A 139302-nucleotide genomic window follows, 5' to 3' on the forward strand; every position below is an offset into this window, starting at 1 on the left:
GATCCTTCCCAAACTGCGTGGCCAGAATCGGACACAGCACTCAAGGTGTGGCCTCACCTGTGCCAAGCATAGGGGAAGAATGATCTCCCTGCTCCTGCTGGCTGGTATGAACAAAAATAAAATTTAAATTTTTGGGGGATGTAGTTTGCAATGTTTATACAAGGTTAAATGTTGTTGGCACAAGTAACAAATTGTGATTACAAGTATAGTTAACAATGTATGTACAAAGTTGGATGTTGTTGATACAAGTAACAGGTTGTGATTAGAACTGTAGTTAACAATGTATGTACATGGTTAGGTGTTGTGGATGCAAATGGTGATTAGTTATATTAAAACTCAGTACTGTTGTGCACGCATAAAAGGGGAGTGGAACCGGGGAGGAGATGCCAATCTTTGTGGAGGGGGCAGAGAAGCTTCCAGAAGTATTGCATTGTGGAGCACAGCCACAGCTTCAATCAATGGAAGGGAGACCAACTAATAGGAGGCGAGAATCCCAAAATGATTGGTGAAGACTGCACCAACTTAGTAATTAGGGGCACTTAGTAACAGAGAAATAGACCTATCACAGCACTGATCCTGAGCACCCCAATCAGGAGACAAGAGACTTTAAAAGGCCTGGTGTGTCTGACACCCGGGTCTTTCCTGGGAGCTGGTTTCCTTGGAAACACCCCTAGGTTACATTTACTAAATTGTTGAAACAGTCTCTGGACTAGCCCGAGGCGTTTCCTTCCAGTTGTTCACTTTGTAATTAAATACAAGTAAGCCTGTTTATTAACTGGCCTCCTTTTTTTGTTAAAGTTTTCTTTGCAAGCCTGTCTACAACACGGGCCACACTATTCCTGATCCAGGCCAGGGGCCATTTGGCCTTCTTGGCCACCAGGGCACACTGCTGGCTCATGTTCAGCTGGCTGTCAACCAGTACACCCTGATCCCTTTCTTCCTGAGCACTGTCCAGACACTGTGTCCCCAGTCAACATGCAGGCCAATGTGAAGGACTCGGCACTTGGACTTGATAAACTCCATCTTACTGGACTCAGCCCATATATCCATCAAACAAGCTGACAATTCACAATTTATTAACAATTGTTTATTAACAATGAATTGAAAATTATTTAGTAGGTAATTAAAGTTATAAGTAGGTAGTTACAAGATAAGCTGGAGGTGTTCACTGGAGCTTGGAAGGGTAGCTGCAGAGGTTTCCAGGTGGGAGACCATCAGCAGCAGGAGGCACGATGGTGCCGGCTCCAGGCGGATGCACCAGCTGACACAAATGGTGTTCCTTGGGTATTGGTTTCCAGAGCACCTCCTTCTTGAGTCCCTGGTCTTCCTCTGTCTCCTCTAAAGGTTCACCAAGACTATTCTGCTCCTGGGCTCTGCCTTTCACAATCACCTGCCCCATCTTCTGAGCCGGATTCAGGTTAGGAATCCTAGGAAGAGAGGGACTGGTATTAACCAGACAAACATTCCAGGCCAGCTGCTTTTCTGTCTCCTTGCAGAGCACATAGTGTTGCATCCTCTCTCTGTGCAAGCAGTGAGCAGCAGATTTAACAGCTGTACTCGCTGCATGGAGGACAGGAACAGGAAATTCCACCTGAACCTGAGGAAGAACTTCTTTCCTGTGCAGGTGCCATGCTGCCAGAGAGGGTGGGGTGTGTCCCTCACTGGAATTATTCCAGAGCCCTCTGGACACAACCCTGTGCCATGTGCTTTGGGATGAACCTGCTTGAGCAGGGAAGTAGGACCAGATGACCTACTGTGGTCCCTTCCACCCTGTCCCATCCTGTGATCGCCCAGTGGCACCCATCAGAAGCATGAGAGGGCAAGTGTGTCGATGTTTCCCACCTGCACAGTACGGTGGTCTGAAACATCCCCATGAACTTTGGAGAGAACTGCACATGAAAGGTCTGCTTCTGGCCAGGAGCAAGGATGCCATGGCAGGGGTTGATGGAGAACAATGGCAGGCCATGAGTGAAATCTGTGAAGATTTCCAGGGCAGAACCAACACGCTTTGAGTAGAGTAGCCTCTTGGAACAGTCCTGCTGCTCGGGCTGCTGCAGCTCCTGCTTGAAATCCTGCTCCTGCTTGGCAGGCTGCTGCAGCCGCCGGGCCTCAGAAGGGTGAATTTGGAAAGGATGCTCCTGCTGCCACCTAAAACGATCCAGCAGCTTTCTGTAATGCTTTAAAGTAGCAGAGACGAACTGACCTGCATAGAGGAAGAGAACACCTTTCAATGACAAAATCCTGTGTTCCCAGCAACTCTGCCTCCTGTGCAGGTAGCTGGAAGAGAGCTGGGATGCACTTGGAGCATCCCTGACCAAGTACTTTTGGCAGGAAATAAGAGTGTCTGGGAGCAGAGTCTCTGCCTGCAGCACACACTCCTGTGCCAAAGCAGGAGAGTTGGTTTTAGACAGTGACTTTGCATTTGCCCTGGAGTGGGGAACTGCACACAGACAGTGGCTGCAGGGCAGCTCACTTGTTACACCACTGCTTTTCACAGTCTCAGACTTCTCAAAGAGATGACATGACATCCCCCTTCCCAGTCCTGACCCAGCACATGGCTCTCCCCAGAGCCTGGCTCAGCTCCTTTGCAGAGCAGAAGTGGCAGAGCAAGAACAGAAGGGGCTGAAAGGCAGATGGGGACAAGGAGAAAACTCTCCAGCTGCAGCTGGGAAGCTGCTGATGAAAGCGGACATGTGGACAAGGATGAAAAAGCAATTTATGTTGTGAAGTGGCAGTCTTCTCCCAGGCCCTCAGCTACCAAGTGAAATGCCCTTACTCATCTGACCAGTTGAGAATGGCTTCTTCACCGCTTCACTATCTGCAGCTTTCTCCCAGGAGTATTCCAGGGCTACCTTCCCCGTGTTGCATAGCCTGAAACTGAAAAGCAAGAAGGAGGAATAACAAAAAATGTCCAATAAATATAAAGCAAATAGTACGGTAACACTGTCTGATGGACTCCTGGTACTGCTTTCTGCCAAGGAGCATCTTCTTCGCCAGGCAACTCTGCCATGCTTAGACTGCTGTCGTGAGTGGCCCAAAAAAGTATTTCAGAGTCTGGAAGTTTAAGAGGAAAGGGCCAACATGATGCCCAGGACACTGAAGCTAAGGGGCTTACTCTGGCCTTTAGGTCTTGGTTTGACTGCAAACTTATTCTTGAGCAGATGCAGACATGCAGTGAAAGCAAATCCATGGTTGTTCTCAGCAGAAAGGTATGGCAGCACTGAACCTCTCCTGACCACCACCAGCTGCTTGGCTTTGTGTGCACATAAATGGGCCTGTGCTGGTTTTGGCTGGGGCAGAGTTCTGGGAACAGGGCACTGGGCCAGCCCTGGGCAAAGGCAGCTCCTGCTCGCAGGGCCCTGCCTGGCCTCCAGCACTCACGTGGTGGTCCTTGTCTGGAAGGGCAAGGTATCCTTGAACTGAACCACGGTCGTGTTCAGCTTGAACTGGGTGTAGGCAACAACGGCACTGAGGTACACCTCCAACTCCTGGCTGCTCTCCTCCACCACAGTGTGAGCTGGCTCCGGGGCTATCTCGATCACCTGCAAACAGAGAAGGGAGGAATCACTGAGCAGAGCCCAGAAAGTCAGGCTGAGAAAGGAATCTTCTGGCCTCCAAGATCAGCCTCACGGAGGGACTAGAAAGGACCACTCACTTTTACTTCCCTGGAAAGATGACAACATTGAGACTGCTCTGCTACAGTAGTTGTTTCTACCCACGGATCAAAGCAGTCACTAGCACAGCTGTTAATATATTGACGGAGACCATAGCTGTGCTCTAGTCCTGTACTTCAACCTTGTAGAGGCACTGACTCTTTTGCTGGTCTCCTTGAAATCCAGCAGGTCTCAAAATTTGGTTTAAGTTCCCCTGCTGGAGTTCTGTGGATGGAGAACCCCAAGACTGAAGAGTTCTAGAAAGCACCTTTTTCTTCTTGTCTTAGGAGAAAGTGCTTTCCAGATGTCTTGTGTGGAACAACAGCTACGTTGCTGGGAGCTGAGGATAGGCATTTTGGGATGTGAAAGATCTCATTAGGAAAGTCTCCACCCTCACATGTTCTGATAGAAAAGAGGATGGTATAGAGGCCTTAAAATGGTCCAGAAACTCAGAAAGAACCATCACCCAAGATGAGTGTGTTTGGCAATAATGACAATAAAAGCAAGAAGCTCTGGAGATGATCCTTCTCTGGACTCCTCCATACTGTCATTGGTGCCTGAGCTACTCCATGATGAGATATCCCACACAATACAGAGACAACCAAATTCTCTGGTATCCAGGCAGACAAAACTTGGGGTTCATATGCAGGAGAAGTGGATTTCTCTCCGCTTTGAAAGAAGAGGCAGAGTGCAGCAGACTTATTTCCTTGTTGGCAAAAAGGCACGAAATGAGGTGAAGAGATTTCTAACACCATAAAATGGGATAAACTAAGAAAACGTTCCCCATTCAACACGGGCTGCAACACTTGTGCTTGTGGCACAGACTGATGCAGTCTGTGTGTGGCTAAAGGTCTCTTGCCAAAAGGCTTCCCCCTCTCGTGTGAGTGTATCCAGTCACTGTGTTTCCACCTCTCCCCTGGAATGCACTGCTGGTGAACCTCACGGCTGTCCAATGTCCAGAGGAAGCAGGAGCTGCTCAGCCAACAGTGATGGTGTGTTATGGTGGTTCTTTGTGTAAAAGCTGGGTTGGCTTTTTTGGCCATTTTGCTTCTAACCTTTTCTTTTTTAGGCCAGCTGGCTGCCAGGTCTTTCTTGGTCATTTCCTTCCATGTGACAATGCACATTTTGTCATCCCAGTCAGGAACCTTCCTTTGTGGCAGCTCAAAGTTAATCTTGGTCACCTTACAGCTCACAAGGTGCCTCCTGAAGGTGGCTGGGACATCCGATTTCAAGATCACTGTGATGCCCTTGGCACAGCCAGGATGGAGGTGTCCCACCTAGGGAGAATCAGAGAGGGAGTCAAGACCAAATTGGAAGCCTGGTCCCTGCCAAGGTGTCCTGGTTTGACAAGGAAGTGAGTTTTCTCAGGAAGTTGGGGTCAAACCAATCAGTGGTCAGATTTGAATGCTGACACGTGGTGTGACCACTGAAGACACTGGACACACGTCTGAGAACACAGGGGGTTTAAAGCGGAGAACTCCAGGGCAACTCTCTCTTTTGTTCCAGTCAGTGAAGAGCTCAGACCTCCCCTGCCCAGCCACGGGCTGGGTGCGGGAGGGGAAGCCATGCGGCCTGGGAGAGGTCAGCCAGGGGGCGAAGGGACTGGAACTGGGCCAGCCCCTGCGGACGGTAGGCCAGGACTGACAGCAAAAGGGACTGATGTGGTGAACACCTATGCCAGGAATCTGCACCTCAGAGTGGATTTACACAAAGTTGGATATCCAAAAGTATGAACAGAAGGTGCCACCTCCCATAACATGAAGCCTTTTCTGCAAGGCTGGCAGCCATGGCCCAGCCAAGCCAGGGGCTGCATCTCCTCCGTGGCACTGGAACAGGCTATCACTGGTACGTGAGGACTCCCTGCCAGCTCCTGGGAACACCAGGGCAGGGCTTGAGCAATGGGGAAAGGCAGAGCAGTCCACACTCACCTTGGGGAAGAACTGGAATGGGGCGTCTGTCTTCCACTCAAAGCGCATGACCTTCGTACGGGTGTGGTTGGTGATGGTGAAGGTCCTGCGGCAGGGCTTCCTGACAGGACAGTACCCAAACTGGAGGTGATTCACTCTGACAGCTGTAAAGGAGGAGAGCAAGGGATCTCAGCATGCAGGGAGCTCCACCTGCCCCCCTCATGTGCACAGACACCTGCGTGTTCAATGCTTCCTTGCTCCAAGCCTTCCTCCCTCTGGAGGGAGTGCCCCAGGCAGTTCCCCATCCCACCACTTCCAGGGCAACACCCTGGCACGTCCCTAAGCCAGCGACATGCAGCACAGCACACACTGCTCTGCATGCATGGCTGCCATGCCCACAGGCCACCAAGCCCTGTGGGTGACAGCCCAGGCCTGGCTAGAGGGAGGACACACATGATCAGACATTTTCCTCTTCCTTGCTACACCTCGGCAGCCTGTCCTTTCTTACCATCAATGATGTCTTTCTTCAGACTGCTCTCAGCATTCCTCTCCTGGATGTCTTCCTCTAATCCACTGAGGGTGAATTCATCCCTGTGGCCTTCACCCACCAGCTCTATTTGGGTCATGCAGATGTCCCCCACTAACAGACAAATCTTCTCTTCCAGACGTTGAGCCAGAGTGGGTTTGAAAATTACATCAAACTTTGTCGATTGCCCAGAACACAGAAGGAAGAAAAGCTTCTTTGGGGGCTTGCTCTCTGCACAGCAATGGAAATTAGATTAAGTGATACAGCTATACAGAGGAAATATTTCCACAGGATAGATGAGGAATAAGAGGTTGAAACCAGCTGCCTTCTAAGCACAGGTTCTACCCCCAGTGGCCCCAGAACCTCTTCCTCTGTTCACAGGACTGCCACCTCCAGACACAGCACCACTTAAGCAGCTTAACCTCAGGCTGATGCCCAGCCCTCATTCCATTTGCTTCCAGCCAGCTCCAGCCATATGCAAAGCTGAGCCAAAGAGTGCTTTTGACTTCTGCTGGCTGTCTCTGTGCTCAAGGGCTGTGTGTGTTCAGGCTGGTACCTTCCCACGTGCAGCAAATACTTCAGAGGGTCCACTGAGGTAGTGACAGCCCCCCACAACTCAACCCACCATGTCTAGAAGAACAGAAGAACTTCCTACAACTTGCTAGGAGAAGACCCTGCAAAAAGTCCCCAAGAAAAGCCTGGGAGACAGAGCCCAAGAAAAGAAAGTGTGCCTAACATCTGGCTGCTGCTCGGAGAAGCCAAGAGCAGGGCACAGGTTTTCCCTCTTTGCATGATCACACTTCATGGTTAATGGATTTACCGTTTCCAACGGAGTTCTCTTCCACATCTCCAGTGCGGAATATCCTGAGTGTGGAGGCCCTGCTTCTCAAGAAGAACACTTCATGCTTATCCTCCAGGCATAACATAAACTGAGAAAAGGAAACCCAGAGCACAATGATACTGGTGTGAGTACAGGATGGCACAGGGAGACTGACACCACAGTGCTGCTGGTCCTGCATGAGAGCCCAGCACCTCTCCCACTACAAACAGCACTTAGCACAAAAGTTAAGTCAAACCAGCAGGAAAAAAGGGTGTTCAGAAGCATCTGGATAGAACTGACACAGAACCAAACAGGACAGAAAGTAATGGGCAGAATGTAATTAAACCACAACTAAGTTTACTTAAAAGGTAGTAAACTAGGATCAAATACAATCTAATGGAAGTGGGAAATCACACATGTCCATGAGAACAGACAGTGACCTGAGAGACGGGGGAAAACACCACTTTTCTTGTGTTCAACTTAAAAGAAGAAAGCCTGGATGGAAAATCTCCAAGAACTCTCTTCTTGGAGAACAGATGTCGGTCACTTGCTTGAAAAGAATTCTGACACCTCTTCCCAGGTGTGCCATGTTTTTTGGGACCCTTCCCCTGTGCCACAAGCACTTGCTCCCAAGCCAGACCATTCCTCGAGCAGGTCCTCCTCACCTCCACAGGTGCGGTGCCATTGTTACGGACGACCAGGGGCAGCGTCTCTGAATCCCCCACCTGGAGCCTCTTGAAGCGCAGCACGGCATTTCCCCTCTTGCTGCGAGCACTTGGGCACACGACTGTCAGCTGTGGCTCGAGCCCCTTCCCGCTGATATGGAAGGTCACGATCCGAGGTTCAATTCTCACAGAGCTGCAGGAGAGACGCAGAAACAATTTCAGCTGGCACTAACCCATTTCTCACGGGCAAGTTAAGCAGCAAGGGCCACCCACAGTGTTTTCCCCGCTTGGTGCTCATGTACCGCACAACACAGCCCCCACCAGCCTCTTCCCAATCCACTCAGGGCCATTCACAAGAGGAATCTGCTCCAAAGAGCCAGAGCCTTCCACAATAACAGTTAAAACTAATTCCACTTAATTGAATCAAGCAGTGCAGCAGGTAAATAACGAGGCATCAGATGAGATATGGCAAATCCCCTGGCTGCAGTGAGATGAGACATGCAACAAGCAAAAGCACAGCTTAATTGTTGTAGTGTGTTTTTATATTCCTGTAACAGTTGTGCAGCGGCTCGCCCCTCCACCCGCCATTTTCTCCCAGCGGCTCCGCCCCGCATTTTCCCGCCGCCCCCTCAGCGCCGATCTCCCTCACAGCGCTCGGGCACTTCCCCGCTCCCTGCTCCCTGGTCCGGCACTCGGCTCCCAGCGCCTTCCTCCCGATCTGCTCCCTGGGCCTCGAGGGACTGGATGAGGGCCCGGGCTCCCTCCCTTCAGTTTCCCCCATTGGTTTTTGTGTCTGTCTATCCTTTCACCTTCCACTGCCCCAAATCCCGCACGGGTCAATGGGCGTTCCCTTGCCCCTGCTACCGCCCCGCTATTTAAGACGTTGCAAAAGCCTCGAGGGCGCTTTTGGCTGCTGGATTCTCCGTGGCACCGGGTTCCCCGGAGCCTGGGTTAAACCTGAAATTGTTTCCCTAGCCTTGAGTCAGCTCCCTCGTTATCTCCTCGGACGCCGCCTCTCCTCCACCCAAGGCAGACAGTGAAACTTCTGCCTCAGCCGCTCCCCGGCTCTCCTGGAGATCCAGGGGAGCGTTCCCCGCAGCTGGCCGTGCCTCTGCAGAGGCAGAGGGGAATGGATGTGCTTTATCTGGATCAGTGCCTACATAGCGGTGTGTTTAAAGCTGCTTTTCTGGTAGGACTGGCTCAGTATAAAGCACAGTCCAAAGGGGTAGGTGACCGAGGTGGGCTGTTGAGCAGGAAATTGGCAGCAGGAGACATGTAACTCACTGGTTAAGGATTGCCCTGGAGAGGGGCATTGGGAGCACCTCAGGGGCAGGGTGCTGCAGCCACGCCCTTCAGCAGACTGTGTCTCCCGTGAAGTCACGCAGGAGACCTGCTTGAGTCTCTGGAGTGACAGCAGTGTGGCTGGAGAAGGCAGACAAAGCAATGTCTCTGCTCCAGAAGCATTTGCTGTTGTTGTGTCATTCCAGACATGCCTCTACAATGGTATTAAATAAGATAGCAATAATTACAAGAAAGCGCCCATTTAAAGCACATGGAAAAAGAAGATACCAACTCTTCTTCTACCAAAGTTGCCGAGAAAACTGCTGAATCTTATCCTCATTCAGCATTTACCTCATTTGTCTTTTTATTCTTGTCTTTCCCTCTGTTTGAAATGCACCATCTTTTAAGCACAATTAAACGGGACAAAATCATCCAAGCAAAAGAAAACTGTTTATTAGTAACGATTCAGCTGAGCTGGGCGTGTCTCCCATCCGCTGGAGACAAGCAAACACACCCTCGGAGAAAATGGCAATCTTTCTATCCCCTCTGTACCCAGCTGGGGCGGTCCCTGTCCCCTTTCCTATTGGATGGGTACTCAGGAGCTTCCATTCGCTACTGACCACCAACTTTTCTGTCCCCTCCCCTCTCATCCTACTTCCTTTTGGTCAGGTCTTCAACCCTGTTCTCACTGCAACACCCAACCTGAGCAGATCCAAACCATAAACAACACATAGAACCAACAAATTCCATTCTTTTGCTTAATAACCTTTTGGCTTTAGCAAGATATCACCTCATCTCTCACACTTCCTCTGGTACTGTTTACTTCTTACTGATGTCTAAGTTCTAGAGCAAAAAAGATACTTGCAGTTGTGTGGGCCTCGGTTTCCCTGTCTCAGAGTAAAGGACATCTCAGAATTGTTTTCCATGGAGACTCCTGTAAACCCATGGGTTTTTCTACTCCATGAGTGTCCCAGAGCTCTGTGACCACCTGGGCACAGGGCTGTGCTTAAGGTAAGTGCTACCTGGCATTCTGGAGAAGGAAACCTGGAGAAATACATGCCAAAAGAGCAGCTTGCCTTGCTTGCCTTGAACCTGCTCTGTGTTGCCCAGCAGTTCTTGATCAGCTCAGAGCTCAGTAGGTGAGCTACTGTTTGCCCAGTGTGGGCTGGGCAGATGTGTTTACTCAGAGCCTGTACTTCACTGGGGGTCAGTGTAAGATTCTCCATTGTGAACCTTCCTCCCAGCAGCTGAACCTCTCTGTGTTCTCTCTTTCCTCTCCAGCTGCCATCAGCTCCCCTGAAACAGAGCTTGTTTCAGGTTTCCCCACCAGAGATGGTATTTCAGAACTTCGTTACCCATGAGGCCTCTGAAATGGTGGTGTCTCTCATTAATAACAGCAAGGTGAGTGCTGGGGTGTGAAGGTTTAACATTGTGCTGGAAGAGGAGGGTGGTGTAATTCCCCTAGTGTACAGCAAAGCAAGTTATCTACTGCAGGAGATGCAGAAGAAAATACTTCAGCACCTTTGTTCTGCAAGATGGAGCCGAGACATTTCCTGTACAGGGAATTGTCCCCTGATTTTGGCCATGTATTGATGGTATTTATTCCAAAGGAGTTTCCTTCTCTTGAAAGCTCTGGATTGATGGGAATGTTGAGTACTGTGCAGTTCTTACCTGCTCTCATGCTTTGCCTTGAGTCTGTACCACATCCTGTGTCTCCTTGGGTAATCTTGGCTCCTAAAATTTGTAGGAATCCCTGCCTTTCTCAGCCTGTTTGTCTCCCTTTGTGCAGCTCACAGTCAAAGCTCAGGGGCTGTGCCTTCTCCACTTTACGCGAGAATCACTTATCATTAATGGCTTTGGCACTGCAGGAAATGTATTCTGAAACAGCCCTGGAATCAGACTGATGTAGCAGAAGCAGCAGGAGGCCTTTAGGTGCCATTTCAGGCTCCTGCTAAACTTCATCCAGCTCTGCTCAGGTTTTCCAAAAGCAACATGGCGCTCTGCTGTTCCTTTGGAGAACCACAGCACATCCAAAGCCATGTGCTCCTGGAGGTTTTCTGTTCACTTGAAGAAATTGTGATTGTTTTGTAGTTTGCCAAGAGAGTTGAGAGAGAAAAAGTTGAAAAATGTCAGCAGTTATGTTCCACTGTAAAGAAGACAACTGAGACCATTTGAATTCCAGTCAGGGAAACACTTTCTCAAATAAGGCTTGTACCAAGAGTGGCCTGGTAGGGAGAGACAGGAGGGAATCAAAAGCATCTGGTTCAGACTTTTGGAGAGCATTTTGGTGCTCAGGGGTTGATATCTGTGTGCTAGAAAATGCATGTATGTTGTGTCTGTCTATCCCAGAGGGCAGAACCTGGCTTGCTGGCTGCAGGCAGGAATGCCCAACAGCCCAGCTTGCCTGCACAGGCAGCAAGAACCCCTGGAGAGCCAAGATTGGCTTTAAATGCTGGAACCACACTGTCAGTCACTGCTGGTCATCTTTCTCCAGGCATAAAATGCCTTTGAAGCCCATAGTCGATAGGCACAGCCTGTCTGTGTTTCTGTCACTTTTGGCAAGTTGATTGCTGTCATAATTTTTTGATTCTTCCTTGCTGCTTTACTGCCCATTTAAATTCTCTTTGTCATCTCCTTGGTTTAGGAATCGTCTTGCTGTGTTCCTTCCTTTGCTTTTATTCTCAGTAAGGGCACAGTGTTTGGTCTCCTCTCTTGCTGGTCTGTCTGCCTGTCTGTATCCCCAGAACTGCCCTACCCAAACCTGATCTGCTAGATTTTCTTCCTTCCCACAGGATAATGTGCTGTTTTACTTTCAGGCAGCACCTTCCCCCTCTGGAACATGACTGCATGGCTGTGTGGTGGCAGAAGCCAGCAGGTTTTTTGATCTTGTTGAATATGCAGATGACTTGGTTCAGGTGCTGTGTCTCCATCCTAGTGCTGACCTGCTTGGCCCTTCCTTCCCACCAGGCACTGCCCTACTGCCCCTGGCCAAAATGCTGGACCCAGACAGAAAGGATTCAAGTTCACCCCTGTGAATTATGTGCCTGTACCTCCACAGCTGAAAGTGCTTTGGAAAAGGAGTCAAGGAGGGATGTCACAAGGACACGGACAGGTCTTGTCTCGTCCTGTTTCCACAAGTGGCAAAATGATCATTTCATATCTTTCCTGCAGTTTCCTCAGCTGGTGAAGATCTACATGGAGAGCTCACCTTATTTCCAGCTCATGTGCTCCAACAATGTGTACCGTGTTGTGACGCCGGGTGTGCCTGCCCATGTGCACATCCGCTTCACCCCTGACGAGAACAAGGTGAGACTGGAGGAGCCAAAACAGAATTATCTCCAAAGCAAGCCATTGTTCCCTGCCCCCTGGGTACATCCCATTCCATGCTGTGAGCTTGGCTCCAGGCCATGGGCAGGCAGCTTGCTGCCAGTCACACCTTGGCATGTGCTGTCAGGCACTGCATCCAGGCCTGAGAGGCTCTGCTTCCCCTCCCTGCACATTCCTGAGCATTCCCAAGGGAAGGTGCACAGGGAACAGTATGAAAATGACAAAGGGGTGTTGACAGATGTTCAGTCATTTCTAGGTACAGTGAAAGGAGCTTAATTATTATGGAAAATACTAGAGGAATTAAGAGGTCAGAGAGTTTTCCTCCTTCCTGACTGGCAGCAGCTTCTCTGCCTCACCCGGGGCTGGAGCAAAGATGATGCTTTTTCACACCCTCTGTTCTCCAGCCTTGCAGCTGTGCTGTCCCAGAGCACAGCTGACCATGATACAGCTGCAGGGCCAGGGCAGAGGATGTGCTGGGCCTGTGAGCCCGGCCTGGCACAGCCACACTGGGCTCTAGGTGCCCTTAGCCAGCAGGAGGTTGGTGAGCTGCAGGGGACTTGGACACCTGCCTGAAAGAGCTCGTGTAGGGCAGGTACAACCTGCAGGCAGACCCGTGAGCCCAGAGCCTGTGGCAGTGACGCTGCTGTGGCTCTGTCTTCATGCCTGTCACTGTGGTGGCTCTGTCAACTGGCACCCATTCCCTGCCAAACCTGCTTTTATGAGGACGTTTGAACACCAGTGCTGGGGCCCTGGCAAGTCTGATCTCAGTGCTGTGATCCGGAGGCTTGTTCATACAGAAGGGTTTAGGACATGGCATGGAAGGGAGGAAGCCTTGCAGGGAAACAAAGAGAGGCTCTTTCCAACAGCATCCTTCAACCCCTTAGCACTGTTCTTCTCCTGACTTGGTTGGAGAGGCAAAGTTAGAAGGGAGTTCGAGCCAACTAATGTTTCTACACCAGGTCAGAGGTGCAGGAGCTCTTTGGGTGCAGCTGTTTTCTCATCTTCCTTTTGCTGCTTAGAGTCAGTTTAACGCTTTGTCCTGTTCTCAGACAGCGGGAATATAGAAACATAAAGAGGAATGTCCTGTGTTCCCTAGCTCCATGTTCCTTAGAAGGGACTTAGGAATTATTTAACATTATTAAAATTTAGAGTAAAAATTATGGTGGCCTAGGGTAGTCCTCTGTATGATCCAAGTGACACAAGAGCTTAATGCCACAGAGATAGGTTTTGCAAAGTGCACTGGTGCCTTTAAAATGTGACGTATTAGTAGGACTTAGTGTTCGTTTTAGGGTGGGATAGGTAAATGGATGCCATTGATGAGTTACAGGAAATGGTTTTTCTTCTGCCATGGGGATGGCACTAAATATCCTGTGCTGAGCTAGTTTCTTTTCCTGCAGGATTATTTCCACGAGCTTGTCTGCAGCAGTGCAAGGGAAAGGATAGTTGTGCCAATTCGGGCAGTTGGTGCCCGAGCTGTCTTGGACTTCCCCGACCAGCTGGACTTCCCGTTGTGTCCGGTCAAGTACAGCAGCCAGAAGACTCTGCTGGTTTGCAATGTCAGCAACCAGGCAGCTCGTTACCAGCTGAGCACCCAGAGGTGAGGCAGTCCAAAACACCTTTGGGTGATAACAGGGCTGGGAAAGAGCAACAAAAGGAACCAGAGCATCGCAGCTGCTGCCCTGCAGCCTGGCTGGAAATGGGCAGGATGAATGGCATCTGCTCTTGCTTTCAGTGTTCTTAGCAGGATGCAGCCTTTGAGCTTTCTCTGTCCCAGATTTCCTCCAGGGTGCTGGAACATGTTAGTAGCTGGCTTGCACCCACCTGAGCGCAAGCAGCTTCTGAAATGCTTACTCACCACTGTCAGCCAAATAGACCCGTTCTCTGGGAGGCCACAGGCACGTGGCTTTCCAGTGGTCCCTGCATCAGATGCCCAGCTTGAGCTGTGCTGCAGGCATCTGGTGCATTCCTGTTACTTAAAGCTGATCTGATTGCCCTTGTCAGCTGAGGACATCAGTCACCTCTTCTGTTCCATGATAAACCTTTGAAAGCCAGTTTAAAATTTCAAACAGATGATTTAAATCTCTGACTATGGTTGGGCCCCCTTTCACTGAGATTTATTTTTAAATATTCTGAAGTTCCTCTGTTTCTGCTGTTTTTTCTTTTTTGTTTTGTGTTAAATGTTTGCCAGAAGATCATGCATTCTTCATTGGGAACTTCCATGAAGGTCGAGCTCCTCTAATGCCTATCAATATACCGCATGCTCATAGCTACATGCACAGGTGTATAGGAAATAAGACATATTTGGGGAATATGTGAAAAGCAGTTGAGCTGATTTAGAAGTTAAAAGTATAGAATAACTTGCTGGAGGGGACCTCTGGAAATCATCTGAGCAGACACACTGCTCAAAGCAAGAGCAGTGTCTGGGGATTGCAAGGTGCCATTGGGAGATCTGGACCTGTCTTTAGATGCCGTACAAGGAAACAAAGATACAAATGGACCTAGTTAAAAGGCAGAAGAAAGCAACCTGTTAAAACCCCCTCCAAAGCTTATCTTTTTCTGCCTTTTGGGTACAGCAGTGATTCATTGAAAGGGCAGATCTAACAGGATGAGAACTGTCTTAAGGGAAAGCTCACAATTTACAGATAAAAGGCCAAAATTGAGCCTACCAGCCCCATCTCTTGGCAGTGGTTTTCATTTGGTTATTACAGTGTCAGGGATGTCTTTTTCACAGCTCTTCTATCTGTGGGCTCGGGGAACAGCTTAATGATGTTGGCTGAAATTCAGAGAAGTTAAGTTTAGCTGTAGAGCTTGTGTCCTTGGGTCTTGGGGAGCCAGGTCTGTGTGAGAGATGACTGCTACAGCAGTAACAGAGGAGTCTGCTGGGTACAGCCCAGGGTGGGATGTTGGAGATGCAGAGGCTGATTTGCACTCAGTTTTTCAGTCCTGAAACTGAATCCTGAACTTGGCTGGATACTCTTCTCCTGATAATTTGAAAATAAGAAGACACCTCCTTTCTCAGGCAACCCCTGAAGTCACCCCTCAGAGTGTTATTCCCATCCTGCCATCTGAGATCATGAGCATGTAACATGTGGCAGCAGTGGGAAGGGAATGGCATGGAATGGAATGGAATGGAATGGAATGTAGTGCTGAAGTGTGGCCAGGGATTCCCTTAACTGGCAGCTTCTCTGTTCTGGTGAAATTCCTGGCAAAAGAATAGGAAAAAATCCCGTGCCTTGCCCACACCAGGCACTGATCGCCCCAAGCCCCAGCAGAGACCTGCAGCAGTCCTGGCATCACCCCTGGGGCAGATGCAGGAGCACGTACACTGATCTGGCTTTGGGGACGGTGGGGCCTTTCCTCCCTTCCCTCCAAAGTCTCACATGCAGCACATAAACATTGCTGGCCCAAGGCTTCCTCATCAGCCAGTAGTGATGTTCTCACTAGTGGTAATGGGAATAGGTCAGGCCCATCATTGCAGCAATAGATCCTTAATGAGCAGAACCTGAAGCAAAGTTCATCAGCTGTCACTACTGACATGAAGTTCAGTTTGCCAGATGTTCTCTTTGTTTTTGTGTGTGATGCATTCATCACCCAACTCCCCAGATTTTAAGTGACAGATTGGCCACCAGCAAAGCCCCAAGGCCAGGAACTTTTGTTTTATCAGTGGGGCTGTAGAAGAGCACAAAGCCCAGCAGCTGCTGGGCAGAAGCACATTTCCCCTGAGCTGTCCCTGAGCATCAAAGCATGGAGTCCTGTGTTTGTCAGGCAAGAGCTGTTTACCTGGTGACCAATCCTAATTGCTCCTGTTAAATCCAAAGTGCACCAACACATAGCACAGAGTTTCTTTGCTGGGCCAAGCAAGCAGTTACCAGCATGCATGACAACCCAGAGTGCCAGACTGCATTGCTGGTAAATACACCAAAACTTCCTGTTCCACTTCCTTGATGTGCTGCTGCTAATGGTGATTCATTTAGCTGGGATTGGATCCTTCAGTCTGCAAATGGCATCCTCCTTTTGGGTTTCCATGTCACTGTGTTGCTCTAATCTGCATTTGCACTCTTTCAGAGCTTTGATTGCTCCATTTCTTAGCACAGCTTTCATCGAAATGCTGATAAAATGTGCCCTTTGTAGGCTAAATCAGCACATTTTCAAGGTAAAATAAACCAAAGAGCCACACTGCAAATTCAGCAGTAATTATTCCTTGGTCTTCAAGGAAAAGCTCCCTCTCCCTGTCTGATTCCTAGGCTGTAATCTCACAGGACAGGTAGTGCCCTAACATTTGCATCTCTTGAGATGAGGTTTATAGGCAGCAGGTAAAGAGAAATTCCTGAGGCAGTCGGTGTCAAGTTGTGCATGCAGATAGTTCTGAACCCTCTCTGTGCTTTTCACAAACCATGATGGGATTGCTGGCAGTCGGACCCTTGAGTCTCATTGCAGAGGGCTGAGTATGGGGGACGTGAAGTAATTTTATCCCACAGGATCTTGTGAGGGCTGGATCTTCTTAGAGGTGGGTCAGTGGCTGTTTCTGATTCAGTCTTTTCTGTCTGTTTTCTGCTGACTGTGGTTGCTTTTCTCCCTGCTTGCCCAAGTGAGCTGCACTGCAGAAGGAATCTCATCCCCAGGTGTGCCCCCAGTCCTGATCCCTCTCTCTGTGTTGCAGTCCTTTCTCCGTGGTTCCAACCACAGGAATTCTGGGCGCTGGTGACAGCATGCAGGTGACAGTGAGATTTCACCCGCTGAAGACTGGTGACCATTCCGGGTCCCTGGTAGTGTGCTGCAACACGGGTGAGTGAGTGCTGGGCCCTGCACGGGGCATGGGACAGTTCTGCACCATCACTCCCTGTTGTCCTATCCCCCTCCATTGCCTCTAGAGGTCCCTCCCCTGTTCAGCTTTACCCCAGAGAAAACTGAGAACTCCTGGTGTTTAGGGAGTTGACAAAGTGGATCCCCTCTAACAGGGGATGTTGGGAGTTGCTGAGTGGAAGAAGGAGGATCCCTAATTCTCCACTGTCATGTGGTTGTGCCTGGGTGAAGTTTTATTTTATTCCTGGGCAAGGTGAGGTGTGAGGTTTCCATCAGACTCTCTCCCATACAATGTGTGGCGTGCACAGCTCTGTCCCATATGGTGCTTCTCCACTGGCGTGTCACAGACCCTTTTTCTTGTCACCCTCTACACATATATGTAGTTTTTGTCTAATAACATTTTCAGGCCCTCAAGTTCCTGACTGGTGACAAATCAAGACAGATTTTTCCTCATCTCCATTTCCTAGGCCATTCATGCTGTTGCAAACCTCTCACATCTATCTCCCATTTGATTTCTAGACTGAGGAATCCCATTCAGTGATCATACAGAAGCTGCTCTGTACTTACTAATCTTTCCCTTGTCCCTTTTTTATTTAATTTGCAATGCTCCAGCTTGGTTTTTGAGATCAGAACAATAGAAAATATTTCAAGACTGATGTGGCTGTGGGTTTGGACAGGGAGATGATGATGATTTTCATGGTGTTCATTTTGTAGTGGTTTGTCATATTACAGAGCTGGGCTGCTTGTGTTTCCTCACCTGTGTCCCCTCCTGCTGTGGGCTGTCACTTCATTTGTTCCTCTGGGCCTCCTTTTGCTGCCCGCATGTCCCCAGGTGTATTTGCTGGTCAGCAACAAGGGATCCAAGGGATCAGGAGAGACATGAGTCTCATGGGATGCTCAGGGGAGACCCTGGGCAGGCCAGGACTGAACAGGGCTCCTCAGCATCACCTGAAGGACTTTGGTGCAGAAATCCTGGTGATCTGAGTGGGTCACTGGAGGAGCACACGGACCAATCTCACTGTACATACTGTCACCTAGGGGCGAAATCTCTACAAACACACTGAGAAATAAAGAGTTTAAGGAGGTGCCCAGGACATCCTCACTCTGTACACCCAGAGCTGTCAGGATGTGCTAAACGTACTGATCCACAGAACTGCTCATTCAGCTAAAAACTGTGACACCTCCTTCTGCAACCTGTGGTTTGCTCTGTTCCTTGTGTTTCTGTCAGCCAGGGAGCTGAGCAAAGACTCCTTTGCTTTGTTCCAGGTGAAGAAAGTATCCACACAAACCTCCATGGACAAGCTGTAGATCTCAAGATTGGATTGAGCACAAATTCCGTGGACGTTGGCAAGACTTTCATTGGCATGTCAAACCACACAACCGTGTTCATTGAAAACAGGAGTAACATCACAGCCCACTTCCAGTGGAAGACTTTGCCTACTGAGGAATACGAGAATGAAGAGAAGAGGAGGTTGGTTTGAAAGATACCTTTCAGTGAGAGACATGGCCCAAGACTGAAACTGACGTGTGGCCTCAGAGGGGGGGTGTTGGTGCTTTTGAATGGTTTAGGCCAAGTAAACCATCCCTGGCCCTAGGGTGTGTGTCCCTGGGCTTCAGGAGCTCAGCACTGAGCATTCCAGTTCCGTTTATACTCCAGCCAAGGATGGCATTTTGGGAAGGAAAGGTTGATTGCAATGACTGGATTTCCTCAGGTTCTAATTGGGCTTTTGCCTCTCTAATCTTCTTCCTACATGACATAGCAACATCCTTAAACATTTCCTGAGTTGCCAGCCCCTCTTTCCAAAGGTGATGCGCCCTCTTTTGTTCCCTTAGAAGCTCCATGCCCATCCAGGCTGGTTGTCTTCCCCATCAGCTCATCTTTCAGCACACAGGGACAGTTTGTTCCTGTGCCTTCAAGACTTCTTTCTTGAAGTACATCCATCCTTCCTGGACCCCTTTGTTTTTAAGGGCTGTTTGCCAAGGTACTCTCCAAATCCATCTCTTGAACAGGCTGAATCTGCCCTCCAGAAGTCCAGAGTGGAAGTTTTGTTGATGCCTGTCCTTATTTCGCTGAATATTGAGAACTCTATTCTTTCACGGTCACTGTATGGTGAACAGATGGAGTTCATCTAGTCATTAGAGAATCTCCTGGTGATATCCAGTACCTGGACCCCAGGGAGGCAGCACACTGCCCTGTGGAATGGATCCAGTCGATCTGCAGGGCCCTCAGCTCCCCTTAGAAGGGAGTCACCTACTACCACTACCCTTCTTCTTAATACTTGAGGCCGTGATGTGTCTGACAGACAAATGCAACTGGGAGACTCTCCAGACAGAATTTTTTCTTTAGTGTCATCTGCCAGACACTCTAGAGCCAGGGCCTCATACCTATTCTCTCAGGGCACCTGGGTAGGTGATGGGCATCAGGACAGAATTTTTTTACCTCCCCAGTAGAGACCCGTTTCCATTCCCCACTTTCTCTTAGGTCTCCTCTTGCCTGATCACAAGAAGGGCAGGACTTCTGCTGAGCTTCTCTGAGGACTGGACAGGTGTAACTCCACCAGCTTATTTCTGTTTCGCTCTCCCTGATGCTCCTCAGCCTTTCCACTTCTTCCTTAAGTTCTGACACTGGACAGAGCAGATCATTCTCCTGCTGACACCACACACAGGTGTCTTTCACACTGTTCTCTGATATCAGTACCAGGCTCAGACCCTCCCTGCAGCCAGGGGCCTGGACAGCTGCGTCCTTCTTGGGGGGTTCAGTTTGAGTTAGTACATTCCTGCTGGCAGCAGCAGCAATGACTTCTCATGGTTTGTAAGCCGTTTCTGGAGGAAAAAAAAAAAAGGCAGAAAGAAGAATGAAAAAAGGGGAAAAAAAAGGCAAGCACCTCAAAACCAGCTAAAAGACACAACCCACTACACAAGGAGGGTGGGTGGCTGCACTCTTTCTGCTCAGCCACGCCAAAGCTGAAAAAACGCTGTGCCAAAACTGCTGTGCCAAAACTGCCGTGGCAAGCCCCTGGTTGCTGCGGGCCAGGTTGCTCGCACTCCCCGGAGCTATTTTACGTTGCCTGCAATGGACCAGGAGATTGACCCTCGCCTGCTTGAATGGCTGGCGAGAGGGTCCTTTGGTGCCCTGGGCTTCTTGGTTTTCCTCTGTTCTCGATCTCCTTTCCTCCTTCTCTATCTCCTTAGTGCCTGATTTCCATACAAGCTCTGCGTGTTAAAAGAAAATCCTTTCCTGGCTACTTCCCTGGGATGTTGTTTTCATTGTTTTCCCACTTGCCTGCCTCAGCCTGGACCCCAGGTGAGCCACTCTCCCCTCAGAAGCAACTATGTTTACCCAGAGTAAACTTCAACTTGGCTTTGGTTCTGTGGGGTGTGTTCCAATTACATGTGTTTTCATGCCAGTTTGTGTCCTAGAGTGCCACCAGGACATCTTGTTCTTCCTTACTTCTGGTCTTAGGGATGGTTTTAGCTCCAGGGCCACTGTCCTGCTGTCAGAGAAGCTTTTGAGATCTCAGAGCAGAGAGGACTTTTTATGAGAGGAGATAGTGCAGGACCCTTTCCCTCTCAGGACATTCTACTAGCATGCACTGGGATGGGACCCAAACAGCTCTGGATCATGAAAAGGCCTCTCCAGGAGTTTGCTGTTTCCTCCTGCACAACAAAGTCCCTTCCCCTTTCAGAGCCTCTGTTTTCATGCATATTGCATCTAAAACCTTGACTGTCACTGAAGGGATGAGGTGCCTGAATTCATCCATTTCCTTTGGAAGTGCTCTGGGATGCTCTTGTGAAAGCAGAGTAGGGAATAGGGCAGGTCCAAAATGGCAGAAAGGAAGACTAATGCTGGTAACATGTAGCTGCAGCCCAGCTTCACCTCCCCTTCCGAGGGAAGTCCTGCTCCATGATTTTTATCTGCCTCCCCCTGGCAGCTCAGTGGTAGGAAAAGCTAACTGAGGTGGCTGCTGGATTCTCCCTCAGCTGTGGCAGAGGCTTTGAGCCAGGAGGTTCTCTTGAGGGATACTGGCTTTGGAAACCTCTCCTGAGCTCGCAAGTGTGGAATAAAACTACCTGCTGTGCCAGTGAACAGCAAGTTCTCCTCTGATCCATGTGGGACCCCCATGGCTTGGGGTCAGCCCTTGCTGGGGAGCTGCTGCTGCTCCTCCCCAAGTGCTTTCCCTCCTGCACTCACACTTCCCTCTGCAAATACGTGGCTTATTAAATGATCTGCTGGCCTTTTCTCTCCCTGTGGCTGCAGGCAGTACTTGCTCAGGTGCCGAAAAGCGGTGTGCCTGGAAAACTTCACGGAGGAGAGAAAAACGGAGAAGGGCTCTTGTAAAGATCATACTTCCCTCCTGAGGAATGTGGTCCAAGAGGAGATGGCAAAGATACAAGAAGACCCCATGCTGTTCTCCAGTGCCATTTTTTGCATTGAGCCATTGGTAAGTGATAGCTGAGAACCTCATTTTGCTCGTCTTCCTCCTCCCCGTTTTCCTCTTCTTTCTCCCACCCACCCTATCCCTGGCCCCTCAGCAGATCCTCAGCTGGCTGGGTGTGCTGAGAAGGAGGACATCAAGTTTCTGGTGCGGCTGCAGAGCTCCCTGCTGGAAGCATTTCTGCCCTGCAGGCTCAAGGCAGGGCTGGGAGCCTGACAGAGCCGAGCTCTGCTGCCAGGGCTCGAGCTCAAGGGCGCTCTGTGCTGTCCTTGCAGTGTCCACGGGGAGCAGTTCTTGTAGGCAGGGGCTCCCCCGACACGTGGTGTGTGGGGCTCAGCAGAGACTGTTGGAGTTCTGCCAGTTCACATACTGACCTCAAGCTTGCAATGGTTTGCTGGAGGCCAAATTCAGCCCAAGGTTAATTATAGAAATGCCAATCCCCATCCCCATGTTGTGCACTATTTCTGAGTGTCCCTTCCAGTGTCATCTGAGAGCATGGACACGAGGGTGGAACGTTGAAATGGGCCTTTTGAGTTCTCTTGCACACAGGGACAGAAAACCTTTTCCTTTTCTGTTTGTGCAAGCAAACTGCCACGTCCTCCCACCAACCCGAGCCCTGATTCTGAGTACTGGCATTGTGAGAGATGCTGAATGCCTGGTGTCTGCACAGTGCAAAATCCCTTCTCATCTTGGAGTAAACCCCAGAATAAGCCCAACCTCTGCATTCTTTCAAAACGGGTTAAACTAATATTTTTATTTCCAAGGAAGGGGATCATGTTCTCTTCTTGGTTACTCCTATGGCCTCTGTTGGCCTCCTATGGCCCATCTAAGGCCAAGAGCCACCAGTGCACAGTGGCAGTTGCATCCCACTGTAGGTGACAGCAGCATGATGTGACCAAGAGCTTGTGTCAGAGCAGTAGGAATATTGTGGAGAGTGGGAGCTGATCAGCTGAGCACTGAGAGCTTCCAGCGGTGTGCTGAGCTGGGTTTGGAGTGCTTCCTTGTGTTGTTCACTCATCGCTGATGCTCTAAATAAAGGCTTACAAGACTGTGGTTGAAAACAAGAAATGTGAAGTTTGAAGATAAATGTTTTGCTGTCCCTTTTCTGTTCTAGGAGGGAGAAATTCAGCCATATAGTTGGGCTGAAATCAAGGTGACCTTCAAACCCTTAGAGGCACTGGAGTACCAAATTATGGCTTACTGCAACATCTCAGGTACAGCTCCTTTCCCCTGCTGCTCTCAGCCACAGTGAAGCCACGGTGCAAGCCTGAGCCCACTGGGCTCCCCTGTAACTGCTGGGAAGAGTCCCTGATCAGCAGGGCAGTGCTGGCACATCCCCACTGGCCCTGCAGCTTCCAGGGAGTCTCCTGTGCAAGGCCAGGGCTCAGAATCCTGTGTCTGGGTTAGTGATCCCAGAACAACCCAGGCAGTGCAGGGAGAGGTTTTCCTGCCATGGCTTTGCCAGCATTCCCTCAAAGGCCAAAGAGCTGCAGAGCACAACAGCTTTAGTGAACAAGCACTGAGCCCCTCTAGGCCACTGACCTCCAGGATGGGTCCATTTGCCATGGCTCCATCATCAGGTGGTAGGAGCTGAGTTAGAAATGGGCTCCCTGACCCTGGATCGCTCCCACTGCCCAGGCACCACCAGACCAGAGTGGCTGAGCCCAGGGTGTTTGTAGAAGGAGCACCCTTGGCCAGCACTTGCTTCTGTCCCTGTGTGGGAATTGTCACCTTGCAGCTCAGCCTGTGGAAGTAGAACACAATGTGCTGAGTGCCAGAAGTTGAGGATTTTGGCAACAAAGTTGTGTGCCACTGGGCCAGGTAGTTTGGTAATTGCCAAACTCTTGATGAGCTTTGTGCCTGCACTGAATGGATTTCTGAGCTCCTCTAAGTGCATGGGAAGGAAACCACAGAATCACAGTATGGTAAGGATGGAAGGGACCTTAAAGGTCATCTAGTCCCAAGGGCCCTGCCATGGGCAGGGACACCTCCCCCTAAACCAAGTAACTCCAAGCCCCATCCAGCCTGGCTCTGAACACTTTCGGGGCTGGAACCTCCACAACACTCCTGGGCAATATGCTTCAGTGTCTCACCACCCACACAGTAAAAAATTTCTTCCTAATATCTAACCTGAATTTCCTTTCTTTTAATTTATACCCATTACACCTTGGCCTATGACTACAGGACTTCAGAAACGTTTTAAACTCAGCAGACTGGTGGCTAAAACTGGAAATCAGCCCAAGGAATGGGTTAGAAATTGCAAGTCAGCCCCAAGAGATATCTCCTGAGGGAAGAGAAGGGTCCATATTTTCTCCTGCAGCATCAGGAGCTGGTTGCATCCAGCTCAGAGTCGGGGACTAGCACTGAGGCAGCCTGGAAAATGCAGTGTAACAGAGGGAATTATTGTACTGAAATGGACATCTCTCCCCAGGCCGTGAGAGCAGGCTGCCCCTGCACCTCAGAGGGGAAGGCCAAGGACACTTGGTTGAACTCAGTTGTCCTTCAGTGAACCTTGGGAACATTCTTGTCAACAACCCCCACATCTGTGAGGTGAGCAGCAGGGCTTGGGATGGATCCTGATGGCTCCTGAGGCAGCAGCAAGGCTGGTGGAGCTGTGGAATTCCTGCCAACCTGGGCAGTTGTGAGCAGGGAATATTTGATGTACTGGTCAAATCTGGAGGGGTCAGAAAGGTGTGTCTGTTGTTCATGAAGCCCCAGTCCCTGCTTTTGGGCAGCCTTCCTTAGGGATCAGCTGGGAGGCTTCCTGCAAAACAACCCCTTGGCACATGAGAGCAACAGCGGGTCAGACAGCTGCACCTTCAGAGGCTTTTGTGGCAGTGTCAGACACAAGGCACCTTTGTACTGGGCTGTTGAGAAGCAGCTGGAACAAACTGGCTGCGTTTGGACTCCAGTCCACTGCAAACAGCTTCCCAGTCAAGTGTCTGCTGCTTATTCCTGGAAGCCACAGGAAAGCCATCCAGCCTCCTGGTTCAGTGCTGGGCCTTGCAAAGGGCTTGGGAATTCTTCCCCTTGCTGACCAATCCCTCACCACGCTTTGGCCTTAGTGCATTTCTGACTCTAGAAAGAGAAACGTGTTCCTGGGAATAAAGCAAAGGATTTTTCTACCTATTTTCCTCCCCTGACAATGGTGTCAAGTTTTACAAAAAAACTCATGAGAGAGCAACTGAAAGAGGTAGAAAATGAAGCACTGCCTCATGCCAGACACTTTCAAAAGCCTGGCTGGGGAAGGCAAAGACACACAGATTTTTCTTACCAAAAGATGGTGCTGTCTATATATTTAAGACACTGATGCCTCCTAATGAATGTATTGTTTTCATGGTGTGAGAAAAGGTGAATGAGTAGATGGTACTGTTGGAGCTGTGCTCGCCGGGGCAGCAGCAGCTCTGTGGTGATTCACTACGCAGCTGCAGTCACCCCACGTTGCTGTCAGGGCCAGGTCTGAATGAGCTTGGTGGTGCTGACCAGAGGCAACTGCTCTGTGTCCATGGGATAACCCCAGGGTTCCAGCAGTTATGTGGAGTTACCACAGCTTTGCATGAAAACCTAAAGGCAGAGCTTGTCCTGTTGTATCTTTTAACTTCTGCCATTCAGCAGCACATAGCACCTTCTGCCATTTCTGGGTCTTACTTGCATCATTAGAAAATAACTCTCACAAAAAGGCAAGATTCCATGTATATTTCCATTTTGCTTTCTTGCTGCTGCAGGTGAAGCTGATTAACCAAGGGGCTATTAATGCTCCCTTCACCTGTATTCCTTCAACTACAAATGTGGGCTTCTTCAAGTTTGCACCTGAGGAGGGCATCATTACACCAGGCGAGATCCAAACTATTCAGATCTCCTTCAGTGCCACCGTGCTGGGGAGGTTTGAGGAAGAAGTCCGGTTCAGTGTGGCTGGATCTCCTGTGCCTGCAATCCTGACCATCAAGTAAGGACTGTGGGAGCTTGGTGGGCACATCTGGGACATCCCCCACCTTCCTCATTTGGGGGCTGAGCAGAGAAAAAAGGTGTTTCCTGAGGTCTTAATCTCTGCTCTGATCCTGGCATTGCCTTAGTGTGAGGATGCCTCCTGCCCTGTGTGGTACCCAGGAGCTGGAATGACTCTTCCCTGCAGGGATCTCCCTCTGCCTTGGGCCATGGCAGGCAGTGGGATGGATCAGCTTTGGGCAGTAGCTGCTCTGGCATGTCCCCCCTGAACAGCCAGCAAGGCCCCCAGGGCTTTGGAGGTGGGCCAGCCTGGGTGACTCTGCACCAGCAGCAGTGTTTGTAAAAACTTGTGTTAATAATCCATCCCAGATGGGCAGCAGCAGCAGCCTCACCTCACCTCTCACAGCCATGCTGTGGGGCACAAGCCGTGCTCTCAGCTCGTGTGCAGAGAGTGCCCTGGGAGCTCCTTTCCACAGCCAGGAAAGGGCTGATGTGGGAGACAGGGAACTGTGCAGCAGGAACTGTGCCAAGGACAGGGGCGTCATCCCATGGGTTGGTGCCATGGCAAGAGATAATCCTGGCCCAGCAAAAGGGACAAGGGCTGATAGCAGGGGAGGCAGAGCTCAGTCCTCAGCACCACAGCAGCATGAGGGCTTGTCCCTGCTAGCCTGAGCCATGTGCTGCTGGGATCATGTAGGGTAAGCAGGAGAGTTGATGCTGGCTGCTCTGGAGCTTTGAAGCTGGGCTGCTGCTCTTGGGAGGCACTGGGTCAAGGCAGTAAAGAAATTAAAGCAATCTGCAGTCAATTATACCAATAAGGGAGATGGATTAAAAAGAGCAAGAAAGTTACTACTTAGCAAGAGAAAAGTGGTGAGCAGGTCTGCCTATAGTAGAGAAACAATCATGCTAGCTTTGTTTTTGGAGGAAAAGTGATGCTTTTTTATTTTGGAAATCAAGAGGGGACCTTTGACCATCAAATAATTGATGCTCCTCTGTCCCTCCCCCAGATTGCTCATGGGATTTTATTACATAAGCAGCTTTCTCCTTGAGCAAGGGCAGGTGTCTCTTGTTGAGAGGTGTAGAACAGAGCCAGTGGCAGTCCTGTGAACACAATAGGAGGCACAGTTCACTGGTCCTTGATTTTTAACCAGAAGGCAGAGTGGGCATTGATTGGCATCAGCCATGAAATAAACTCGTGAGTGTTGTGCAGCTTCAAGTGCTGATTTTCAGTTGGTGACTTTTGGAGTCTGTCTGCTGAGTTCAAGGACAGGTGAGGCGCTGTGCTAGATGCAGGACACCCTTGTTTGGTTGTTGAAGCTATTGCTCTTGGCTGTGCCAGCTGGTGCACTGCTGACAAGCTGGTCCTTTCCTCTAGGATTCATCTGTCCACTGTGTAGAACTGTTGCTGCTCTTTTCAGAGGATGTTTGGGGCTCAAAACTGTCTGTAATAATTGCATGGGTCAAACTCTCCGGAGAAAGCTCCTCCATGGGAGCAGCAGTTCCAGCTCAGAAGTAGCAAAGCGGGGAACCTGTGGCTGGAAAGGCTGCTTACAGAAGTTTGTGGAGGCACCTTTATGTCCATCACTTTACAGATGGGGAAACTGAGGCACAGGGCAATGTCTGGGTGTGTGTTCAGGGTCCTTCATGGGGCCACCAGCAACCATGGGGCTTTTCCTGCCTGCCCTGAGCCCAAAGCCCCATCAGTGGCTGTTGGCTGCTGGCCACTTGGCTTTAGCTGCCTCCTGTCCACAGGGGCCCTGTGCTGAGTACATGGTGGTGTGTTGATTTGAGCCCCGCAGTGCCCCGACACCAGGTTTTATGCCCCCAGGCCACAACACTGGACCTTTGCAATTCCTTTAACCAAGCCATTTTCTCCTCTGTCCTCGCCATTGCAGGGGCAACGTCACTCGACCAACTTTACACTTCGACCTCGATGAGCTCAGCTTCGGGGACATCTCCTTTGGTGAGTGTTCCCTGGGCTGGGACACAGCGTGAGGGATCTGTGTGTTCCACAATGGAGCACTTGAACATCAAAGCATCCCTCGCTCTTGTTCTGCCACAGCAGCCTCTTCAGGGTGTGAACTCCAGGGCTGGTGCCTCAGGTAGCCTTTTGCCATTGTGAGATGAAATAGAACCAAGGCATAGAAAGTCAGTATTTTCTGGTGTCTCTGTCCTGCTTTAAAAGACAGATGTCTGCCAAAGAAGGTGGGAATCCTCCTGGAATGGAAAGATGACCCCCTCCCCCCAAATTCTTACACCTCTGAAATTACAGGGCTCACAGGCAAAAACATGGGAAAAGCAATAACAGTTCTTTACTAGAATATATCAGCACAAACAACAACACAATAAACAGAAGTTTCCAACCTGCCAAACAGCGTTTTTCTCCTTTGGTGTAATTATGATCACAGCAGGAGGAGGTGAAGGCTCTGGCAGGGCAGTGATCCCCTCCCAGCCGGCACTGGCAGGGAAGGAAGGAAGGAAATGGGAAATGCTCCTTTTGCAAACTCACGGGCAGAGGGGATCTGGGCACTGCCCAGCAGCAGCAGGCAGGAGCGGGGAAGGCAGGCAGGCTGGATCCCAGCGCTGAGCCGCAGCCCAGGGCAGTCCCGGGCCAAGCACACAACCTCCCGCAGCAGCAGCAGCAGCCGACCTTCGATCCCGAGCGGGAGGAAGGGAAGCTCCGCTCCCTGCCGAACCTCGGCTCCGGCCTCACAGCCGCCCACGGCATCACGCCACAACTCCCAAAAACTCCGAACGGAGAAGCCCACCCCCAGAGCCAAAACCCCCCAAGACCCCTATCCCCCCTCTTCACTACGAAGCCTAAACCCATAATAATGATTTTCATTAACTTTTTAAGAAAACTAATTGCCTTTCCTGAGCTGCTGCTTCTCCACCCTGCATCGCCACTGGGGCACTTGTTAAGTTGCCTTTTGAATAAATAAAACAAGAAAGGCAACTGGTAGAAATACAGTTCTGAAACTAGAGATTCATCCTGCTTGTTCCGATGTCATTCCTAAAGTCTCTTCAGCTAAGGCAGCTATTGTATCTTTACTTCTTTCTAACTGCTGGCTGTTGTCTGCATGTGGTGACCTCAGTCTCATTTGAGGTTTTGACATCTGTGTTTGTCCTTTTTGTGCCTCCCTTGCCTCCCTGCTGGAGTCATTGCTGGAGCTGGCAGTGGTCACTGTTGATGGGCACAGAGAAGCTCTGGGCTGTACCTGCAGTTGTTTTTTCTCCCCATCTGTGTTCCAGTGACTCTGGGTGAGCAGGCCCAGGGAGAAGCCTCCTCCCCACAGGGCTGGCCAGCCCAGCCAGATGTCCACTGTAGAGCAGGTCATGGCTGCTGTCCAGGCTCTGCAGGACATCCCCACCATGCCTGGCTGGATCTGACTTTCCGGTACAGAAAGCAAATCTCAGAGCTAAAGTGGGGTAAGCCCTTGCAGGCAGCAATCACAGTGAGCAGCACGGGTGTGATGTCCCCGTTTGTTGGGTGAGGTGGGCCATGGTTCCTAATTGCTAATCTCAAAGCAAGGCTCGGCTTTGCCCCCAGCTGAGTGGGCTCTGAGCTGTCAAGTAAGTACTCAGTCTGTTTGGCCCAAAGCAAGAGCTGCCTTAAGGGTCCTGCAGAGGAAAACTGCGTTAGGGTGCTTTGGATCACGTTCTAGTTCCTGACTACATCCTCACTTTCTTTTGCTGTAGCCTCTTCTCAATGACGACTCACTGTTTATAGATCTTGAAAAGGGTGGGAGTGTTGGTAGCCTTAACAGGGAATTTTACAGCTTGAATTCTCAGAGTAAATCCTCGGTCTGGGTGCAGACCCATCACTGAGAAATAACTGGTGCTGGTTTGAGGCAGGTGAGGGAGCTCTTCCTCATCACAAAGAGAGAAGCTTGCAGTATTCAGCAGGGCTAGGAGTAGGCATTTTTCAAGGCTGCAGTTTGGAATCAGTGTCAAAGGCAATTAAGCGATGATGAATTCTTCCTGCAGCTTCTCAGTGAGCTGTAGTTCAGACAATAAAGAGCTAAACTCCAGTCACACTTTCATCCTACCGGGATATTCACCCCAAGGGTTATGCCATAATTGGTGCCTAAATGGATATTTGTGTCCTTTCCTAGGCTTTCCCTACACCCAGAGCTGTCACCTGACTAACACCACCTCGGTGCCAGTGACGTTCAAGCTCCGCGTGTTGGACGATGGCATGCAGCCTGCTGTGAACGTCTTTGATCAGATACACAGCCACAGTGACCCATCCTGGAGGGAGGGAATTCGCTTTTATGTGGAGCCAAAGGAGTTTACAATGAATCCCAGCCAAGGGACCATCCTGCCCCAGGGACACCAGGATATCGAGGTATGGGAAGAGCCCAGCCACAGACGCTTCAGCACCAGGGCTGAAGCTTCCCTGGAGTGTGGGAGGGCTTTAGCTCTGGTGCCAGCTTTGAGCACTTGGAGCCCTGTGTGAGTGAGAGATCTGCACTGGTGAGAGGCCTCTGCTGGCTGGCTTCCTTGGGATGTTCCTCAAGGAGCACCCTGTTGTTTCCAAAATCACAAGCTGAGATCACATACCATATGGTCAAGTACTGAAGCCATTCTTGTGCTTTTTGAGAGAGATTTCTTTGACTGCAAGTGGGCAGAGGAAGGATGAGGACAGAAGGTGGCTGTTAGAGGAATGTCGTCGTAAAAAGCAGTTTGCTTCTCGGTCTCATTTCCCTTCTCCTGGGGAGCAGAATGATTTGTGCTCACTGCAGGGAGCTCCAGTGGAGACAAAAAAATGCAGCCATGAACTGCCCAGCACCTGCTGGGCCCCACTTTGCCCTCAGCTTCCTGCTGTAAAGCTGAACTCATTCTGTTCAAGTCAGATTTCCTCTGCATTTATGTCATTGCAGTCAGATGAAAAATTGGCCTCTTAATTTGAATACAGTGGTCCATAGAGCTTTAGTCTAATGTTTTAATTTGGCTGACCTATGCCCTGATATCAAGGTGTGTTTAACAAATCTGGTCTTGCCAGACTTGGGGGTACAAGACGTGTACCCCCAAGTCCTGCTGTACGGTGAGTGCCGGCCGAAGGTGCCATACCAGAGGAAGTTCCTCATTGCAAATAGCACCAATCTTCCTGGCTGCTACGGGCTTATTCCCCAGGTTTGGCATCGCATCCACCTCCTCCTCCTCCTCCTCTCAAATATTATTGAGGAGATATTAGGGTAAAAAAGGGTTTGGATAAGGCCTTGCTGGTTTCTGTTCTGTCTTAAAGATCTGCTGAGAACAGGATCCTACCTGAATGTAAACTTAAGGATGTAGTTTAACTTCCTGAGGATAGTTTATGTTCCAGTCTTCAGGGTGTTTTCTTGTGGGCGATATTAGAGGGTTGTGAAAAGCTGCTGCATCCACAGACACCAGTGCCTGTGCTGGCAGCCTCCTTGCAGGAACCCCTGAGAATGCTAAGCCTACAATTCTTGCATCTTGTTTGTGCCTTTTACCTTTGTCATGGGGATGTTTAAAAATGTGTGTAAGTTGCTGTTGCGGTGGATGTTAAGGAGTCTATAATTTCTTCAGAGGTCCCTCTGAAGCTGCATTTGATTCTGTCCCTGCCAGGAACGCAAGGAGGACTCTCCTGTGTTCTACTCCAGCCACAAACCCTGTGGGATTGTCCAGCCTCACAGCACTGCAGATTCCAGTTACAATTGAAGTCCAAACAGTGGGCAAGCATCGCACCAACCTTCTTATCGGCGTGTTTGGGGATGAGAGAAACCCACTGGTGAGTGCAAGGGGAGATGTGTGCCTTTGTGCAACTGCTCCTGGCAGGGTGCAAGGGTACAGGGATTCTCCTGGGGAAAACAGGCACAGGCTGCTGAGGATAAGGACAGGAGGGATCGGTGGCACTAACAGCTCACACCTTAGAGGTGGTAATCTCAGTGTCTGACACAGAAGGTAGTTTAATCTAAGCAGCAATCAAGGATAATTTTAATTAATTGTTCTTTAAAATGCTATTAACTTTGGAAACATCTGTTTTTAAATGTCATCTCTCTGAGCACAAAAGAGGATGTCAGACTTCTGGGAACCTAGAGCCTTCTGTAAAAGAAAAGAAAGCTGGCATTTGAAGAGTGGCTGCAAGGACTTAAACTTACATGTTTTAATATAAGACATGGAAATGATGGTGCCAAACATCTGAACCTGGGCCATTGTGGCACTCATGTAAATCAGCAGAAAGGACAGGCAGTGCAGGCTGTGCCAGGGAGCCTGAAGTTTGACAAAACAGTTGCTTTCAACTATCAGGCTGCTTACCTTAAAGAGGAGGGTTTCTCCCCACCAGAATAACCAGTTGTTTAACTGTCAGCCTGGTCTTAACTTGAGATTTCTTGCAAAGATTTTGCCTGTGGACCAACAATTTGAAGTTTAAAAGGTTCTCTTACTTTAATCCTTTTAAATTTGGAGGTGAATATGTATTTTTTTTTTCCCCCAAAAAGCCCAGCATTTCAGGTGAAGAGTGGTAGCTGTCCCTAAAGAAATAACTTGAGTGGAGTTGAGCTGGTTAAGCTTTTTTAGCTTTCCTTTTCTGGTTTGTTTTTGTTTTTTGGGTTTGTTTTTTGGGTTGTTTTTTAATCTTTCTTGCCTTCTTCCTGGAATAGAGATCAGAATTACGGAGCTCTGGACAGCTGGCAAAAATCTACCCAAGTCCAAGGCTGATAGAGTTTGGCAGAATTCCAGCACTACAGCCTACTTCTCGAAGTTTTACCCTCTTCAACAAAGGTCTCATCCCTAAAGACTTCAGGATAGACACTGTAAGTATCTGTGGGGCTGTTTTCCAGGGAAATAGACTGGTCAGTAGCAGCCATGACTTGGTTTTTAAATGTAAGATTTCCGTATGGCCCTGTGTGAGAGGAGGCAAGATACTCCAATATTCTGAGCGAGGCAAGAGGAACCTGGCTCTGGAGTGGTGTTAGCTGGGGCACCCCTCAATGAAATCAGTTGCAGAGATATTGGAGCAGAATTTAGTCTGGATTGTGTTGACAAGTTCTCCCTTAATTTTATCTTTTGTCTTTAGCTCTGATATCAAGAGAAACCTGTGGTCCTTTGCTCCCCAGAGAACATGGATTTCCCCATGGTTTCCCTGTTCCATCTTCACTTGCTTTGTGCCAAACTGCTGTTCATAGTAGAGAGCAGGGTGCGGGGTCTGTCCTCAGACTGCTCGTGGGGAGGCATTTTTCACACCTCCTGTGGGTCAGGCTAGCTGGGCTGTCCACACAAAGACATGTGGGGCTGTGCACCCCTGCAGCCTGTGATCTCTGTGCCATTGAAGAGCATCTTTGGGCACCAGCTGCAGAGAAAGGCAGTTTAATATTGGAGGCTGCACAGGGCAGAAGGAGCTGGGGCTGCTGCCCTGGCAGGGGGAGCAGGGCTGGTGCAGCCAGGAAGGCCTTGTAGGCTGGGCCTGCGGCTGGGTGGGATGTTTGCTGGATGGGGAGATCCATGAGGGGCTTGAGGTTTGTTTTTCTTCATGCTGGGTGTGTTGGACTTGTGGGGTTGGTTAAAACCCGATACGAGGGACTTGTTTGTGGCTGTGGGTAAAGCATTAGGCCATGTGGGAGAGTCCAGCCACAGCCTCCTGGGCCAAGGAGGGGCATGGATTTTCCTCTTGCTGCTATTCCCGCTGTTTGGGGGATAAATGTAACCTCAAAGTGAGGGATTTTTCCAGGACAGCTTTCTCTAACTCCACAATAGAATTCTGCTTTCAGCCTCTGCAGGGATGTCAGGGTTTGACACTGGCACAATGCCAGTGCCCCCATGAAAATGTGATCCCTTCCTTGAATGCTGTGAAGTGGAATCTAGAATAGAGCAAAGCAGGCCCAAGCTTAATAACAGGAAAAAAACTTCATTAAACTACTACTACTAAAGAAAAGAGAAAACTAAAGAAGGGAAAAAAAAAAAAAAACACACAAAGATCAATTGAAAACCTTGCAAAACATTCCTCCCCCCACCACCCAACTGCAACAAACCACAGTGAGACACAATCTGGACCCCAATCAGGTTTCCACCCTCAAAAGAATCGATACTCAGTCCATCGAGGGAACAGAGTCTCTCCTGTGCCACAGACCCCCCAAGAAACACAACTCCACATCCTGTGTTTCCATGTCACACATGGCACCGCCCGGAGAAAAAGTTTGCCATGGTGAGCCTTCTCCTTTCCATGCACAGTGCTCTCACCACAATGCATGGATGGACAGACTGCTCTTAGGATTTTTCCTTTTAAGGATGCCCTGCCAAGAGGGGAGAAAACAACAGTTGAGTTTTTCATTGTTTGGGACCACAGTCCCCCCCATTTTCCCCTGGGGCCGAGGGCTCAAGAACAGAGATCTTCTTCTCTTTTTCCTTTCCAGGGCAAGGGCGCGCCACCACAAACCCCCTAACCTTTTCTCTGTTCACTCCAATTTTGTCTTTTTCCCAGCTGAAGCAGGTCTCTTGACTCACTGGCATCCTCCCAAAACACAGTCTCTCTCAGAGGAGAAGATTGGTTCAGGTTGTGGCTAACACGGAAAAGTCCAGCCAAAAGCCACTCCTTGTCCCCCTCCCCTCTAGAATTCCTCCTTCCAACATCCCAGGGTCCAAGGTGTCCCTCTTGCTCTCTTTGAAACCGAGGAGGGGAAAGGAAAATTCACAAAGCTTTCATTTCTCAAGAAAGGGTTAAAAGTCCGAACTCCCAGGATGGCTCGATGCCCAGACATCCAGCAACTCCCACGCGACTGGGCACCTTGCAGCTTCTCCCCCCACTCCTACTTCCTTGCGGCTTTCTCTCTCCCTCTCGGGAGAGAAACTCCGGGGAGGGGGTGGGGGGGGGGGAATGGAGACATCCCAGATTTCTTCCACCCTTCCATCTGCAGGGGCCAGCCCGGTTCCAGTCCTTCCACCACCCTTGGGGCCTACCTTTCAGGCCATGGGGGCTTTCCCTCCCCCACCCAGCTCGTGGCTGGGCAGGGGAGGTTTGCACTGCACGCTGACCGGAACCAAAGAGAGCGAGTTCCCTGGGAATTCTGCTTTCAACCCCTGTGTGTTCTCAGAGGCGTGTCTACTTTCAATTGGTCAATATCTAAATTGACCTCTTCTTTCCGGAAAAAATTCTCTTTCCGTGTCAAACCACGACAAGGGAGCAATGCACCTTGGCTGGGTGGTCGTGGTGTGTAAAGGATGGGTTTCACATGCTTGTAGCAGGGAGCTGTGTCTGCACAGCTGTGCTGGTGCAAGGCCTTTCCTCCCTTCTTTGGGCAGCTTCCAGCTCTTTTAGCCAATCTGTGAAATCCATGAAAAACCAGATGACAAGAGTTTTAGGGAAGAGTGAGCCGTGCCCACAGAGCACATGTTGTCCAGTTTACTTTCTGCTTCCTGTTTTCCTGCTCTGCTCTTACCATTTGGAGATGACTTTTCCAAAGCAGAGGGTACTGGGGCACCTCTCTACAGCTGATGATTGGTGGGAAGTGAGGGCTTCAGTCATTTAGGGGATGTTGAGAAGCACTGATGGCCCCTTGGGAAAGAATAGTTTGGTGTTGGGTATTTGCACAACTGGTTTTGCAGAGATACTCTTCAGGCTCTCAGCATTATCCTCCAGCTGTGTGGTTTCTGGAGTGGGATTTGAGCAGTCCCGGCTTCCTCTGGCCTTGAGCCTTTGTGAGAAGCCAGGAGAGAGAAAGCAGCTTTCCTTGGCGTACACTCCAGAGAAAGACTGGGGAAGGAACACTCTCCTGAGGATAAGCATCCCTTGGGTTGGGCAGAACCGGGTTAATTAGGTGAGTCCGTTAAAGGAGGGGAAAAGACAAGCTGTAGGAGCTCTGCTGTTGCCCAATACTCTATTTTAGGGATTTTAAGCCTTTATGATTTTTATCATCCCCTCTTTAGTCTTTTTTTCCACAAGACACGAGGGTGTATGGTTCCCATCCTAAATGCGTATTATGCTTGTCTTGCAGCCTTGCAAACTCCATTGTTACACCATTGAACCCAGAGAAGGAGTGATCCCCGCTAGTGGATGACACTGGACTCTTTGCTAACGCTATCCAGCTGTTCACTGGGGACAGCCTTTGGACTGCCTGTCGGCTGGTGGCTTTGGGCACTGGAGTTGAGGCGGGACCGGGTGGAATCGATGGAGCCGCCGCATGTCCGGAGTCCCGATCGGGCAGGGAGGGAGCGGCCCCACGGCTCCGGGACCAGGAAGGAGCCGGGGCGGTGCTGGGAAGGACGCGGGCGGTGCCGGAGATGGCGGCAGAGCGGGAAGAGGAGCCGGGCCCCGGTCCCTGTCCCTGCCCAGGGCTGACGGGGGGGTGAGCGGGGCACGGCCGGAGGGTGCCGGTGCTCCGCCCTGCCCGCTCCTAGGCAGGGGCTCATGGAGAAGGCCCGGCGCCGCCTGCGGGAGTTCGATGTCGGGGACAAGTTCTCCCGCTTGCCGCTGCCCCGGGCCGCCGTGCTGCTGCCGCTCACGGTGCGAGGGGGGCGGCTGCACCGCTGCTCACCGTCCGCTCCGTGCAGGTACCGGGGGGCTCCGAGGGGCGCGATCCTTCCTGGGGAACCATCGCCGTGCGCCCTCCCGGCACCTGCGCATCCCCAGTCCTGCCCCTTGTTCCCAAAGGCACAGCCAGCTATTTTTACACTCCTGTTACAGAGAAGACCTAATACATTGTTAAGAGAGTTGACAGAAAGTTTCCGTGTTAATTACCTCTTAGATACTCTATCGCTCTGTGAAGTTCCAATGCTTCTCTGCCCCCTCCACAAAGATTGGCATCTCCTCCCCGGTTCCACTCCCCTTTTACGCGTGCACAACAGTACTGAGTTTTAATATAACTAATCGCCATTTGTTACTTGCATCCACAACACCTAACCATGTACATACATTGTTAACTACAGTTCTAATCACAACCTGTTACTTGTATCAACAACATCCAACTTTGTACATACATTGTTAACTATACTTGTAATCACAATTTGTTACTTGTGCCAACAACATTTAACCTTGTATAAACATTGCAAACTACATCCCCCAAAAATTTAAATTTTATTTTTGTTCATACCAGCCAGCAGGAGCAGGGAGATCATTCTTCCCCTATGCTTGGCACAGGTGAGGCCACACCTTGAGTGCTGTGTCCGATTCTGGCCCCGCAGTTTGGGAAGGATCTTGAGACACTCGAGCGTGTCCAGGAGGCAACAAGGCTGGTGAGGGGCTGGGAACACAAGTCCTGTGAGGAACGGCTGAGGGAGCTGGGGGTGTTTAGCGTGGAGGAAAGGAGACTCCGAGGTGACCTTATCACTCTGCAGCTCCCTGAAAGGTGGTTGTAGCCAGTTTGGGGTCGGTCTCTGCTTCCAGGCAACAACTGACAGAACAAGACGACACAGTCTTAAGCTGAGCCAGGGGAAGTTTAGGTTAGATATTAGAAAAAAAATTCTTCACTGAAAGAGTGACTGCATGCTGGAATCGTCTGCCCAGGGAGGTGATGGAGTCACCAACCCTGGACATTTTTAAAAAAAGACTGGACATGGCACTCAGTGCCATGGTTTAATTGATGAGGAGGTGTTAGGTCACAGGTTGCACGAGGTGATCTTAAAGGTCTTTTCCAACCTAATTAATTCTGTGATTCTGTCCATAGTTGGCGGTCAGTAGAGAATGCAAGTTACCGAGTACCCATCCAATGGGAAAGGGGACAGGGACCACCCCAGCCACGAAAGGATATAAATAGAAACCATTTTCTCAGAGGTGGTGTGTGTTCATCTCTTGGGGAAGGGAGGCACACACCTGGCTCAGCAGAATCGTTACTAATAAAGAGTTTTGTTTTGCTTCAACGATTTGTCCCCATTTCATTGTATCTAAAAGAGAGTACATTTTTAACACCGTGGAGGAGGAATAAGGTGAGCTTTAAGATCCCTTCCATGTTCTATGATTCTGTGACTGGGCACGAATGCAGCACTTTCACGGTCCTTCTCCCACTGCAAGCTCCTCTGGTCCTGGAGTTCGGGTGGGACTGGACAGAACTGATGGAGCCGCCGCATGTCTGGGGTAGCGGGGCTCCACGTTGGCCAGGGAGCGAGCGGCCCCACGGCTCCCGGCCCAGGGACGCGCCTGGGTGTGGGAAGGGGAAAAGAAAAGGGAAAGGGAACAATGGCGCGGTGCTGGGTCGGGGGCCGGGCAGGGCGCAGGCGGTGGCAGGGCCAGAGGTGGCGGCAGAGCGGGAAGAGGAGCCGGGCCCCGGTCCCTGTCCCTGCCCAGGGCTGACGGGGGGTGAGCGGGGCACGGCCGGAGGGTGCCGGTGCTCCGCCCTGCCCGCTCCTAGGCAGGGGCTCATGGAGAAGGCCCGGCGCCGCCTGCGGGAGTTCGATGTCGGGGACAAGTTCTCCCACTTGCCGCTGTCCCGGGCCGCCGTGCTGCTGCCGCTCACGGTGCGAGGGGGGCGGCTGCACCGCTGCTCACCGTCCGCTCCATGCAGGTACCAGGGTGCTCCGAGGGTGACAGTATGTACGGTGAGATTGGTCCGTGTGCTCCAGTGACCCACTCAGATCACCAGGATTTCTGCGTCAAAGTCCTTCAGGTGATGCTGAGGAGCCCTGTTCAGTCCTGGCCTGCCCAGGGTCTCCCCTGAGCATCCCATGAGACTCATGTCTCTCCTGATCCCTTGGATCCCTTGTTGCTGACCAGCAAATACACCTGGGGGCATGTGGGCAGCAAAAGGAGGCCCAGAGGAACAAATGAAGTGACAGCCCACAGCAGGAGGGGACACAGGTGAGGAAACACAAGCAGCCCAGCTCTGTAATATGACAAACCACTACAAAATGAACACCATGAAAATCATCATCATCTCCCTGTCCAAACCCACAGCCACATCAGTCTTGAAATATTTTCTATTGTTCTGATCTCAAAAACCAAGCTGGAGCATTGCAAATTAAATAAAAAAGGGACAAGGGAAAGATTAGTAAGTACAGAGCAGCTTCTGTATGATCACTGAATGGGATTCCTCAGTCTAGAAATCAAATGGGAGATAGATGTGAGAGGTTTGCAACAGCATGAATGGCCTAGGAAATGGAGATGAGGAAAAATCTGTCTTGATTTGTCACCAGTCAGGAACTTGAGGGCCTGAAAATGTTATTAGACAAAAACTACATATATGTGTAGAGGGTGACAAGAAAAAGGGTCTGTGACACGCCAGTGGAGAAGCACCATATGGGACAGAGCTGTGCACGCCACACATTGTATGGGAGAGAGTCTGATGGAAACCTCACACCTCACCTTGCCCAGGAATAAAATAAAACTTCACCCAGGCACAACCACATGACAGTGGAGAATTAGGGATCCTCCTTCTTCCACTCAGCAACTCCCAACATCCCCTGTTAGAGGGGATCCACTTTGTCAACTCCCTAAACACCAAGGAGTTCTCAGTTTTCTCTGGGGTAAAGCTGAACAGGGGAGGGACCTCTAGAGGCAATGGAGGGGGATGGGACAACAGGGAGTGATGGTGCAGAACTGTCCCGTGCCTCGTGCAGGGCCCAGCACTCACCTGTGTTGCAGCACACTACCAGGGACCCGGAATGGTCACCAGTCTTCAGCGGGTGAAATCTCACTGTCACCTGCATGCTGTCACCAGCGCCCAGAATTCCTGTGGTTGGAACCACGGAGAAAGGACTGCAACACAGAGAGGGGGATCAGGACTGGGGGCACACCTGGGGATGAGATTCCTTCTGCAGTGCAGCTCACTTCAGCTCACTTGGGCAAGCAGGGAGAAAAGCAACCACAGTCAGCAGAAAACAGACAGAAAAGACTGAATCAGAAACAGCCACTGACCCACCTCTAAGAAGATCCAGCCCTCACAAGATCCTGTGGGATAAAATTACTTCACGTCCCCCATACTCAGCCCTCTGCAATGAGACTCAAGGGTCCGACTGCCAGCAATCCCATCATGGTTTGTGAAAAGCACAGAGAGGGTTCAGAACTATCTGCATGCACAACTTGACACCGACTGCCTCAGGAATTTCTCTTTACCTGCTGCCTATAAACCTCATCTCAAGAGATGCAAATGTTAGGGCACTACCTGTCCTGTGAGATTACAGCCTAGGAATCAGACAGGGAGAGGGAGCTTTTCCTTGAAGACCAAGGAATAATTACTGCTGAATTTGCAGTGTGGCTCTTTGGTTTATTTTACCTTGAAAATGTGCTGATTTAGCCTAAAAAGGGCACATTTTATCAGCATTTCGATGAAAGCTGTGCTAAGAAATGGAGCAATCAAAGCTCTGAAAGAGTGCAAATGCAGATTAGAGCAACACAGTGACATGGAAACCCAAAAGGAGGATGCCATTTGCAGACTGAAGGATCCAATCCCAGCTAAATGAATCACCATTAGCAGCAGCACATCAAGGAAGTGGAACAGGAAGTTTTGGTGTATTTACCAGCAATGCAGTCTGGCACTCTGGGTTGTCATGCATGCTGGTAACTGCTTGCTTGGCCCAGCAAAGAAACTCTGTGCTATGTGTTGGTGCACTTTGGATTTAACAGGAGCAATTAGGATTGGTCACCAGGTAAACAGCTCTTGCCTGACAAACACAGGACTCCATGCTTTGATGCTCAGGGACAGCTCAGGGGAAATGTGCTTCTGCCCAGCAGCTGCTGGGCTTTGTGCTCTTCTACAGCCCCACTGATAAAACAAAAGTTCCTGGCCTTGGGGCTTTGCTGGTGGCCAATCTGTCACTTAAAATCTGGGGAGTTGGGTGATGAATGCATCACACACAAAAACAAAGAGAACATCTGGCAAACTGAACTTCATGTCAGTAGTGACAGCTGATGAACTTTGCTTCAGGTTCTGCTCATTAAGGATCTATTGCTGCAATGATGGGCCTGACCTATTCCCATTACCACTAGTGAGAACATCACTACTGGCTGATGGGGAAGCCTTGGGCCAGCAATGTTTATGTGCTGCATGTGAGACTTTGGAGGGAAGGGAGGAAAGGCCCCACCGTCCCCAAAGCCAGATCAGTGTACGTGCTCCTGCATCTGCCCCAGGGGTGATGCCAGGACTGCTGCAGGTCTCTGCTGGGGCTTGGGGCGATCAGTGCCTGGTGTGGGCAAGGCACGGGATTTTTTCCTATTCTTTTGCCAGGAATTTCACCAGAACAGAGAAGCTGCCAGTTAAGGGAATCCCTGGCCACACTTCAGCACTACATTCCATTCCATTCCATTCCATGCCATTCCATTCCATTCCATTCCATCCCATTCCATTCCATTCCATGCCATGCCATGCCATGCCATGCCATGCCATGCCATGCCATGCCATGCCATGCCATGCCATGCCATGCCATGCCATGCCATTCCCACTGCTGCCACATGTTACATGCTCATGATCTCAGATGGCAGGATGGGAATAACACTCTGAGGGGTGACTTCAGGGGTTGCCTGAGAAAGGAGGTGTCTTCTTATTTTCAAACTATCAGGAGAAGAGTATCCAGCCAAGTTCAGGATTCAGTTTCAGGACTGAAAAACTGAGTGCAAATCAGCCTCTGCATCTCCTACATCCCACCCTGGGCTGTACCCAGCAGACTCCTCTGTTACTGCTGTAGCAGTCATCTCTCACACAGACCTGGCTCCCCAAGACCCAAGGACACAAGCTCTACAGCTAAACTTAACTTCTCTGAATTTCAGCCAACATCATTAAGCTGTTCCCCGAGCCCACAGATAGAAGAGCTGTGAAGAAGACATCCCTGACACTGTAATAACCAAATGAAAACCACTGCCAAGAGGTGGGGCTGGTAGGCTCAATTTTGGCCTTTTATCTGTAAATTGTGAGCTTTCCCTTAAGACAGTTCTCATCCTGTTAGATCTGCCCTTTCAATGAATCACTGCTGTACCCAAAAGGCAGAAAAAGATAAGGTATGGAGGGGGTTTTAACAGGTTGCTTTCTTCTGCCTTTTAACTAGGTCCATTTGTATCTTTGTTTCCTTGTACGGCATCTAAAGACAGGTCCAGATCTCCCAATGGCACCTTGCAATCCCCAGACACTGCTCTTGCTTTGAGCAGTGTGTCTGCTCAGATGATTTCCAGAGGTCCCCTCCAGCAAGTTATTCTATACTTTTAACTTCTAAATCAGCTCAACTGCTTTTCACATATTCCCCAAATATGTCTTATTTCCTATACACCTGTGCATGTAGCTATGAGCATGTGGTATATTGATAGGTATTAGAGGAGCTCGACCTTCATGGAAGTTCCCAATGAAGAATGCATGATCTTCTGGCAAACATTTAACACAAAACAAAAAAGAAAAAACAGCAGAAACAGAGGAACTTCAGAATATTTAAAAATAAATCTCAGTGAAAGAGGGCCCAACCATATTCAGAGATTTAAATCATCTGTTTGAAATTTTAAACTGGCTTTCAAAGGTTTATCATGGAACAGAAGAGGTGACTGATGTCCTCAGCTGACAAGGGCAATCAGATCAGCTTTAAGTAACAGGAATGCACCAGATGCCTGCAGCACAGCTCAAGCTGGGCATCTGATGCAGGGACCACTGGAAAGCCACGTGCCTGTGGCCTCCCAGAGAACGGGTCTATTTGGCTGACAGTGGTGAGTAAGCATTTCAGAAGCTGCTTGCGCTCAGGTGGGTGCAAGCCAGCTACTAACATGTTCCAGCACCCTGGAGGAAATCTGGGACAGAGAAAGCTCAAAGGCTGCATCCTGCTAAGAACACTGAAAGCAAGAGCAGATGCCATTCATCCTGCCCATTTCCAGCCAGGCTGCAGGGCAGCAGCTGCGATGCTCTGGTTCCTTTTGTTGCTCTTTCCCAGCCCTGTTATCACCCAAAGGTGTTTTGGACTGCCTCACCTCTGGGTGCTCAGCTGGTAACGAGCTGCCTGGTTGCTGACATTGCAAACCAGCAGAGTCTTCTGGCTGCTGTACTTGACCGGACACAACGGGAAGTCCAGCTGGTCAGGGAAGTCCAAGATAGCTCGGGCACCAACTGCCCGAACTGGCACAACTATCCTTTCCCTTGCACTGCTGCAGACAAGCTCGTGGAAATAATCCCGCAGGAAAAGAAACTAGCTCAGCACAGGATATTTAGTGCCATCCCCATGGCAGAAGAAAAACCATTTCCTGTAACTCATCAATGGCATCCATTTACCTATCCCACCCTAAAATGAACACTATGTCCTACTAATACGTCACATTTTAAAGGCACCAGTGCACTTTGCAAAGCCTATCTCTGTGGCATTAAGCTCTTGTGTCACTTGGATCATACAGAGAACTACCCTAGGCCACCATAATTTTTACTCTAAATTTTAATAATGTTAAATAATTCCTAAGTCCCTTCTAAGGAACATGGAGCTAGGGAACACAGGACATTCCTCTTTATGTTTCTATATTCCCGCTGTCTGAGAACAGGACAAAGTGTTAAACTGACTCTAAGCAGCAAAAGGAAGATGAGAAAACAGCTGCACCCAAAGAGCTCCTGCACCTCTGACCTGGTGTAGAAACATTAGTTGGCTCGAACTCCCTTCTAACTTTGCCTCTCCAACCAAGTCAGGAGAAGAACAGTGCTAAGGGGTTGAAGGATGCTGTTGGAAAGAGCCTCTCTTTGTTTCCCTGCAAGGCTTCCTCCCTTCCATGCCATGTCCTAAACCCTTCTGTATGAACAAGCCTCCGGATCACAGCACTGAGATCAGACTTGCCAGGGCCCCAGCACTGGTGTTCAAACGTCCTCATAAAAGCAGGTTTGGCAGGGAATGGGTGCCAGTTGACAGAGCCACCACAGTGACAGGCATGAAGACAGAGCCACAGCAGCGTCACTGCCACAGGCTCTGGGCTCACGGGTCTGCCTGCAGGTTGTACCTGCCCTACACGAGCTCTTTCAGGCAGGTGTCCAAGTCCCCTGCAGCTCACCAACCTCCTGCTGGCTAAGGGCACCTAGAGCCCAGTGTGGCTGTGCCAGGCCGGGCTCACAGGCCCAGCACATCCTCTGCCCTGGCCCTGCAGCTGTATCATGGTCAGCTGTGCTCTGGGACAGCACAGCTGCAAGGCTGGAGAACAGAGGGTGTGAAAAAGCATCATCACTCACCTGTGTTGAGGAGCTTGATTTCCTTCCTGTTGAGAGCTCTGTAGCTGATGGAGCAGATTCCCCTTGCTTTGAACTGAGGGGAGAAAGCAAAGATATCTGTCATGCTGAGCTCCCCTGCCTTTCTCTGAGGCCAAAGCTGGCCTTCCTCCTCACAGAGGAAAGCCTTCTTGCTCCTGATGGCTCCCAGAGAGCAGCCTGTAGCACCCATTGCTGGACAGAGCAGCTTTATCACCAGCTTTGTACTACACATGGGGATACTGAGACATTTTTTTGTTCCCTCTTCCCTAGCCAGGGATGCAAATGGATGATAGCTGTGGCTGCCTGCCACATACCAGCTGTGGGGTGGTGCCTCCTCACAGGAAGGGTGGTGCAGGGCTTCTCATACCTTTTGCTTTCCAATGCAGATGCACCCTCATCTGCTTGGCGGATGTGGAATTTGAAGTTGACCATGCCTTTGTTCTTCAGCACAAGAGTCCGGCTCTTCCTGGTGCCCTTGATCATGGTACCGAAGTCGGTGGGTGAGGCAGGCTCAATGCTGTACTTGCTGTACTCGGCTCTTGCTGACACCTTCAATGGGATGTTGGCGACAGCCTGGCCTCCTTCCCTTGAGCTGCCATCTATCACCTGTGTCCACAGGAAGGGAGGTAACCAAAGCAAAGAGGCCAGCCTCTACCCCAGTCCCAGCCTCCACCTCCATCCATTTACCCTCCCTGTTTAAGCACCTCCTCCAGAGTCAGATGCTCAGCTCCACTTAGGAAGCCTCCCAAATGGTTTTGAAAGGCTTTGTTTGTGTATGTAGGAGAGAGGATTCTCCAGTAAAGCCCTCCTTCCATTAGACACCTATCCTGTTTATGCTCCCAGAACAGCGTGTGATAACACAGCCTGGCCCAGGCAGCTCACCTGGCAGTACAGGATGGGCTTGTTCTTGAGGACAATTTCACTTGTGGGGTGGAAGAGCATCTCAATATTCACACCAGACTGGGAGGCAGTCAGCATGCCTGACTGAGGCTCAGCAGTGAAGTGGGATGCCAAGTCTTGCATCCTGGGACCTGCATCCTTCAGCGTGAAACTGGGGAGAAAGGGAAGGAATGGAGATCTCTGCAGTTAAAAATATAGGTACCACCAGCACAGCCAGGACTTTGCATTGGACCAGAAAAAAAGAAAAGGGAGAGTCCAGCTCTGCTCAGGGAATCCTGGATCTTGACAGAGAGTGCAGTCAGTCACGAGGTTACTGCAAGAAACCTTAAGACAAAATTTTTCATTCACTCCTTTACAGAGTCTCAGAAAGAGACAGGAGGTGACCATCAAAGAAAGGCAATGAATCTCAACATTTCAGTGGCTGACATTTCTGGGGCTCTCCTTTGGGCTCCAGCTGAGCTGTGAAGAACTGCTGGTTTGTGGCTGGATTCTCTGGTAGAATAATTGAGATCAGAGAGCCCAGGGTTTTTATTTACCATGAGGCAGCCAGCATGGAAACAGTTCTAGCCATTGACAGAGGGAGAACACAGGCTTGGGAGCCTGAGGAAATGCTCACTGCCAGGCAGCTGGACTCACCTGTACTCAATGTTGTATACCCCTTTGCTCTTCAGACTCAGGACTTTCTTCACATTATCCAGGACATTAATGGTTCCAAATTCCAAGCTTCCATCTGGACCTGCAGAAAACCCACAGAGCAAGGTCAAACGTGGTTGCAGAATATACCAGGTCACAAACTACATGGAGGTCTTGGCACAAAACCCTTTTCAGCAAGTTTCCATTCTTGGAAGTGTTTTCCAGCTACTTGTCTACCCTTTCTCTTCCCACTCAAAATATCTGCAGGCTTAGTACCTAAGGAGCTTGTCTCCCATTTCCTCGCTTCCAAACACAAATCCAATTGCTTTATATGCTGTGCTGAGCCTGTGGGAGTTGCAACTGCCTGTTCACGTCACTGTTGTTTCAAAGCCCCAAAATCCAATCTGCACATGAAGCTGCACACTTCAGAGTTCAGAGGGGAGAGACTTCAGGCTGTCAGTGCGCTGACAATGCTTTATTCCATGCACCTTGCAGGGTATGTGCTTTATGTATCCATGCCATCCTTGCATCCCATCCCATCCCATCCCATCCCATCCCATCCCATCCCATCCCATCCCATCCCATCCCATCCCAATGTGCTTTGGTTGCCCACCTCCCAGGGTAATGTAGTGCACCTGGACTACTTTGTTTGGGAGGCATCCACTGACCTTCAGGGATGTCGATGCTCAGAGGAATGTCATAGGCTTCTGCAGAGATTTTGATGTTTTCAGTCTGAACAATCCCCAGGATGTTTTCTGTATCTGAAACCTGAGGCAGCAAGAAACAGACACTGTTCATTAATTATTCTTTTGGTAGACAGCCTGACAGTCCTTGTCTCTGCTGGCTGCTTCCCCTACGGCCTCCCTGGCTTCACAAGCATTGCAGGACTCCCAAGCTTTGCTGTTTATCTCATGGGCTGCCCCAGTGGGATTCTGCTGCAGTAAAAAACCCTATCAGCCCAACTCTGCACTCCCACAGCAGGGAATGTTGCTGCTAAAGCATCCTTGAGAGGCACAGAGATGTAAGAACAACCACAAGAAGTGTGAGGTGTCTCAGAGCAGGTGGCATTGACAACCTTCTCCAATCACCTAGCACCCTCTCTAAAATGCAGCCCCTAATCCACGGGGAACAAAATCCTAGGGGGAGAGTTTGTTGCACTATGCAAGAGCTTCAGAGAACATCCAGGAGGAATGTAGAGATCACGCTGCAGTCTGTACAACCACACAGCAACCTTCAACCACTCACAGGGACAAGGTGGTTGTGGTACAGGCTCAGGATGCAGTGTCTGGTTATCTGGGGGGATGTGGACGCACTGCACATTCTGGCAAACGCTGTGCAGAGGCAGAAGCTGGGGTCACAGCGCCCTTGTGTCTGTCAGGTGCAGCTCTTCCTGGCTCTGTCCCTAGCAGCACACAGCTGCTCACTGTGCCCCGCTCTGCCAGGCAGGGCACAGCCCCTCTCACCTCTAATCGGAGGCTCTTCTCAATGCTGCCAATCTGCCCGGCCTTGAAATGCACTGTCACTTCAAACTCTGAGCGGGGAGCAATGGTGCCTTTATCTCAGGATAAAGAAGTCCTCAGCAAGGTCATCCAGCCCACTGAGCTGCCAGGCCACGGGCGGCAGGGTGTTGTTTTTCAGGACCAAGGTCTTGTTGTCAGTCCTGCAGAGACAGGAAGGCACTTGGTGTCAGCTGCTGGATGGTCACACCAGCCTGGCCACTGAATGCAACTTGGAGCAGCTCCATCCATGCCCTGGAAACCAGAGTCAAACGTTTTCTCTTTGTCACAAGTTTTGGAGTGCTTGTGGGATGACTGACCTGTGCAGAAGCAGCTTGTCAAAAGACAGCCCCAGGGGGCTGACGTCCAGCTTCACGTGCACCCCATGGCAGCACAGGCTGAAGACCACTGGCTCCGGGTTCTTCCCAATGCTGCAGATGAGTTTGTCTTGCAGGAAGCCAGGGGAAGTGGGGTATGCCCAAATGGTCAGCTCCTGGACACGGCCCCACAGGAAGAAATTGAAAGAGTGTGAGCAGGAGGAGCAGCCCCTGGGCACTTCTACGGTGCTGCTCTGCCTGCCCTTCTCCTACCTGCTTCTCCTTTGGTTTCAGCGCCATCCTGCGAGAGTTCAAGAGGAACGTCGCTGCTTTCCCAGCATTCTCAAAGGAGAACTGGACCTCTATGTTCATGGGGGAGTTGTTGAGGATGGTTATTTTCTCCGAGTTGCTGGGACAGTTCTGGCACTTGTACCTGTCCACAAAAGGGGAAAAGGCTGCAGAGCAGACTGCTGCCTTTGCCACACACAGAGGAGAGCACCGTGTGCACCTGAGGAAGCAGTGCTGGAAGACCCTACTCTAACAAACAAGTGAGGGAAATGGATCCCAGTCAGGGGCATGGGCGTGTGCTCAGCCTGGCCTTACTCTGATGCCTTCCCCCGGACTTGGTGTCTCCAGCCCAGAAGCCTGATGATGCTCAGGCCACTTTGAGAGTTTTTGATACAATGCAAATTCAAAGGTGCCCAGAAAAATAACAGTGCACCAGGCACATGGCTTCTTTCCCCTTCTTTCTTGGTGTGCCTTCCCTGCAGGGTATAAAGAAAGGCTTTTGGAAAAAGAGTTTAGCTAATCTTTTTCATCAAAGTCATGAAACTGGTTTGAATTTCATGGGTTAGCTCAAAGTCTGAGAAAGAAATATAAAGCATCAATTTTCAAGAGAAATGCAAAAATATAACAAATGACCCTTCTCTCAGGTGTGGAAATGACTTTGGAGTGAAAGGGTAAAAGAAACAAACACAAATCCCAGACCATCCATCAATCTGGCTAATGATTGTCTGCTATTTTAAACTATTTTGATTTCATTTCCTTGGGTTGTCAAAATAGACTTAGCCCTCCAGAGTTCCTATGGAGACAAGATCTGAAATATTATTTAAAAAAAAGAGTGACAGTAAAAGTAGAAATACACAATAGCTTCAATGACAGTGTGTTTAGGCAAACTTTATCCAGCAGTGAGGATGCAACGTTTTTACAGGAAAATGTAATTCCTGCTGTACGTTCCTCCTGATACCCATTGGCAGGTCAACCATAAAATCTTATTAATAATTCCAGATTAATAAAAGGTTTACAAAACCATCTACAGAATAATTGCTTGATCAGGCTACTTGCAGAGCTCAAAGCATTTCAAAAATCACCATAAAGTTCATTTTCTAAGGGGTGAAGCTGAGATGTGGAGGGGGACAGAAGTTGCCCCCAAATCACTTTTGGACTGGCAGCAGCATGTGGCTCTGGCCACCAAGGTGGCCACCAAGGCACCCACTGGGCAGGCAGAGCAGCTCCTCCAAGGCTCATTTGCCTCTTATCTGCTCAAGTTCACACATCCGTGGTCCTTCAAACCCATGTGTCTCCCAGGACTCTGCTGGGGACTGCCCTGGATTGTGCCACCAGGACAGCCTGTTCTCCCTAGGAGTGTCCACAAAAGTGCAAAGCCCAGCAGGGAGCACATACCAGTCTCTTGATTTCCCACACAGCAGTGGTCCAAAATGGAATTGCTTTGTGCTCTCAACATATTCCTTGAAGATGATGTCATCTGCCTCCATGGTCTCCCTCCACTGTGGAAACACCAGCCTGGGCAGAGAAAGTGGGGAAGGAGGAGCTATGAGATGCTCCAAGTAGGAAATGTAGTCAGAAAGCCAAAACCCTTCCTGGTGGCTGAGGCACCATCTGCCTTGCCAGCTCCAGCACAGGAGGAGGTGCTGGGTGACCTCAGGCAGCACGATCTGCCCAGGCAGAAGCCCCAGGGGTCAGCCCTGGCTGTGAGTTCAGGGGCAGCTGTGCTGTGGGGGCTGCCAGGGGCCAGCCTTACCGTGGGTCCTGGCTGATGCTGGGGTACAGGCCGGTGCCACAGCAGGGCAGCTCGTACGGGTGCTTTGTCTGCACGAGCTCAAACCTCAGTGTCTGCTCAAATTTCCCTGGCTTTTTGGTGGAGAAGTGGACCTTCAGTTTCACCTCACCGTGGGCAGGCACTAGCCACCGGTACCGTTTCAGCCTGGCAATTAAAGAGGAGCCTTCAGACATTGCTGAGGAGCAAACGAAACAAGGAGGGTGCACTCGCCATACCGTGGAGGCGCTGGCACAGGGTCACTGTGGAGCTGGGGATGATGGGCCTTGTTTGGCAAGAGGACCAAAGAAGCAGAGGTATCACTTCCTCCTGTGCGCCTCACCTGAGGAATTCTGTGGGGTTTGAGGCACTTTCCAGCATACTTTTGGACCTTGTTGCAGAGGAATCCTGGGGACTTCTCTGCTTCTCCTTTAGAGAGCTGTCTCTGCTGGCTGCTGTACCTGTCTTTGGTTGGCCCTCAGCAGAACTGCCCTTCACATTTGGGGCCTTGGCCTAAGGGGAGAGAGAAAAGGGAGGGAGAGGTGAGCCCTGAGACATCCCCATCCTGGAAAGCAAAATGAGGGTTTGTTCACCAACAGAAGAGAGAATAAATAAGTAAGTCCACCTGCCCATGGACTTGGTCTTCCTTATTGGTGTTTTGCCTAGGACACTCCTTCAAACTCAGGACTCTCCTCAAAGCAAGTTGATGGTTTTAAGTGATTTTTTACCTCTTGTCTTACAGAACTGCTCTGTCTCCACAAAGCTGTCTCTTTTGTCCCATCCCTGACAGAAAGGAGACCTGCAGACACGAGGCCCCATCACATCTTCACTACCTCTCCACAATGCTCTTTCCATCCAACCTGTCCCCCATGCCCCCATCCAGCCTGGTCCCTGCCCTGGCAGCACTGGAGCACCCACCAGATTGTCTTCCACAGCAGCACCTCGCGGTGCCACAATGGTGAAGGGCTCCACACGCTCTGCCCGGCCCAGCCGCTCCTCTGGGTACTTGACCATGGAGAGCACAGCAGCAGGGGCAAGGGGAGGGCCGTCGGGACGCAGTCCCAGATGTTTCAGCATCTAAATCAGAAGAGAAAATCCTGCTTATACTTCTGTCTCCTCCATCCTTCTTCAAAGGCACTGGGCTTTTGGCAATGAGTTTTTTGACTTATATGAAGTATAAGTGCTTTGTTATGCCCACTGGGGTGAGCAAGCTCCAGAGCAGAATCAAGAGCTACAAGTGGGACCAGGAGAGAAACCTCTCCCAAGTGACTCAGCGGAAGAAAACAATGACTATGAGCTGCCCTGTCCTGGGACTGTTTATAATGATTTCCGGGCTGGGAAACTCTGAACAGATGGGACACTTGTACACAAAGCACTCACACTTCCTGCCCATCTGAGGGATGGTGATAACCTCCCCATCCACACAGATGGTACAGAGCCATTGCGGAACATCATCAGGGGCCTGGACAAGGCTCTGTGCCATTATCACCTGGGGGACACAATGCTCCAGGGCCCATGACCATGGCAAGCTCAAGATCTCAGCCTTGCAGGGTTTTACCTGGTCTTCCGTTGGCAGCTTCCCATCCCTCAGGATCTCCCTGATCATGGCCTTGGGATCTGAGACCTGGATGTCCAGGCATGGCACCCCAACATGCTTGTCACTGACTGCCCCTTCTGCAGCTTCACTTTGCATCCCCAGCTGAGATGACTGAAGACTCCTTTGGCCTACACGTTCACGTTCAGGTTTCTTCACCTTCTCCTGAGGTTTACTGGTTTTCTTTAGACCTTTGTTTTCACTTGAAGGCTGGGACTTGTTTCCCTTTTGGATCATAGGTAACTGCATAGTACCCTGAACTCTGTCCCAGGAGGAGAAAACCTCTGCGATGTTCTGCTGTGACGACTCGTAGATCTGAAACCTCAGGATCAAGTTCTCCATCTCAGCTGGGTCCTCTGGGATTTTGGCTTCCCCCTTCTCTGGGACTTTTGTTTCCTCCTTCAGGGCTTTTGTTTCCCTCTTCTGTGGGGCTTTGACTCCCCTCTTCTCTGGGGCTTTGGTTTCCTCCTTCCCAGAGGTTTTGGTTCCCCTTTTCTGTGGGGCTTTGGAGTCCCCCTTTTCTGGGGCTTTGGGTGCCCCCTTCTCTGAGGCTTTGGTTTCCTTTTTCTCTGAGATTTTTCTTTCCTTCTTTTCTGGGCCTTTGGTTTCCTTCCTCTCTTGGGCTTTGGTCTCCTTCCTCTCTGGGATTTTGGTTTCCTTCCTCTCTGGGATTTTGGTTTCTTTTTTCTCTAGGATTTTTGTTTCCTTCTCTGGGTATTTGGTTTTCTTCTCTAGGATTTTTGTTTCCTTCTTCTCTGGGGCTTTGGTTTCCTTCTTCTCTGGGGGTTTGGCTTCCTTCTGTGGTTTTTCAGGCTGCTTCCCCACGGAGATACGTATATTTTCCTTCTTCTGCTTCTCTTCCTCCTTCTGCCTCTCTTCCTCCTTCTGCCTCTCTTCCTCCCCTAAGTCTTTTGCCTCCTCCTCAAGCTTTTGAGCCACCTCCTTCAGCTCCCTTCAGCAAACAAAATAGAAAACATCGCAGAGAGTCACCACCAGAAACTTGGGCTCACTAGTCCTGGCTGGCCCTGCAATTCATTCCTTGACCCCGAGGCCAGGCAGAATCATGAGACCATTTCTGTGGATTTTCCTCAACCCACAGAGGTTGGGAACATCCCAAGTGAGTGCCATGGTGGAAGAGGACCGCCAGGACCAACCAAACCTACGCCTTGCCACCGTAAAGGCTCGACTGCAACCTCCCTCTTAAGGCACACCCAGACACCTCCAGCTCAATGCCAAAGGCTGATCCACCAGCTCTCTGTGCTGATGCCTGAAAACGCTCTTTGTCTCTTGATTTCCCAGTTTAAAGCAGAACACAGATTGCTAACATCTGCTTATCCCTCCTACAATTCATCCTCCGCTCATTCAGCCCCCTTCTCCCTGGGCACAGCCTGCCCCTTAATGTGAATAATCCTTTCAGTCACAAAGCAAAGGCTGCAGGAATCCTCTCCTGCAAGACAGGCTCCTGTCAGCCAGGTTTCCTGCTGGAATCAGCTGTGACCAAGCAAACCAGTGCTATCTGCCATGCAAACAATTTGAAGCAGCTTTGTCTGTCACCTCGCCATGAAACCAACTTCAGCCTGGGCTGAAAGGAGCCCTGATACACAGGCTTGCTTCAAGCAGCCTCCACTCCCAGCTCCACAATTTTCCTGTGAGTCCTGAGCTGGGCTGCCTTGCTGGAGCAGAGCTTGCCTACTGCTGCAGCGGAAGGGGAGCCTAAAGGACGGGAGCTTTTATGGGTGGTGTCCCACCATAAGGAGAACCTTGGCAGCTCAGCATTGCAAGGACTTCATCTGTGGCAGGACCAGGACCCTGTGCCTCACACCTGCCCATAGCACAATCCCACTGTTTTGGTGAAGAAGGGAGATGATAAAGAAGGCATAAATCAACATCATGGACTTGAAGAGACTTCTACAGGCAGTGCCAAGGCAAGCCCAGAGCCCAGCTCCCTGCAGGCAGCATGTAAGCCAGGAGGGCTCACCACTAAAATAGAGAAGATGATGTTCTAGCTCAACAGAAGAAGGTGCTTCCTCTCTTGGGAGCCAGGGAGCTAAGAGAGTGGCCATCCTTGTGTTGCTTCTGGCCTTTGCTATCAAATACCTCTGAGCTCAGAGTCCTTGGAAACCCTCTAGGGACTCTGAGCAGTAACCCATGGACGGCTTACTCACCCCTCCGTCTGTATAGTCTTCGTTTCCAGTATTATTTTATCCACTTCTGCTTTCTTCTCCTCAGGGAGGGTGTCATACTCGTCCTCATCCATTTGCAAAACATGTTCTCTGTTCCTCTGAATAGCTTTTTTCTGCTGCAGTTCTTTAAACCAGAGGAGAAACCATGAGTGACTGCAAGCAGAGCTGGATGCTCTGTGTCAGCTGCAAGGATTCACAGCCTTTCCTGACCCAGCCTATCATACCAGGAGATATTGGGGAGCTCATATCCCTGCTCCAAAATTCAGACAATCCCCCAAACTATGGCCGGGCAGTGTGGTTCTTGGGCTTTGCCTGGCTTAAGTGCACCAAGGCTGAGGACAGTCGTTTGTCACTGAGCTACAGCAGCTGGCACTTGTGCCCAAGATTTAATGTTAGAGATTAAGGTGAGTCTTTAAACCTCACATCTCCTGCAGCTCTGAGATGAGTGCTGGTTACACTGAGGCAGAAGGTAAAAAGATTAATAAAAACATTTCTTACAAGCTCTGCTGCAAATCCAGATACACAGAGATATGGTTGAGGGCTTAAGAGAGATAATTTGAGAGGAGATATCTCACCTTCCTTCTCTGTTTGAGCTTTCTTCCTCTTTCTTTCAGCTTCCTCCTTGGCTTTCCAAGAAGCATAATCCTGATGCAGGTTCACCATGTAAATATGATGACAAGTCTTGACAGCTCTGAGTACACAGAGCAAAGAAGATTCCAGGCTGCTTGCAAAGAGGATCTCCAAGCCATCAAAGACCACTCCCTTGTAGCAGTCTTTACCCTGTGAATAAAGGGAAGAGTAAGTCAGCCACTGCACACAGGGGGCTTGCGGCTGCACTGCAAACCCAGATGTCACCAGCCATCCTTGTTCCAAGTGCAGTAGCTAAGAGCAGCTTGGATCTGTCGGTGGGCTCTGCCAATAAGGGCAGCTGCAGCTTCCCCCAGGGCTCCCTGCACACAGTCCAGCATCCTCCAGCAGCATGTACAGACCTCCTCCTCCTCCTCCTCCTCCTCCTCTCCGAATTGTACCCCAGTGCTGTCTCTCTGGAGCAGGAATGTCTCCTTTTCCCCCACCCCACACACCTTCAGCCTCTCACTGAGGATGTCCACCAGCAGGTCCTTGGGCAGCACACAGCTCAAGCAGTTCAGCTCTTCCCCACCACTGCTGGTGATGTTCAGCTGCTGCGGCGCAGGAGCAGTGGAAACTGTGAACTGCAATGTGGACCATTGTAAGGAAAAGAAACCACGGTGGAAAGCCCTGAACAACTCCCACTGCTGGGCTTGGAGCTGGGGTTCCTCCCTAGTGGAAACTAGAACAGCCCTGCAGTGCAGGCTGGGGGCTCCAGGGGATGGTCCTGGAGGGCCCATCCCTTGGCCAGCAGACACCCAAGGTTGCAAGCCCCCAGTGCAGCCTCCCAGCACTTTGCTCACTGCCTGCAGCCACACTAGCCAGGACTGCACTTTGCCAGTAAACCACTGAGAAGCAGTGGAGCTGTCTGCCAGAGCACATTCCCAGCCCAAGTCGTGGCACTATGGACCCACCTACCAGGCCGTGGCTGGCACAGAGCCTCCACTGTAAGCAGCCCCTGCTCATCTCAAAGACAATGCAAAGGTCCCAGGCATCAAACAGGGCAGATCATGTTTACCTTGGTGTCCTTTATGTTGGGTTTGCTGGCTGGCACCTTCTTTTGTGCTGGAGGGTTCTTGCCTCTGGCATCCTTCTTGTTGATTTTTTCCCCAGGGGCTTGTTTATTCTTGGTTGGAGCAGTGAGGTGAGGCTTTTTACCTGCACAGGGGACAGATGGTTCAGAGGGGCTTTGAAAGCAAGCAGGCACCTTTCCCTACAACAGGCACAACCCTGGGAAGGAACATGGCACTTTTTCCCCAGTCTGCTGGGCACTGGGAGCACTGTTTCCCAGAAGCACCTCCTTCCCTGCTTTTCTTACCAGCAGGTAAAGCACACCATCCCATACTTGATTTTAAAGTCAGCACTATGTCCCTCCTAACAACTGTGCACACAGGTGACGCTGCTTGCACAGCAGTTCCCCTGCAGATCAAGCCAAAGATTCGTCCTCCAGGAGTAATTTTTCCATACACTGCACCCATCCAGCATTCTCCTGTGGAGATCTGCAGCCCTGCCCCACTTGCATCACCTGTCTCCACTGAAGCTAAATCCTCCTATGGGAAAAGTCCGGCTGGGACCCAGATTCTTTTCCTTCCCACCAGCTCCCAACTCAGCCAGGTTCAACACTGAGCAGTGCAAAACTTCCCCCTGCACCGAGCCAGGTTTGGCCTCACCCTGCAGAGCTCAGGGTACCAAGTACCCAGGAAGTTTCGTGAAAGTCTCCAGTCTCACATGGAGAACAGCCCAACGAGTTGTGTAACCTGACAGTGGCCATAGGTAAATCTCTGGAGAGAAGAGCTCATCTGGAGCATGTCTCTCATTAGAAATTCCTCTGGGAGGCTGTCCTTCCCTTCCTCTCACTTGCAAGGTTGCACTCACAGTCAGTCTTCCTGTGGCTTAATGAGCCACTTCAGAAGACTTTTCTTTGTTACAAAAGTGCAGGGCAGAACTGCTGCCCACGAGGAGCAAGCTCAATTCAGCTTTGAGGAAATATAAAAGACTTGGGAAAGAGACAGGCGTGCTTCACCACCTCTAGAAAAACAACCACATGCCAAGAATGGCAGCAAAAGGGGCCATAAAAGAACCTCTGACTAAGCCCTTAAAATGGACTTTTTTTTTTTTTAGACAAGCCAGAGATGCACTTCAGCCATGTTCCCTAAGAGACTCAAGGACTGCAAAACTGCTGCTCTGAGTAAGCAGAAGTGGACATTCAAGGTGGGGTTCTCAAGCTCTGGGTCCAGCATTTCTCCTTACCAGCATTACCTTTATCTTTGCCTTTTGGCTCCATGGCAGCCTTGGTGCAGAGCTCCCGGGCACTGAGCCCTGCTGGGCTCCCATCGTTGGCCATGGCCTCTTTCACCACGGTGTCAATGGATATGTAAGCAGCATCATAGTACTGACACAGGCCTGCTGCTATCTCTGTCTTTCCTGAGAGAGAGAGGGGGATGCTTGGTGACACTGGCACAGGAGGCATTGCAGGGACAGGCCCTGGAAAAATCTCCAACAAGATTTCAAAGTTAAAAGGGCAGTGGGAAATCAAGTGTCCCTCCAGGGGAGGCCATGGGGGAGGCAGCTAGAGCGTGGGTACAAGCTCTGAATTCTAGAGCCAAGGGGATCATCTCCACCTCCTGTTCAGCTGAGGACTTTGCCTTAAGCACCATGGCCCACCAGGATACGTTCCTCCTGCCCGCCCCTCTCCCTGCAGCCCTGGGCTGCAGCTGACGTACCTGCCCGGGGTGGCCCATGGATGATGACAACAATCCCTCTGGGCTGCCTCTCTGAAGATGCATCAATGCTCAGGTGGCGCATGACAGCCCGAGAGACAGGACTGCCAGTGCCTTTCACCATGGACTCAGGACAGAACGTGAGAGTCCTGTGATGTGCTGCAGTGCAAAACCAGGTCAGCCTCCGGCCTACCTTTGATCCTCACCATCCTCCCCATCCCCTCAGATCCCAGGAAAGGAAACTTGGTGAAAGCAACATGTTCTTGTTCTTTTGTTGCTAGGAAGGTGCAAATATCAAAGAGCCACTGATATTAGACTTGGTCCTACTGGCTGAAGAACTCATACAATCCTAGTCTTTGTGGCTAAGGGACACAAGGGAATATCCCGATTATTTCCACAGTCTGTGGCAGGCAGATAGGAGTTTGCTTTGGCTACACACAGGGTTGGTAGAGGATGCCACAGCCCTTCACCCAAGAGCTCCTCCACCATCTGGGGAACAGACAGCTGCTAAAAACATGGACTTTCCCTGGAGAGCAAGGTGACAGAGAGTTCAGGGTGTATGGACTGGAGTCCCAGCTGTAACCACAGTCAAAAGACACCGCCAAACCCTGTTTTTCTGACCTGGTGCTGCCTTGCCCTTGGCCTCAGCCTCAGTCCTGGCCTTGGTCTTAGTCCTGGCCTTGAGCTCTGCCTGCTGGGCCTTTGTTCTCTTCTCTGTTTCATGGTCTTTTAGCACCTGTGGAGGCAGAGTCTTACCCACAGCACATGGAGGCACTAAAAAGCTCTTTTGATACTCAGACCCCACTGCCATCCGCAGGATCTGTGTGTGTAGGGAAGAGAAACCACACACAAGATTCCTTTTCTTGCCTTTTGATCACACAGACTCAACAAACCCGATTTCTGTCTTCTCCCTTCCTCCCAACAACAAAAACTATTTAAGTCCTCCCAAGGCATGTCAGCAGAGTTGCCTTTGCCCTGGGGATTGCCTCCATCTCCCTGGCACAAGCCTGGGAATGCTGGAGTGCTGTGAAGCTTGGGCAGCACGTACATGGGGACCAGACCTGCCTTCTCACCTTCTTCTCCTCAAGGTACTGCTCATCAAAATCCAGGGAGCAAAACTCAATGGGGAAGTCGCATGGGTTCCTCACCACTGCTGTGGCCTCCAGCCCATCACTGTCCACCAGCACCCATCCCATCTTTAGTGCTGGGGGGTTGAACTCCAACCGTGGCTCCAGACCTTGTCCTGAGAGGTGCAGCTTTAAGTGATTGCTGCTCCCACAAATGTTAAACTCCAGCTCATTCCTGTAAGACCTCTGAAAAGAGAAAAGTGGAGAAAACTCATCCAGGTGACAGGACCCCAAATACAACTCTTGCCCCAAGGTCAGGGTGTTATCAGTCCCTCCAAGGTGAATGGAAACCAGATATTTACTTCTGCTAGGGACTACAGCATCTGTGTCCTGGTCTGAGTAACTGGGATGAATCCTGGTGTGCACTGTAACTGGGTATTTGGTAGCAGATGCATGTACAATGGACTGTCAGACATTTTCCCCTAGTCATGCAGGAGTGCAATGCTCATGGGAAGGGCCCTCGGGGTTACAGTGTCCAGACACTGTCCTGGCACTGCTGCATCAGGCAAACATCAGCTCCAGGAGAGAGGCAAATCAGCTCTCGCTGGCCAGAAATAAGGGTCATCACCTCTGCTTAGTGTTTGGCTCTGGTCCAAGCCAGACAAAAGATGGTTACATCTCTTGAGCAATTAAAAGATCCCTGGGACTGTTTGTGAGCACAGAAGCACTTGTGTCCATGCTGTTACACACTACCAGTTTCCAAGACCCAGCGGCCACAGGCAAACTACTTTTGGGAACGCTCCATCCTTTAAGATGAATCCCCAGATGCATGGGAATGTACAGGCAGGCCAGAGCCCCAGGCACTGCTGGCAGCACACCACTACAGGTGACTGCCCACCATGCCCAGGAAGGTGTGTGGTGGCTGTTTTGTCTGTCAGTCCTGCAGTAGGATGAGCCTTGACTGGTCATTCCAGGATTATCCTCTGCAAGTGGGCAGCTGCTCTGTACTGAGTGTTGCAGCTGCAAATACAGCCAGGCAAGGGGGAGGCTGAGGAGAGTTGGGTATATTGCCCCCATATGCTGAGGGGCAGCCCTGATGCTCTCTGTGCAAGGTCCCTGTGGGCATTTCAAAGCACATCTCATGGGAGTGCTCTGTGGGGTGAACTGAGCCACGCTGAGTATGGGCCTGGCAGAAAACTCCCTGTGAAGGCAGAGCTCATACCACACCCTCTGCACCAAGCCCTCATTTCCAGACAGCCCTGACAGGCCTCCTGGGCTGACACCTGCCAATCTCACCTCCTCCTTGGGTGTAAACCGGATCTGCAAGTTCCGCCACTTTCCTGCACCAAGGATTCCTTTGGAGGGCTTCACTTCAAAGGGACAGGGCTCATCCTCCAGCGCCTGCTGCTTCTGAGGTAAGGCTGGTGTCGTGTATTTGAGGTGATTGTTCTGGGCACAGAAATCAGTTGTGTGAGGTCTCCTCGTGCTCTGAGACACTGATATGGTGCACCCACAGCCAAAGCAAGTGTGGCCCCAAAGCCTAGAGCTGGAATTAAAACCTGTAGACAGGGCAGGCAGATAGGGAACTACTGTCGTCAGAGGAGGAGGAATGGGCAAAGATGGCAGAAAAGCAAAGCATCAGCTAATGGAACAGGTCCAGGCAAACCAGCCTGGATCCAGACCCTCAGAAGCTTCCTCAAATGCACTGTAGACCCAAATGCTCAGGCAGCCACAGGAGCAGAAAGGGCAAGAGACAGAAAGAAAACACAACCAAGAAGTTACATGTTCAATGTCGCCTGTGCTTTACCTTCAGAACAGGCTTGGTGCCAGTAATGAACCATTTGCAGGGTACTCGGAACCAGTTGTGGAGTTGGATGGTCTCAACCTGGCACTGCCCAATGAGGATGTCAGAGAAGTGCAGTCTGTTCTTGGAGAGCTCGAGCGACAGTTCAGACACGGTGGCATGGAGGCGGATGTTATATGTGGGGCCTTTTGTCACCTGGAGAAGGACAGAGAATTCAGTGGAGGGTCCAAGTGACATCTGCTGCTGTGCCCAGCCTGCTGGCTGCCCCAAGGGCTGTGGTACCTCTATGGGCAGCAGCACATCCACGTCACCCTGGGGCTGGTGGGCACTTTCAAAGCGCACTTCAAGCACCACGGTGTGGTTGCGGGCCAGGCCCTGCACCTGGTCCAGGTCCACACTGAAACCTTGAAGAGGTGAAAACAGAGCAGCTGAGATGCATGAGAAACACAAAATGTGTCATAAGCATGTTAAGGCCTTACAGGTGTCCTAGCTGAGAGGTCTGGGGAAAGCCCCACACTGTGCTGTGACCTGGACAAAAACTTCAGACTGCACTGAACACACCTCAGATGCAGTGAGCCACTGTGTGATGGAAGTGCAGCCTTGCCTCAAGGCCTCTTTTGGAAGCCTCTTTTGATCCACCAGAGGATCTCACAGGCTGTTTCCTCAATAAAGGCTGAATACAGGAGCTGCGACAGTGTGAACTCCAAACAAAGCACTTCCAAAACACAGCAGACCCCACTGGTTGACAAAACTAGCCCATAGAGCGCCCAAAGAAACTTGCTGCTCGTGGGAGCCAAGGGCAGAAGATGCTGAGAGGTGACCAGGGTGATGAGCCCATCTGGCCCCTGCACAGAAGCATTTGGGCAGTCACAAGGCAGACCAAGTCCCTGGGCATGGCTGGCCAGGAGAGTTCTGCCTCTAAAGCTCCCAGCAGGGCCACTGAGAAGAAAAAGCTCAGAAACCTCCCCAGGTTCAGTGGCTTAAGCTAATCTGTCTGAGACACCTCCTTCAAGCTTCATGAAGTGTCTCTACACGCTTACCTGTGTCTGGCAGGACAGATACATCAACCTGGAAGGACACTGGGATCTGCCCTGGGTTGGTGATCTCCAGAGGGCTTCTCTCAATGTGACCCTTATGGACAGGGCCCATGTCCAGGACATACTCGGGCAGCTCAACTCTGCAAGGAGGAGTAAGGACAGTCCTTAAACCACAGCCTGGCTACACATCCAAGTGGATGGAGGATACAAAGACAGTGGCTATTTCTCTATTCACTGCTGTAAAAACTCAGCTCAAGCCCATGAAACCCATGGCCTGACCACCTGGCAATGACTTTGGGAAGTCAGGAGGAGTGCAGGTCCTAGGTTTTATCAACTTCTAATGGTACCTGAAAATAAAATTAGTTTAAAATGGACACTGGCCACAGCTGCTCTGCCATGAAAAGCCAGTGTGAGTACACTGGGTCTCCACTGGTCTCAATGAAACTGCCTAGCCTGGTATATAGCCTGAGCCTGACATTGCTTTGGGGCCTAGGAACAAGATTTGCCTGCACAGGAAATCTTCATTGCTCTGCAACCAGATCACATGATCTGTTCTGCAGAGCATCTTCTTCCTGAATTGAAGCCTCCTGTGCTTGTGCTGCATCACGATGGTGCAAAGAGAGGGACCAAGTTACCTGGATAAGCCCTGCCACCCCACCAGGGTTCAAGCCATCTGATTTTGGGTTTTAAAGGATTTGCTGACATGTGCAGTTCCCTTCTCCTTTTGTTTAGTGTGCTCTGTTAGTTGGCACCAAGACATCAGCTGGGAGCTGTCTCTTTCAGAGCTAGTCAGCAGGGACAGAATTTATGCTGTCTGGAAGGGCTTGAAGGTCTGCACTGGGTCCCCCAGCTCTAGGGACAGAACCCCCACACCTGTGGGGAGCTGAGCAGTCCAAAGCTCAGCGTGGTGCTGGGGAAGGGAGGACACTCTGCTGTTCCCATGTAGCGTGTCACAGCCACCGGGACCAGACTCCTTCTGAAGTCCAGGCTATTCCCAGCTCTGCAGACACAAGGAGCTCTCAGGAGAAGGGGACATGGCTGGGTGTTCCCCATGGGGCACCTGGGGATGGGAGTCCCTACTCACTTGACAAGACTCTGGCACAGCTCCTTGTCAGGGAACCTGCTCTTCGGGGGATAGTATGTGAGCTTTTGCTGCAGCTCCAGATCAGCCTTCTCTATCAGTGTCCTCATCGTGTCTATCTGTAGCTGAGAGCTTGGCTAAGGAAAGGGAAGACAGTGGCTGATTAGCAAAGGTCCTTCCCAAGGCCCAGCTTGCACCTGAGAAAGGATCCCTTCCTGCTCTTGTTGAGAGGGGGTGTGGGGGTCCTCCTGGCTGGCTGCTCAGTGTCTGTGACACCTCCTGCTCTCTTAGCCAGGACCTCATCTCCAGGGACACAACTCCAGCATCTTTGCCTGCCCAGACACTGTTAGGAAAACTGATCTGGTCAGGCAGATATAGGATGTCGGATGGGAAGTTATGAGGCAGAAATGCCTTGGGAGGAAACAACTGTGTAGTTTACGGAGAGAATGAACCTTTTTCCCATAGTTCCTTGTTTCAGATGCAAATACTGTTCTGTCCATCAAGTTGTAGTTCAATCCCCTGTTCCAGAAAGTTCAATGTTCTGTGTTCATTCATTGGTCCCTATTACTTGTCATTCATCCCTTGTTCCTCCATTGGTTGCTTTCCAATCACCCCATCCCTGCTCCGCCCATTACCCTTTCTCTGGCTGGTTTCTTTCCACAGTTACCCCGCCTATCCTTTCCCAGTTATATACCCTGGACCCTCCTTCACTCAGGGCTTGCTGCCTCTGAGCCTCTTCAACCTGCCACCCTGCTACCTGATCTCTTTACCTCGCTTCGCCTGGACCCTCCAATAAACAGAGTTGGACCCTCAAGCAGCAAGCCTCTCTCCCTTTTACTGGTCTGCCATTATTACCACATCTAGCCCTCAGAGCATCTGGTGGTTTGTGGGAGCTATCCGCACTGACCAGAGAGCTCGCTCTCGGGAAGGCACCACCCCACCGACACCTGCCCTGTGGCCACAGGCAGACAGACCAGCCAGGAACCTTCCACAGCTCCAGGTGCTTGCCTGCCCACAGCTAGTACCAAGGCAGCTTGGACAAAAACTGCTTTGAAAAGGAACCAGAATGAAGCTGGTGCCTCTTGGAAATGAGCACCACCAGCACAGCCCCAGGGCACAATCAGGCAGCCGCTGTTCAGGTCTGTAAATCTAGCAGGGCTTGGGTCGGGACCAAGAAACTCCCCAGAAATGACCTGCATTTCCTTCAGAGCACCATCTGAACTCCATCCTTTGAGCGTGGCCTTCAGGATCTCTCCCTGGGGTAGAGCTGTTGCAGCCCCAGAAGAGACCATGAGCAGAGTGGCAGCCCTAAGGGCAATGCTGAGGTGACAAATGGTTGTAAGTGGGCAGGGAGGTCCCAGGTGCAGCAGGGAGCTGCTGTGGGCTGCAAGGGGCTCAGGTGACATGGGGAGGGTCGCATGTGCCAAACAAGGCTGTAGCTGTTCTTACTACAGTGCCAGAGCCAAGATAACGGGGCTTCAGGTCCCGAGTCTTTGGATTCAGAGTCTTCAAGGTCTGAGTCATCAGGGTCTGAGACTTCTTCCGAACAGCTGATATTCTCCTCCGACTGTACTGATGCAGGGGTTTTACAAGCTGTTTCAGTGGCTTCTCATGTTTTTCATTTCCTGAAGGAAGAAAATATCCACAAAGAGAAGTGTGAGCAAAGTGCCAGTCCCATTTCAGCTGGGAAGTCCCTGCCTCCCAACACTGGTTTCTTCCAAAAAGAAATCCCTGAAGCAATCTATGGGAGGTGGATGCTGCTGCTGCTCTCTGAATCCTCATGTTTGCTCCCACCCATCTCCCACCCCCCAAGGAGCATCTCATCCCCTGCAACGTCACAGAATTCCAACCCTGCCAGAAGCCCTGCCAGCCTCTCTTACAGCTTTCCCAAGCCCTTCAGTCTAGCCATCATCCTTCAGGACCCTGCCAGATGTGCTGGCAAGCTCTGCAGGTTGGTTCCTGGGACAAAGCCCACACGGCATCCTCTGCTCAAGACTCATGAAGCAACCAGGGGGCTTGACTTAGTCTGAGAGTCCTGCAGCCCTCCAGGCTCGGTAGAGGTGAGCACGAACTGCCCTATGGGCATATGGTAGGGAACAAAACCGGAGGAGCCCTTCCTGGGGCCAGACAGGCAGTGCCCACCTGTGATGTTCCAGGGCAGGTTCACGCTGATCATGGGACAGGACGCTTCTCCTTTCAGGAGGATATTTTCTGGGTCCAGGTCACCCACTTTAAGCTGGTAAGTCCTCTTGAAGGCTCCTGGTAATCCTGGCACGTAGGAGAATTTCAGCACTTGCTTCTCACCAGGTGCAATGGAGCCCTGCAGGGACAGGAGAAGAGGGAGGGAATGCATCAGAGTGATGGGGATGGCTCAGGGGACAGACAGGCTGAGGAGACAGGTTCTCATCTAGAAGAAGTCATCAGACCACATCACCTTTGTGACAAATACATTACAGTGTTGGCTTTCGCAACTGTTAGAATAAATACTACGCGTTTTATAATGTTGGCTTTTGTAAAAGAAGTTTTGCTAAGGTTTAGAGTTCTTTTAATGCGAATGTTGTGTTGTGATATAAATATTGGTGAAGAGCTGTTGTAATAATAACGTTTAACCAGTGAAGGAATGGAAGCCTGTTGAATGTGCTGAAAGGTAACAAATGACTGGGACCAGGACATCTGCACATGCTCCAAAAAGGCAGGACAGAGGAGGAGCTATGTTAAAATATTTCAATATGTACAAGCATTTGTAGATATGGATTAGGCTGATGCAATACCCAGGGTATATAAGGGGTGTTGCTGTGTTGCCTGGGTGCCTCTGGCTGTGCCTAAGCACCCAAGCCAAGCACCCAGCACTGTTACTTCTCCTTTGTTGACTTTGTCCCCTACTGTCTCTTATTAAATTTTCTTTAAATTTTAACTAAGGAGTGGCCTTCGTTTCTCACACTTTTAACCTTCCTTGTGCCCAAAAAGTCGAGCCTCTGACCCTAGGGTGCCGTGTGTCCTCCCCAGGGCTCATAAGGCTGCAGCCCCAGCACAGCCTGATGTGAGCACACCTCTGCTGCTAATGGGGTTTGCCCTCTGCCAGCAAGAGCCCACCTCATCAAAAAAGGCTCTTCTGCTGCCACTGGGGAAGTCCCCGCACTGAGCAGGGCCAGCAGCTCCTCTCCTCCCTTGTAGGAGACAGGCATGAAGAAATGGGAAAGCAATTGGCTTCCTCTTCCCACTGCAAGGAGGGACAAAGGCAGGAGTGCTGCTTCAGCTCAAAGGCATCCAGGCAGGACTGAGAAGCTTGGACAGCAGTGGGATGCTGTTAATTTTTCTCCCCGCTCTTCCAGCCCTGCTGCTCCCTGGCCCAAAAAGCCGCTGCACAGGAACAAAGCTGGAGGAGGCAGAGACCAGCAAGCCTACTTAAGGGATATGTGATCACACAGGCACGGTAAGGTGACCCTCAGAAACACTCCAGTGCCAACACAACCTGAGATCTCAGCCGTTGGAGTCCCCAGAGTGACTGTGAGCAACCAATTGCACTTTTAATTATGCCACAACATATGTTATAAATACACGTTCTGATGTGGGGTGAAAAATTACTATAGGGGCTGTAGATGTGCTGAGAGCCTTAACACATCCCGCGTGTAAAGGAGATTGCTGGGAGACAATGCAGGCAGGCTTTGTCTAGGGGGCTGCAAGAGACCTCCCCCGTGGAGGCAGGCAGACCCCAAAGCCCAGGAAATTTTTGCCTGTCTGACCAATCTTCTAACAACTTTGCCCGTTTGACCATCTTCCTAAAAGGGCGGAGTTATGGGAGGAATCTTACCATATCGAAGCAGTTAACACTGCCAGGTTTTCCCCACCATTTTTTGTTTTTTTGTTGGGCTGAGAGCACCTGGAGGGTCCGGCTCCCTGCAGAGCCATCTCTTCCCCGTCTGTCTACGCTGCTGTCGCCGCTTCCCCGCTCGCCACGGCAACCCAGTGCTCCGCTGCCTCTCCGAGGGAGCAGCCGCCGCGCCCCGACCGTGACAAGTGCCCAGTGCCAAGTGCCCGGTGCCAAGTGCCCAGTGCCCGGTGCCAAGCCGCAGCTGCTGAGCCCGGCCCGGCCGCAGCCCCGGGACAGCCGCTCCTGCTGCCGCTGCGGATGGAGCCCCTGCACCGCACGCTCGGTGCTGCTGGCAGCACGCTTGCTCCATCTGCCGAGCAGGACCCAACAGAGCGGCCCAGCACTCTGGCGGTAGCGCTCCGTCCCTGTCCTCTGTTGCTGTCTCCGTTGCTCATTTTCTCTCCCTGCTCTCTTTTCTATCCCCTTCTGGTCGGGACCATACCCTTTCTTCATCAATAATCAGTTTTCAGATATAACACTTGCTGCGTTTGTGCCTTATTTTCATCTGAGAAATCTATCAAAAAGAATTCTCCTCTACTTCCCTTACAGCAGAACAGTGACCAACACACTTGTGCCTCCTGCCAGTGTCTGCCCTGTGACAGCAGAGCCCCCATCAGCCAAGGCCTGGGGGAGTCTATCAGGAGAGCTCTTGTTTGATCTCCTCTGCCCCCGGCAGAAATTGCTTACAGCTCTGTCTCTCTCATGGCTGGGTTTGGGGTTTTCCCCTCTGACTTTTTTCCCCCTTCCCCCCACCCTCTTTTTTCCTTTTAACACTCTTCTGGGCCACCTGGCACAGGGCTGGGGTCAGTCACTTGTGCTACTTACAATGGTGGGATTGACCAGAAACACACCAGGCAGATGCTCGGCTGCAGCGCTGGGATTTAGCGTCCAGATGAATTCAATCTTGCCAGTGTTCACCAGGGTGACCGTGCTGTGACCAATTTCATTAAACATCTGGAGAGAAGGCACAGGAGCAGGAAGTTACAGACTCAGGCCTGCTGCTGGGAATCTCCTTCCTCTCTCCTGGCCTTGGAAGCAGACACATCATGGGAGCAGGGACCAGGGAGGAGATAAGGGCACTTGGGAACCCGGGGAACCCCCAGACACAGGGCACTTGCACAGGACCAGGGAGCTCTGGCAGCACACAGTGGTGTGGTAACAACCGTGTGAGGGCCAGCAATAAATGAACCGGGGGACACGGGCCCTCTGCACTCTGAGGGGTCACCAACAGCCAGGAGAAACAGAGACAGCACTGAGGCATTGCAGGAGAAAAGACACCTGCATGCAAGTATTGGCAAGCAACATACATGCAACAAGGGATTCACACAGGGCAACACCGACAGGGCCAGCAGCTGGAAATATCTGTGGGCTTTCAGTTAAAAGAGTGATGTGGGGATTATTCTGGGACAGTCTCCCCAAATACAGTGACTGGAAGCCCAACTTCTTCCCCTGACTGTTGTGTGGATTAAGCAAGAGCTTTAGATAAGAGCATCTTCGTGGAGGTCAGGCTTTAAGAGTGGATCAGCAGAAGGATGTCTTGGGAACATGCCCCTCAGAGCACCCCCCGGGATCCTGCCTTCCTCAGGAGGCAGTCTTAGGTACCCTGAAAAAGAGGCACTCCCAACATTTTGGAGAGGGTTGGAGATGGCCATTTTAAACCAGCTGGGATGCCAGATGTGTCCCTCAAAGGTTGTACTTCCAAGCCCCAGGGCCAACAAAGAGGCTGGGAAGGGAAGGGAGCCCTGGACCGAGGTGGGCAGGAACCTGCTGGCCGTGGTCCCAAGGCAGCTGTGCCAGGGTGTTGCAGTTCCTGTTTATTTTATTAGTTTATTGTCAAATAATTTGCTCTGTTGCACCTCCATGTTCTCCCCAAGTTGGTTCATCCCCGATTTGTACCCTGCCTCAATGCTGTCTTTCATGCCATTCCCCACCCCTTGTTCCAGCTCTTTTCCCTGCCTGTCAAGGCAACCCAACCCCTTATTCCCAAACCTGTGCCACTTCTTAGCCTGGGCCAATCCCCAACTGCAACACCCCTTTGGAATTCCCCTAAACTTGGATGCCCCTTTGGCCCATGTGACTTTACCCTTCCTCCCCCTGCCCAATCCCAAAAAAATGATGTATTCCCTTTACTCCTCCCCTGAAGACTCCCCACTGGACAACTGCTAGCAACTTCCCCGTAAATTGCAACAGTATAAAAACCCATGCAGCAGGGAGGGCTCTTTTACATTGCTCCTTTCACTTGAAATAAAATCTTCCCTGTGGAGTCTTAAGACAGAGAGCCTCCTCCTTTCTCCTTCGCCTGGTCCCTGTTGTGGCTTGTATCTGGCACTGCAGAGCATGTGGCTCTAATTCTGTCTCTGGCAAATCCCCACACCAAGGCAGTTCCTCACACCTGGCAGCACCAGAGTTTCTAGAGCTAGCCTGGGCTCTGGTGGGCTGTATCACCAGGGGACACGTGTGGTACCTGAGAGCCGCAGTTGATCTCCCAGAGGCTCAGGGAGTAGCTGACACGTGAGGCCTCCCCAGTCACCATCACCTCGTAGGTGGGGCCTCCCTCCACGTGGCACAGCGCCGTGACACTGGAGATGGCGTTGAGGTGGCCAAAGAAGGTGAAGGAGACCTGCTGGCTCCCTCCTGGCTGCAGCACACCTGACACTGGCACAATACTGAAAGCCTGGAGGACAGGAGAGATTGAGGTGTTGAGCATGGAAATGGGTGCAGAAGAGCATCCTGGACCAAAGTGCAGCTGTAGCCACTGCACAAACACGGTCACAATCACCCTAATCTCTTCCTGCATCTGTGCCACTGACCAATGGAGGGACCATGGGGAAAATCTTCTCCCATACTCAGGAATCAATGCATGAATTAACACATTACATTAAAGTGAACTGGGATGTCTCCTGGTAGCAGAAATTCTCTCTGGCACACAACTTATTCTTTTTAATGCCTTTCAAAAGCATTTCTTACTGCTTTTAGAAAAGGGGAAGACTCAGAGTGAGAGCTCTTGGAGCTCAGGGAAGGACTCTGGCCCAGCTAATCTGACTTCTGAGGCTTTTCCCCTCTCTTTGATTTAAATGCTGCTTTCTCAAGGTGCCTCAGCAAAAATTTCCTACGGACTAGCTGATGTGTTCCAGGGGGAGCAATGCCCTCTATAGGTGCTGCACAGCGTCCCTGGAGTGTCCTACAACATGTCCTGCACAGCCCCTCCAACAGCCAGTTGGTTCAGCAGCACTTTGTATGGGCCTGGAGGGACGTGAGGCCCCTCTGTGTGCAGTGCTGGGGGCCACCAGTGGGACTGGGAGCTACAGCCCTGCTTGCCACGCTGGCAATGGATGAGTGAGACGGATTCCCTCTTACCTCCTGCGCTTCAAGGGAAGTGTGCGGTACATCCATAGAGCACCTGAATCCCGTCAACCCTAGTGGGGTGTAATAGCCTGCACGAGTTTGTGGTGGCACCTGAAAAACAAGCCATTTTCTATGCTAGGAGGAAGAGATGGCCACTTTGCAAAGTCTCAGTTTGTAAGACAGCTCCAGGGCCAACAGTGTAATACCAGCTCTTGGGTGAGAGCAGACACCTGGAAACAGGTAGTCTGGCTGGGCTGGGAAAAGGGTACATGGAGATCAGGACTCATCACAGCTTGCTCTGGGAAGGAAGCTGGAGGTCTTACCATGATGATACAGATAAAAGCCTCATCTCACATTGTGAAGAAAACAAAGCAAAAAAATTCCACACTCAACACAGGCTTGTAGAATCTGAGCATGCTCCTCCAAGAAAAACTCATATTTCTCCCTCTCCCCACATCCAGCCACTGGCCCTGCTGCCTGGCCAACTTTCAGAGCACAGGACAACAGGGCAGCAAAAAGAGAGGTCAGCACGAGCATGACTGGTTGGTGGCAGGCTGGGGAGGCAGCACAAGCACTAGGTGTACAAGAAAATCTACCTCTGCTCCTACAGATTGGGCAAGACCCTGCGATTCTTTCAGGGCTATGACTGCCTCCTCCACATTTCTAATCTTGAAGCGTCTTGTTTGAGATGCCAAGGAATCCAAACAGGTTCTCTTCTCCTTTGGCGGTTGAGGTTTGAATGTAGGCAGGTAAAGTTCAGATCTGGAAAACAACATAACTATGAACAGGGACCTGCAGTGGGAAGGAGGGAGGAACACCTGCACAAGCAGCTCCTGGTCAGGATGGAGCCCCTGACCAGGGTGCTGGCACGTTGAACTGAGAAATGGTTTGATCCAGCCCTTCCCAATCCAGGCTGGAGTGGGTCTGCTCTATAGGCAGCCCAGGGATGACACTGAGGTAGCAGTGGTACAGCAGCTGCAATTGCTTACATTGAGGAACTAGAGAGGATAGGGATTAACATCTTGTGGGGATGCAAAAAGCACAGTGGGAGGAAAGCAAAAAGGTGAGATCTGAGGCACTGAGGGGCAGACCCGGCCACAGACGAGCCAGCACAGCCCCCCACAGTGCCCAACACCAGAACCTCTGCGGCTCCACCAGGTATTTATCAGGAATGTTTCCCTGACAGTGTAGGGGGGGTTGATTGACATTTTCCAACACTCCAGGCGACTCAGGTCACATTCCCCATTTTAAATTGAAGCAGGTGCCTAGAGTAACTCTGCTTGTGTTTCTAATGCCATGTGAGGGACACCGTCAAGCCGTGCCTGCCTGTCACCCTGATGAGCTGCAAGTGCTCCCCACAGAGTCAAACATGACCTGGATGCACCATTCCCAGACAGGCATTCAGGGCCTGTAATGACCTGCTCCCCAAAGAATCACTGCCTTTGGCTTTGTAGCGTGTGATCTAAGGCTGGGTTTCGTTTCTGGATGAGGGGCTCTCTCATCATAACCCCCAAGAGATCCCCTAATCATCTATTCCACTGTCTTTAGTTGAACGAATGGTTTGAGGCAACTTCCCAGGACCATGGTGACCAGAAGACATTTTTCACCCTAACGTAGAAACTCTCTGGAAGGCAGGGATAGGAGATGATGTGATGAACAAGTCCTGATGTCAAGCAGAACAGAACCCATAAGGTACATGTTGCACGGTGGACAAGTCAAAATAAGTAACAAGTGTCCACAAAACAAGGGAGTGAAGAATCCAAGGTGTCCACTGAAAGCTGACCCCTGGGAGGGAAATCATCCTGGCAGTAAAGGAGTTGTCCTAGCAAAGAAGGGAAGGGAAGGTAACAAGATGTTCAGCATCAGCCCAGGCACTAAGTAGCTCTTTCTCTGGTCTTGGGACTTTCTGTGCATCCTGCAGCACAATGCAAGGGAGGAAGGCAAGGAGCAGAGAGCAGCTCCTGCAGAGAGGACCCATCCCAAAGCAGAGGGACCAAAAGGGCCTTCAGCAGCACTGTGGGAGTTGGCACTAGGAGCCCTTCATCAAGGTGGACATTGCCTCAGGCCACAGAGGTCTGAGAAAGCAGCTTTCACCCCAGCTTTCCTTCCCAGGGGAAACCACTGTGGGGGCTGCACAGCACCAAACTGCTGGAAACCTATTCCCTGAGCATCCAGCCTGACCACGGCTGGTCAATGTTATTTGCCAGATCCTAGGCCAACACCTCTGTTCTTTGCCAAGTACAAACAGGACACCAGCAAGAAGAGCTTCAGGGAGAGGACAAAGGTGCACACACCTCAACTTGTTCACCTGGCTATCCGAATGGAATGACCAGTGATACTTGACAGGAAGTGGGCTGCAGTTGGTGATCTCCAGAGAACGCACTTCTTCAGTGCCAGCCATGATGCAGCCAAACTCCAGGGTGCTGGGCTGGATTTGGAGATTTGGGAAGAGGACTTCTCCCCGAAGGGTGATATGCTCCACAAATGGATGGCCCCTGACCATGCCTATCTTCAGAACTTTCTCTTTTTTCCAGCTCTTAAAATCCAGTTCATAAGCTGGGTCAAATGCAATGTAGAGATGACAGGTCTCCCCTACATCCACTGTCACAGGCTGCAGGACACAAACAGGAATTAATCACCTGTGGGATGATGTCCCAAGGTCTGACAGCACAAAACTATAAATGTTCAAAGTGACCCCAGCTTGGGCTTCTCAGTTCATGGTTCATTTCCTTACAGCAGGGGTCTGTAGGCACCACAGTCTAGTCCAGGACTCCCTCAGGCCATTTCTGTGCTCAGCCCCAATACAAGGGGGTGGCTGCGGCAGAGCTGGCATGCTTTCCATGAGACACCTTTACTGCATGGCTTGCCCAGACCCAGTTGCCTGCTCCCTTCTCCCTGTGCCTTAAAGGCAGGACGGATCTTCTCAATTCAGGAAAGATTTTGATTCCTTCAGCAGCTCCGCTGATGCAGCTCAGGCCAGCTCACTGCTGATGCTGCAGAATGAACTTCTTGACCCAAGGAGCTCCCTTGAAAGGCACCAGAAAGGCACCACCACATCCCTCCCGTTCAGACCCCACTGCAGGAGTCCAGGGCTGCTCACCTGGCCATCTGGGAGGGGCTGCTGGTCCTCATCACAGACCAGGAACGGCTGCTCCAAGTCCAGCATAAGGTCCAGTGGCAGCAGGCAGGTGTTTTTTAAAGACAAAGGCTGGTACTGCCGAGTCAGGTCATCACTGGGTTTCTATGGAAACAGGAGACAAGGAAAAACAGCCTCAAGCAGGCACAGACCTCCTCCTGCTTCTGCTGCATCTCACATTTTTCAGCCCCAGAAACGCATACATTTCTATTTACCCTTTCTATTTATTACCCTTTCTTCCAGGAGGTTTTTCTTTAAAGATACTTCTCATGTTTAGAAACCACAGCATCCTCTGGGGGACAGGGAAACACTCCCATGTACAGATGAGGGAATAGGTCCCTGAGAGGAGGTGGCTGCTTCAACAAAATCTAAAGCAGAAAGTGACTCCAGACCATTTGTCTCCAGTTTTGTCCTTCTATTGGGCAGAACAGCACTAGATGGTCTTCACTCACATACAGTCATTTCTCACAACCTTATTGGCTCTAGCAGCCTCATAAAAGCCTAGGCTCTTTTTTCTTGTCTATGCATTGTGCTGGGCTTCTTGCATGGTTTAGAGAAACCAGAGACTTTGGGAAACTACTTCTGGATGTGCTGACATCAAACAGGTGCTGTGCCACAGCATGCAATAGATCAGTTTGTGTGTGTGGCATCGAGCAGAACCCAGGCAGAATCAGGTAGAGCTGAAAAGCTTCTAATTACATCTGAACTGCCTGTTCCAGGGGGGATTCTGTACTTCAGTGGAAGCCTGGGAACCAGAGGAGAGGCCTGAAACTGCAGAAACCAAAGGATGAAACATTGTCTCTTTTTCAGACAACTTGCAGGAGAGGGAAAGATGATGCTGGAGTTGGAATCCAGAGACTAAAGGGCACCTGCTCTGCTTCAGTGTTATCATCACTGCAGCTGCAGGATGTCTGGGGGTGTGGGTCTCAGATTCAGTCAAAGAGAGAAATGGAGAGTTTCTACCCAGGCAGAAGCCTGGGAAAGAGTTGGAGAAGAATGTAAATAATTCTTTATCTCTCTTCTTGTTCACATTGTTTATAGTGAAGTTCTATCACTGTGCGTCAGGCACTCTGCACCAATGGGGTGGGTTGTTTCCACTTCAGGACCAATGGAACTGGTCCTCACAGAACTCTGTATAAAAGAGCAGTGTATTCTGAATAAACGAGAGTTTCACTCTCAGCAGCCTTCTAAGTCAGTCTTCTCATTCCTGTCCTGCCTCAACAGCAACATGGGGGGTCCTCTGAAGCAGGTGCAGCTTAGGGAAATGCACAGCAAAGGCGGCAAAGAGACAGAGGAGATGATGGGTTTTTCCTTGTCAGCCTGAGGAATTCACAGGAATCTCCATTTTTCCCAGCTTCCTTACAGCATCGGTGTACAGACATCACCGTGCCTTGGAGGATCCTCAAAAGCCTCCCTTTACAGTGAGCAAAGAAAGTAGCATTTCTCTGGAAGCGGCCACGATCCCCCTTGGCAGTGCAGCTGTAATTTTACTTTGGGGAAGTTAAATACCAGTCTCGCCTCTAAAAGTGTTGTCACTTACTTTACAGAGTGTCTCAGGAAAGGTAAAGAGGAGCTTTAACACAAGCACACAACCCCCTCAGCCATGCTGTTAAATGCCAGGATGCAATCCCAAAACTTACCTTCTCCACGTGGAAAGAGAATTGTCTGGCTGATATTTCTATGGAGGGATCAATATATTTGCAGATAAGGACTGTTTCTATTATCTTCTCTCTCCTGCTGGCTATCCCTCTGACAGCTTCACACAACACATAATCCTGCACCTCCTGCATGCAAGAGTCACTTGTCACCAGTGGGTGGTGGCAGGGCACCCTGCAAATGCCCGACATTGGCTCAGCACCCACCATAGGCCTCATTCCTGCCACAGAGTTACGGTCACTGCCCCCTTTTCTTCCTGCGATGCAGCTTGTTTATTCTGTGCTCAATTGTCTGCAACACTGCACCCCAATAACCACTTGGCACTTGTTTAATTCACTTTCTTTTTGGGCTCCTAGTCTAAGTGTAATTTATTTCTCTGCCCTTCTTTGCTGACTAAGCATGCAATGCTGTTTGCCCCAAAAGAGCAGTATTTCCTTCCAGCCCTACTTTGGTATCAGCACTGGGTTCTGGTAGCTGTGGAATCACAATAAAGTCTTAGCTGGTCTAGGGGTGGCCAGCAGGGAAAGCAGCTGGTGCTGCCACAAAAACGTGTGGTCTTAAACCAGTTTCTTGAAGGCCCCTGCTCATTTCCCCAGGCTAACGTCGAGGGACTGTGGAGCAAGCCCAGGAGAGGGGATCTGATGGTTGCCCAGGCTCAGCCCCTGGGGGCACCTCACCTGTGCGACGCGGGAGAAGCCTCGCAGCACCAGGTCCGCAGACTCGCCTGGCTGCAGTTTCATCAACGGTGGCTCCAGCGCAAACATGGGGGCGGCACATTTGGGGCTCTGGGAATCATCTTTGGGGCTACTGAGGGCTGAGATGCCCTGGCCCCCCTCCTCAGGTGGGCTGTAGCATCCCGCGCTCCAGAAGAGCTGATAGAAATGGTGGCCCCTGTTTGTCACTTTGAACCGATGAATACAGGGAAGGAAGCTAGAATAGAAGGCAGGATGGAAAATATTATGGGAATAGCTATTTCCCTGGTCATCAGATTGCTCCCAGTGAGCAACCTGAGGTGTTAATAGCTTGGAGAAGGTCTTCATTTCCAGCTCTTAATGTGGACCAGAAATAGTATCTGATAAGCTGCCCTTCTGATGTCATTATTGCAAAGAGAAATATGTTCATAATGGTAATGTAGCATTTCCCAGGCAAGGCTAACAGGACCTGGTGTTTTCCTCCAAAATGTTTGTTCTGGGGTGATTCACACTGTTGCTGTACTTTGTATTAATCTGTGCCCAAAACTGTAACTGAGTTTTGAGATCCTGCACTTGGGGACTTTGTGTGTGGGGATATGATTGCAGGCATTCCCAAAAGCCAGCTCAGAGGCAGTTTCTGGATGATCCCAGCAAGCTGATAAAAATTGTCTGCCTGCTCCAGGAGAGGAAACCAGGGAAGCAGGGCCTCTCTCTCGTTGGTAGCAGCCTTGGTTTTGCACTGGTAGCCATCTGTAGAAACTTCATTTTGCAATAAGAAACTGTTTGGAAGTGAACTTTGCAAACTCTGCTGGCAGTGAAAAATTGAGCGAGGTCCTGGGCAGAGCAGGGCAGCAGCAGAGCCCATGAACAGCGTGAGGAAGCAGCGGTGCAGACCCCACACAAACCAGAGAGTTTCCATCTGCCTCTGGGACTGCTCTGTGGGTTCCTGCCTTCCCGGTGGGAACTGTCACCCTCCTGTCTCTTTGTTCCCGGGGCCCCTGCATGCCATTTTGGTGTGATGCCATCTTCCCTTGGTCCCTCAGCCACAAGGAGGGACCACCTCATCTGGGCACCATTTCAGGAACCTTTTGTGAGCCTGCCATCATCACTTGATCATTACTCACTGTCCTGCTGACAGACATTTATGTCCTCACTTGATCAAGTAATAATCAAGACACTAGAACTAAAGAAAATTCAATGGCAATTTAGCGACTTGTTTCTCTGACAGTGGCTTTTGAGGGTGTCCAACAACTCTCAACTGGCCATCACATGTTTCTAAAGGAACCTCTCTGCCTTCAGGGAGTCAGGGCTTTGGACACTGAAGACCTTGCCTGAAGGACTACAGCAAAACTGCTCTTTGTTGAGACAGGAGCAGAGGTGGGAGTGGAGAGATCTCCTACCTGAATTGGCATCCCAGGTTGAGCTCTGGGGCAAATGGTTTGTCTATGACAATTGTGCTGCCAGTGCCCAAAGCCACCAGCCGACAGGCAGTCCAAAGGCTGTCCCCAGTGAACAGCTGGATAGTGTCAGCAAAGAGTCCAGTGTCATCCAGGGTTGCTGTGACAGTCACAGGCACCTGACCCCTAGCAGGGATCACTCCTTCTCTGGGTTCAATGGTGTAACAATGGGGTTTGCAAGGCTGTAAGACAAGCATAATATGCATTTAGGATGGGAACCATACACCCTGGTGTCTTGTGGAAAAAAAGACTAAAGAGGGGATGATAAAAATCATAAAGGCTTAAAATCCCTAAAATAGAGTACTGGGCAACAGCAGAACTCCTACAACTTGTCTTTTCCCCTCCTTTAACGGACTCACCTAATTAACCCAGTTCTGCCCAACCCAAGTGTTGCCTTCATGGAAGACAACGGTGACCTGGTTTCAAGGAACAGCACGGCAGCCCAGTCTCTCCTGGGCCACTCGGGCTAACGACACACGCAGGACACCAATGTGGTGGACGGTCAAAAGCGTTTATCTTATCTCATGGGTTTAAATAGTCTTGGGGGACTCTGCTACGTCAGGAGGGGTTGGTAGGGTCTCTAGGGTTAGTTAGGAGTGGAAGACTACTGGGTTAGGTGTGGTTACATTCTTTGGGGTAATGGATAACATGTTGCAGGGTGAGAGGGGAATGGGGGTCTTTCTTTCCGTCACATCCCGAAATCTTCCGTTCGCCTGTCCCTATCTACTACATCTCCCCCCTCCTTTTCATAAATAAAATGAGGTAGTCGTAGATATAGGCACTGGAGTGAGGTACAAACTTGTTACTTGGTAAGGAAAAAGGGGTTTGGTAAACCTGAGTAACTCTCGCAGGGTGAGTTTCGAAGGCTTTTGCAACTGACTGTGTTCACAGCTTTTGGTTTACAGCATTTGTTGCTGGCCCACAAACAGAATGTTCGCCCGTTCTAGACGGGCCTGAACAAACGAGACCAGCTTGTTCAGCAGGCATGGTCCTATGGTAACAGCTAAAAGCAGTATTGCTAGCGGACCTACCAGGGCGGAAATTAAAGTGGTGAGCCAAGGTGATTGATTGAACCAGGAGCTCTGCTGGGTTTCCCCGTCTCTCTTTCTCTGAGCCAGTCTATCTCGGAGTTCTGCCATGGAGTCTTTAACGACTCCCGTATGATCTGCATAAAAGCAGCATTCCTCTTTCAAAGCTGCACACAGTCCTCCTTGTTGCATGAACAAGAGGTCTAGTCCTCGCTTATTCTGTAAAATTACTTCTGAAAGCGAAGAGACTGGTTTTTCTAGATAGGAGATGGATTTCTCGATCTTCTGCAGGTCTTCATCGATGGTCATTTGAAGCTGAGAGTCTGTGCTGTTGGGTTGCAATGGCTGAGACACCAGTGGCTGTATCAGCTGCTCCCAGGCCAAGCAGCATTGTGATAGTTATACCTGTGATTATTTCTCTTTTGTGGAGTCTGTCAGGTTCTTCGAGAAGGTGGTACACTTCTTCATCCGAGTGGTACAGGACCCTAGGAACAATCAGAACTTGGACACAGAAGTCAATAGAGTCATTAAATTTGGCAAGGAACACACAAGGACTCACTCCGGATCGCTGGCAAACTCACATCCCAGACGCGGATGGGACCACCCACTTATTGGTTTTTCTGTTGGGCTTGACAACTGCAGTGTAGAAGTTGCCTTTCTGCTTTGCTAAGGTTGCATTGTTAAAACATTTGCCCCGTCTTGTGATTTGACTCAGGGTGATTCCTCTGCGGGGAGTGTCCCATCTGCACTGGTGGGGGGCACTGGCTGTGGAGTAACTAAAGGGGGTGTCTAAAGCAATGCCTTCGTAGTAAGGGGGTTTAACATCATAACAAAGCCAACAGGAGTTAGTCAGGTTCGGTTTGGTTTAGTTTAGGGTTAGAAAGGTACCTTCTAGCATACAAACACAGGGGTGTTCCACGGGCTGGTGGAGGGCTCTATGTGACCCTTTTGCAGCTCGAGGTTGACAAGTTCCAGCAAGGCTGCCATTCGAGGCTTTGACAGGGGCCACTGCTCAACCCTTACGGGGTCTGGTGATTTCCAAGTCAGTTTGATTGGCAGCAGTGGGTGTACGGCAGTGGCCCTTAATATAAATTTGTAATCCTGACTCCTAATACAGCAAGGATGTCCCTTCCTATCAGGGGTGGAGAGTTTTGCAAAATGTAGGGGTGGATTGCTACTGTTTGTTCTGGTCCCTTTTTTTGTATGAAGCGTTATGGCTACTAATTGGGTGCTTTTCCAAGCTTGGGATGGCCCTCCCGCTCCGTTCACTGGGGGGACTTCTTTGCATTGCCAGTGTCGGGGCCACAGTGCTTGGGGAAAAATCGAGCAGTCTGCTCCTATGTCTGCCCAAAACTGAAGCCCTATGACATGGGGGTCCTGACTGCCATAAAGACGGCACGTCCCGCCCATCTTCGGAGGCTCCTTCCCTATTTTCATGGCCAGGGCCACCCAGGGGTCCCGTTCTGGGGCGTCCCCTGCTGACCCTGCGGCACGGGCGCTGCTTGCGGTGGTAGTGGGTACGAAGGTACTGCAGGCTGTGTTGCGAAATTCGCTGGTGAAGGTACCAAGCTGGCTGCCTCCTGTGGGGTATGGGGTATAAGGGCACCCCGTCCCACTGGGGGTTGGCATAGATGAGCCGCCTTGCATTCGCGGCGGGAGGAGCTGAGTGCGGCCTGCACGCCCCATCCCTCTCCCGTTTCCCTGGGGCTGGGACCTGCATTCCTTGGCGAGGTGCCCCTTCCTCCCGCAGCTCCAACAGGCTCCTCTCGGGCGTGTTTGGGGTGGAGGCGCCGCGGCGGGCTGCCGTGCCGGCTGGGGACAGCTCACCGCGACGTGACCTGCCTCACCACACTTGAAACACGCCATGACACTGGTCAGGGTGTGGACGGCTGCCTGAATGGGTGTCAGGTGTTCTTCCCTTACTACATGTCTGATCATGTCAGCCAGGCTGGCTCCGGCTGGCAGGGAATGTAAGATATCTTTGGTGACGGAGTTGCACTGCTGGCGCAAGCAGTCAGCTACCATGGGGCCCTTTGCCTCTGCCGGCAGGGTAGAGGAGTCTATCGCTGCCTGCAGGCGATCTACGAACTGCGTGAAGCTTTCGCTCTCTGCCTGCCTCACGGTGGACCACGGCGACGGCTTGGCTACGACCCGGGAGGCTGCACGAATAGCCTCCCTAGCAGCCCGAGTGGTCGCCCTGAGCTCCTCAGCCCGCATCTGCGTGGCTTGTTGCTGAGGCGTGATCATATCATGCTTTCCCATAAGCCTGGATAAAGTCGATCCGCGTAGTGGCTGCCTCGCGCCAGATGCTTGGGCTAATAGCTTTGTACAATTATCCTCCCATTCCTGTCTAAACACAATCATTCCGGCACCATCAAGTATCATGCAACCTATCCGCTCGATATCAAAGGGAAGCAGGTCGTCATTACTAAAAAGGCCATCGATTAATGTGGAGACCATGGCCGAATTGATTCCTTTTTCTGCAATGGCTTTGACAATTGACTGTACATCTTTTGGGTTTACCGGGGCATATACCCTCTGCTGGTTCCCTTCCGGGCCGGTGATCCTCACTGGGAAGGCTTGTACGGCAGCCGCTGGGGACCATTCGGCACAGGCTATTTTTATTTCTCCCCAGTCGGTAAACTGGGCTGGTTCGTATTGTGGCTGCTTTTTGGTGCTGCTTAAAGCTTTACTTGGTTTTGTTTTAAATTGCATTGGCTCTATTCTCTTCGTCTCAGAGTCCCAGCCGGCTCCCGACAGCTCTTCTGAGCTGCCGGAGCTGCTGCTGGACTCTGAGTCGGAAGTCAAATGCCAGCGCACTTCCGGGGCTCGGTGCCGTTTTGTGCGGCTCCGACCCCGCTCCTCCCCCCGGGGGTGGCGCCGCTGCCGCCCCCCGGGCTCGCCCTGCCTCCTGCAGGGGGGGGTTCCTCCCTTACATGGTAGTGGCGTCAGGCGCGGCTGCCGATCGGCTCCGAGCCCTCTGCCGCTCTCCTCCTCTTTCTCCCGCACACGCGCATTAGCAAAACTCCGCGCCTCTGGGCTCTTTGCGCCGAGACTGCCCGCGCCCCGCCCCTCCCCTTGGCTGCCGGCGCCATTTTCAAAGGGATACGGGGGCGGCGTGGGTAGGATCTCCTCCCGAGCCGCGGCCTCCGCGCCTCTGGCTTCCCTCGCCAGGCTCTGCCAAAAGAACTCTGCGCGCTGCTGCACCTCCGGCAGCGGGTCACTGACCGGCGGTGGTGGGGCGGATGGGGAAGCCGCGGATTTTTGGGAGGTTTCCGTGGGCGGGTCCCGGGCCCCGGCCCGGGGAGGAGGGCAACGCGCCGGGCCCTCCCGGATCCCCGCTCCCGGGCGGATTGTCCTCAGGGCCGGTTTGCGTTGCCGCTCCTACGCCTAGCTTGGGTGTAACTAATAAACACGTACGCGCCGCGCTCCATGTCTCCTGCTCTTCTATTGCTCTGCACAGAGCTTTCTCTATTTTTCCCCATGCCTTAATGCTTCTGCCACTGCCTAAGGATTTCGTGTCCTCGGCCAGCATGGTTGTGCTTTCTTCCCGTATCTCCGGATGCAAAACATCCACAGGGCGTTCAATTGCCCCAAGCTCAAGCAGCCTTGCTATAGCAAGATAAAAGTCTTTGAGCTTACACTCAATTCCCCATTGCTTATGAACCTCACTTACGACCCTGGCGATGGCATCCATGACAACCGCGGGTCCTGGGACGTCTCCCCTGCCGAGAACACGGTCTCACCAGTCTGGCCGCTGCTCTTGTCCAGGTGACACCCGCTACCCGAGCGAATTATTCCCGGGCTTCAGCACCAGTTATGTTGCCTTCATGGAAGACAACAGCGACCTGGTTTCAAGGACCAGCACGGCAGCCCAGTCTCTCCTGGGCCACTCGGTCTAACGACACATGCAGGCACCAATGTGGTGGACGGTCGAAAGCGTTTATCTTATCTCATGGGTTTAAATAGTCTTGGGGGACTCTGCTACGTCAGGAGGGGTTGGCAGGGTCTCTAGGGTTAGTTAGGAGTGGAAGACTACTGGGTTAGGTGTGGTTACATTCTTTGGGGTAATGGATAACATGTTGCAGGGTGAGAGGGGGATGGGGGTCTTTCTTTCCGTCACATCCCGAAATCTTCCGTTCGCCTGTCCCTATCTACTACACCCAAGGGATGCTTATCCTCAGGAGAGTGTTCCTTCCCCAGTCTTTCTCTGGAGTGTGTGCCAAGGAAAGCTGCTTTCTCTCTCCTGGCTTCTCACAAAGGCTCAAGGCCAGAGGAAGCCAGGACTGCTCCAATCCCACTCCAGAAACCACACAGCTGGAGGATAATGCTGAGAGCCTGAAGAATATCTCTGCAAAACCAGTTGTGCAAATCCCCAGCACCAAACTATTCTTTCCCAAGGGGCCATCAGTGCTTCTCAACATCCCCTAAATGACTGAAGCCCTCACTTCCCACCAATCATCAGCTGTAGAGAGGTGCCCCAGTACCCTCTGCTTTGGAAAAGTCACCTCCAAATGGTAAGAGCAGAGCAGGAAAACAGGAAGCAGAGAAGAAAACTGGACAACATGTGCTCTGTGGGCACGGCTCACTGTTCCCTAAAACTCTTGTCATCTGTTTTTTCATGGATTTCACAGATTGGGTAAAAGAGCTGGAAGCTGCCCAAAGAAGGGAGGAAAGGCCTTGCACCAGCACAGCTGTGCAGACACAGCTCCCTGCTACCAGCATGTGCAACCCATCCTTTACACACCACGACCACCCAGCCAAGGTGCATTGCTCCCTGCAGAGCCTGAAAGCAGAATTCTCTTGTGGAGTTAGAGAAAGCTCTCCTGGAAAAATCCCTCACACTTTGAGGTTACATTTATCCCCCAAACAGCAGGAATAGCAGCAAGAGGAAAATCCATGCCCCTCCTTGGCCCAGGAGGCTGTGGCTGGACTCTCCCACGTGGCCTAATGCTTTATCCACAGCCACAAACAAGTCCTTAGTATCAGGTTTTAACCAACCCCGCAAGTCCAACACACCCAGCATGAAGAAAAACAAACCTCAAGCCCCTCATGGATCTCCCCATCCAGCAAACATCCCACCCAGCCGCAGGCCCAGCCTACAAGGCCTTCCTGGCTGCACCAGCCCTGCTCCCCCTGCCAGGGGAGCAGCCCCAGCTCCTTCTGCCCTCTGCAGCCTCCAATATTAAACTGCCTTTCTCTGCAGCTGGTGCCCAAAGATGCTCTTCAATGGCACAGAGATCACAGGCTGCAGGGGTGCACAGCCCCACATGTCTTTGTGTGGACAGCCCAGCTAGCCTGACCCACAGGAGGTGTGAAAAATGCCTCCCCACGAGCAGTCTGAAGACAGACCCCGCACCCTGCTCTCTACTATGAACAGCAGTCTGGCACAAAGCAAGTGAAGATGGAACAGGGAAACCACGGGGAAATCCATGTTCTCTGGGGAACAAAGGACCACAGGTTTCTCTTGATATCAGAGCTGAAGACAAAAGATAAAATTAAGGGAGAACTTGTCAACACAATCCAGACTAAATTCTGCTCCAATATCTCCGCAACTGATTTCATTGAGGGGTGCCCCAGCTAACACCACTCCAGAGCCAGGTTCTTCTTGCCTCGCTCAGATAGAATATTGGAGTATCTTGCCTCCTCTCACACAGGGCAATATGGAAATCTTACATTTAAAAACCAAGTCATGGCTGCTACTGACCAGTCTATTTCCCTGGAAAACAGCCCCACAGATACTTACAATGTCTATCCTGAAGTCTTTAGGGATGAGACCTTTGTTGAAGAGGGTAAAATTTCGAGAAGTAGGCTGTAGTGCTGGGATCCTGCCAAACACTATCAGCCTTGGACTTGGGTAGATTTTTGCCAGCTGTCCAGAGCTCCGTAATTCTGATCTCTATTCCAGGAAGCAGGCAAGAAAGATTAAAAAAAAAAAAAAAACAAAAAACAAAAAACCCACCAAAAACCCTGAAAAAAACAAAACAAACCACAACAGGGAAAGCTAAAAAAGCTTAACCAGCTCAACTCCACTCAAGTTATTTCTTTAGGGACAGCTACCACTCTTCACCTGAAATGCTGGGCTTTTTGGGGGAAAAAAAATACATATTCACCTCCAAATTTAAAAGGATTAAAGTAAGAGAACCTTTTAAACTACAAATTGTTGGTCCACAGGCAAAATCTTTGCAAGAAATCTCAAGTTAAGACCAGGCTGACAGTTAAACAACTGGTTATTCTGGTGGGGAGAAACCCTCCTCTTTAAGGTAAGCAGCCTGATAGTTGAAAGCAACTGTTTTGTCAAACTTCAGGCTCCCTGGCACAGCCTGCACTGCCTGTCCTTTCTGCTGATTTACATGCAGTGCCACAATGGCCCAGGTTCAGATGTTTGGCACCATCATTTCCATGTCTTATATTAAAACATGTAAGTTTAAGTCCTTGCAACCACTCTTCAAATGCCAGCTTTCTTGTCTTTTACAGAAAGCTCAAGGTTCCCAGAAGTCTGACATCCTCTTTTGTGCTCAGAGAGATGACATTTAAAAACAGATGTTTCCAAAGTTAATAGCATTTTAAAGAACAATTAACTAAAATTATCCTTGATTGCTGCTTAGATGAACTACCTTCTGTGTCAGACACTGAGATTACCACCTCTAAGGTGTGAGCTGTTTGTGCCACCGATCCCTCCTGTCCTCCTCAGCAGCCTGTGCCTGTTTTCCCCAGGAGAATCCCTGTACCTTTGCACCCTGCCAGGAGCAGTTGCACAAAGGCACACATCTCCCCTTGCACTCACCAGTGGGTTTCTCTCATCCCCAAACACGCCGATAAGAACGTTGGTGCGATGCTTGCCCACTGTTTGGACTTCAATTGTAACTGGAATCTCTGCAATGCTGTGAGGCTGGGCAATCCCACAGGGTTTGTGGCTGGAGTAGAACACAGGAGAGTCCTCCTTGTGTTCCTGGCAGGGACAGAATCAAATGCAGCTTCAGAGGGACCTCTGAAGAAATTATAGACTCCTTAACATCCACCGCAACAGCAACTTACACACATTTTTAAACATCCCCAAGACAAAGGTAAAAGGCACAAACAAGATGCAAGAATTGTAGGCTTAGCATTCTCAGGGGCTCCTGCAAGGAGGCTGCCAGCACAGGCACTGGTGTCTGTGGATGCAGCAGCTTTTCACAACCCTCTAATATCGCCCACAAGAAAACACCCTGAAGACTGGAACATCAACTATCCTCAGGAAGTTAAACTACATCCTGAAGTTTACATTCAGGTAGGATCCTGTTCTCAGCAGATCTTTAAGACAGAACAGAAACCAGCAAGGCCTTATCCAAACCCTTTTTTACCCTAGTATCTCCTCAGTAATATTTGAGAGGAGGAGGAGGAGGTGGATGCGATGCCAAACCTGGGGAATAAGCCCGTAGCAGCCAGGAAGATTGGTGCTATTTGCAATGAGGAACTTCCTCTGGTATGGCACCTTTGGCTGGCACTCATCGTACAGCAGGACTTGGGGGTACACGTGCAGCTCAGGAACGAGACACCTGGGCAAAAGATGACCCCGGGCAATGGGATACTGAGAGAACGGAGAATGTTTACCCCCAAAGATTGTGAAATGGAGCATAACACATTTGTCACTGTCAAACGGACATTTAACAACCCTACAGTGGTAAATTGCCTTCAAAGTCTTCCTGCTCAAACATGTCTTGTAAAGGAGGGGCAAACCCTGAGCGGCAGCACCAGAGGCTGCCAACTGCCCCAGGCAGAGCACTTTGTTCCGCAGGGGCTGCCTCAGCTCCTCCTTTACCCAAGGGGCTTGCAAGGACTCCTGTAACAGTCCCAGTGATCTCTGGGGAAGCCTTCTCAACAAGGATCAGTGCTCACTAGGGCTCAAGGAACACACAACTCTAGCAGCTCAGTAAAAATCGTTCTCTTCTCTCCCACGGTGCTGCTGCCCTGCTTGAGAACTCAGCTGTTTGCCCCAGCCTTGGAGGGCACGAGACACCCCCTGCCCTGCAGAGTGGGTGATCTCCCCTCCCAGGTCCTACAGCTCCCTCGGTCCCTCACTCCACAGCTCCATGCACTGACTGTCCCCAGTTGCACTTGCTTGACAAAATGGCAGCCCAGGCACTGACTGGCTCTGCCTGGAACAGGGAACAGCACCAGGGAACTGCATCCCTCCTGTCATTAAATGACAGCCAGAGCAGCATAGCAGGATGGAATTCTGCTGCAGCAAGAACGACTTTTGGGTTGAGTCTGAGAACATTAAAGCTCAAAACAGGAAGCAGAGGAAGGAGGAAAACTAGAGCTGACCTGCCTCATCAAGGGCTGTTTTCCCCTCCTAAGACCTTGCCCTCACCACTCTTGCTGTGAGCCACTTCCCCCTGCCATGTGCCCTCATTGACAGAACCAGACCCTGACTCTCAGCAGGCTGCTTGGTGTGTCCCAAACCAGTGCAGGGTGGTCACAACCAGCACAACTCCACCTCTTGCAGGAAGAAGAAGAGGAGGCCTCAGGAAATTTGCTCCAGCTCAAGCACCAAAACCCAGACCAATAAAATTTATCATTCCTGGTCCCTTTAGAAAAGGGCCCAGGACGGTGCTGGGCAGTGAGCAGGGGTGCTTTTCAGCACAGGCTCATGTCCAAGCACCGCTGTTCTCATGTCCAGCTAGGCACAACAGGAGGTCATTAGACAGCACTTCTCCTTGGGAGCTCCAGCCAGCAAACCCCGTGCAAGGCAGCGGCTGGGGGAGGCCAGGGAAGGGCTGGTACCTGGCTGTGATGACCAGTGATGCCACTCCCTCGCCAACACCCTCCAGGTCCACCAGCATTCTCCAACAGAATTCCATCACTGTGTTGGAACACAGGGTCACTTGGTGGAAGAGAAGAGCAGTGAATTCTTCCTTACAAAAGCTCATTACCCATGTGTGATATCCTCCAGCTCTTGTTTCATGGTAAGGAAAGGGCGGATTTTGCCTTTATTCTTCTGCTGGCCCATGTGTAGAGCACAGTCTCAGAGTAGCAAAAGTCTTCTGGCAAGACCAGATTTGTTAAACACACCTTGGTATCAGGGCATAGGTCAGCCAAATTGAAACATTAGACTAAAGCTCTATGGACCACTGTATTCAAATTAAGAGGCCAATTTTTCATCTGACTGCAATGACATAAATGCAGAGGAAATCTGACTTGAACAGAATGAGTTCAGCTCTACAGCAGGAAGCTGAGGGCAAAGTGGGGCCCAGCAGGTGCTGGGCAGTTCATGGCTGCATTTTTTTGTCTCCACTGGAGTTCCCTGCAGTGAGCACAAATCATTCTGCTCCCCAGGAGAAGGGAAATGAGACCGAGAAGCAAACTGCTTTTTACAATGACATTCCTCTAACAGCCACCTTCTGTCCTCATCCTCCCTCTGCCCACTTGCAGTCAAAGAAATCTCTCTCAAAAAGCACAAGAATGGCTTCAGTACTTGACCATATGGTATGTGAGCTCAGCTTGTGATTTTGGAAACAACAGGGTGCTCCTTGAGGAACATCCCAAGGAAGCCAGCCAGCAGAGGCCTTTCACCAGTGCAGATCTCTCACTCACACAGGGCTCCAAGTGCTCAAAGCTGGCACCAGAGCTAAAGCCCTCCCACACTCCAGGGAAGCTTCAGCCCTGATGCTGAAGCGTCTGTGGCTGGGCTCTTCCCATACCTCGATATCCTGGTGTCCCTGGGGCAGGATGGTCCCTTGGCTGGGATTCATTGTAAACTCCTTTGGCTCCACATAAAAACGAATTCCCTCCCTCCAGGACGGGTCACTGTCGCTGTGTATCTGATCAAAGACGTTCACAGCTGGCTGGGTGCCATCGTCCAACACGCGGAGCTTGAATGTCACTGGCACCGAGGAGGTGTTAGTCAAGCGACAGCTCTGGTTGTAGGGAAAGCCTAGGAAAGGACACAAATATCCATTTAGGCACCAATTATGACATAACCCTTGGGGTGAATATCCCGGTAAGATAAAAGTGTGACTGGAGTTTAGCTCTTTATTGTCTGAACTACAGCTCACTGAGAAGCTGCAGGAAGAATTCATCATCACTTAATTGCCTTTGACACTGATTCCAAACTGCAGCATTGAAAATGCCTACTCCTAGCCCTGCTGAATACTGCAAGCTTCTCTCTTTGTGATGAGGAAGAGCTCCCTCACCTGCCTCAAACCAGCACCAGTTACTTCTCAGTGATGGGTCTGCACCCAGACCGAGGATTTACTCTGAGAATTCAAGCTGTAAAATTCCCTGTTAAGGCTACCAACACTCCCACCCTTTTCAAGATCTATAAACAGTGAGTCGTCATTGAGAAGAGGCTACAGCAAAAGAAAGTGAGGATGCTGTCAGGAACTAGAACGTGATGCAAAGCACCCTAACGCAGTTCTCCTCTGCAGGACCCTTAAGGCAGCTCTTGCTTTGGGCCAAACAGACTGAGTACTTGACAGCTCAGAGCCCACTCAGCTGGGGGCAAAGCCGAGCCTTGCTTTGAGATTAGCAATTAGGAACCATGGCCCACCTCACCCAACAAACGGGGACATCACACCCGTGCTGCTCACCGTGATTGCTGCCTGCAAGGGCTTACCCCCTTTAGCTCTGAGATTTGCTTTCTGTACTGGAAAGTCAGATCCAGCCAGGCATGGTGGGGATGTCCTGCAGAGCCTGGACAGCAGCCACGACCTGCTCTGCAGTGGACATCTGGCTGGGCTGGCCAGCCCTGTGGGGAGGAGGCTTCTCCCTGGGCCTGCTCACCCAGACTCATTGGAACACAGATGGGGAGAAAAAACAACTGCAGGTACAGCCCAGAGCTTCTCTGTGCCCATCAACAGTGACCACTGCCAGCTCCAGCAATGACTCCAGCAGGGAGGCAAGGGAGGCACAAAAAGGACAAACATAGATGTCAAAACCTCAAATGAGACTGAGGTCACCACATGCAGACAACAGCCAGCAGTTAAAAAGAAGTAAAGATACAACAGCTGCCTTAGCTAAAGAGACTTTAGGAATTAAATCGGACTAAGCAGGATGAAGCTCTTGTTTCAGAACCATATTTCTACCTGTTGCCTTTCTTGTTTCATTTATTCAAAAGGCAACTTAACAAGTGCCTCAGTGGTGATGCAGGGTGGAGAAGAAGCAGCTCAGGAAAGGCAATTAGTTTTCTTAAAAAGTTAATGAAAATCATTATTACGGGTTTAGGCTTTGTAGTGAAGAGGGGGGATAGGGGTCTTGGGGGGTTTTGGCTCTGGGGGTGGGCTTCTCCGTTCGGAGTTTTTGGGAGTTGTGGCGTGATGCCGTGGGCGGCTGTGAGGCCGGACCCGAGGTTCGGCAGGGAGCGGAGCTTCCCTTCCTCCCGCTCGGGATGGAAGGTCGGCTGCTGCTGCTGCGGGAGGTTGTGTGCTTGGCCCGGGACTGCCCTGGGCTGCGGCTCAGCGCTGGGATCCAGCCTGCCTGCCTTCCCCGCTCCTGCCTGCTGCTGCTGGGCAGTGCCCAGATTCCCTCTGCCCGTGAGTTTGCAAAAGGAGCATTTCCCATTTCCTTCCTTCCTTCCTTCCCTGCCAGTGCCGGCTGGGAGGGGATCACTGCCCTGCCAGAGCCTTCACCTCCTCCTGCTGTGATCATAATTACACCAAAGGAGAAAAACACTGTTTGACAGGTTGGAAACTTCTGCTTATTGTGTTGTTGTTTGTGCTGATATATTCTAGTAAAGAACTGTTATTACTTTTCCCATGTTTTTGTCTGTGAGCCCTGTAATTTCAGAGGTATAATAATTTGGGGGGAGGGGGTCATCTTTCCATTCCAGGAGGATTCCCACCTTCTTTGGCAGACATCTGCCTTTTAAAGCAGGACAGAGACACCAGAAAATACTGACTTTCTATGCCTTGGTTCTATTAGATCTCACAATGGCAGAATGCTACCTGAGGCACCAGCCCTGGAGTTCACACCCTGAAGAGGCTGCTGTGGCAGAACAAGAGCGAGGGATGCTTTGGATGTTCAAGTGCTCCATTGTGGAACACACAGATCCCTCACGCTGTGTAACAGCCCAGGGAACACTCACCAAAGGAGATGTCCCCGAAGCTGAGCTCATCGAGGTCGAAGTGTAAAGTTGGTCGAGTGACATTGCCCCTGCAGTGGCGAGGACAGAGGAGGACATGGCTTGGTTAAAGGGAATTGCAAAGGTCCAGTGTTGTGGCTTGGGGGCATAAAACCTGGTGTCAGGGCACTGCGGGGCTCAAATCAACACACCACCATGTACTCGGCACAGGGCCCCTGTGGACAGGAGGCAGCTAAAGCCAAGTGGCCAGCAGCCAACAGCCACTGATGGGGCTTTGGGCTCAGGGCAGGCAGGAAAAGCCCCATGGTTGCTGGTGGCCCCATGAAGGACCCTGAACACACACCCAGACATTGCCCTGTGCCTCAGTTTCCCCATCTGTAAAGTGATGGACATAAAGGTGCCTCCACAAACTTCTGTAACCAGCCTTTCCAGCCACAGGTTCCCTGCTTTGCTACTTCTGAGCTGGAACTGCTGCTCCCATGGAGGAGCTTTCTCAGGAGTTTGACCCATGCAATTATTACAGACAGTTTTGAGACATGAATCCAGGGGAGCCCCAAACATCCTCTGAAAAGAGCAGCAACAGTTCTACGCAGTGGACAGATGAATCCTAGAGGAAAGGACCAGCTGGCACAGCCAAGAGCAATAGCTTCAACAACCAAACAAGGGTGTCCTGCATCTAGCACAGCGCCTCACCTGTCCTTGACCGCAGCAGACAGACTCCAAAAGTCACCAACTGAAAATCAGCACTTGAAGCTGCACAACACTCACGAGTTTATTTCATGGCAGATGCCAATCAATGCCCACTCTGCCTTCTGGTTAAAAATCAAGGACCAGTGAACTGTGCCTCCTATTGTGTTCACAGGACTGCCACTGGCTCTGCTCTACACCTCTCAACAAGAGACACCTGCCCTTGCTCAAGGAGAAAGCTGCTTATGTAATAAAATCCCATGAGCAATCTGGGGGAGGGACAGAGGAGCATCAATTATTTGATGGTCAAAGGTTCCCTCTTGATTTCCAAAATAAAAAAGCATCACTTTTCCTCCAAAAACAAAGCTAGCATGATTGTTTATACTATAGGCAGACCTACTCACCACTTTTCTCTTGCTAAGTAGTAACTTTCTTGCTCTTTTTAATCCATCTCCCTTATTGGTATAATTGACTGCAGATTGCTTTAATTTCTTTACTGCCTTGACCCAGTGCCTCCCAAGAGCAGCAGCCCAGCTTCAAAGCTCCAGAGCAGCCAGCATCAACTCTCCTGGCTTACCCTACATGATCCTAGCAGCACATGGCTCAGGCTAGCAGGGACAAGCCCTCATGCTGCTGTGGTGCTGAGGACTGAGCTCTGCCTCCCCTGCTATCAGCCCTTCTCCCTTTTGCTGGGCCAGGATTATCTCTTGCCTTGGCACCAGCCCATGGGATGACGCCCCTGTCCTTGGCACAGTTCCTGCTGCACAGTTCCCTGTCTCCCACATCAGCCCTTTCCTGGCTGTGGAAAGGAGCTACCAGGGCACTCTCTGCACAGGAGCTGAGAGCACGGCTCGTGCCCCACAGCATGGCTGTGAGAGGTGAGGTGAGGCTGCTGCTGCTGCCCATCTGGGATGGATTATTAACACAAGTTTTTACAAACACTGCTGCTGGTGCAGAATCACCCAGGCTGGCCCACCTCCAAAGCCCTGGGGGCCTTGCTGGCTGTTCAGGGGGACATCCCAGAGCAGCTACTGCCCAAAGCTGATCCATCCCACTGCCTGCCACGGCCCAAGGCAGAGGAAGATCCCTGCAGGGAAGAGTCATTCCAGCTCCTGGGTACCACACAGGACAGGAGGCATCCTCACAGTAAGGCAATGCCAGGATCAGAGCAGAGATTAACACCTCAGGAAACACCTTTTTTCTCTGCTCAGCCCCCAAATGAGGAAGGTGGGGGATGTCCCAGATGTGCCCACCAAGCTCCCACAGTCCTTACTTGATGGTCAGGATTGCAGGCACAGGAGATCCAGCCACACTGAACCGGACTTCTTCCTCAAACCTCCCCAGCACGGTGGCACTGAAGGAGATCTGAATAGTTTGGATCTCGCCTGGTGTAATGATGCCCTCCTCAGGTGCAAACTTGAAGAAGCCCACATTTGTAGTTGAAGGAATACAGGGGAAGGGAGCATTAATAGCTCCTTGGTTAATCAGCTTCACCTGCAGCAGCAAGAAAGCAAAATGGAAATAATACATGGAATCTTGCCTTTTTGTGAGAGTTATTTTCTAATGATGCAATTAAGACCCAGAAATGGCAGAAGGTGCTATGTGCTGCTGAATGGCAGAAGTTAAAAGATACAACAGGACAAGCTCTGCCTTTGGGTTTTCATGCAAAGCCCTGGTAACTCCACATAACTGCAGTCACCCTGGGGTTATCCCATGGACACAGAGCAGTCACCTCTGGTCAGCACCACCAAGCTCATTCAGACCTGGCCCTGACAGCAACATGGGGTGACTGCAGCTGCGTAGTGAATCACCACAGAGCTGCTGCTGCTGCCCCAGCGAGCACAGCTCCAACAGTACCATCTACTCATTCACCTTTTCTCACACCATGAAAACAATACATTGATTAGGAGGCATCAGCGTCTAAATATATAGACAGCACCATCTTTTGGTAAGAAAAATCTGTGTGTCTTTGCCTTCCCCAGCCAGGCTTTTGAAAGTGTCTGGCATGAGGCAGTGCTTCATTTTCTACCTCTTTCAGTTGCTCTCTCATGATTTTTTTTGTAAACTTGATACCATTGTCAGGGGAGGAAAAATAGGTAGAAAAATCCTTTGCTTTATTCCCAGGAACACATTTCTCTTTCTAGAGTCAGAAATACACTAAGGCCAAAGCGTGGTGAGGGATTGGTCAGCAAGGGAAAGAATTCCCAAGCCCCTTGCAAGGGCCAGCACTGAGCCAGGAGGCTGGATGGCTTTCCTGTGGCTTCCAGGAATGAGCAGCAGACACTTGACTGGAAGCTGTTTCCAGTGGACTGGAGTCCAAACGCAGCCAGTTTGTTCCAGCTGCTTCTCAACAGCCCAGTACAAAGGTGCCTTGTGTCTGGCACTGCCACAAAAGCCTCTGAAGGTGCAGCTGTCTGACCCGCTGTTGCTCTCATGTGCCAAGGGGTTGTTTTGCAGGAAGCCTCCCAGCTGATCCCTAAGGAAGGCTGCCCAAAAGCAGGGACTGGGGCTTCATGAACAACAGACACACCTTTCTGACCCCTCCAGATTTGACCAGTACATCAAATATTCCCTGCTCACAACTGCCCAGGTTGGCAGGAATTCCACAGCTCCACCAGCCTTGCTGCTGCCTCAGGAGCCATCAGGATCCATCCCAAGCCCTGCTGCTCACCTCACAGATGTGGGGGTTGTTGCCAAGAATGTTCCCAAGGTTCACTGAAGGACAACTGAGTTCAACCAAGGGTCCTTGGCCTTCCCCTCTGAGGTGCAGGGGCAGCCTGCTCTCACGGCCTGGGGAGAGATGTCCATTTCAGTACAATAATTCCCTCTGTTACACTGCATTTTCCAGGCTGCCTCAGTGCTAGTCCCCGACTCTGAGCTGGATGCAACCAGCTCCTGATGCTGCAGGAGAAAATATGGACCCTTCTCTTCCCTCAGGAGATATCCCTTAGGGCTGACTTGCAATTTCTAACCCATTCCTTGGGCTAGTTTCCAATTTTAGCCACCAGTCTGCTGCGTTAAAAACGTTTCTGAAGTCCTGTAGTCATAGGCCAAGGTGTAATGGGTATAAATTGAAAGAAAGGAAATTTAGGTTATTAGATATTAGGAAGATATTAGGAATATTAGATATTAGGAAGTTAGATATTGGGAAGAAATTTTTTACTGTGTGGGTGGTGAGGCACTGAAGCATATTGCCCAGGAGTGTTGTGGCGGTTCCAGCCCCGAAAGTGTTCAGAGCCAGGCTGGATGGGGCTTGGAGTGACCTGGTTTAGGGGGAGGTGTCCCTGCCCATGGCAGGGCCCTTGGGACTAGATGACCTTTAAGGTCCCTTCCATCCTTACCATACTGTGATTCTGTGGTTTCCTTCCCATGCACTGAGAGGAGCTCAGAAATCCATTCAGTGCAGGCACAAAGCTCATCAAGAGTTTGGCAATTACCAAACTACCTGGCCCAGTGGCACACAACTTTGTTGCCAAAATCCTCAACTTCTGGCACTCAGCATTGTGTTCTACTTCCACAGACTGAGCTGCAAGGTGACAATTCCCACACAGGGACAGAAGCAGGTGCTGGCCAAGGGTGCTCCTTCTACAAACACCCTGGGCTCAGCCACTCTGGTCTGGTGGTGCCTGGGCAGTGGGAGCAATCCAGGGTCAGGGAGCCCATTTCTAACTCAGCTCCTACCACCTGATGATGGAGCCATGGCAAATGGACCCATCCTGGAGGTCAGTGGCCTAGAGGGGCTCAGTGCCTGTTCACTAAAGCTGTTGTGCTCTGCAGCTCTTTGGCCTTTGAGGGAATGCTGGCAAAGCCATGGCAGGAAAACCTCTCCCTGCACTGCCTGGGTTGTTCTGGGATCAGTAACCCAGACACAGGATTCTGAGCCCTGGCCTTGCACAGGAGACTCCCTGGAAGCTGCAGGGCCAGTGGGGATGTGCCAGCACTGCCCTGCTGACCAGGGACTCTTCCCAGCAGTTACAGGGGAGCCCAGTGGGCTCAGGCTTGCACCGTGGCTTCACTGTGGCTGAGAGCAGCAGGGGAAAGGAGCTGTACCTGAGATGTTGCAGTAAGCCATAATTTGGTATTCCAGTGCCTCTAAGGGTTTGAAGGTCACCTTGATTTCAGCCCAACTATATGGCTGAATTTCTCCATCCTAGAACAGAAAAGGGACAGCAAAACACTTATCTTCAAACTTCACATTTCTTGTTTTCAACCACAGTCCTGTAAGCCTTTATTTAGAGCATCAGCGATGAGTGAACAACACAAGGAAGCACTCCAAACCCAGCTCAGCACACCGCTGGAAGCTCTCAGTGCTCAGCTGATGAGCTCCCACTCTCCACAATATTCCTACTGCTCTGACACAAGCTCTTGGTCACATCATGCTGCTGTCACCTACAGTGGGATGGATGCAACTGCCACTGTGCACTGGTGGCTCTTGGCCTTAGATGGCCATAGGAGGCCAACAGAGGCCATAGGAGTAACCAAGAAGAGAACATGATCCCCTTCCTTGGAAATAAAAATGTTAGTTTAACCTGTTTTGAAAGAATGCAGAGGTTGGGCTTATTCTGGGGTTTACTCCAAAATGAGAAGGGATTTTGCACTGTGCAGACACCAGGCATTCATCATCTCTCACAATGCCAGTACTCAGAATCAGGGCTCGGGTTGGTGGGAGGACGTGGCAGTTTGCTTGCACAAACAGAAAAGGAAAAGGTTTTCTGTCCCTGTGTGCAAGAGAACTCAAAAGGCCCATTTCAACCTTCCACCCTTGTGTCCATGCTCTCAGATGACACTGGAAGGGACACTCAGAAATACTGCACGACATGGGGATGGGAATTGGCATTTCTATAATTAACCTTGGGCTGAATTTGGCCTCCAGCAAACCATTGCAAGCTTGAGGTCAGTATGTGAACTGGCAGAGCTGCAACAGCCTCTGCTGAGCCCCACGCACCACGTGTCGGGGGAGCCCCTGCCTACAAGAACTGCTCCCCGTGGACACTGCAATGACAGCACAGAGCGCCCTTGAGCTCGAGCCCTGGCAGCAGAGCTCGGCTCTGTCAGGCTCCCAGCCCTGCCTTGAGCCTGCAGGGCAGAAATGCTTCCAGCAGGGAGCTCTGCAGCCGCACCAGAAACTTGATGTCCTCCTTCTCAGCACACCCAGCCAGCTGAGGATCTGCTGAGGGGCCAGGGATAGGGTGGGTGGGAGAAAGAAGAGGAAAATGGGGAGGAGGAAGAGGAGGAAAAATGAGGTTCTCAGCTATCACTTACCAATGGCTCAATGCAAAAAATGGCACTGGAGAACAGCATGGGGTCTTCTTGTATCTTTGCCATCTCCTCTTGGACCACATTCCTCAGGAGGAAGAGGAGGAAAAATGAGGTTCTCAGCTATCACTTACCAATGGCTCAATGCAAAAAATGGCACTGGAGAACAGCATGGGGTCTTCTTGTATCTTTGCCATCTCCTCTTGGACCACATTCCTCATGAGGGAAGTATGATCTTTACAAGAGAACTTCTCCATTTTTCTCTCCTCCATGAAGTTTTCCAGGCACACCGCTTTTCAGCGCCTGAGCAAGTACTGCCTGCAGCCACAGGGAGAGAAAAGGCCAGCAGATCATTTAATAAGCCACGTATTTGCAGAGAGAAGTGTGAGTGCAGGAGGGAAAGCACTTGGGGAGGAGCAGCAGCAGCTCCCCAGCAAGGGCTGACCCCAAGCCATGGGGGTCCCACATGGGTCAGAGGAGAACTTGCTGTTCACTGGCACAGCAGGTCATTTTACTCCACACTTTCGAGCTCAGGAGAGGTTTCCAAAGCCAGTATCCCTCAAGAGAACCTCCTGGCTCAAAGGCTCTGCCACAGCTGAGGGAGAATCCAGCAGCCACCTCAGTTAGCTTTTCCTACCACTGAGCTGCCTGGGGGAGGCAGATAATAATCATGGAGCAGGACTTCCCTCAGAAGGGGAGGTGAAGCTGGGCTGCAGCTACATGTTACCAGCATCACTCTTCCTTTCTGCCATTTTGGACCTGCCCTATTCCCTACTCTGCTTTCACAAGAGCATCCCAGAGCACTTCCAAAGGAAATGGATGAATTCAGGCACCTCATCCCTTCAGTGACAGTCAAGGTTTTAGATGCAATATGCATGAAAACAGAGGCTCTGAAAGGGGAAGGGACTTTGTTGTGCAGGAGGAAACAGCAAACTCCTGGAGAGGCCTTTTCATGATCCAGAGCTGTTTGGGTCCCATCCCAGTGCATGCTAGTAGAATGTCCTGAGAGGGAAAGGGTCCTGCACTATCTCCTCTCATAAAAAGTCCTCTCTGCTCTGAGATCTCAAAAGCTTCTCTGACAGCAGGACAGTGGCCCTGGAGCTAAAACCATCCCTAAGACCAGAAGTAAGGAAGAACAAAATGTCCTGGTGGCACTCTAGGACACAAACTGGCATGAAAACAGATGTAATTGGAACACACCCCACAGAACCAAAGCCAAGTTTAAGTTTACTCTGGGTAAACATAGTTGCTTCTGAGGGGAGAGTGGCTCACCTGGGGTCCAGGCTGAGGCAGGCAAGTGGGAAAAATATGAAAATAACAGCCCAGGGAAGTAGCCAGAGAAGGGTTTTCTTTAACACGCAGAGCTTGTATGGAAATCAGACACTAAGGAGATAGAGAAGGAGGAAAGGAGATCGAGAACAGAGGAAAACCAAGAAGCCCAGGGCACCAAAGGACCCTCTCGCCAGCCATTCAAGCAGGCGAGGGTCAATCTCCTGGTCCATTGCAGGCAAAGTGAAATAGCTCCGGGGAGTGCGAGCAACCTGGCCCGCAGCAACCAGGGGCTTGCCACGGCAGTTTTGGCACAGCAGTTTTGGCACAGCGTTTTTTCAGCTTTGGCGTGGCTGAGCAGAAAGAGTGCAGCCACCCACCCTCCTTGTGTAGTGGGTTGTGTCTTTTAGCTGGTTTTGAGGTGCTTGCCTTTTTTTTTTTCCCCCTTTTTTCTTTCTTCTTCCTGCCTTTTTTTTTTCTCCAGAAATGGCTTACAGACAATGGAAAGTCATTGCTGCTGCTGCTGCTGCCAGCAGGAATGTACTAACTCATACTGAACCCCCCAAGAAGGACGCAGCTGTCCAGGCCCCTGGCTGCAGGGAGGTCTGACCCTGGTACTGATATCAGAGAACAGTGTGAAAGACACCTGTGTGTGGTGTCAGCAGGAGAACGATCTGCTCTGTCCAGTGTCAGAACTTAAGAAGTGGAAAGGCTGAGGAGCATCAGGAAGAGCGAAACAGAAATAAACTGGTGGAGTTACACCTGTCCAATCCTGAGAGAAGCTCAGCAGAAGTCCTGCCCTTCTTGTGATCAGGCAAGAGGAGACCTAAGAGAAAGTGGGGAATGGAAATGGGTCTCTACTGGGGAGGTAATAAAATTCTGTCCTGATGCCCATCACCTTACCTTCCCAGGTGCCCTGAGAGAATAGGTATGAGGCCCTGGCTCTCGAGTGTCTGGCAGATGACACTAAAGAAAAAATTCTGTCTGGAGAGTCTCCCAGTTGCACTTGTCTGTCAGACACATCACAGCCTCAAGTATTAAGAAGAAGGGTAGTGGTAGTAGGTGACTCCCTTCTAAGGGGAGTTGAGGGCCCTGCAGATCGACTGGATCCATTCCACAGGGCAGCGTGCTGCCTCCCTGGGGTCCAGGTACTGGATATCACCAGGAGATTCCCTAATGACTAAATGAACTTCATCTGTTCACCATACAGTGACTGTGAAAGAATAGAGTTCTCAATATTCAGCGAAATAAGGACAGGCATCAACAAAACTTCCACTCTGGACTTCTGGAGGGCAGATTCAGCCTGTTCAAGAGATGGATTTGGAGAGTACCTGGGGAAACAGCCCTTAAAAACAAAGGGGTCCAGGATGGATGGATGGACTTCAAGAAAGAAGTCTTGAAGGCACAGGAACAAACTGTCCCTGTGTGCTGAAAGATGAGCTGATGGGGAAGACAACCAGCCTGGATGGGCATGGAGCTTCTAAGGGAACAAAAGAGGGTCCATCACCTTTGGAAAGAGGGGCTGCAACTCAGGAAATGTTTAAGGATGTTGCTGTGTCATGTAGGAAGAAGATTAGAGAGGCAAAAGCCCAATTAGAACCTGAAGAAATCCAGTCATTGCAATCAACCTTTCCTTCCCAAAATGCCATCCTTGGCTGGAGTATAAATGGAACTGGAATGCTCAGTGCTGAGCTCCAGAAGCCCAGGGACACACACCCTAGGGCCAGGGATGGTTTACTTGGCCTAAACCATTCAAAAACACCAACACCCCCCTGCGGCCACACGCCAGTTTCAGTCTTGGGCCATGTCTCTCACTGAAATGCATCTTTCAAACCAACCTCCTCTTCTCTTTGTTCTCGTATTCCTCAGTAGGCAAAGTCTTCCACTGGAAGTGGGCTGTGATGTTACTCCTGTTTTCAATGAACACGGTTGTGTGGTTTGACATGCCAATGAAAGTCTTGCCAACGTCCACGGAATTTGTGCTCAATCCAATCTTGAGATCTACAGCTTGTCCATGGAGGTTTGTCTGGATACTTTCTTCACCTGAACAAAGCAAAGGAGTCTTTGCTCAGCTTCCTGGCTGCCAGAAAGAAGGAACAGAGCAAACCACAGGTCGCAGAAGAAGGTGTCACAGTTTTTAGCTGAATGAGCAGTTCTGTGGATCAGTACGTTTAGCACATCCTGACAGCTCTGGGTGTACAGAGTGAGGATGTCCTGGGCATCTCCTTAAACTCTTTGCTGGTCAGCAATAAGGGATCCAAGGGATCAGGAGAGACATGAGTCTCATGGGATGCTCAGGGGAGACCCTGGGCAGGCCAGGACTGAACAGGGCTCCTCAGCATCACCTGAAGGACTTTGATGCAGAAATCCTGGTGATCTGAGTGGGTCATCGGAGCACACGGACCAATCTCACTGTGTACATACTGTCACCTAGGGGCCAAATCTCTACAAACACACTGAGAAATAAATGCACCTGGGGGCATGTGGGCAGCAGAAGGAGGCCCAGAGGAACCAATGAAGTGACAGCCCACAGCAGGAGGGGACACAGGTGAGGAAACAAGCAGCCCAGCTCTGTAATATGACAAACCACTACAAAATGAACACCATGAAAATCATTATCATCTCCCTGTCCAAACCCACAGCCACATCAGTCTTGAAATATTTTATATTGTTCTGATCTCAAAAACCAAGCTGGAGCATTGCAAATTGAATAAAAAAGGGACAAGGGAAAGATTAGTAAGTACAGAGCAGCTTCTGTATGATCACTGAATGGGATTCCTCAGTCTAGAAATCAAATGGGAGATAGATGTGAGAGGTTTGCAACAGCATGAATGGCCTAGGAAATGGAGATGAGGAAAAATCTGTCTTGATTTGTCACCAATCAGGAACTTGAGGGCCTGAAAATGTTATTAGGCAAAAACTACATATATGTGTAGAGGGTGACAAGAAAAAGGGTCTGTGACATGCCAGTGGAGAAGCACCATATGGGACAGAGGTGTGCAAGCAACACATTGTATGGGAGAGAGTCTGATGGAAACCTCACACCTCACATTGCCCAGGAATAAAATAAAACTTCACCCAGGCATAACCACATGACAGGGGAGAATTAGGGATCCTCCTTCTTCCACTCAGCAACTCCCAAAAACCCCTGTTAGAGGGGATCCACTTTGTCAACTCCCTAAACACCAAGGAGTTCTCAGTTTTCTCTGGGGCAAAGCTGAACAGGGGAGGGACCTCTAGAGGCAATGGAGGGGGATGGGACAACAGGGAGTGATGGTGCAGAACTGTCCCATGCCCCGTGCAGGGCCCAGCACTCACCTGTGTTGCAGCACACTACCAGGGACCCGGAATGGTCGCCAGTCTTCAGCGGGTGAAATCTCACTGTCACCTGCATGCTGTCACCAGCGCCCAGAATTCCTGTGGTTGGAACCACGGAGAAAGGACTGCAACACAGAGAGAGGGATCAGGACCGGGGGCACACCTGGGGATGAGATTCCTTCTGCAGTGCAGCTCACTTCAGTTCACTTGGGCAAGCAGGGAGAAAACCAACCACAGTCAGCAGAAAACAGACAGAAAAGACTGAATCAGAAACAGCCACTGACCCACCTCTAAGAAGATCCAGCCCTCACAAGATCCTGTGGGATAAAATTACTTCATGACCCCCATACTCAGCCCTCTGCAATGAGACTCAAGGGTCCGACTGCCAGCAATCCCATCATGGTTTGTGAAAAGCACAGAGAGGGTTCAGAACTATCTGCATGCACAACTTGACACTGACTGCCTCAGGAATTTCTCTTTACCTGCTGCCTATAAACCTCATCTCAAGAGATGCAAATGTTAGGGCACTACCTGTCCTCTGAGATTACAGCCTAGGAATCAGACAGGGAGAGGGAACTTCTCCTTGAAGACCAAGGAATAATTACTGCTCAATTTGCAGTGTGGTTCTTTGGTTTATTTTACCTTGAAAATGTGCTGATTTAGCCTAAAAAGGGCACATTTTATCAGCATTTCGATGAAAGCTGTGCTAAGAAAAGGAGCAATCAAAGCTCTGAAAGAGTGCAAATGCAGATTAGAGCAACACAGTGACATGGAAACCCAAAAGGAGGATGCCATTTGCAGACTGAAGGATCTAATCCCAGCTAAATGAATCACCATTAGCAGCAGCACATCAAGGAAATGGAACAGGAAGTTTTGGTGTATTTACTAGCAGTGCAGTCTGGCACTCTGGGTTGTCATGCATGCTGGTAACTGTTTGCTTGGCCCAGCAAAGAAACTCTGTGCTATGTGTTGGTGCACTTTGGATTTAACAGGAGCAATTAGGATTGGTCACCAGGTAAACAGCTCTTGCCTGACAAACACAGGACTCCATGCTTTGATGCTCAGGGAGAGCTCAGGGGAAATGTGCTTCTGCCCAGCAGCTGCTGGGCTTTGTGCTCTTCTACAGCCCCACTGATAAAACAAAAGTTCCAGGCCTTGGGGCTTTGCTGGTGGCCAATCTGTCACTTAAAATGTGCGTTCTGGGGAGTTGGGTGATGAATGCATCACACACAAAAACAAAAGGAACATCTGGCAAACTGAACTTCATGTCAGTAGTGACAGCTGATGAACTTTGCTTCAGGTTCTGCTCATTAAGGATCTATTGCTGCAATGATGGGCCTGACCTATTCCCATTACCACTAGTGAGAACATCACTACTGGCTGATGGGGAAGCCTTGGGCCAGCAATGTTTATGTGCTGGATGTGAGACTTTGGAGGGAAGGGAGGAAAGACAAGGCCCCACCCTCCCTAAAGCCAGACCAGTGTACGTGCTCCTGCATCTGCCCCAGGGGTGATGCCAGGACTGCTGCAGGTCTCTGCTGGGGCTTGGGGCGATCAGTGCCTGGTGTGGGCAAGGCACGGGATTTTTTCCTATTCTTTTGCCAGGAATTTCACCAGAACAGAGAAGCTGCCAGTTAAGGGAATCCCTGGCCACACTCCAGCACTACATTCCATTCCATGCCATTCCATTCCATGCCATTCCCTTCCCACTGCTGCCACATGTTACATGCTCGTGCCCTCAGATGGCAGGATGGGAATAACACTCCGAGGGGTGACTTCAGGGGTTGCCTGAGAAAGAAGGTGTCTTCTTATTTTCAAATTATCAGGAGAAGAGTATCCAGCCAAGTTCAGGATTCAGTTTCAGGACTGAAAAACTGAGTGCAAATCAGCCTCTGCATCTCCTACATCCCACCCTGGGCTGTACCCAGCAGACTCCTCTGTTACTGCTGTAGCAGTCATCTCTCACACAGACATGGCTCCCCAAGACCCAAGGACACAAGCTCTACAGCTAAACTTAACTTCTCTGAATTTCAGCCAACATCATTAAGCTGTTCCCCGAGCCCACAGATAGAAGAGCTGTGAAGAAGACATCCCTGACACTGAAATAACCAAATGAAAACCACTGCCAAGAGATGGGGCTGGTAGGCTCAATTTTGGCCTTTTATCTGTAAATTGTGAGCTTTCCCTTAAGACAGTTCTCATCCTGTTAGATCTGCCCTTTCAATGAATCACTGCTGTACCCAAAAGGCAGAAAAAGATAAGGTATGGAGGGGGTTTTAACAGGTTGCTTTCTTCTGCCTTTTAACTAGGTCCATTTTTATCTTTGTTTCCTTGTACAGCATCTAAAGACGGGTCCAGATCTCCCAATGGCACCTTGCAATCCCCAGACACTGCTCTTGCTTTGAGCAGTGTGTCTGCTCAGATGATTTCCAGAGATCCCCTCCAGCAAGTTATTCTATACTTTTAACTTCTAAATCAGCTCAACTGCTTTTCACATATTCCCCAAATATCTCTTATTTCCTAGACACCTGTGCATGTAGCTATGAGCATGTGGTATATTGATAGGCATTAGAGGAGCTCGACCTTCATGGAAGTTCCCAATGAAGAATGCATGATCTTCTGGCAAACATTTAACACAAAACAAAAAAGAAAAAACAGCAGAAACAGAGGAACTTCAGAATATTTAAAAATAAATCTCAGTGAAAGGGGGCTCAACCATATTCAGAGATTTAAATCATCTGTTTGAAATTTTAAACTGGCTTTCAAAGGTTTATCATGGAACAGAAGAGGTGACTGATGTCCTCAGCTGACAAGGGAAATCAGATCAGCTTTAAGTAATAGGAATGCACCAGATGCCTGCAGCACAGCTCAAGCTGGGCATCTGATGCAGGGACCACTGGAAAGCCACGTGCCTGTGGCCTCCCAGAGAATGGGTCTATTTGGCTGACAGTGGTGAGTAAGCATTTCAGAAGCTGCTTGCGCTCAGGTGGGTGCAAGCCAGCTACTAACATGTTCCAGCACCCTGGAGGAAATCTGGGACAGAGAAAGCTCAAAGGCTGCATCCTGCTAAGAACACTGAAAGCAAGAGCAGATGCCATTCATCCTGCCCATTTCCAGCCAGGCTGCAGGGCAGCAGCTGCGATGCTCTGGTTCCTTTTGTTGCTCTTTCCCAGCCCTGTTATCATCCAAAGGTGTTTTGGACTCCCTCACCTCTGGGTGCTCAGCTGGTAACGAGCTGCCTGGTTGCTGACATTGCGAACCAGCAGAGTCTTCTGGCTGCTGTACTTGACCGGACACACCGGGAAGTCCAGCTGGTCAGGGAAGTCCAAGATAGCTCGGGCACCAACTGCCCGAATTGGCACAACTATCCTTTCCCTTGCACTGCTGCACACAAGCTCGTGGAAATAATCCTGCAGGAAAAGAAACTAGCTCAGCACAGGATATTTAGTGCCATCCCCATGGCAGAAGAAAAACCATTTCCTTTAACTCATCAATGGCATCCATTTACCTATCCCACCCTAAAATGAACACTAAGTCCTACTAATATGTCACATTTTAAAGGCACCAGGGCACTTTGCAAAACCGATCTCTGTGGCATTAAGCTCTTGTGTCACTTGGATCATACAGAGAAATACCCTAGGCCACCATAAGTTTTACTCTAAATTTTAATAATGTTAAATAATTCCTAAGTCCCTTCTAAGGAACATGGAGCTAGGGAACACAGGACATTCCTCTTTAGGTTTCTATATTCCTGCTGTCTGAGAACAGGACAAAGTGTTAAACTGACTCTAAGCAGCAAAAGGAAGATGAGAAAACAGCTGCACCCAAAGAGCTCCTGCACCCAAAGAGCTCCTGCACCTCTGACCTGGTGTAGAAACATTAGTTGGCTCAGAACTCCCTTCTAACTTTGCCTCTCCAACCAAGTCAGGAGAAGAACAGTGCTAAGAAGTTGAAGGATGCTGTTGGAAAGAGCCTCTCTTTGTTTCCCTGCAAGGCTTCCTCCCTTCCATGCCATGTCCTAAACCCTTCTGTATGAACAAGCCTCTGGATCACAGCACTGAGATCAGACTTGCCAGGGCCCCAGCACTGGTGTTCAAACATCCTCATAAAAGCAGGTTTGGCAGGGAATGGGTGCCAGTTGACAGAGCCACCACAGTGACAGGCATGAAGACAGAGCCACAGCAGCGTCACTGCCACAGGCTCTGGGCTCACGGGACTGCCTGCAGGTTGTACCTGCCCTACACGAGCTCTTTCAGGCAGGTGTCCAGAGGTGTCCAAGTCCCCTGCAGCTCACCAGCCTCCTGCTGACTAAGGGCACCTAGAGCCCAGTGTGCCTGTGCCAGGCCGGGCTCACAGGCCCAGCACATCCTCTGCCCTGGCCCTGCAGCTGTATCATGGTCAGCTGTGCTCTGGGACAGCACAGCTGCAAGGCTGGAGAACAGAGGGTGTGAAAAAGCATCATCTTTGCTCCAGCCCCGGGTGAGGCAGAGAAGCTGCTGCCAGTCAGGAAGGAGGAAAGCTCTCTGACCTCTTAATTCCTCTAGTATTTTCCATAATAATTAAGGTCTTTTCACTGTACCTAGAAATGACTGAACATCTGTCAACACCCCTTTGTCATTTTCATACTGTTCCCTATGCACCTTCCCTTGGGAATGCTCAGGAATGTGCAGGGAGGGGAAGCAGAGCCTCTCAGGCCTGGATGCAGTGCCTGACAGCACATGCCAAGGTGTGACTGGCAGCAAGCTGCTTGCCCATGGCCGGGAGCCAAGCTCACAGCATGGAATGGGATGTACCCAGGGTGCAGGGAACAATGACTTTGGAGATAATTCTGTTTTGGCTCCTCCAGTCTCACCTTGTTCTCGTCAGGGGTGAAGCGGATGCGCACATGGGCAGGCACACCCAGCGTCACAACACGGTACACGTTGTTGGAGCACATGAGCTGGAAATAAGGTGAGCTCTCCATGTAGATCTTCACCAGCTGAGGAAACTGCAGGAAAGATATGAAACAATGATTTTACCACTTGTGGAAACAGGATGAGACAAGACCTGTCCGTGCCCTTGTGACATCCCTCCTTGACTCCTTTTCCAAACCACTTTCAGCTGTGGAGGTACAGGCACATAATTCACAGGGGTGAACTTGAATCCTTTCTGTCTGGGTCCAGCATTTTGGCCAGGGGCAGTAGGGCAGTGCCTGGTGGGAAGGAAGGGCCAAGCAGGTCAGCACTAGGATAGAGACACAGCACCTGAACCAAGTCATCTGCATATTCAACAAGATCAAAAAACCTGCTGGCTTCTGCCAGCACACAGCCATGCAGTCATGTTCCAGAGGGGGAAGGTGCTGCCTGAAAGTAAAACAGCACATTATCCTGTGGGAAGGAAGAAAATCTCTTCTACCAGATCAGGTTTGGGTAGGGCAGCTCTGGGGATACAGACAAGCAGACAGACCAGCAAGAGAGGAGACCAAACACTGTGCCCTTACTGAGAATAAAAGCAAAGGAAGGAACACAGCAAGACAATTCCTAAACCAAGGAGGTGACAAAGAGAATTTAAATGGGCAGTAAAGCAGCAAGGAAGAATCAAAAAATTATGACAGCAATCAACTTGCCAAAAGTGACAGAAACACAGACAGACTGTGCCTATCAACTATGGGCTTCAAAGGCATTTTATGCCTGGAGAAAGATGACCAGCAGTGACTGACATTGTGGTTCCAGCATTTAAAGCCAATCTTGGCTTTCTAGGGGTTCTTGCTGCCTGTGCAGGCAAGCTGGGCTGTTGGGCATTCCTGCCTGCAGCCAGCAAGCCAGGTTCTGCCCTCTAGGATAGACAGACACAGCATACATGCATTTTCTAGCACAGATATCAACCCCTGAGCACCAAAATGCTCTCCAAAAGTCTGAACCAGATGCTTTTGATTCCCTCCTGTCTCTTCCCACCAGGCCACTCTTGGTACAAGCCTTATTTGAGAAACTGTTTCCTTGACTGGAATTCAAATGGTCTCAGTTGTCCTTTTACAGTGGAAGACAACTGCTGACATTTTTCAACTTTTTCTCTCTCAACTTCCTTGGCAAACTACAAAACAATCACAATTTCTTCAAGTGAACAGAAAACCTCCAGGAGCACATGGCTTTGGATGTGCTGTGGTTCTCCAAAGGAACAGCAGAGCACCATGTTGCTTTTGGAAAACCTGAGCAGAGCTGGATGAAGTTTGGTAGGAGCCTGAAATGGCACCTAAAGGCCTCCTCCTACTTCTGCTGTATCAGTCTCATTCCAGGGCTGTTTCAGAATGCATTCCCTGCAGTGCCAAAGCCATTAATGATAAGTGATTCTAGCATAAAGTGGAGAAGTTACAGCCCCTGAGCTTTGACTGTGAGCTGCACAAAGGGAGACAAACAGGCTGAGAAAGGCAGGGATTCCTACAAATTTTAGGAGCCAAGATTACCCAAGGAGACACAGGATGTGGTACAGACTCAAAGCAAAGCATGAGAGCAGGTAAGAACTGCACAGTACTCAACATTCCTATCAATCCAGAGCTTTCAAGAGAAGGAAACTCCTTTGGAATAAATACCATCAATACATGGCCAAAATCAGGGGACAATTCCCTGCACAGGAAATGTCTCAGCTCCATCTTGCAGAACAAAGGTGCTGAGATATTTTCTTCTATATCTCCTGCAGTAGGTAACTTGCTTTGCTGTACACTAGGGGAATTACACCACCCTCCTCTTCCAGCACAATGTTAAACCTTCACACCCCAGCACTTACCTTGCTGTTATTAATGAGAGACACCACCATTTCACAGGCCTCATGGGTAACGAAGTTCTGAAATAACATCTCTGGTGGGGAAACCTGAAACAAGCTCTGTTTCAGGGGAGCTGATGGCAGCTGGAGAGGAAAGAGAGAACACAGAGAGGTTCAGCTGCTGGGAAGAAGGTTCACGAAGGAGAATCTTACACTGACCCCCAGTGAAGTCCAGGCTCTGGGTAAACACGTCTGCCCAGCCCACACTGGGCAAACAGTAGCTCACCTACTGAGCTCTGAGCTGATCAAGAACTGCTGGGCAACACAGAGCAGGTTCAAGGCAAGCAAGGCAAGCTGCTCTTTTGGCATGTATTTCTCCAGGTTTCCTTCTCCACAATGCCAGGTAGCACTTACCTTAAGCACAGCCCTGTGCCCAGGTGGTCACAGAGCTCTGCGACACTCATGGAGTAGAAAAACCCATGGGTTTACAGGAGTCTCCATGGGAAACAATTCTGAGATGTCCTTTACTCTGAGACAGGGAAACCAAGGCCCACACAACTGCAAGTATCTTTTTTGCTCTAGAACTTAGACATCAGTAAGAAGTAAACAGTACCAAAGGAAGTGTGAGAGATGAGGCGATATCTTGCTAAAGCCAAAAAGTTATTAAGCAAAAGAATGGAATTTGTTGGTTCTATGTGTTGTTTATGGTTTGGATCTGCTCAGGTTGGGTGTTGCAGTGAGAACAGGGTTGAAGACCTGACCAAAAGGAAGTAGGATGAGCGGGGAGGGAACAGGAAAGTTGGTGGTCAGTAGAGAATGGAAGCTCCTGAGTACCCATCCAATAGTAAAGGGGACAGGGACCGCCCCAGCTGGGTACAGAGGGGATAGAAAGATTGCGATTTTCTCCAAAGGTGTGTTTGCTTGTCTCCAGCGGATGGGAGACACGCCCAGCTCAGCTGAATCGGTACTAATAAACAGTTTTCTTTTGCTTGGATGATTTTGTCCCGCTTAATTGTGCTTAAAAGATGGTGCATTTCAAACAGAGGGAATGACAAGAATAAAAAGACAAATGAGGTAAATGCTGAATGAGGATAAGATTCAGTGGTTTTGTTGATAGAGTTGGTTATCTTCTTTTTCCACGTGCTTTAAGAGGGCGCTTTCTTGTAATTATTGCTATCTTATTTAATACCATTGTAGAGGCATGTCTGGAATGACACAACAGCAGCAAATGCTTCTGGAGCAGAGACATTACTTTATCTGCCTGCTTGGTTCCCAATTGCCAATCCCCCTCCCCGCACAGGTGGTCCACGGACAAAATTGCACCATCCACATCCCGCAAGATCTCTGCATCAGCCTATAAGTCTGGCAACACCTCCCTGATTTCCCCCTTCCATTCGGATTCCCAAATTAAAAACTCTGCTTGGGTAATTAGGCAGCAGGAACATACTCGGCCGAGGAGAGGGTTGCTTTCAACATGCCTCTAAAATATTCACTTTCGCAGCCGAATTATTTTCGGGATTTGCAGAGATCCTTGCTTGTCTGCTGTGGGATGGAGGACCACTGTGTGAGGAGCCCGCCCCCCCGCCGAGGTGTAAAGGTGACCGGTGCAGCCGAGAAGGCAGGCAGGGAATGGGGCAGCCCGGAGTTCCCACGCTCCCCCCCGCCCCGGAACCCAAAGCGTGGGAACCGGAAGTTGGGTCGTGGGAACCAGGGGAGGAGCCGGAAGGGGCGGAGTCTGGATCAGGGGAGTGGCGTGTGGGCAACTCCCCTCCCCGGGGGTGGAGCCGAGGGGCGGGGTGCTGCATAATTCATTAGAGGAGTTGTTAGGGGGTGGAGACGAGGGAGGGGCGGAGAAATCTCAGGAAAGGAAGGGGTTGGACAATGTCCGGAAGGGGTTTCGGGAGGAGGGGGGATGGGAAGAGGAGGCAAAATTGGCGGGAAAAGCCACGCGGTCGCCGCCATTTTGTGTCCTCGGGCCGCCATTTTGTGCCCTCGGGAAGGAGGGAGAAGGGAAGCCATTTTGGGGATTCGGGGTTAAGGGAGTAGGGGATAAGGGATTCCTATGTATCTGGGGCAGCTTAAACCCAACAGAATGCTTTCGGCATGGGGTGGAACATTGTGGGGAAGAAGGGGTACAGGGAGGATTCGGGACAGTGCCAGCACTGTCCTGTCGGGGGTCCAGGGAATTCACAGAGGGGCCAGAATCTGCCTGCGAGCTGAGAACACCCGACCTTGGGAGAGAGGGAGAGGAAAGAGGGGTAGGATTTTTAGAACTGGGGATGGGTTTGTCTGCAGATGCTTGTGGCAGACCTTCATAATTATTTTTAATAATATCTCTAATTTGGAAAGCCAGGTGAGTAAATTTAGAGAGAGAGAGATCCGACTGCCGAAGGATCTCCCTCCCCACTTGGTCCCAAAAAGGAGACTTGATATAATTTACCTGCCGAAATTTCAGGGAAGGTCTGAGACAGCCATCGGACAGACTTCTTAATGTCCGATTTTTTAAACTTTTTTTTCCCAACAACAAGGATACCCACAACTTGGGAAAACAATCTCTTCTCCGGCGCAGACAGCTTAGCACCCATGCTGTCAAGTGGAAAAGTGTGCCACAAAAATCAACCACCGGGAAAAAACCCAACTAAAAACAGAAAACTGCCCTGACAGCTTAGCCAAATTGTCCTAAATGCTCCCCACACCCCGGGAAAGGAAGCACCAAAAAAGAAAGTGGGATCTTTCCCCAAAACCCCGGGAGAAAGAAATGCCCACCCACCAAAGGAATCTTTTCCCCGGACCCCGGGGAGAAAGAAACACCCAAAATGGACAGGGCTAAGCCCCGGGGGTCCCCTTACTTACCGAAGAGGGTCCGGTGAGGTCGGGGCAGAAACGAAAAAATCCCGGGAGTAGATCCAGCCGCGGGAGGAAGCCGACTCCGGGGGTGCTGTCCGGAGCTGCCGGTCCTGTCCCCGGGAGCGCCACCCTCTAATACGAGGGTCTGCTCCCACCGGGGCAGCCCGACAGCCAAAAGAGGTTGTAATCCTCGAGTCGGGGAGACTCAGAAGGTCCTCTGCCGTGGGGTCCGTCGCTGCGGGGGGAGCCCAAGTTGGGCGCCGGGCTGCCGCGCTCCCCCCCGATCCTGCCCCGGCTAGCTGTCCGGTGGGGCGAGAGGGGCAAATGAAGCACCCTCCGCTGGACCCCCAGGGGCTTTGGAGAATGCTCCGTGGGTCTTCCGAGCGCTGCTGGACCCCGCGGCGATGAGAGAAGAGAGGCTCCTGGCAGGGGTATAGCCAAGATTTATTGCAGCCCAACCGGAGCTAACAACACCCGAACAATCCTGCTGCCAAGAGCAGCTGACAGGTGCTTGCAGCGCCTTATAACCGGGGAGGGAGGGGAACCGGCTGACCAATGGGGATGGGGTGAGGAGTGGCTCTGGTGTGGGGTGATGTGTATGGGATCCAATGAGGGGCAGACGTAGGAGGGGTCCCCAGACCCCTGTCCAACCACCCGGCACCCAGGGTAGAAGCTTCTAGGTGTCCGGGAGGGGATGCCGAGTGACTGACAGGGCGCCTGGGAGGGGGCAAGGGAGTGGGTAGGCACTTTAGGGGAGGATTGACACGTGGGGTAGGGCGGGAAAACTGGGGGTAAACCAAATAGAACATGGGGGTACAGAGGAGCAAACCATTATATAATAAAACTTATAATAACACAACTCCACAGGAGAATATCTTTGAAGTTCTTTCACAATGTTCAGAGCAACACGTACCGTTCTGGGGGTTGTTGACACAGGCACAGAGAGTGCTGCACACCGAGGACCAGAGCTGATAGCAGGGATCAGTGTTTTCATCTGACACATTCTTCTCAGAGGTGGAGAGAGTTGTTCTGTTAAGGACAATGCAAACAAGTCCCAGAGAGTCAAGGAAACATAGCTGCCAACCAGTCCATTATTTGTCTGTTTGAATTTCAACCCTCTTTACCTGAATAACTGCAGCAGCAGGCTGATGCAGCCTGTATCTCTGACATAGGTTTGCCCATTTTCTAAAAGAGAATACACACAAGACTCCAGAGACAATTGCAATTGCAGACAAAATCTTAACATCAAGTTTAGTTTACATACATACATTCCCTTTCCTAAGCACATATCCTCCCCAGAAGGAAATACAAAATCATATCAACATAATGGTAAACAACCTTTCTATGTCTCTCTCTTTCTATACACTCTCAGAAATTATGGGTTTGCATTGGCAAACTATATTTTTAGAACTAAACCACGTTCTGCTGTTTAAGGAAATCCCAGTGAGCAATGACCTACTGCAACAATTCAGGTTCAGGTACATGCAAACATTCATCTTTATAAACTAACTTCACCAAAACATTACTTATTGAATGTTCCAAATTTTGTACTGCAGAATGGAAAACAGAAAAGGAGTGCTGTTGTAACACAGAAAAAAACCCAACTTACTATTATTTGAAACCAGTACTAAGATGACATAAACAGACATTCTTTTCAAGTTCACACCAGAATCCTTTTTCATTAAAAATAAAATGAGGTCTTCAAACAATGCAGAAGTACACAAAGTCTGTTGGCAATACACTGAAAACAGAAAGTGAAAACCATTAAGTCCTATGTAAGCCACTCATAATCCTAAACTTTTATGTCTCACTTGTGGCCAGTATGTGGGGAGTGGAGGCAGGCAGGACTATGAAGTGACTGAGGGCTTCCCCCCACAGTGAGCTCTACACCAACCAGGACCCTGGCAAGCTTTGCAACAATCCTGCAGCCATTGAACACTTGCTGCTGAGGGAGAGGGGGGGTGCAGGTGTCTGGAAACTTGAAGACACCGTGTGTGCACAAGTCAACAAGGTACTGATCAAATCTGGGGATGGACAGGGCAACTGGCACACCTTCATTGCCCTTGCTCCAACTGACAATCTTGTAGTCTCATTTTGTGAGACCAAAAGAAAATGGAGACAAAGCATGAGCACAAGTAATGACAGGGGCTGTGGTGCACTCAGAAATACAAACAATACTATTTTTTATTATTTGTATTACCATTACTCTCTATAATAATCCCCAATGTAAACAAAGCTGCTTCCTTTACGATGCAATGAGCACTCAACTTGGCAAGGTCATTTATAAACATCAAACCACCAATTTCTCGAAAGTATTCACTCACTTCACCTACAAGAGGAAAAAAGAACAGAAACTTTTGCTTTTGTTTCTCTGCAAAATGAAAGGCTTCTAAGATTTTCCAACGTCTCCAACCTTATGTCCTTTGGACATTTTTACAGTGCCCACCAGTTTCTTAGCATACATGGTGAACACAAATGACTGCATTGTTTCTAAGGAAAAGCCTTCCTTACTGTTTTGTTGGCAAATGGAATAGATAGTGATCAAAGCCTCCTTCTGAGACAGAGGGCAGTCCATCTGATATTTAAGGCATTCAAGCAGTAAATATCAGTTTTCATGTCTAGGAGCAAACACAAAAACCTTCATTAAAATTGTTATATCTTCTATATGTTAATCTAGTCAGTACTACAACAAACCTGTCCCAAATGTAGTGTGCACATGTATTTCAAAAATAGGGGAAAAGGGAGTCAAAACGGAGCTACATCACTTCTATTCAGCCACAAACAACAAACCAAGAAATATTTCTGTCTATAGTTTGTTAGTTGAGCATGATTTCCTTTGCAGAGTAACAGCCTCCTTTTAACATTTCTGGCCTTTATTTACTAGTAACTCTTAGTAAGTCAGATGTCAACTACTAAATAGTAAATTCACAATTGCAAGGTGCATTAAGTGTAAATAATACACAGCCATTAAAATATTCAGAGTGCAAATACAGTTGAAAATCTATGGAGTAGTAAGGAAAGAGCCCAAGAGCACAAGGCTGCTCCATGGTACTTAGTTACAGGAGACATAAATCATGCACCACAGCAGCAGAGCCCTCAGTCAGGTAGTTGGAGACATAACAGAAAATATCCTCATACAACCCTAGGCGGGTAAACAGACTTGGAAAATCTGCTTCTTAGTCTGTAAACCCTTACAAGGTTTGGGGGTTCTTAGAGAAGTTAAAATACAATAACAATGTGGATAAATATTAGCAAATAAAAAAAGACTTTATGGGGGTGTGCTTTACTGTATATGTAGGTTTGTAATTTGATTTACCCTTTGCATATCCAACACAGTATCCAAAATGTGGCAACTAGGAAAAAGCACATTTTCCCAACTGCTCACCACCCCACAACAGGCCTATCACAGTCTACTAAAACTTTGTAAAACTGATGCAGACTATAATGACAACTTATATTAGGTTATCTTACCACACTGATTTATCTGCACATTTTGAGTGTTCATTTTTGTTTTATCTCTGTTCTTGTTCTACAACAGCAAGGAAAAAGTGTTTTCAGTTTTGTTCACATTAGCAGTGTTATGTTAATAATGATGATATATGCAGTATAAATGACATCATTCTTCTAAAATGCACTTTTTCCAGTTTTCTGCTTTTACTCTGGCATCTCACACACACAGTTTCAAGTATTCTTGTATGGCAAAGTTTTCCTTTGGAATCACATTATTTTATAAGAACCCTGCATTTCTAACTACCAGGTTATCATCTGAAAGTGGACATTCTGCAGAAATCAGGTCATTCCATGTTACCATTGAGGGGCACTGTCAGGAAAGAATATCCCCTGCTCTGTGTCACTGATCACAACAAAGCTGATCCAATTTTCCTTACAAGAGTGGCCAACTTTGCCATCAGCCAACAACTGGCACTAAGACCAAGTAATGTTACTTAGGGCGTGAACACTAGAAAACACTCAGCCTCCTGCTGCTCAAGGAGCCACTAAACCATCAGCATTGTTCTGCCAGGACTGATCAAACCAAAGGCTATGAGCACAGAGACATGTTCCTTACAGTGAGAACTCATTAAACTCACCAAAGACATTGTCACATTACACGAACCATGTAACCCACAAAACCCCACAGCGTTGATTCTACACAAACCCAACGTGGCAGCCTCTGAGAGCAGAGCAGCAGAGTGACATTCAGCTTTGGAGGCAGAAAGATGCTCCCTCAAACATGCCCTGTTATAAACGAGAGTTTATTTTAGCCAGATTAAAAAATAAAAATAATTTTATTAGCGGTCAAATTCTATCTAGCCAGCCACACAGAAAGGACAGAGCCGAGCCCGGGGTCGACCCTGGGTGTGCAACAAGGAGTCAGCCTCAGCAGAGGTTTTCCCCTATGCCCACACACCTCCATCCTGGCACAGGCGGTTTTTATAGGGAAAATTCTGCCTGAGGCCAAGGTTTTAGCAATCAGTCCTTTCTTCTATTCGGAGTCCATATGTTAATAAGGATTTCTTTTTGGTGATGAGGAGAAAAATTCAATGTTGGGCGTTTACGGGAAGGCTTCTTTCACATGGATCTGTCTGAGTATTTCCATGATATCCATCTTGGACGATCAGCACAGACGATCAGCAGACAACGGCCCATCTCCCGGCCAAGCCACATCTGTTTACTTGTAAATCAGTTTCCAGTATACACTCAAGTCTCACCTACAAAAAGGCGGGGGAAGGGGGGAGGAACTAATACAACGGGCATGATTTAACAAGCATCCAATATTACATATTTCATACAAGGAATGGCGCGAATTATATTTACTATACATAACAATCCCCCACCTTTTATATTGATTAATTAATTTGCGCCCTAATTTCTACCTCTGTTCATTCTTGAGACTGGCTTTTAGTCTACATTTGGGATATCTTGGTAATTTTTGTAGTTTTGTTCTTTTCCCTTTATTCGCCTTTCAAATTTTGCTAAAGCCTCAGCCGCCCTGCTGTGAGGACTTTCCCCCCATTATACACATACTAATTTTATTCGGATTGTAACACACTGGGTTAGCTTGGAAATAAGCAACAAAGATAGACTCCTGTCTTCCCCCAACCCATACAGTACTGTTACATTCATTACAAACCGGAATTGAGATTTCCCCTGTGCTCCTTCGATGCAGTTGATGAGCTGACTGTCCGTTTTCACGGTATGTTTTTGATTTTCCCTTGAATTTGTATACCCCTTGTTGAGTGTTTGTCTCAAGACACGGTTTATCAGGCTTACCCCTGCTGCAGTTCCATGAGGTGAGGGATAACTTCTCTGGGTATTTATCTCTAAGTTCCCCCTTGAGGCATGTGGCTAGGCTCAGGCTCACTAAGACTACTCCCACTGCTAGGATCCCTCTGCCATTCCCGGCGCCCACTGGGGTGCTTCCAGCGGCGGGGCAAACCATCTTCTTGGCAGCAGGAATCTTCGTCTGTGGTTTCATGTTCAGGCTGAGCTGCATACCTGTTTAGAAATGCCTCCCTGGTGTAGTTCAGCAGAGCCTGTGTGTTGTTCAACCTATGAGACTCAACAATAATAATTTTAATTTTCCAAGTAATTTTTCCCTTAATCCGTTCTAATATGGGAAAACATCAGATTATTGAATTTAATTTGAAACAATCTCAGCCTTGTGGCTATTACCAGAAAACGGATAGTCAGCTCTAACTCCTGCTCAAAGCACTCCCACATAACCCACTTAGTTGGAGCAGTCTAACAGTATTCATAGGGGAAGCATACAAAAAGGATAATAGTTACACTCTGGCCCAGAAAGTTTGATTGGGATGTTTTCAGTCAGTTACTTTGCCATGCAGGGTTATCTTCAGATCTCCAGGGCGGGAGGTGATTTTCCACTCTGGTGCTTGATCCTGGAGTTCGACTTTCTTTATCCTTGATGCGTGTGTCCACCCCTTTTCTGCAGTTCGTATAGCAGTATCTGTGGTCAAAAGAACAATGAAGGGTCCCTCCCAATGAGGCGTTAATGGAGATTCCCTCCATGCTTTTACAAGCACTTTGTCCCCAGGTTGTATTTTATGTATCGAGAAGCTAAGAGGACTGTGCTGCATGATCACCCCCTGCTTTCGCAATTCTTCAAGATTCTTATTTAATGCTATTAGGTATGGTTGTATTTGTGTATCCTCTAATCTCGGATGCCCTACAGGCATACCGTGGGTATAAGGCATCCCATATAACATTTCAAAAGGTGAAAGTCCTGTTTCAGAGTGAGGCATAGTCCTTATATTTAATAAGGCCAACGGGAGGCATTTTGTCCATGACATTCTTGTTTCTAACATCAGTTTGGCTAATTGGGCTTTTAGTGTTTGATTCATCCTCTCAACTTGTCCTGAGCTCTGGGGGTGCCACGGGGTGTGGTATTCCCACCGAATGCCTAAAGCATATGCCAATTGCTTAATAATTTTTGATGTGAAATGTGTTCCCTGGTCTGAATCAATGTAGCTTACTAACCCATATCGTGGTATAATTTCTTCCAATAAGATTCTTGACACTGTTTGGGCTGTAGCCCGAGAGCTTGGGAAAGCCTCTACCCAGTGGGTTAGTTTGTCCACTATGACTAATAGGAATTTGTATCTCCCGACCTTAGGTAGATCAGTGAAATCTACCTGGACCCTTTCAAAGGGCCGGTAAGCTGCTGGGCGACTCCCCATTGTTAACTTTTGGGAGTTTGCTCGATTTATTTTTCTGCAAATTATACACCCCTGTACCTCTTGTTTAGCCAATTCATAAATACCTCTACAGCCAAAGAATCTTAGGAATTGTTCTGCCAGAGCTCGGGCTCCCCAGTGTGTTTGTTGATGTAATCTTTTTAAAATTTTCCTGGTGTATTCCTTTGATAACAATTCCCGCCCGTCTGATAGCTTCCACTTACCTTCTTCTAACCGTCCCCCCATCTCTTGATAAGCCTTTATCTCTTTTTCAGAGGGGTGGTGGGGGAATTATTCTTGAGCTTTTCCTTTCCCAAGTTCTGGGGTACTCAGTTTTAACAAAGCAGCACTCTTTGCCTCTTTGTCGGCTAAATTGTTTCCTCGAGTCCTGAATTGCATCCCAGTTTGATGTCCCTTTACATGGACCACAGCAGTAGCTTCTGGTCCCCTGATGGCTCTTAGGATTTGTCTAATTATTTCTTCATGAATTAGCCCTTTTCCCCGTGTGTTTAGCAGACCCCTTTCTTCCCATATTTTTCCAAAGGTGTGTACTACCCCAAATGCGTATTTGGAGTCAGTGAAAATTGTTCCCTTTTTCCCTTCAAGTCCCAGCAGAGCCCTGTATACTGCATACAGCTCACAGGCCTGAGCCGACCACCCTGCACTCAGGGGCCCGGATTCTACCACCCTTCCAGTCTTCCCGTCTATGACTGCATATCCTGACTTTCTTTTACCTTCCACAATTTTTGCAGAACCGTCCACAAACCATTTTTCCCATTCTTCGAGTTCTTCTTCTTCCAAATCTGGTCATATTTTGGTCTGTAATTCTACTATCTCAGCACAGTTATGGAGGGGGTCCCCTGGGACTGCCCCAAACAGGAATTGGGAAGGATTTTGTGCCGGGGTAGTCTTTAGCTCCAGGTCCTGGGAGTGGATTAGGATGGCTTCATATTTCAGAAGCCTGGCATCTGTCAGCCACTTGTCAGCTTTTTGCTGCAAGATGCTTCTTACATTATGGGGGGAGTAGATGGTTAATGAAGCCCCGAACATTACCTTTTTGGCTTCTTCCACTAATATTGCTACTGCCACAATTGCTTGTAAGCAAGTGGGCCACCCCCTGCTGACAGGGTCCAGGCGCTTGGATAGATATCCGACTGGTTTCTTGGCCCCTGCCCAGTCCTGGGTCAGAACCCCGTGGGCAGTGTGGTTACTAACAGCCACAAAGAGCTGAAAGGGCCTTTTTATGTCAGGGAGACTTAGTACTGGAGCTGCTATGTATGGAGAGTTTTGTGGATGAATGGCTTCGTGAGAAAGGACATGACTACGTGCAGTTAGTGAAGCAGTAGCTGAAAATTGCACAGTGCAGCAATAGCAGATGTAGCAATAATATCTTATGTCCTTGGCTAAGCTGGTTCCCAACAGTAGAATGTTCAGCAAAAAGATAAATGTAAGGGAAAACAAAGCAAGCTTAGAAAGCTCCAAAGGCGGGATTGACCTGTTTTTCATACACCAATGATGAGCTTAAATTTTGCAATATGCATAAGCTTCATTATAACGGGTATAACTATACATGTGTGCTTGAAATAAACTGAGACTTGTTGACATTATAGAATGGATTTGTCTCCCGTCATTTTTCCACAAAATGGTGACCCGATCGACGTGATAGGCACCACGGTGGAGTGACGAAAAAGGGTTCGGGTCCTGATGCAGCCAGGACGGCAAAAGTGCTGAACTGAAATAGAGTGCACCGTGCCCCAGGTGACTGCAGAGGCAAGCCTGGCCGATACGTGCTGCCGACGGCCTCGGAGGGCTGCAACAGCGCTGACAATATAGGTATGGAGAGGCAAGCAGCATATGATTTATTTACTGCATTCTTGCAGAGAAGGCAGATTAAAGGCATTGATTTGCAAAAAGATCTGCCAGGGTTATTAACATATGGGTATTCTAAGGGGTTCTTTGTAAATCCTCATACAGTACATGAGTTGTCTGAGTGGCATAAGTTCGGGGATAAAGTGTGGGAGGAAGTTTTAGATGATGATAAGACAGCTAAAAAGTTGGGAAAGTGGTGGAAGGTAGTTCACAATGAGTTATTACAACATCAGTCAGAAAAGAAAGCTGCCGAGCAGAGAACTTCAGCACTAGAGAAAAATAGAGGTTTTAGCAGGGAGGATTGGTTGCCTGGTGTTTCCATGCCACCTGCTGTGTCTACAGTGGAGTTACCTCCATTGCGACCTGTTTCTGAGGACACAGAAACAGAGTCACGTTGTGAGCCCACGGCTCCTCCAGCCCCCTCAGAACAGAAATCGACAGTTTGTCAAAGTTTGTCTGTCAGTAAGCCGACCCCTAGGGCAGAGTCTGACCTAACGGAGGCTCTGGCCAGGGAACGGAGGGAAGTTTGGGCGACTTTGGCAAGAGAGGAGCTGGACAAAGGAGATGGGCAGGCTTTGGAATTAGCAGCGGAACTGGCTTGTCCTTTAATTTTTCAGCAGCAGGCAGGCGGAGGGTTAACAGCTCAGATTACACCGTTAGATTGGAAGTTGTTGTCACAGTTGCGAGCTACAGTGAGTCAATTTGGAGTTACTAGTGAACCGGCTAGGCAGATATTGGATTATGTTTGGAGTACTAATATATTGCTACCAGGAGATTGTAGAAGTCTTGCTAAGCTTATTTTCTCGCCGCATCAGAGGCTTTTGTTTGGTGCACACTGGCAGGCAGAAGTTAATGAAGCTGTAGCTATACAAAGGCAGCCTGGAGATCCTCTTCATGGAGTAACTGTAGATGAATTGATGGGCTTAGGACCATATTTTCGCACTGAGGCACAAGCTATGCTAGGACCTGAGAAGTGTCGAGAGGCAATGCGACTGGCTCGAAGGGCTATAGATAAGGTGAAAGACCCGGGAGGTTTGCCAGCGTATATGGGAATTAAACAAGGAAGGGATGAGACTTTTGGAGCGTTTATTGATAAGGCAGCGGCAGCAATAGAGAGAGCTGGAGTGCCTGAGTTTATGCGTGGATCATTGTTGAAGCAGTGTGCTTTGCAAAATTGTAATGCTTCTACAAGAAGTGTGTTAAACACATTAGGAGCTAATTGGACTATAGAAGATGCACTAGAGAGGATGGCTACTATACCAATGGGGCAGCAGGCATTTTTAGTTGAGGCTATTAAAGAGCTGGGGGAGGGATTAAAAGAGCAGGCAAAAGCTTCACAGACACAAGTGTTAGATGCTCTTGCACCCCTCCAAGCGTCAGTAGCAACCCAGGGAAATGTTTACGGCAGCCGTATGAGATGTTTCCGATGTGGAGGGACAGGACACGTTCGGCGAGAATGCTCTGCTGCTGGAATATGGTGTCCTAAGTGCAAATCGGATACTCATAACATTGCTGCCTGTAAGAGGAGACCGGGAAACGCCCGAAACAGCGCGAACAAGAGCAGCCGCGCTCCGACACAAATAGCTGCTCCAGCCTTTCCAACAGGACATCTTGCGTCCAGCCACAAGAGAGAGCCTCGGGATGGACTTGGCAGCTGCAGTAGAAGTGACTTTAATGACACCACAGCCACAGAAGGTCCCCACTGGAGTTAATGGACCTATTATAATAGAGGGCAGGACAATGGGAGCTTTGTTATTGGGAAGATCATCGGCCTCTATGCTTGGATTATTTGTGCTGCCTGGTGTCATTGATGCAGACTATACTGGTGAAATTATGATTATGGTTCATACTCCATTTCCTCCTATTGGGATTAATAAAGGACAAAGGATCGTTCAATTGGTTCCTCTGGAGCAAGTTACTAAGGCTGTATCCTCACGGAAAAGCCATGGAGGAGATGGATTTGGATCTACAGGAGGCTTGACTCTATTAACTTTGGATCTGAATGACAGACCAAGAAAAGAGGTTTTGTTGGAGTATAAGGGACAAAAATGCATGCTTACAGGTTTGCTGGACACGGGTGCTGATTCAAGTATTATTGCACCAGTGTTGGCCTGCACATTGGCCCTTACAGCCAGCTGCTACAGCAGTAACAGGAGTTGGAGGTTTAACTCTTGCAAGTCGCTCGCCACCTCTTACTGTCTCAATAGATGGTAAAGTCATAAAGGCAATATTTTCTGTTGTTCAGTTACCACCTACGGTGCAATGCCTAGTTGGGCGAGACATTTTAACACAGTTAGGGGTTGTCCTGACAAATGAGCACCCTTTGGGATAATAGCCATTGCTTGGACTTTCCCGATTCCCATAATTTGGAAAAGTGATGAGCCTATATGGGTAAAGCAATGGCCTTTAAAAAGGGAAAGTCTGCAACATGCTCATGCCTTGGTCATTGAACAATATCAACAAGGGCATCTGAAATTGTCTACAAGTCCTTGGAATACCCCTATCTTTGTAATAAAGAAAAAGTCAGGGAAATATCGCTTGTTACATGACTTGCGGGAGGTTAATAAACAGATGGAGCCAATGGGTGCACTACAGTCAGGTCTGCCTAATCCAGCAATGTTACCTGAAGGATGGCCTCTATTGATAATAGATCTCAAAGATTGCTTTTTTACAATAGCTTTGCATGACAGGGATACAAAGCGCTTTGCATCTACTTTGCCAGCTCTGAACAGAGAAGGTCCAGATCAAAGATTTGAATGGACGGTTTTGCCTCAGGGTATGCATAACAGCCCTACTTTATGTCAGCTTTACGTAGATTCTGCATTACAACCATTGAGGCAACAGTGGCCACAAGCTATCAGTTATCACTATATGGATGATATTTTGATTGCTCAGCCTAAATCATTTACGAGTCAACAGGTTAAACATGTACAAAACTTGCTGGGACGTTTTCAGCTTGTTGTGGCCCCAGAGAAAATACAGTTAACTTCTCCTTGGAAATACTTGGGATGGACATTGTCTCAAAGCTTGGTAACGCCTCAGAAATTAGAACTGAAAACACAGATTGTTACTTTAAATGATGCTCAGAAATTACTAGGTGATTTACAATGGCTTAAACCTATAGTGGGCCTTCCAAATGAACTGTTAGATTCTCTTAGACCCTTATTGAAGGGCACAGACCCAACAGCACCAGTGACCCTTAATCCTCAGCAGAAAATAACTCTTCAGCAAATTACAGACTGTGTGGTTCAGGGTCGTGTACATCGGCGAATACTGGGAATCCCGCTTAATCTCACTATATGGTGTGGTGAAAAACATTTGCTGGGAGCTTTAACCCAGCTAGACACAAAAACGGGGGAGATAAGGGTGTTGGAATGGCTATCCCCTCCACTTCAGCAAACAAAGACTTTAATTCAAAAAATTGAACTGTTAGCAGCTTTGATAAAACGAGGTCGTGCGAGAATTTTGCAGGTTGATGGGCGAGAGCCTGAATTAATACAGATTCCAATGAAAAAGGACTCTTTACAATGGTATTTGTTCAATAGTGAAGAACTGCAGGAAGCTCTGCTAGGAATAGGAGGTGCTGTCATAACTGAAAGTATTAAAAAATCCTCCATTACAGTGGATTGGAAAATTGAGTTGGATGGTTCGGCCACAGAGAGAAAAGGAGCCAATTCCTGGTGCAATAACAGCATACACAGATGCAGGGAAGAGGTCAAGAACAGCAGCAATTACATGGCAGGAGCAGGGAGTTTGGAATCATGAAATTCTCACTGCAAATGACTCAGATACCCTTCAGACCTTGGAGTTAGCAGCTGTGGTTTGGGCTCTAACAGTCCTGAAGGGGCCTTTGAATATTGTTACAGATTCCTTGTATGTAGTTGGTGTTGTGGAAAGAATAGAGGATGCTGCTATCAAGGAAGTACAAAATCAGAGACTATTTGAACTGTTCATACAACTTCAAAAAGCAGTAAAAATCCAAGAACATCCTTATGCTATCATTCATATAAGAAGTCACAAATGGGAAATTGGCTTAGGAGAGGGTAATGCCCGGGCAGATAAGCTCGTCACAGTGACTCAAACTTCTCCTTTATCAGGGCAAATGCTTGCTATGGAGGCACATTCTATGTTTCATCAGAATGCAAAAGGGTTACAACGGGAGTTTGGAATATCCCATGCAGATGCTACTGCTATAGTGAGAGCTTGTCCTACCTGTAGTCATCATAATGGGGGTCATGGCATGGGATGGGGAGTTAACCCACGAGGTCTTTCATCTAATGAACTCTGGCAGATGGATGTTACTCATGTAAATAGTTTTGGTCGCTTGAAATATGTTCATGTTACTATAGATACATATAGTAAATACATCTGGGCAACAGCTCAAGCTGGAGAAAAAGCATTACATGTTATAAGGCATTTGTGTAGTTGTTTTGCAGTAATGGGAGTGCCAAAGCAGATTAAGACAGACAATGGTCCTGCATACATTGGTGGCAGGGTGAATAGATTTTTAAAATCATGGGGAATTAAGCACATTACAGGAATAGCACATTCTCCCACTGGACAAGCAATTGTAGAAAGGGCAAATGGAACTTTGAAGAGATATCTGGAAAAACATAGAGAGATTGGAGATGTTCAGGAAAGATTAATGAAAGTGCTCTTTGTTCTTAATCATTTGTGTGTATTTGGGGATTCAGAGGCACCACCTGCAATGGTACATTATGGACAAAAAGAAATAAGCAAAAAGGGCAAAGAAGTATGGGTCAGGTATAGGGACCCTAAAACAGGTATTCGGCAGAACCCAGCAAAGGTCCTATATTGGGGAAGGGGATATCTTTGTGTTTCCACCCCTACAGGTTCACTCTGGGTGCCAGCAAAGTGGACCAAACCAGCTCTGGATGAGTCGTCTCTTAGCTCACCTGACGGATCAGGACCAGAGGAGAATTGAAGAGAAGCTGATTCGCACAGTGGGACCTATTCTTCAAGAGATAAGAGGACTTTCCCCAGTGATTGATCAATTTTTGCCTTCAGAGTTAACTTTTACGGCAATTGTTACAGCTATTGAGGCTTTACAGACTGTTCATATTCCAGGACCAAAGAATCCTGAGTGTCTTAGTTGTGGGAATTTTAATTGTAACAGTTGGATTGCTTTTGTTTGTGGGGGTTGTGGAAAAACATACTGGGAAGATCAAGTATTTTTAAAACGACTTTTTTGGTGTAAACATTGTGACTTTCGAAAACGAGGAGATTCTTGGCAGAAAGATTTAATACGAGACACAGGCTTAGGAGTTGCTATAGCTTTACAGTTATTTGAAGCACCAGAACAAAAGATATTAGCTTTTTATAGGTGGGAAGCAGAACACGCTTGTGATAGATTAATTAAGCAAGCAAATTCAAAAGTTTTATCAACAAGGTGTCAAAAGCAAGTGAAGGTATCTATAAGATCTTATTTAGGAAAACCAGTAGTAGGAAATCCAGACATAGAATTAGATAAGCTTATTAAATATGCGCAGACATTAAAATTAAAATTCAAGCAAAAGAAATCATGAGGGCGATAAGGTGGATAATTTATCTTGTTCTTTTGACTAATCTTTGTCACGGACTAATACAATTTAATCAGCCCAGAGAAAATATTTGGGTAACCTTGGCTAACATGACTAATCAAAGTTCGCTATGCCTTAGCTTGGGAGGAGTGACAAATCCATTTCGTACCTGCCTAACAGGTGTTCCTGTCTGGAGACCAGAAGAATTTTGTGGATTAATAAGGAATCAGATGCTTTGCAAAAATCTTGCAAAGGTGAAAGGGCCAGACAAGAATATTGGTTACACAGAAGCTCAACGAGATGGCTATAGGCAATGTTTGTTGGTACTGTCACTTAAAGAAACATTGCAATCTCCACCAGAAGAATTAGATCTCTTTGGAAGTGCTAATGCTAGTTTAGGGAATGTTTCAACAGGAGGATGGTTTAGCTTTGTTCCATTGAATTTGCAGAGTGTAAATAACCCAAGAAACAAATGGGCTTCTCTGGACTCTTCACTGGACTCAGGTAGGGTAGCATCACAGTTATATTCTAACTGTGATGGTTCCAAGATAACGAAACCCTTGAGGTTGCCAAAGGGTGTATTTTTGATCTGTGGAGATAGAGCTTGGAATGGAATACCAGTAAAACAACAAGGGGGACCCTGTTACCTAGGAAAGCTAGCGCTGTTCCATCCTAATATATCATTGCTAATGCAATGGGACAGGCTAGGGAAGACAAGGAAGAGACGTGATGTGCATGACTTAGAATGTGATCAGGTTGGACAACCTCAATTTTGGAGTACTTTAAAACAGGTAATAGTGGCAACCCTGTTACCAGGAGGAGCTGCCAAAAAGGCTATGGTGTTAGCTGAACAATTGGGATGCTGGACTAAAGATGAACTTAACAAAACATCAGAGGTTTTAGCTATGCTTGCTATGGATGTACAAAGTGTAAAGCATGCTGTACTACAGAACAGAGCAGCAATTGATTTTTTGTTGTTAGCCCAGGGACATGGATGTGAGGAATTTGAAGGAATGTGTTGCATGAATCTCTCTGATCATTCTGTATCAATACATGCTAAGATTAAAGAACTACAACAGGGCCTTCATCAATTAAAAGAAGAAGATGGTCTGGGGATAGAAGAATGGCTTAAAGGTTTAGGGATCGGTCCTTGGCTAAGAACTTTTATCATGTATGCAGTAGGAATCTTGATTGTTGTTTTCCTACTCTTGCTGATTTTGCCCTGCCTGTTTAACTGTCTTCAGAAGCTGGTAGAACGCATGGTTCAAAAGATGTGGACAACTAACTTAATGGTCCAAAACAAAAACGGGGGAAATATGGAGAGTTTTGTGGATGAATGGCTTCGTGAGAAAGGACATGACTACGTGCAGTTAGTGAAGCAGTAGCTGAAAATTGCACAGTGCAGCAATAGCAGATGTAGCAATAATATCTTATGTCCTTGGCTAAGCTGGTTCCCAACAGTAGAATGTTCAGCAAAAAGATAAATGTAAGGGAAAACAAAGCAAGCTTAGAAAGCTCCAAAGGCAGGATTGACCTGTTTTTCATACACCAAGGATGAGCTTAAATTTTGCAATATGCATAAGCTTCATTATAACGGGTATAACTATACATGTGTGCTTGAAATAAACTGAGACTTGTTGACATTATAGAATGGACTTGTCTCCCGTCATTTTTCCACAGCTATGCGGGTCTCTTTTAATCCTTGGTAACTCTCTTCGTCTTTTTCAGTCCACTTAAGTCTGTCTGTGGTAAGTTTGTCATATAAAAACCTTACCATTTCACTGTATCTTTCGATCTATTGTCTGCAATGCCCAAAAGTCCCAGCAATTGCCTGATTTCTCTTTTTGTCTTAGGGGAGGGTAATGCAATTATTCCTGCCACCCGGTCTGGATCTAATTTCTTTTTCCCTTTTGTCAGCCAGTGCCCCAAATATTTTACTTCAGGTTCAGTGAATTTTAATTTAGACTTTGAAACCTTTAACCCTTGTCCTCCCAGGAAGTTTAATAAAGTTATGGTTCCAGCCCTGACTTCTTCCTCCTTAGAGCCGGCTACCAATAAGTCATCTACATATTGCAATAGTTTGGTCCCGGGGACTGGCACAAATTCACTGAGCACCTTTTCAAGGGCCTGACCGAAAAGATTTGGTGAGTCTACAAACCCTTGAGGGAGGGAAGTCCATCTTAGTTGTTGTTTTCTGTGGGTGTCTGGATCCTCCCATTGGAAGGCAAAATAATCACGACTTTCCTCAGCTAGAGGACAAGTCCAGAAGGCATCTTTTAAGTCGATCACACTATACCATTTATCATCCGGGGACACATTGTTCAGCAAAGTATATGGATTAGAGACCGTGGGAAATAGGGTTTCTGTTCTTTGATTTACTGCTCTTAAGTCTTGTACTAGCCGATAATTACCATCTGATTTTTGAACTGCCAAGATAGGTGAATTATGTCTTGACATGCAAGGCTCTAAGGTGCCTCTTTTTATTAAATCTTCGATTATTTGTTTTAATCCTTTTCTTCCCTCTAGAGGGATGGGATATTGCTTTACATATGGGGTCTTCTGGTCTCTCAATTTCAATGTGGATTGGTTCCATGTCTAATTTTCCAGCTTCCTCGGGAGTGTGCCAGACCCTGGGATCAATTTTATTTTCATCTTCGGTAGTTAGGTTGTATAAACTTACTGTGAGTTGTGAGTCTTTTGCAATTATACTTATTCCTAATGTTACCATAAAATCCCTTCCCAGTAAATTGTATTCTGTTTCTTCCACTAATAAAATATCTCCAACACAGATTTTATTATCCGATTCTATTTCTACATTTTTTAGGATAGGGACCTGAAAAGGTTCTCCTTTTGCCCCGATCACAGTCATAAAATCTTTACCTTTGATGCACCCAGGAGGTAGTTGTTTGACTGTGGTTTTTTCTGCTCCAGAGTCAACTAAAAAGGTTAGTTCTTGTTTTTGGGGTCCAACCTTTAATTTTATCAAGGGCTCTCTAGATGTCCTTGGCCCCAGATTGTAAAGCCCCTGACACCTCTATTCCTCTTGAAAGACTATTTCATCCTTTATTCGTTTCTTACAATCCCTCTTGAGGTGTCCTTTCTTTTTACAGTAAAAACATTCAGGAGCACTTACCCGTTTCTTTGTCTTTTGTGTGTGCACCGGCTTTCCCTGGTGCCCCGGGGCTGGAGATGACGTCCCAGCCGTTTGTGCTTGTGCTTCCCTTACTGCTGCCACCAACACCCTGGCTTGTGTCTTTTGTTTTTCCTCATCCCTCCTCATATATACCTTTTGTGCTTCACTCAATAGTTGTTGTAAACTTCTTTCTTGCCAATTATCTATTTTTTCTAACTTCCTCCGAATGTCTTCCCATGATTTAGCCACGAATTGTGCTTTTAAAAGGACCGCCCCCACGGGGGATTCAGGGTCTGTACCAGAATACATTTGAAGGCTTTTCCTGAGCCTCTCCAGCCACTCAGTAGGAGTTTCATCCTTCCCCTGGCATTCCCCTAATGCCTTGCTAATGTTTTGTCCCTTGGGGACTGCTCCCCGAATACCTTGTATTACCATGTTCCTTAATCCGATCATTTTTGCTCGGTCTGCCTCCGCCTGAGCGTTCCATGACGGTCTTTGTTCTGGCCACTTTTCCACCCCGCTCCCACCCTGGGGGTTTCTGAATTCCCAATCCTTTATGGCAGCCTGCCTTATCATAGCTCGTTCTTCAGCATTAAACAAAGATCTTAATATAGCCGAGATGTCATCATATGAATATATACTATTTCCCAAAAATTCATCTAACCTCTCCGCCACACCCAAAGGGTCATCCATTAATTTCCCCATTTCCTTTTTGAAAGCCCTTACATCCCCGGTGTCGATGGGAACATTTACAAACCCGATGATTCCGGGAGCTGTGGGGACTTCCCTTAAAGGGTATAGATTAGGTCTGTCCCTTTCTCTCCTCGTTTTCTGCCGGGTCCTACTGGCAGGAGGAGATGTGTTTTCCCCGTTGTGGTGTGTGTGTGTGTGCGTGTGTGTGTGTGTCCCCGTGCTGTGTGGAAGGGAGGTTTGGGGGCTGAGAAGGTCCCAGAGCACCTGCATCGGGACTTGTACATTATGTGGCGGTGCAGGCTGAGCCGGGGGAGCTGATGGGGGAGCTGCCGGGACCCGTGCTTGAGCTGGGGGAACCTGGTATGGGGGGGGCAGGTTTTCTAGGGGTTCCCAGGTTTTTTCCGAGCTTACCCTTTTACCAGAGGTCTTAATAGGGAACAGTCATGCACTGGCATACTCCCATAGCCTGGCATAGTCCAATTCCTCATCGTCCCACTCCTCCTCCTCGTACAAGTGGTCCGAGAGTGCTTGGCAGAGCTTATTTTTGAAGGTACCAAAAACGGGCCAGTATTGGTATTTTCCAATTTCCATATTTCCCCATACTTCTACACAATAGTGTACCATTTTTTCTTTGGACCTTTTCCGTCTCACAGAGCAGTCCTCCCAGTGTTCTAACATCCACCCCAGGGGACTTTCTCTCGGAATCTCAGGGAATTCCTCTGTTTCCCCTCTCCTTGGTTTTGAGTGCTTACCTTTTCTTGCTGTCAGGTGTTTACCCTTTCCTGGTTTAGGATTTTTTCCTTTTGGTCCCCCCTGCACCTTACTGTTTTTTTGTCCCATATTAAAGTTTTCCTTACCGTATTCCAAGTCAGTGTCTGCCAGCCGTTCCAAGAAGTCAGCAATCCGCGTGCTAAAATGTGTATTTTGGTCCTGTCCTGGACCGAGTCTTACCAAGTGTTTAAACCGGTCTGTTCCTGACCGAACCTTGCCAACCTAGTTACTGCACAGCGAACCGATCCGTGGGTTTTCAGTTGGAAGAACAGTGAGCTCTCTTTTACCTTTTTGTCGGGCTCCCCGAGCCCGGGGCCAGTGAGGTTTACCAGTTTCTCGAATCCACGAGAACGTACCTTCCCTCCCCCGACCCGTCCGTGGGTGGATCCCCGTAACTCCCTGAGTTTCAGGTCGTATGCATGTTGTGAGTATACTGAAATACTTTCGCTTCCCCCGTGGCCAACCACCTCCCTCTCGGGCTAGTGGAACTGCGGCTCGTTGGGGTCCGCTCTCGCGCCATGACTATGTCACGTCTCACACACACCCACTCACGCCCCACTCAACCACGCGATACTCACGGCTCCTTTTCCCGCGTGGATTCTTCGTGCATGTTGATTTTACGAGTGAAAGTTTCCTGCTGCAGCCTCGGAAATTTAGCTCCGAGTTCCGAGAGCTCTGGGCCCGTTTATACCCTTTCCTTAACGTGGCTTTTCGGCTGTTTTCGGAATCTGGTTGGTCCCGTGGAGTTTCTCAGTCCTGTCCGGCCGCTGAAATCAGCGGGGCACCGCCCGGATCAAGGATAGGGGAACTCCTGGATACCCCCAAACCAGATCATGTCGGGGTCACCAAGATTGTTATAAACGAGAGTTTATTTTAGCCAGATTAAAAAATAAAAATAATTTTATTAGCGGTCAAATTCTATCTAGCCAGCCACACAGAAAGGACAGAGCCGAGCCCGGGGTCGACCCTGGATGTGCAACAAGGAGTCAGCCTCAGCAGAGGTTTTCCCCTATGCCCACACACCTCCATCCTGGCACAGGCGGTTTTTATAGGGAAAATTCTGCCTGAGGCCAAGGTTTTAGCAATCAGTCCTTTCTTCTATTCGGAGTCCATATGTTAATAAGGATTTCTTTTTGGTGATGAGGAGAAAAATTCAATGTTGGGCGTTTACGGGAAGGCTTCTTTCACATGGATCTGTCTGAGTATTTCCATGATATCCATCTTGGACGATCAGCACAGACGATCAGCAGACAACGGCCCATCTCCCGGCCGAGCCACATCTGTTTACTTGTAAATCAGTTTCCAGTATACACTCAAGTCTCACCTACAAAAAGGGGGGGGAAGGGGGGAGGAACTAATACAACGGGCATGATTTAACAAGCATCCAATATTACATATTTCATACAAGGAATGGCGCGAATTATATTTACTATACATAACATGCCCCAAGTCCCAAACACAGAAGGTTGATGCAAGCATCACAGTAACCTATTACAATTTCTCAAAAAATTACTTAGTTCAGGTAGGAACTTTAAATCAATGCTGAATCCAGCTTAAGAATGGATTTGTTTTCCTTCTCAAAGTGGAGCAAAGGCTCAAAGCAGAATCATTGTCATCTTAAAGAAGACAGCCAGCCCTGCTTTCTCTTCAGAGTTACTGATCACCCCCATAGAATTGAGAGAGTTCATCTCCCCGCAGCCTTTCAGAAGTGAGAACAGACATGCATTTCATTTTCCTGCAAATCCAACCCTGCCACATCAAGGAAAAGCTTGCAAGCCTTCCTCACCTCTTTCTGTCCTACTGCCACCACCCCACCAGCCTAAGAAAAAACAAAAACCACCCAAACAAAAGGAAGGCTGTAAAAATGAGTTCACTCTGGAGCTAATTGCATTTCAGAAGAGTTTAATTTAATACATGTTTATACAATTATACAATTTAGGAAGCACAAAGGGTTTAAAATTGAATGTATACAAGGACACATCCTGGCCTCACCTGGATCGTTTTTACTTTTGCAACATACAGAAAGTACACAAAATAGTATTTATAAGCCAGCCTACATTAATTAGATGCAAATAGCTCACCCTCTGTTGCTGCATCACAGGGCTAGGTAGAAAGACAAGAAAGTAAATTTGCTTCAACAAACATCGCACAAATGTTGCATATAAAACTCTTCTCCATCAGTTATGCAAAATAACCCAGTAACATCGCTTCAAACCGCAGAAACCACTCCTGGAGAAGTGCAGATCTGTCAGTCTGTGTGCTCAGTAGCCCTAGAGCACATGGCTGGCACGGTCAGTAGACCAGCCAGCCTCGGCGGGACTTGTCCTTCGAAACCCAGGGACCAAACCCCAGAGGGGAGAAGTGCGGGTTGTTGGCGTCCTGTGGAAACCAAACCCCACAGCAGCAGCGGAGGCCGTGAGGACGCTGCGCTGTGCAACAGGACTCGGGAATGTCCTGGCCTATTTCAGCTCCCTCGCACCCTCCTCCCTCAGATGAGCCGTGTGTGATTTACAGCTCATTATCAGAGCTCCACTCTGAAGTCTTAGCAACCACTCCAGATCAGCCCAAATACAAAAGGGAAAGAACATATAGAAGATTGAAAATAAAAAGGGGGGTGTGGGGGGAGGCAACAGTCTAAAGATGAAACAGCAGCTGCATTCTTCTGTGAGAGGGCTGGGGAGTCCCGAGGGGGGAAATGGGCACAGCTCAGGTACCTGCGACCCGGCGGCGCAGGCGGCTCGGGGCAGACCCCGAGGCGAGGCGAGCGCTCAGTGCCGAGCGCTGCCCAGCTGAGGGCTGGGATCTGCAGGATGAGGGGTGGGATCTGCGGGATGAGGGGTGGGATCTGCGGGATGAGGGCTGGGATGGCCGGGATGAGGAGTGGGATCTGCGCGATGAGGGCTGGGATCTGCGGGATGAGGGGTGGGATCTGCGGGCTGAGGGCTGGGATCTGCGGGATGAGGGGTGGGATCTGCGGGATGAGGGCTGGGATCTGCGGGATGAGGGCTGGGATGGCCGGGATGAGGGCTAGGATCTGCACGATGAGGGGTGGGATCTGCGGGATGAGGAGTGGGATCTGCGGGATGAGGGCTGGGATCTGCGTGATGAGGGACAGTGGAGTCCCCGCCGGGCTGAGGGCTGGGATCACCGGGCTGAGGAGCGGGCTCTCCAGGCTGGAGCACAGCGGAGGCCCCGCCGGGCTGAGGGCTGGGATCCCCGGGCTGAGGAGCGGGCTCTCCAGGCTGGAGCACAGCGGAGGCCCCGCCGGGCTGAGGGCTGGGATCCCCGGGCTGAGGAGCGGGCTCTCCAGGCTGGAGCACAGCGGAGGCCCCGCCGGGCTGAGGGCTGGGATCCCCGGGCTGAGGAGCGGGCTCTCCAGGCTGGAGCACAGCGGAGGCCCCGCCGGGCTGAGGGCTGGGATCCCGCGGGGCTGAGGGCAGCCCCCGGCCCGGCCCCTCAGGAGGCGCCGCAGCCGCAGCGCCGCCCGAGCGCCTCCGGGCTGGGACAGCTCTGAGCATTCCCCTCAGCCAGGCGGGAAGCGCTCGGAATTGCAGAACCGGCAGGGCTGAAAGAGATCTTTAAGATCATCCAGTTCAACCTCAGCCCAGCACTGCCACTGCAAACCCAAAACCATTTCCCGGTGTCAGATCCAGAGGCCTGTTTAGCACCTCCGGGGATGGCAACTCCACCACCTCCCTGGGCAGCCTATTCCCAGGCCTGAACACCTGAACAATGAAAAATTGTTTTTGTGAAATCTAACCTGAATTTCCTCTCAATGTGAGGCCACTTCCTCTGGTTCTCACTGCAGGCCCAGCAGGAGAGAGTGGCCTCCCCCCACTGCACGCTCCTGTCAGGGAGTGGGAGGGAGCGGTGAGGTCCCTCGCTCTTCTCCAGACTGAACAAACCAGCTCCCTCAGCTACTCCTCATGGGACATGTTTTCTAGTCCCTTTGTGAGCCCTGCTGCCCTTCTCTGGACACGCTCAGCCCCTCAATGTCCTTTTCCACCAGGGCCCAGGGCTGGGCACAGCACTCGAGGTGCAGCCTCAGTGGTGCCCAGCGCAGAGGGGCAGGCACTGCCCTGGTCCTGCTGCCCACCCTGCTGCTGAGACAGGCCGGTGCCATTGGCCTCTTGCCCCCTTGGGCACACTTTGGCTCACACTGAGGCGGCTGGTGACCTGCAGGATGTGCCACTTGGCCTTGTGGAAACTCACGCCCTTGTCCTTGGCCCATTGATCGAGTCTGTCCAAGTCTCACTGCAGAGTCTTCGTGTCCTCCAGCAGATCCACACTCCCACCAACTGAGCATCTGCAAATTTACTGAGAGTGCTCTCAATCCCCACCCCCAGTTCATCAATAAAGATGTTAACCAGGATCAGCCCCAAAACTGGAGAACACATTTCAGTGCAGCTCATTTGCGTACTTTGCAGTTGGAGGCTGCAATGCCCCCACAACAGAAAGAGCTGCCATCCCTTGGCATTGGCCACACACACTGGTGCAGGAAAAAAACCTTTTACTAGGTGAATATGGCTGACAGAACTGAGCTTTCAGGCACACACTCCCTTTCCCTAATGACCCTGAACTCATTGAAAGGTATTTCACCTTCCAGCTCTTTGCACCATTGGATCCTCAGACCATCAGAGCTCCACCAGCCTCTCTCATCCTTTGCGCCTTCTCCCCACTCAAGCTGATGAGCAGCTTTTATAAGAAAAAATGCAGTTCTACTGCCAACAAGGTGATCCAATTTGTAAATGCAACTTACCCTGCCAAAAACAGCTACTGCCTTTTTCTTTCAGAAATGAGTCATCAGAAGTAATGAAAATGTATTGCATTTTAAACCAAAGAGGAAAAGGAAGGAAAGCACTCACAGAGGATTCAGCAAAGCCAATATGGCTTATCCTGTTGGCTGCTCAGTTATTGCAGCCCTTTGCTACTTTACCATTTGTCTTGTTTGGAGATTGTGCTCAGATAATTCAGTGATGGGCACAACAGAAATTAAATAAATCATAGCTGATCGTGAAATAATACAACATAGGAATATTTAAATAGACTGTGAAGTATTTACATCATGGTGATGACAGTTGTCACAGAGACCCAAAAAAGCCCTTTTAACAAAACTTAATTTATATCCTTGTTCCTCAAGCCCTACTATCCATTTTTTGGCTAATGTAGAATGATGTAAAAATATCGTTCAGTATCTTGGACTGTTTATACTTTCTATAATTTCTGTTGTGTTTTCTAAAAGCTCTGAGTATTTTTTAGTTTGAAAAAAATATATATCATTTTGGTAGAAACATTGCAGTTCTGTGTTTTCTTTTGGTACTCAGCTGAAGAAATAAAGAAAAAAAAGAGCAGAAAATCTGGAGAGATGGATAGTAGATCACAAGGAGAAAAGTTACAGGAGATGAGTACATTGCTACTGCCACTGCTTTAGAGCATGTCTCACAAAAAGCAGACTGGATACATTGTCCCAGCTCCATCATTTCAACTCTCCATGAGTTGTTTCCTGCTTTGTAAATCTGAGTTGAGCCATTTTTACCTAATATGAATAATAACTATAATACATATTTACAGTTCTCTTGTATTACTGCACCAGCATTGGGTGCCCTTGGAATATTTTAGAGTATTGCAAAGCCATCCTTTAATTTACACAGGTTCAAGATATTATTTGTAGCTTATTCTTTCATTTGTAGCAAAAGTAAAAAAATTACTGCACATGATCAGTAACAGAACTGTTATGTGTATGGGATGCACATAAGGATTTAAGTACTGCTTCATTCTGTGTGACTCCAGGCTTTGAGAAAGAGTAATCCCACTTGGCATTTTGACTCAGTTTGGTCTCAGTAATTATGGATCCAGAGTAACTTGTTAGAAGCTTGTGAAAAAGTGTCTCTGAAATTTACAGCAGAGCTCAAGTGTACAAAAGGATGAGAATTCAATGAATAATTCAATGAATACTAAGAATAAGTTTGAAAAGCATATACAGTTATTCTACTGGCCATGTCCAATTGTTACCCACTGTTACAGTACAGTGCACAATATCACCAGGAAAATTGTGAATGTCATCTTCAGAACGATCTATTAACACATTTTCTTTTTGATCAAATTTATGTTCTACAAATTACCAAGCTGTTTTGCCTTTTTGAGGCACTTGTCTTTTCATGTTAAGTAGTTACGTGTATAATTCAGGTGGTTCCTGAATCTGCTTGAGGAACCCAAAACGACCTTTTAGGTTTTCAAAGATAAGGTCTGTTTTGCCTATTTCTGAAGCTTCAGTCCAAGAGCAGTGACAGAAAGGTAGCTGCTCTGGGAGCAGGGATTCTTGTAGCTTGAATTTAAACCTGAAGGCATTGTACCAATTTGCACCTCTTACAAGAGCTCTGTCACTGCACAGAATTTCCATAGACATTACAAGTCCCTTTCAACAAAGAATTCTCCTTCCCACCACAAGCTCTTGATGCAGCTTTCTGTGCCACCCTGGTTATGCCCTCTGTGATGGGCCTTTTGCAGAAAGGAGAAGGATACTCTTTAGCATAATTGTGTTTTCTGTGGAGTGTTTTGTCCCTATTGAGTGAGAAATGACACAGACTCTCCAGAAGGCTGGCTTGCACAAAGTGCGAATCTTTACTATGGATCCTCTCTTTATACATTGTTCTGATACAGATAGACTTTGTTGGTCAATTAATCAATACATTTTGCCTGATTGGCTAATTAACAAGATGCCTTTCTTATAAACCATCTTTGAGAAACACAAGGAAACAGAGAGCAGGAAAACACCACCTGCAGCTTGTTTATGATAATAAGCTATCATTGTTTCTCTTCAACTCCCTAAAGACTCTCAGACCGATTCTGGGAAAATTTACCTAGTTTTCTTGCTTTCTGACCAGGCTCTCACATCCACAGGTCCCACTTTGTGTTTAAAGGAGGAGGCAGTGTTTGTAATCCTCTGTGAGGATCCTTTCAGAAAGCAAAACAAACACAGCTCCAGAGGTTCCTCTATCAGTTGATAATTACCAATCAGAACCTCAATCGGACACCATTTTGAAATGGTTGGACAGATCAAATCTTGGGATTCCCTCTTACAAGAAATACACTATTAATCTTAAAATATATTACCTATTCTAATACAATCTCAATACTAAATCTAATACAGTAACAACTTATCATTAATTTGTTCAAAGAACTGACAGTCTTAGCCTGTCAACAGTCCTTTTTAGAAACAAAGGATGGAATGTTCACTCCCCACTCGTGGAGGGGCCATGTGATTGATGATTGACAAACATCTCGATCATTGTTCAGAGGTTGCCTGTTGGCCATATTCTGGTTTTGGTGTAGCAAATCAGGGTGGACACACCTCGCAGGTACCCAGTGTACTCCAGTATCTGTGGAAACACATGCATACCTGCGTCCCCAGGTGATAATGTCGTACAGGCCCTCCCACTTACTAGTGACTAGGTACCATATCTGGATTTTCACTCAAGGTAGCTGCATCTCACCTGAAGAGTGCAATGAGAGAAAATTATTTAGACTAACAGGATTCTCTGAATTCTGTGGCACTGTAAGATGATTGATTGTATATAAAGCTTTTTCGAATTGACTATGTGGGGTTTCCCCAGGCATTCCCCATTTTTGTTTGAACAGAACATGCTTCAAGCACTTTCAACAATGGCCTGGCCCGTTGGAGAGTGCAGAATACCAAGTTTGTGTGACACTCCCCATAAACGTAAAAACTGCTGCATCTTCTGTGAGACATAGGCAGGGCCATTGTCAGTTTTCACAGAAGAAGGTATTCCCAAGATTGCAAAAGCCATCCTCCAATGGGCAGTCACATTGTGACCCTTTTCTCCAGTGTGAGCAGAGGCCCACATGGCAGAGAAGGTGTTGATAGGCACGTGCACATACTTAAGTCAGCCAAATTCAGGGCTGTGAGTAACATCTGTTGGCCAAAGCTGCAAGGCCTTTATGTCTCTGGGGTTCATCCCTGCTGGTAAAGGTGCAGCAAGTCCATGACAATTAGCACAAGAACTGACAATGTCACGAGCCTCAGCTGGCATTAAGTGAAATTGTTTCTGCAAGGTATGTGCACTTTGATGGAAAAAGTCATGCAATGCTTTGGCTTGCACAATCTTGTCAGCTGAGGCGCTACCTACTCAGGGTTAGCCAGCCTGTCAGCCCTGGCATTACCTTCTGTTACGAAATGTGGCAACTTGGTGTGACTCCGAATGTGCAAGATGTAATATGAATGAACTCAGGCCTGAAAAGCACTCCACACAGTTCTCAATAACTGAAACACAACTGCATTATTTACTTCCTTCAGAAGTGAACAATCCAAACGCTTGGTTCTGTCTGCAAAACAGGCAGAATCAGTGGCCAAGTTCAGAGGCACGTGAGAAAATTTCTGGAGTGCCATGGCAACGGCTTTTAACTCAACCAGTTGGGCCAAGCTCATGGCCCTCCAGCATTTGCCATCCAGATTCATCCTTCCAGGTAACAATGCCTTTGACTGTTTTTCCAGAACCATCAGTGAAGACAATGGGCCCTTGCACTGGCACCCAGCTGCGTTTTGGCCGCAACAACAGATTGGTCTTTTTTGCCAACTTCAACAACTTGTGACTGGGCATATGATAGGAGATCTGCCCTGAAAAGTTTTGCAGCACTGTCATGATCTGCTTGTTGCGGGGTGTCGTGATAGTTCGTTAACCGATCCCAAAAGTGCAAAAAGGCAAACAGCAGGGGACTATCAGTTTAATCACAACAAATGCACTTTTATTAGGAGCCAGAACAATAAATGTGATAGTGGGGTCAGAAAGGAGATAAAAGCATAAAGAGAGAGAAAAGAGGGGGATGGAAATAGCTACCAACACAGGCAAGATCCTCACTGGTCCAGAGGGATGGGGATCCATCTTGTTGTGTCAGGGAGAGTCTCCAAAGTCCTGCTCAACCTACTGGTTTAGTTATAGTCCACCAAGGAAAAAGGGGAGAACATACAGGACAATGAGAGTCTATTGAAATTGCTGCGGGGGAACAGGTGAGTCCACTGAAACCACCAAGGCAGGACGAACACAATGAAGAATAAGTCCATTGGAGTTACTGGACAAGAACAGGTCATGTCAATAGTGGTCACACTACCATTTCCCTCATTCCCTGTGGTAGGGGTCTCAGTCTCAGTCCTCAGGAGGAGGGTCATCAATCTCGGTCTGTCATGTGGTAACAAGGTAGATGAGGGGTCTTCAGTGAGAGACCACCAGAGTCACCCCAAAAGTTCATTTGGCTTAAAGGTGGAGAGTGAAGCAGGCATTGCAGCAGGCTGCCCCATGCTGGGTCCATGTCAGGTCTTTGCCAATTCCTTGCCAACTCCTTGCCAAGTCCTTGTCAGGCCTTGTTTGGAACAGCAAGCGTGACGGTACAGTGGCTGCACCTGCATTGTCATCTCCTCCAAGTTGGAACTGCAGTGGGGGAAGGGGCTCCTACTCGTGGCAATCGGAAGGCAAAAGGAGAATGAAGGAGGCTTCAGATGACCTCTTACAAGCACACTTTGCAAAGAAGCCCTGTTAGCAAAGCTCCATTCAAAGTCTTCTCATTTTACCGGCAGAATGATTGTTGTGGGATCAGCTGCCATTAATTGCAAACACCATTGACAGCATTTGATTATCAAATGAGTGATCAGCTCAAATAATGAGGGTGTGGTCTTTTTTAGTTGATGGGGCAAGAAGACCTGTTCCAAAATGTGCAAAGGATCAAACCATTTGTCACTCAATTGGCCAATGATACCCCATAGGATAAAAATCTGGATTGGTAATAATGACAGTGATATCAATAGAAAGGTCAAGTCAATGAACTCGACAACGGGAGGAAACAGCCTTTTGAACCTCCCCAAGCACTCATTGCTCCTCAGGAGTCAATTCCTGAGGTGATCTCAGGTCAGGGTCCCCCTTTAGAGTATCATACAGTGGGGACAGTTGTTTATTGGTTAGTCCCAAGTAGGGATGCAAACAACTGATGACACCCATCAGTTTCTGGGCATCATTCAAGATATTAATAGAATCCAAGAATTGCACATTCTGATGCTGGATAGTTTGGTCAAAAATTCTGACTCACAGATATCTCCAAGGAGGGTGCTGTTGAACCTACTCTGGAGCCATTTGCAGCAACTCATCCTGGGTGGGTGCTGCCGCCAGAATGTCATCTATGTAATGATAACAACACGTGTCAGGAAACTGCTTGCGGACCCCAGACAAGGCCTGAGCCACATACCATTGACAAATAGGCTATTTTGACAGCTCTGTGGCAAAACTTTCCATTGATATCTCTGTGTCTTGGTTTGACAAGACAGGAGTCTGTGAAAGAGGGCAAAGCCTCCTGTGCAATGGAGAAGGCAAACCCCCCTCCCTCTGAATTACCAGGATCTTTAAATTAAAAGGCTCTCAGGCAAAGATATGGGAATGGGAGTAACAATTCTTTACTAGGAGAAAACTAGATAACAATTTAAAAAGGCAAATGCAATCAATACAAACAAAACTAGTGAAAAAGTCCACAACCTGAGGATTCGGGGTGTTGGTAGCAGTCCTGTGGAAATGATAGCTGCTCCTCTTGCAGTGGCTGATGAATTGCAGCTGCAGTGGTGATCTTTTTAAGGGTATAGTTTTTTTCTGAAGATCTGGTGGCAGTCGGGTCGGTCTTCCTCTGCGCCGGAGCTGCCTCTGAGCTCTGCTGCCGCTGCCTCACCGCGCTCCGGCTGCTTCTCTGCGAGTGCCGCTGAAGGAGCTTCTTCTCTGGGAATCCCCCAAAGAGAGAGCTGCTTCTCTGGGAATCCCGCAAAGAGAGAGCTGCCTCGTCTCCCCAAAAAGTTACCCCTTTATACAATAATAGAGTGCTTGGCTTCCCCCTCTGGGTGGGACATCTCACAATGGGATGGTGTTACATTTACCAGCCCTGCAGTGAGTCAGTCAATGGTGCATAAACAAACCATTGCCTCTACGGGGCAAACCATTGTCTTTGGGAGAGATAACAAACCTGCCCAACCTTCGACAGATGGCAAATAGAATACAAGCTTATCTTACAACTCAGGACATTATCCACCCCTTATTCTATTTCCATCTGCACACCATGAAATCTTACACCCAGTTCTCACTTAAGACCAAGTTTCCCTGTGGTACACAGCGGGTCTCCCTATCTTTCTGCATTACCCACCAAGTGTAACCAGGTCATTGAGCAAAGACAATCCCACGAATGGGTTGGTCTTTGCCTGAGGTGGGATTAATCCAAAGTTTTCCTTAAAATACCTTTCATATGTACTACAGGGACCTTATCTCCATCTACTGTGTGTAAGGGTTCTGACTGGGCAGGGCCAGCTCGATTGACAGACCCTCGGGTGTTGACCATCCAGGTTGCTTTTGCCAGGTTAATTTCCCAGTTTCTAAATGTTCCCCCACCAAGTGCCTTCAGGGCAGTCTTAAGGAGTCCGTTGCACCGTTCAACTTTGCCGGCAGCTGGAGCATGATAGGGAATATGATATATCCATTCGATACCATGTTCTCTAGCCCAGGTGTTCATAAGGCTGTTCTTGAAATGGGTGCCGTTGTCAGACTCAATTCTCTCAGGGGGGCCGTGTCTCCACAGGACTTGCTTTTCCAAGCCTAAGATGGTGTTCCGGGCAGTGGCATGAGGTACAGGGAAAGTCTCCAGCCATCCAGTGGTGGCTTCTACCATGATCAGCACGTAGCGCTTGCCTTGGCGTGTCTGGGGCAGTGTGATATAGTCAATCTGCCAGGCCTCCCCATACTTGTACTTGGACCACCACCCACCATACCATAGGGGCTTCACTCTCCTGGCCTGTTTGATGGCAGCACACGTCTCACAGTCATGGATAACCTGGGAAACACTGTCCATGGTTAGATCCACCCCTCGGTCTCGTGCCCACTTGTAGGTGGCATCTCTGCCCTGATGACCTGAGGCATCATGAGCCCATTGAGCCAGGAACAACTCCCCCTTATGGTGCCAATCTAAGTCTATCTTTGACACCTCTATTTTTGCTGCCTGATCTACCTGCTCGTTGTTTTGGTGCTCCTCATTAGCCCGACTTTTGGGGACATGGGCATCTACATGACGGACTTTCACCGTTAGCTTTTCCACCCGAGAGGCAATGTCTTTCCATATATCAGCAGCCCAGATTGGCTTTCCTCTACATTGCCAGTTGGCCTTCCCGCACCTTCCCAGCCAGCCCCACAGAGCATTGGCTACCATCCACGAATCAGTATAAAGGTAGAGCTTTGGCCACTTCTCCCTTTCAGCAATGTC

At 49.4% G+C, this 139302-nt stretch overlaps 5 protein-coding genes across 20 annotated transcripts; 1 reads left to right on the forward strand and 4 right to left on the reverse strand.

Moving 5' to 3' along the window:
• Positions 1 to 1071: 1071 nt before the first annotated feature.
• LOC144247045 (axonemal central pair apparatus protein HYDIN-like) lies at positions 1072 to 8213 on the reverse strand. Its single transcript, XM_085589342.1, has 10 exons — positions 7845 to 8213; positions 7572 to 7764; positions 6907 to 7015; positions 6069 to 6317; positions 5582 to 5724; positions 4709 to 4930; positions 3382 to 3542; positions 2777 to 2877; positions 1843 to 2575; positions 1072 to 1427 (listed from the first exon to the last, which is right to left on the reverse strand). The coding sequence occupies exons 1-10, from the start codon at positions 7919 to 7921 to the stop codon at positions 1166 to 1168; spliced, it is 2250 nt and encodes a 749-aa protein (XP_085445468.1). The 5' UTR covers positions 7922 to 8213; the 3' UTR covers positions 1072 to 1165.
• A 1774-nt stretch (positions 8214 to 9987) lies between these two features.
• On the forward strand, positions 9988 to 37174 carry LOC110483528 (axonemal central pair apparatus protein HYDIN-like). Of its 4 annotated transcripts, XM_031505830.3 has the most exons (14): positions 9999 to 10253; positions 12024 to 12158; positions 13577 to 13776; positions 16840 to 16964; positions 18249 to 18453; positions 21241 to 21424; positions 22533 to 22632; positions 23850 to 23968; positions 25144 to 25364; positions 27259 to 27326; positions 29479 to 29711; positions 30953 to 31115; positions 31987 to 32139; positions 35314 to 37174. In XM_031505830.3, exons 1-12 carry the CDS (start codon positions 10185 to 10187, stop codon positions 31043 to 31045), a joined length of 1752 nt encoding a protein of 583 aa, XP_031361690.3. In that variant the 5' UTR covers positions 9999 to 10184; the 3' UTR covers positions 31046 to 31115; positions 31987 to 32139; positions 35314 to 37174. The 4 variants fall into 4 exon arrangements, with proteins under 4 accessions (XP_085445525.1, XP_031361690.3, XP_085445524.1 ...); XM_085589397.1 differs by lacking the exon at positions 9999 to 10253 and having other exon boundaries at positions 11300 to 12158; XM_085589399.1 differs by lacking the exons at positions 22533 to 22632; positions 23850 to 23968 and having other exon boundaries at positions 9988 to 10253.
• LOC146766360 (axonemal central pair apparatus protein HYDIN-like) lies at positions 36145 to 46613 on the reverse strand. 3 transcript variants are annotated; one of them, XM_085589404.1, is made up of 6 exons: positions 46434 to 46613; positions 45639 to 45738; positions 44974 to 45073; positions 44320 to 44488; positions 43805 to 44043; positions 36145 to 43492 (listed from the first exon to the last, which is right to left on the reverse strand). In XM_085589404.1, exons 4-6 carry the CDS (start codon positions 44458 to 44460, stop codon positions 43213 to 43215), a joined length of 660 nt encoding a protein of 219 aa, XP_085445530.1. In that variant the 5' UTR covers positions 44461 to 44488; positions 44974 to 45073; positions 45639 to 45738; positions 46434 to 46613; the 3' UTR covers positions 36145 to 43212. The 3 variants fall into 3 exon arrangements, with proteins under 3 accessions (XP_085445530.1, XP_085445529.1, XP_085445528.1); XM_085589403.1 differs by lacking the exon at positions 46434 to 46613 and having other exon boundaries at positions 36145 to 39005; positions 43420 to 43492; positions 45639 to 46392; XM_085589402.1 differs by lacking the exon at positions 46434 to 46613 and having other exon boundaries at positions 45639 to 46392.
• A 15-nt stretch (positions 46614 to 46628) lies between these two features.
• LOC144247048 (axonemal central pair apparatus protein HYDIN-like) lies at positions 46629 to 75955 on the reverse strand. Of its 10 annotated transcripts, none has more exons than XM_085589391.1 (24): positions 70463 to 75955; positions 68181 to 68279; positions 65649 to 67497; positions 63095 to 63272; positions 60956 to 62577; positions 59875 to 60011; positions 59117 to 59238; positions 58838 to 59029; positions 58327 to 58479; positions 57112 to 57276; positions 56585 to 56699; positions 55967 to 56122; positions 55503 to 55667; positions 54262 to 54401; positions 53699 to 53827; positions 53192 to 53396; positions 52599 to 52740; positions 50398 to 51385; positions 49758 to 49916; positions 49183 to 49352; positions 48825 to 49007; positions 48467 to 48586; positions 47057 to 47216; positions 46629 to 46959 (listed from the first exon to the last, which is right to left on the reverse strand). In XM_085589391.1, exons 5-24 carry the CDS (start codon positions 61060 to 61062, stop codon positions 46753 to 46755), a joined length of 3915 nt encoding a protein of 1304 aa, XP_085445517.1. In that variant the 5' UTR covers positions 61063 to 62577; positions 63095 to 63272; positions 65649 to 67497; positions 68181 to 68279; positions 70463 to 75955; the 3' UTR covers positions 46629 to 46752. The 10 variants fall into 10 exon arrangements, with proteins under 10 accessions (XP_085445517.1, XP_085445512.1, XP_085445518.1 ...); XM_085589386.1 differs by having other exon boundaries at positions 57037 to 57276; XM_085589392.1 differs by having other exon boundaries at positions 57037 to 57276; positions 62402 to 62577; positions 70463 to 75954.
• Positions 75956 to 86270: 10315 nt separating this feature from the next.
• Positions 86271 to 103605, reverse strand: LOC146766361 (axonemal central pair apparatus protein HYDIN-like). 2 transcript variants are annotated; one of them, XM_085589407.1, is made up of 5 exons: positions 101939 to 103605; positions 92936 to 98853; positions 91557 to 91675; positions 90159 to 90379; positions 86271 to 88269 (listed from the first exon to the last, which is right to left on the reverse strand). In XM_085589407.1, exons 2-5 carry the CDS (start codon positions 92955 to 92957, stop codon positions 88170 to 88172), a joined length of 462 nt encoding a protein of 153 aa, XP_085445533.1. In that variant the 5' UTR covers positions 92958 to 98853; positions 101939 to 103605; the 3' UTR covers positions 86271 to 88169. The 2 variants fall into 2 exon arrangements, with proteins under 2 accessions (XP_085445533.1, XP_085445532.1); XM_085589406.1 differs by having other exon boundaries at positions 92936 to 103605.
• Positions 103606 to 139302: the final 35697 nt, after the last annotated feature.

The sequence above is a fragment of the Lonchura striata genome, chromosome 11 (assembly GCF_050655825.1).
Source record: "Lonchura striata isolate lonStrDom1 chromosome 11, ASM5065582v1, whole genome shotgun sequence".
In the NCBI taxonomy this organism is placed as follows: Eukaryota; Metazoa; Chordata; class Aves; order Passeriformes; family Estrildidae; genus Lonchura; species Lonchura striata.

Excerpts from the sequence above, each read along its gene's own strand:
- LOC144247045 (XM_085589342.1), bottom strand. The coding sequence starts at position 7,921 with ATGGCCCTGAGTGGATTGGGAAGAGGCTGGTGGGGGCTGTGTTGTGCG. Across the intron at positions 7,016-7,571 it reads ATGGCACCGCACCTGTGGAG|TTTATGTTATGCCTGGAGGA; the intron begins GTGAGGAGGACC and ends TCCTTTTCTCAG. Across the intron at positions 3,543-4,708 it reads GCTGGCCTAAAAAAGAAAAG|GTGATCGAGATAGCCCCGGA; the intron begins GTTAGAAGCAAA and ends CTCTGTTTGCAG.
- LOC110483528 (XM_085589397.1), top strand. The coding sequence starts at position 11,649 with ATGTGCTGTTTTACTTTCAGGCAGCACCTTCCCCCTCTGGAACATGAC. Across the intron at positions 13,777-16,839 it reads TACCAGCTGAGCACCCAGAG|TCCTTTCTCCGTGGTTCCAA; the intron begins GTGAGGCAGTCC and ends TCTGTGTTGCAG. Across the intron at positions 22,633-23,849 it reads GGCTTACTGCAACATCTCAG|GCCGTGAGAGCAGGCTGCCC; the intron begins GTACAGCTCCTT and ends ATCTCTCCCCAG.
- LOC146766360 (XM_085589402.1), bottom strand. The coding sequence starts at position 45,768 with ATGAACAGTGTCTGTTTCTTGCTGCCTCAGGTTTCAGATACAGAAAAC. Across the intron at positions 44,044-44,319 it reads AGCCCATCCTGTACTGCCAG|GTGATAGATGGCAGCTCAAG; the intron begins GTGAGCTGCCTG and ends CTGTGGACACAG. Across the intron at positions 43,493-43,804 it reads TCTGCATTGGAAAGCAAAAG|TTCAAAGCAAGGGGAATCTG; the intron begins GTATGAGAAGCC and ends TTCTCCCCTCAG.
- LOC144247048 (XM_085589389.1), bottom strand. The coding sequence starts at position 61,062 with ATGAGGACACTGATAGAGAAGGCTGATCTGGAGCTGCAGCAAAAGCTC. Across the intron at positions 54,402-55,502 it reads GCCAAAAGGCAAAGATAAAG|GTAAAAAGCCTCACCTCACT; the intron begins GTAATGCTGGTA and ends TCCCCTGTGCAG. Across the intron at positions 49,008-49,182 it reads AACCCCACAGAATTCCTCAG|GCTGAAACGGTACCGGTGGC; the intron begins GTGAGGCGCACA and ends TTTAATTGCCAG.
- LOC146766361 (XM_085589407.1), bottom strand. The coding sequence starts at position 92,957 with ATGGCTTACTGCAACATCTCAG. Across the intron at positions 91,676-92,935 it reads GGCTTACTGCAACATCTCAG|GCCGTGAGAGCAGGCTGCCC; the intron begins GTACAGCTCCTT and ends ATCTCTCCCCAG. Across the intron at positions 90,380-91,556 it reads ACAACCCCCACATCTGTGAG|GTGAAGCTGATTAACCAAGG; the intron begins GTGAGCAGCAGG and ends TTGCTGCTGCAG.